This window comes from Epinephelus lanceolatus, chromosome 8 (assembly GCF_041903045.1).
Source record: "Epinephelus lanceolatus isolate andai-2023 chromosome 8, ASM4190304v1, whole genome shotgun sequence".
In the NCBI taxonomy this organism is placed as follows: Eukaryota; Metazoa; Chordata; class Actinopteri; order Perciformes; family Serranidae; genus Epinephelus; species Epinephelus lanceolatus.
The window spans coordinates 742,779-886,957 of record NC_135741.1 but is presented as its reverse complement, the minus strand read 5'-3'; the positions used below and the strand labels follow the sequence as shown (position 1 = coordinate 886,957).

Sequence of the window (144,179 nt, the reverse complement as noted above, 5' to 3'; positions counted from 1 at the left end):
CCTGAGATGAGTCGTATCAAAATCACATCGTGGCAGACTGTGTGACATCAGTAAATACTGTGTCGATATAATATTGTGTCCTGATGAAACTAGTGAGTTACACTCCTCGTTATAAACCAGCTCCACCGTAGACGAGCACAGAGATGAGACAGCGTTGGTGTTTCAGTGTGGATCAGCGTCTGACCTGATGACGTCTGCTCCTCTGACTGACTTCGGTTTATGATCTCAGGACTTTGGAGATTTGTGGCTGACGATCCATTTGTCAAAAGAAAACTAGTAAAATTCCTCTCAGAGAGTTTCTGATATTTCCTCTGACTGGACGAAACAAAAGAGAGGAGAGTTTAAGTGTTGGATCAGAGACATGAGGCCTCGCAGCTTCGTCTCATTTCAAAATGTCCTCGTTTAACATTGTGTAACGTAGCAACTAACGCAGCCTCCACAGTAAACACAGTGTGTTTAAGAGTCTCCTCCGCACACACAAGAAGAAGAAGAAGAAGAATGCTTTTAGTCGGTCGTCTGAGGTGGAAACACTCTGAGACTGTCAGCTGAAACACCGCCATGATTCATCATCATCATCAGAGCTCTGTGACCTCTGACCTCCTCCTTCATCAGACAGACAGAGCGTCAGAGATCGAGGAGCAGAGGTTTGATTCTTCAGGTGACCTCAATAAGAGAGTCTGCAGATTAAGGAAATATGAATATAAATCTGATATTATCACAGTAATTCTCCACAGGATGATCCTTCACATCCTCACAGAGCAGCCACCTCAGAAATAAATCATCTCACACACTGAACTGAACCTCAGGAGAGTCACATGATCCTGTTCTCATGTCACACTGATGTTTTTATAAAGAAACAACCAGCAGTGAAGCCGACAGACGCCGAAACATGTACGAAATACATGTCATCATCCTGTGAGGTCAGAGCTTCACCTGCTTATCAACCACGAGTTTGTGTCGACAATCAGCTGCGTCAAGAAGAAAACTGTTCACGTACTCGTCTGTGTATGACACGTTACTGGAGGATTTCACCAGAGAACTCAGACCGCACTAAACCTCTGGATGTGCATGATGTAAACATGAATAGATTACTGAGTGGAGCTACACAAACAGGCCCAAAGTGTCAGAAACCATGACGACACTCAAGGAGGTCGTTCATTCTGAGATCACAGCAGAAAAAACAACGACACCATCATACTCGGCCCGGTCTCATCCCAAGGTCGTCAAATACCAGCATTTCTTTTTCAAATCTCAGCATGTGAGCTCAAAGGCAGAGGAACCCTTTAGCGTCTCCAAGAGACACACTGACACACTTTAAACTGACACAAATACAAACCCACCTGTGGCTGCTGACAGCAACTGACTGAGTCTGAAACAGAGTAGTTTTGTTGCCTAACGCCTCATTTACACCGCAAGCGATGCGTTCGCGTAGCGCTCTCGAAGCAGTCCACAAGCGTAGCGGCAGCACACGTGTATTCACACCAAAACCAAACAGACGTGTCGCGCAGTGGCCGCTGCAGTCCCGTGAAAATACAAACCACATCTGAACAGTTGGTGGCGGTACTGCACCGTGTTTGCAAATCTCCAATAAACCCCAAAGAAGAAATGAGTTTGGACCCAAAGCCCAGGGTGGACACGTTCGCACCAGTGATTATTCCAACACTTGGAGAATTAATATTCAGCACTACAAATGGGTAAGTACATGAAACATGTGTCTGTCAGGTCTCACTTGGTCATGGGGGAGATGTCTACGGTGGCCGAGAGAGGTCACAACACACGAAAACCCGTGTTTTTTGTGGAATACCGTGACCATTCGCTCGTGACTCAAAAACATCGGCGTCTCTTCTATTTTCGAGCTTGCTCGTGAAAGCAGCGCAACACGAGCAGCACATAGAACGGATGTGGTGTGAATGCTCTGACCTGTTAACATGCTCGCCGAAATGAAAACAAGAGTAAACAGCGACCGTTCGCTTGCAGTGTAAATGAGACCTAAACTGAACGTCACCATCTGACAACATGAACCACGTGTTACATGTTTCAGCTCTGCGTTGCAAAAAGCCGTTAAAAGGCGTCCTGTGTGACGCCAGGAGACACTGAGGGGCCCGACAGAGGGTCGATATTTAACGACCTGGCAATGAAAACAGGTTGTTGTGGATGGTATTCAGCGAGCACATCGTGACAGCAGCGAGTATGTTTCTCTCATTCTGCCAAAAGTGCCTCTGCTGTTCATGTTCATGCTGCATCACGTTCATTTCTGATGTCATGCACAACCAACGCTCCAAACAGACGCAGCGAACGCTGTGTGGGAGCGGCTGGGAATCTCTGGACACCTCACAATTTGACTCAGTTCCATTCAGAGGGCAACGATTATCAATCAGTATTGGTGCATGGATAATGTTTGACTTCTCTGCATGTGTACCTCTGTGTGAGGTTTGTACCTCTGTGTGTTCATCATGTCCTCTGGAAACTTCTGATATGTGACCTAAAATAAAATCCCTCTCTCACTGATTCGTCCTCAGAGTCTGTTCGCTCTGTCCCTGCTCAGCTTATCTGCACTTGTTATGATTATCACAGCTAAATATTTGTGAGGAGCAGATCTGACAGCAGTTAGAGCTCAGACTGAGACACACTTCACTTCATCTTTAATGGTTTAAACAAAGCAAACAGAGACGCTGAGAGCCGAAAGAGTTTGTGTCCAAACTGACAATAAGAAGAGAAACTGATGAAACTCTGAGCTCAGCCTGAGCGTCTCCGCTGCTGCTACATGTTTTCACTCACTTACTACAAATCACATGTACTTTACATTCCTGTGGAGCGCTGAGCAGAAACACACAGCAGACGTTCACATCTGTCATCGGGGTGTTTATACGTTCATCCCAAATCTGACAGTTTGTTCTGGAAACCAGTCGCAGCCGTGCAAACTAAAACTGATCTATGGTTAATGAAGAGGAACATGTGGAGGAAAGAAACTGTGTAATGGTCCTTTAATGGCTAAAAAGAGAAGTCATGTTGGACTCCACCCTGCACACACACACACACACACACACACACACACTGAGTCCCTGTTGGTTCATAAAGCATTTCTATAGCTCAACAGCTGCAGCATGATGCCACACACACACACACACACACGCTGACATGCAATTATACACACACGGGATGTGAACACACTCGTACATACATGTATTTGACCCTGGACTCGGAGGATTAAAACACACACACACACTTCTCTCAGCAGTGTCTTCAGATTTTAACATTTAACTCCATATAAGTCGACGACAGCGTGGCGATGCCTTCAGGAACACTACGGACTTTCTGTATCATCACAGTCTGATTCATTCATGTAAAAGCCTCAAAGACTCAGAGAGTATCAGTTAACCAGTTCCTCTAACGTCCACCTGAGGCTCCGAGAGCGAGTCAGTCCCATCAACACCTGCAAACATCTGGATTTAGTCTTTAGTGGGAAAGGTTCCAATCAGCATTCAGTCCTGGGTCAAATGACTCTGCAGTAGATCGGGAATTTATCAGCTCCAGCCGAGCGGCAACATCTGGGGCTGCAGTTCCTCTACTGTCCACTAGAGGCTGGCTCCAACAGTGAGTCAGTCCCACAGAGTCAAGTTCATTTTAATTTAATTTTCTATAAAGCTCCAGATCACAACAGAAGTCATGTAAGGTCACCTTTCCTATAGAACAGCATGGCACTAATGGAGCGGAGCCTGTGTTGTGTTCAGGCGTTGTCACGTAAATAACAAATTCCAGCACTTCAGTAGGCCGTAGCACAACACAGCAGCATGTCAAGTGGGCCGAATGTTTTCTTATAAAACTGCAGTATGATAAATCGAACAAAGAAAACATAAAAGCTTAAAAGTTACTTGACATGCCTCCTCCTTTGTGCACCCCCCCCCCCCCCCATAAATTAAGAACAGTCCCTATGAAGCAACAGATGGAACTGATTCAGTACGACAGTGAAAGTTTTCCTCATTATCGTCAGTTAAAGGACAAATTAATGTTTCTTATTTACTGTGTTACTGCTGTACATGTGTGTGTAGTTATACACCAGTGTCTCAAGGACAGACACAAAAATGTCTGAACACCTAGTACACACAAGTACACACAAGCACATGTATGTGTTTGACCCCGACCTCTTTAAGAATTAAACACAGTCAGGTCCAGCTGCTGCAGGTCAGGAGGCATCGAGGGAGGAAGTGAAGGGTGTCAGCTGATTGTTTCCTGCCTGCTCCTCGTCTCATCCTGAGTGTGTGTGTGTGTGTGTGTGTGTGTGTGTGTGTGTGTGTGTGTGAGAATGAAATCGTCTCAACATGAAGGAGTCAATGTGAACACATTTTTTCTTCTGGTCTCATGGTCTCACTCATGTGACGACACAAACAGAAATAAATATCATTCATACGTTATTTAAATATTAACGAGAGCCGACCCAGCAATGACTTTTCATGTTGATATTTGGTTGGATATAGTTTGTGATGTCAGGTGACCCAAATTCAATGTGAGGACGCCATCTGATGACAACATGTTGATATTCGGTTGGTGTTAAGGCCCAGACACACCAACCTACTTCAGAAAACTAGCAGCGCCCAAAGCTCCCTGCTGTGTCGCCTCACATTGCAGTGTCTCGACCAAAAAAGTTGCACCTGAACACACCACGAAGACTCCAGCCGACGACCAATCAGCTCGTCCGTTCTGCTCCTGCTGAGAGGAAATGATTCTCCACAGCAGCAGACGGCGGTCGTCTGTATTCATCACCAGGAAGAGCGTCTTGATGCTAGTTAGCCAGTTAGCACATGAACAACACAATCAGAGCATATTTACCGTGTGCCAGTGAACAATAACACAAACCATCAGGAAACGTTTCTGCTGAAGAGAAAAATAATCTGACCTGATGGAACAAGTTGGTTTGGTCTCACTCCCTCTGGACTTTAGCTCCTCCTTTACTCAGCTCACTTCCTGTTTCTCTTCTCCTCACCTGAGCTCAGCTAACTGTCATAGGGAGGTCATTCATTGACGGACTCCACCGTCTCCTGGCTGAAAAGAAGCTGATGGAGGCCAATGGTGCGGGACACACAGCACAGACTAAGGCGACAGACACTCGCTGACAGCCAAACGTTGACACTGGTGCGTCACGACCTTAAAGTTGTGTTGTAAAGAAACTCCAAGAAGAGTTATTTATCAATGAGATCAGCGCAAAAGATGGACAGACTCCAAATGACGAAAAATATTGCTGTAAAAAGTGTCATTTGCGTCACAACGATATAAATGATAGACATTTTTCTCTTGTCACACGATATATACATATATCATCATGTCGCACAGCGAGAACAAAATCCAACATCTGCCAAACATCATAATGTTAACGACCACACAGAGTGTAACTTTACACGATTAGACATTCAGAATATCGTTGACCAATTTTCATTCCAACCACAATTTAAAGTCTGTCTCTCGTAAGAGTCCAACGTCTTTCAGCAGAGGCGACACATTCTCATTCTGACGTCATCAAATACTGGGAGCACTGGTGCGAGTGTAAATAATTCTTCTGGTGCGACTACTTTCCCCCTCAACTTAGTAAGCTACATTGATGAAGTTCCCAGGCTTCTCTCTACCTCGTCAGCTGACAGTGACCAATCAAACGTGAGCTTGACCTTTAATGCTGATTTTTGATTGGTTATTAGCCTCAAATCACTCCGCGACCGCGTCACTTCTGTCCCTCAGAACTAACTAGAAGCCGAAGCTAATTCATGCCGGAGAGAGAAGAGAAGATGAAGAGAAAAAACACCACTGTGGATGAAAGAGAAACCTTAGATGATGATGATGATGATGATGATGATGATGGCAGCCATGACAATGATGGCGAAGCAACAGCACCGGCAACATCAAAGAAGGTCAAGGTGTGTGCTTTTTGGAGAGAGTGGCTAAAAGAGTTGGAATAGCTGAGGTACGAGGATGGAGCTATGTGCTGTGAACACTGCAGGGCCTGTGGGCAAAGTCTGTTTACTACTGGGTCGGCACACGTCAAGCATGAGAGCTTCACTAAACACGGAGAAAGTGCAAAACACAAGAAATCAGGTGACAAATGTCTAACTAAGAAGAAGACAGGCTCCATTACTCAGACATTAATTCAACAACATGCTGCTTCTTACATTACGGTGGGTGCTCCCAAACTTGTGCTGCTGCTCCTCACTTCAAACAGTGACGAGCAGCAGTGCTGCCATGTAAACAAGTTCATTTCAAGCCCTGGGTTTGTGATACTGACGACCACAATGATGGCTCACAGAGACGTCTCAGGGACGGATGCCTCCAACTCTCACTGAGAAGATTAACATCGCTTCTTAAAGATCAGATTTCCTCAAAGACTCTAAAAAACCACCGACAGAGTTTTAAGATTTAGTGTGTGGACACACTGAGTCCTGCTCCCTCTTTTCCTAAAGTCATAACTCAGTCAGACCTGAACACACTGATGCTGTTCTACACACACACACACACACACACACACAGACAGAAGAACAGACAGACAGGAGGACACACAGACAGCTGGTCTGACTGTTAAATGTCTCCACAGAGAGTCGGAGGTTTGATGCTGCAGGCTGAAAATATCATATCAGAGTCTGTGTCTGTTTCTGCTGACTCAGTATTTCCTCAGCGCTGACTCCATCACTGACTCAGCGTGTGTGTGTGTGTGTGTGTGTGTGTGTTTATTTTTGAGTTTAATTGTAAACTAATAAACATTGACGTGTGTGTGCTACAGAAAGACAAAGTGCTTTAGATTAAATTACAGAAACACACACGTCTGCCTAATGTCTGAAACACACACACAGGTAACAAGTTGACCTCATTTCATCTGAATGTGGCACACACACACACACACACACACACACACAAGGTCAAACACACACACGTATGATCAATATCCCATAATAAGCAACAGTGATGGATTTCCAGCAGCAGGATAACTGGGACGCTCTGAGACGAGATGAGAGGAGGAGGAAATCCCATCACACACACACACACACACACACACGCACACACACACACACACACGCACACACACGCACACGCACACGCACACACAGAGACGTATGGAAAAAGTGATGTATGGTGAACGTGCAGGAAAAGTGTCGCTCAGAGTGGAAACATGTTGAAGCTCCAGTTTCATCAACTTCACCAATAAAATCAACTCAAATCCATTAAAGCTGAGTTTCACAGGTCAAACACACACTCAGCTGCAGAAATACACTTTTTATCTGTTTAATATTTCAGAGAATTTTACAGTAATATTCTGGAAACAGTCGGTCAGCATGTTGATTAAATGAAGTCCTGTAAAACTGACCTGCAACTCTGAGCTCTGACACACAGTCACCTGAGAACTGTTCACTACATGTACGTGCACGGCCTCATTTAAAAGGTAACAGTCACTGTCAGAGCTTCTGTCACTGAGTCAGACAAGTCTCAACACACTGAGATAAATACGTTTTCTTTGATCTGTGTCTGAATCTTTTCTCTAACAAAGCTGCTGCAGATGAAGAACTGGGAGAACTAGGAGAACTGGGAGGCGTCAGCTGGAAAACACAATGGGACCATATCATGAAGCCTCAAACTCAAAGCAGGAAACAGAGAATCAACACAGGTTTTTCTGAGGTTTTGTCTTCGTCAAAAAAAGAGGTTAAAACAATGAACTGAATGATTCTGAGTGAAAAACTGATCGACACAGGCAGAGATGTGTCTTCAGCTGCTGTGCAGCTTCACAGTGTCTCTGACTACAACTCCCATAATCCTCAGGTGAAATGGGCCAGTCGCTGGCTCTTTAACCAGCTTGAAACTACAGGAAGTGTCAGTGACGCATGTTCCTTCAGCTCAGGCTCTGGTTGGCTATCCAGGCTGTAACAACGGCACTGGAAGCTCCTATTGGCTCAAGTTAGGTGTCAATCAAAAGGCCAGGAGCTCGCCTCCATTTTGAAATCCAGGAAGAGAAATGATGGATAATATGTGAAGAAATCTGAAGGTCTGAGAGGATGCAGCAGCAGTTGGTGGATATCTGTGGATATAAAAATATGTTTGGACTAAATATGTGACTGAATTTAGCTCATCTGGGGTCTCAGTTTATACACACACAGGATCAATACTGAAAATGTACGCAGGGACAAAAGATGTTCAACAGTTTCTACAATCAGGCTCCATCTCACCATCTGCGTCGCCAACTTCCTGTCTCCAAAATGTTGGTGATCATGGGTCAAAGTTTCTCCCATCAAGCCTGTTTTTATAGATCACAGCTATACTAGTGTGCGTACGCAGTGTCTATAAATGAGACCGCTGGACCTCAGAGGGTGCATGACGAAACAGGAAGTGGAAACTGTGATTCAGTCTGGGTAATATGGGTCTGTGGATTAAAATGACACTTCACAGGTGAGTTATAACTGTTAATTTGTTGTTGTTTGTCTGACAGAAGTGTTTATTGAGCTGTAGTGGTTGATCTTGACATGTTCGGCTTTAATGGCACCGTGAGGAGCAAAGCTTTCTAACAATAATAATAAACCACTTAAACAACAAACACAGCTGCTTCTTAAATATCATAATCATCAAAGCTTTCCCTGCGGACAGGAAGTCAGATTTCTTTTTATTTTTTTTTTAAAGATTTTTTTTGGGCATTTTGCCATTAATGGACAGGACAGGTAAGTGTGAAGGGGGGAGAGAGAGAAGGGGGGAGAGACATGCAGCAAAGGGCCACAGGCTGGATTCGAACCCAGGCCACTGCGGCAACAGCCTTGTACATGGGGCGCCTGCTCTACCACTAAGCCACCGACGCCCCAGGAAGTCAGATTTCTAACAGTTTAAATTTAATGTCATGATGTGATAGTGAAACAGTGCGGCCCCCTCGGCCCCCCCACACATGCGGCCCTGAGTGCAGATACTGATCCGTTTCATGGATGTTTCCATTCATCGTGTCGGCTGCACAGTTTCTCTGAGACCTGCAGGAGTGTCTGATCCCTCTCTTCGTCCCGAGCCAGGTCCTTCACATCAGATCCAACCCGTCCTCCCTTTGAGGAGCCTGACGTCGTCTCTCAGGAGGCAGCGCTCTAACACTGAGCTGCAGCAGGTTCAAGTGTTCACTCGTCCCATCTGCAGTCTGAAACTTTATCAGCTGCCTCTGAGCACTTTATTATTCTAATCTTCACTGTGTGTGCTGCAGCTTTCATCACACGACCTGTTTGATTCTGAGTTATGTTCAAAGTGCAAAACTTTGTGTGTCTTCTGCTGCGTTCATGTGAAATCAGACGGACGTAACACAGCGTCTGAACACAAAACATGCATGTTGACATGTTGTGATGATGATGTCATATTGTTTCCAAAGACTGGAATAAAATATATTAAGTAAATTCAATTCAATTCCACACAGGCATTAAATGCCTTGGACAGGCGCTCCGAGTCATTGGGGGGTTTGGTGCCTTGCTCAAGGTGAACTGGCACCTCTCCAGCTATCAGTCCATGTTCCATATTTGGTCCAGATGGGGACGTGAACCAGCGACCCTCCGGTTTCCAAACCAAGTCCCTATGGACTGATCTACTGCTGCCCCGTGACATAAAAGCTGATGGTCATCGTCCTGTGTTCATTTGCTGATATTTAAAAAAACAGAATAAAAGCAACTGGATGAGATTCTCTCCTTTATTTCAGTTGTTTTCTTGGAGGAGACTTAACTGGTTTCAGTTCCAGCAGGGCTGGGCGATACGTCCTGAAAATTATATCACAATATTTGAGGCTGTATCTTGACACACACAATATGTATCGCAATATGTTTAAATCTCCTACAAAGCATTTCATTAATGATCTGACTGAGAGACAAAATGAACATAACAACATTTCTGACTAAATATTATCAGAAAGTATGAACACAATGAGATATCTGATCAATAATCAATCATGTGGACATAATGACTGAGTGGTTTAAGGTGAGCGTTAAAACAAACAGAACAGTCTGGTGAGTTGATTAACGGACATCACTTCATGTAATGCAGCCTTTAGAATGAGGGAAATAAAACACCATTTATGGCAGATATATAGTCTCATATCTCACTAACAATATCATGTCATCATGTTCAGCTCTGAGTTATGGAAATAAAATATTTGTTCAACCAACAAAAACCTGTCGTTTCATTCCTTTAAGACTCATTCTGACTGATGACAATAAGAATTCTGTAACACTATGACACTGCAATATTTTCTGAGACAGTTATCGTACAGTGAAAATCTCGTACTGCCGACACTCTAATGTGGTTGTAAATTCCGTCAGAGAACAGAAAGTTAAAATACTTTAACTCTGAACGTCAGTGCTGTCCATCCTTCTCTGCCGGCTGCTCCTAATTTTACCATCCTGCTTTCAAATTTGTGTTTCCCATGATAGCGCAGGAATGGTTCGTCCCCCTCGACCTTACTCTGCCTCAGATTGGCCAACCCTGACATTCTGACCCTAACTGAACCAACTGACCAACAAACGCAATGACCACGTTTACATGCACACCATATTCTGTATTATTCGGAATATCCTCAATATTCCAGTGGCACACGAGTCATGTAAACACATGCATAACCCGATTATGGTCATATTCCGGTTGGAGAATATTCAGAATTAGACCCCTGCCATATGCCTGTTTTAACCACAATATTGTGACATGTATACGCCTTAATCGGACCAGACGCCTATAGGTGTATCACTGCCCCCTGCAGGTTGAATTAAATAAGAGAGTTTCTGGTGGGCCAGTAGCCTGCGGTCTTTTCTGGAATACGCTGAAACATGGGAATATGTCAATTAACATGTAAACGGAATATTCCAGTTGCTGCAGCGCATATAAACACCTTATTTGGAATATTACCTTAACCAGAATATTGACCTTCATCGGATATGGTGTGCATGTAAACGTAGTCAATGACCACGAGCCAATCACAGGGAGAGCAGGGCGGATCTTTCCTTCACCATCCCAGGATTGTGGAATGTGTGTCCTGCTCTCGTCCACTAAAATGACAACTAGTTTGCCTCCATGTGAGACAGCATCAGTGTTTCTACGGTGTTTATTCATCATGTTTAAAGTCCCAACGTGTGTGTGTGTGTGTGTGTGTGTGTGTGTGTACGCCGCCTTACTGCACAAAGAATTCACTTGTTTGAGACGCCAAATATCTGAACTGAAGTCTGTCACAGAAACTGCCAAACAAAGCCGAAATGTGCCCGTTTCATCTCATCCTGATTCCAGGATCCCGCCGTACGCCGTCAGAAACATCCACAGTAACGTGTTTCTCTCTGGTCGACACATCACAGTAACAGAAAGTCTTTAATTAGCCCAAAACGCAGCCGCTGGAGTCCGACATCATATAACACCCGTCCTCATGTCTGTGTGTCGGCCACCAAAACAGAATCTGACTTTAAATATCTCCTTCATACATCTCCAGTCTCATTACTCCATCACATCCTGCACAGATAAATAAGTAGAGTCTTTATTTATCCTGGGGGGGAATTTGCATGTCAAAGCAGCAGAACACCAACGCAGCACACGGTACAAACAACACAGCAGAGACAAAAGTCAAACATCAAAATAAAAAAGTATAAATCCATGTGTTTGCACACGAGCCTGCAGTGAGCTGTAAAAATGAGATTAATTAGAAGTTAGACAGATTTATAATGAGGCAGAAGTTACAGGAAATATAGTGTCCAGTCCTCTGACGTCTGCAACGACTCATCTATTAATCAATACGTACTGACTGAATATGTGCTGGGTAGGGCTCGAAAATGATCTCAGGATATTTCAGGGTATTTTTGTGATAACATTTTGACGATACGACAAATTAGTTAAAAAGATTATTATTATTATTATTAATTTAAGAAGATAGAATTGTAACAAAGTCAGTGATGTATTTTTACAGTTTGCTTCAAATCTTCAGTAAAAACAAAAATGATGTTTCATTTCTTTAGTTTGTGAACAACAACAGTAACTCAGAGTCAGAGTTAGATGCTGTCACAATATTAGTAGTTCAACTAAATCAAATCTACCACTAATTACACATTTAAACAAATATATAAATCATCTCTGATCATCACGCTGCTATGGAGTGTTCTCATATGTTTACATCACCAGACGTTTATGACAAAAATCACTGTGCTGCTGCCAGAGGAGCCTCTGAATGAGTTCCCTCTGCACAGAGGGTCGATCGCAGCACCTTGCAAAGAGTCCAAAAAGGCTGTTCACGCTACTGAAGCTCCTCCTCTTTTTGGAGCAACCGCAGAGTGGGCAACAGTGTGATGTCAATATGTCAACAAGCCGCAATATCGCGGGTAATGTGATATTAAAAAATACACCGGTATTATCGTGAACAAGATGATATAGTACACACCTAGTGCCGGGCAGCAAGAACCTGACCCCAAAAATAGAGACAATTTCAAACACAAATCAGCTTCATTATAACAAAGACTTGCCCCACAAATACAACATGCTAACGTTATTAACACAAGCCTATGGCATTTTACATTGTAAACATTAGCCTCGCAGCTAGCAGAGTTTTTCTCTCCTCATATGAAGTCAGGGACAACAGCAACATTTGACAAAGGTAACGTTACAAAATTCGGCTCCATCACAACTCACAAGGTTCACTGACAAAACAACTGTCTGACACTAAACACGTTTTCCAAACAAATACAACATGCTAACCTTATTAGCACAAGCCTATGGCATTTTACATTGTAAAGATTAGCCTCGCAGCTAGCAGAGTTTTTCTCTCCTCATATAAACCAGGGACAACAGCAACATTTGACAAAGGTAACATTACACAATTCGGCTCCATCACAATTGTCTTATACTAAACAAGTCTTCCAAACAAATACAACATGCTAACGTTATTAGCACAAGCCTATGGCATTTGACATTGTATAAATTAGCCTAGCAGCCAGCAGAGATTTCCTCTGCTCATATTTCAGCCAGGATAAATCACACACAGTGTGTGGAGGCTTTATTGTCTTCACAGTTTATTGTTTCTTATCTGTGAAATTAAAGTAAATCAAAGCTTTGTTTCCACTGAGGGAAATGGTTTCAGCTCACAGAGACAGACAGGAGGTCTGTGCGTCTACACAGAGCCTACACCACTGGTACGGTGTTGATTAACACAGATATAAATCCCTCTGTAGTGGTGTGTCTGATGTGTTTGAACCTGTGACGTGTGCAGAGACTCTTCAGGAGGAGCTCCATGGAGGTCTACATTAAAGTAGTCCGCCACCAGACAGTCAGAGATCTCCACCTTCTGATAGTCTGGGGACACTCCTTTCTAAAGTGTGTTTAACACACCGGAGAAAACGGCCGGCAACAAAGCAACATCTCTTGCATTTTTGAAAAGGACACGCCTTCTCGGAAATGTGCGCTCCTCCTTTTCTCGTCCGCAAGGAAACAAACACACAGAGAGCTTGAAAATGGATGCTGAGAGATTTAACTCCTTTTATCAAACGTGTGCTCATCCGTGAAGAAAATATTTTTCCAGCAGATGTCTTAGTTACAACATGATTGAGCTAACTGGAGTAGTTTCATGTCGTATCCGACAACGGGAGGCTTTTAACAGATGACGTCCTGATGTTAGCTTTGCTGCTAGTGTTAGCTGTCCCTGTCACCTGCAGCCACTGATGCTTTCTAGACATCGTGATTTCCCAAAACTGAATAAATACCACACATAGCAACACAGGACTGCTTTGCTAGCTCAATCATGTTGTAACTAAGATATCCGCTGGAAAAGATATTTTTTTCACGGACCGTTTAATGAGTTATTACCTATTACAGACACCGCTAACGACTAACAGGGCTAACAGCTAACGGTTAGCCCAGCTAAACGTGCACACAGAAATAGTAATGTTTGTTCAATCATTGTGTTTATAGACTTTACAAACATCGGATTAGTCCAAACGGTGATACAGTGATGTGAAAAATGTGATATATAGGCTATATATATATATATATATATATATATATATATAGCTAAAAGCTCTGCTGGTTTTCTACCCGGAAGTATTTGTAAACAACAAGGCGATTCCCTCTAACGTTATAGTCTGGCCGGACGGATGAGTCATGGCCTTGTAAAAGATTATGTTTGTTTCTTTTAGTTGGCGAGAATGTGTCGCCGCAAATGCAACAAACATCCACTAACTTTGACGGCGTTTTCTACGAGCACGGCTGAGCCATTTTGTACCGCTACACGTGTTTCTAGTGGGACTATGTTTACGAGCACAAGAGTTCAGCAGCCACCGAAGGACCGCCCTGCAGATTTACTATTGGTTCTGCAACGTAGGGAGTTTTTAAACTCTGAAATTGTATCCGCCCATCTAAACACAAAATCAGGGAGAAAGTCATCAGTCTTTAGTTAAGCAAAGCGTCTAAAGACTGACTTGTGAGTCTAACATTAAAGCTGCAGAGCTGCACACTGACACATCACGTGTGTTAGTTTGTCCTCATTTCATCATCTTCATTCAGGAACATGAACAATGTGAGCGCCACACCAGACCAGAGTCCGGAGGTTTCTATGTGAGAGCAGTAATATGAGCCGGTCACAGAGCGCTGACCTCTGACCTCTTTACTTTATTATTGATTTCCTGTTGTGCGGGCTCTGAACCCTTCACACGCTCACAGTCACGCCGCTAACACGCTGCTGTTTAACAGGAGCAACGCTGATGGTGATGTCATCAGGTATGTATTGGACACATTAACATGTTGACCTGATGAAAAGTCATCGCAGTGATCAGAGTTGGTCCTGCATGAAGCACGTTTCATCTGTTGGATGAAAAGTTCAGATGTGAAACAGAGAGCGATGACAAGCAGAAACAAACAAACATAAACAGTTTGTTGCAGATGTTTCAAACACAATAAAACGTCCTCTGCTCGACGTGTTTACAGCCACTGTTTCTGCTCCAGCTCTGTTTATTAGACGACCAACAAACTTCATGTAAACTCAGCTACTGAGAGCCGGACTGACCCAAACAAACACACACACTGCTACAGCTGCGGTCCCAAGGGTTTTAACACAATATGATATAATCAGTGTGTTTCCTTTAATCAGCTGAAGATCAGAATGGTTGTGTTCTGGTTCCCTCAGAATGAGCTGTTCATATCTACTCAGGGAGCAGGTCCTCGTCTACACAGATCACCATGTTGCACCGCCATGTTTCTACAGTAGCCCAGAACGGACAAACCAAACACTGACTCTAGATCGAGACATTCATGTGTTCAAATTACACCCATTCTCATCTGGTCACCCTGGTTACAGTTCCTCCCTGACATCAGATGTTTCAATGTTGTGTAGCGAGGGTTTTGTTTACCTTTGAATCCAGCGTTCATTTTGGGAGTTCTGCAAAAAATCTCAGTGTATTTAAATACAGGTCTAAACTATGTCACAATCCCTGTGGAGAGTTTAAACTTTTAGAATCACACACTTGATTTAAATCTATTTGAAAAGGCTCTTTGGCCCTAACGCTCTGTTTTTCTTTATTCTTTTAGGTCTTGTTGACTTGTAGGACTGAAGCTTTGTGATTATTTTTTGGGCTTTTATGTCTTTATTGGAGAAGACAGATCAGGTGTGTGTGTGTGTGTGTGTGTGTGTGTGTGCAGCAGGGGGCTGTGGGCTGGAATCAAACCCGCGGGCGCTGCAGCAAGAATAATGCCTTTATACGTGGGATGGCAGCTCTACCCGCTGAGCTCTTTGCTGCCTTGGAGCTGATTTTTTAAAACAGAGAAATGAGTTTGGTTGTTTTGTTCAGTGCGTTGATAAACAGTCTTAAAACCAATATCGTGTATCGTGATTCAAGTGATGCTGGAAAAAATCATGATATGACATTTTTGCCAAACTGGTGTGAATCAGCTGGTGTGTGTGTTTCTGAGAGGAACAGACCTCTGAGGATGATTCAGCTCCTCAACAATCAACACTGAAGGAATTCTGACCAGGAGAAGTTTCAGATGGTTGTAATCTGTAATCTGTAATCTGTAATCCTCACTGACAGACGACACTAAATCCAACACGCTGCTCTTTCACTTATCAGATTTACCCTTCTATGAGCCGTCCCTGAATGCAGCATCTTTTTCCAACCCTACAGGTCACGTTGAAATCTGCAGCCCTCGCTGCTGGATGCCTCTAAATCCCCCAAAATCTGACACACTGTTCCTGAAAGTATGACTGCTGCTTTTGATACACACAGTTGTGTTTCTGCAAACAGACAACACAAACAGACAATAAACTGCTGCGTTCACGTCACATCAGAGTTCTCGTTGGGGGTGGGGAATAAAATCAATACAGCAGAGTATCATTGTGTGGCGGTGTCGTGTCGTCACACAGTGCAAAGTGTTGATTTCTTTTTAATATACAAATTATTAATACGACAAATACAAAAATTCAGTAATGTTATCAGTCGCTTTATCAGTCCACCTGATCTGTGGCTCTCAAACTGTGTGTCGTGATGCCAGTCCAGGAGTGCTGCTGAATTATTACTGCAATATCAACTGGGCCTGAACAAAACGTTTACATTATCTCCCAGGTTAACAGATGTGTTACTGCAGCTTTGATGTCATTTTAAAAAGTTAAAAAAGAATTCTTGAATCATTCTGTTAAATATTTTAAGAGTAATAGCAGGTAGTCGACTGATATTTGACATCAGTAAATAAAAACAAGTGTGAGTGATGACACACGTTACACAGGCTGCTGTGCACAGGTATAAATATGAATGCATATAAATACAGGTGTGCACTGTGGTGTGAAGTTACACTTTGCTGCTGAGCTCAGATGAAACAGACAAAGTTTTCTTTTTGGGGACAAAATTTTCAGCTGGAAAATAAATCACAGTATTTTTTATCTGAATACTCAACATATCACAACATGTTTAAAATCACGTTAACATCATATCGTGGACGCTCTGCTGATTCCCGCCCCTCGTTATGTGACGCCAGTGTGATTCTTCTGAACGCTCTGACGTGGCGTCAACACGGCGTCTCCGCTCTGACATCATCCAACACCTCCGGCCTGCTTCAGTCACACACGCCAGGCGTCAGACTGCAGCTCTTCATCACACCATCCTCATCCTCATCTCTGAGGGTTTAACACAGCGTGGTCATGTGACTGGAGACTCCGCCTCCTCTGCTCTCCTCTTTTAATGAAACTGATCAGGCTACTGATTGATGTGATTATTGATCAGCTGCTGAAGGTTCATGTGACAGAAACATGTTCAGTTATTCAAGATTTATTGTTCTGTCGTTTATTCGACTGTTTTTCCTTCATATGGTTTATTTATTTATTATTTTATCAATGTGATTATTGATCTTTTATAATTGATTCTCAGTCTGCTGAATACTCTGGAACAGTTACGTCTTATCTTGGAGCAGTTTGATCAGGACGCTGCTGTGAAAAAAACACAGTTTTAATCTCCTTGAAGTCGTTTCCTGTTTTAATTTATTTAAATTTCATCTGAATCTTATCGATTATTGATTATTCTGCTGATTGTTTTTCCTCATTAATGGAATTACGTGTCTTTAAACTCCTGCTGGTGTTTTTAACTGACATCTTGTTTTCTCCAAAACCTATAACTGATCAGTTTCCTGTCACATGATCGAAAGAAGAGCAGAAAATATTGATAACAGAGGAGCCGACATCAGAAATGATTAATCAATTATCAGAATAGTTTCAGATTTATTTTCTGATCATGGATTGATCACGTTAGCTGTGATGTGACACCTGCTGCACTCTGCTCCTTCATTAACTCCTAATCATCACTGATCAATCTGATTATTGATAAGCTGGACTCAGACTCTCTCAGCAGCTCTCTGCTCACATTAATGAATAAATCTCCATTTTCTCTCCTCCTGAATCTGATCGATCAGGTTATTGATCAGTTTAACATCTGTTGGTGAGGACACGTGTAGGTGAGCCCTGTTTCTCCTTCATGATCATACAACCCCTCAGTTATTGATCACATGACTGATCACCTGCAGACTGAGAGGCTTATTGATCTGTTATCACAGAACTGATCAGATGAAGATTTATTATTTATACTGTTTTGGTCATTAAAATCTGATTAATGTTTATTGATCATCTGGTGCAGTTCCACATGTATCTGCTGCCACCTGTGATCGATCATCAGCTGATCTGTGTGACTGAAATGATACTTCAGGATCCATCAGGTCATAAATCAGGATCTTTAACTGATCAGCTGTGTGATTGATCACCTGCAGCTGACTGCGAGTGTGTGATTTACATCGATCACATCAATGAACATGGTCGTGTCTTTGAAGTTAATCAATAACCTGTCGAACAGTTGGACTCGGAGCACAAACACGGATCGATCAGTATCGGCTGTGTGAGCGGAGGATGGAGGCTCCTCTCCGGCACATGGACGGACGGATGAAGGCGGATTCAGAAAAACATCCATGTGAATGTGTTGCGGGTTCCTGCGGGCAGCAGCGCAGCGCCGCGCGACGTTTTCACGCTTTTTTCCGCGTATCGGCTCCGATATTTGAGGTTTTCCTGCTGCCTCCCCCTTTGTTCTTCTTTAATGGATCGGCGTCTGGAGCCTAGCTACCTCCCAGACCCCCTCCTCTCCTCCTCCTCCCCCCCCACCTCCCCCACAGCTCTCCCCTCCACCACACACAGAAAAACATCCACAGCCTCCAAACGCCTCGTTTTTACGCACCGATTTTTACGGTGGAAAATGGACGAACACGGCGAGCCGCGCTGCTCGCTGCACGGACGGAGGCCGAGCCTGCCTCCAGAATAGTCCGGGGGGAAAGCAGCCCTACCTGGGGTATAAACCCCCACCCGGTCCCGCTGCCTCACCCCCACTCCCTGCGTGGGGAGAGCGGTGGAAAAAGAGGAAAATTCCACGCCTAAGAAAACACGGTGCAGAAGCAGCAGATGAGCGGTGATGCGGCGGGGAGGCGAGGCGTTTTCCCCCCAAACATCCACACACACATACACCCCCCCTCCACCGCCTCCACCACCGCTACCCCCAGATCTGCCACCCGGACCTGGAGCAGCCCCAGCCCCAGCCCCAGCCCCTCCACCCACAGAGCCCACTCAGCCCCACTCAGCTCCGGACTTACCTGGACGGAAACGCGCAGAAAGTCCAATCAGTTATTTAAATCCACAGTCCCACGCGCTGCTGTCGCCGCTGCTGCCTTACTTCTTCTTCTTCTTCTTCGTCTTCTCCTTCTTCTTCTTCTCCTCCTCACATGCAGCCTGAGTGGGCGGAGGTCAGGTGGAGGCAGCAGGAGGAGTCCCGACAGGTAAAAATGTCCCGCGTTACGGAGTGACACAATAATCCAGAGGACAGAGGGCTGAGAGCGGAGCGGCGCGGCGCGTCTCCCCCATTCACACACAGCCTGCCTCGGCTTGGCTCGGCTCGGTCTGCCCCTGCTCCGCCACTGCCAGCCCCCCATCTGGACCGTACCACTCCGCACCCGGCCGGGAGGGGGAGCAGCCAATCAGAAGAGGCCAATCAAACCAAATAAATCTAAACTGATCAGTTTATTAAAGAATCAAACAGCGAGTTAAAGATGTTCAACATCATGTAGGAGAATTATGGTTTGTGTTTATGTTGATATATTAACACTGGTGTGTCTTCAGAGGGGCAGACAGCTGTGTGACCCCTGCAGGAAACCTCCTTTGGTTCAGTCCAGCTCCTTAATCTGCTGTTTGTCTCCTCCCAGAGCCAGATGTGGAGAGACAGAAACATATAGACAGATGCAGGGATGTATATATAGAGAGAGAGAGAGATATGAAGATAGAGGGCGAGAGAGGAGCTGCATGGAGATAAAAAAAAAAGATGGAGATGGAGGAGGAAAGAGAAATGGAAATAAAGACACGCGGAGCAGAAATAAAATGATGCTTTTAGGAAATTAGAACAGAAATAAGTGGAAATTATATCATGAGAGAAACATAATAATCAGGAGGAAGAAGGGACGCAGAGATGGACAGAAGGAAATAAATAAAGAGGATAAATATATGCAGAGACAGGGAGATGAGTGGAGGATAAGACACAGACAGGGAGGTGGAAATATTAAAATGATGGAGAGGAAGAAATGAGAAAAATAGAAGCATAAACAAAACAGAAATAAAATGTTTGTCTCACAGGGAATGAGAGGAAATATAAAAATACTGTAGAAGATACAGACACATCAGGAGGCACCGAGACGGAGAGATCGGCAGAAGGAAATGAAGAGATAAATAAAGAAGAGAAACGTGTGCGGGAAACAGAAAGATGGAGGTGAGAAAAACAGAGAGGTGAAGAAATAAAACATAAAGACAGGGATCTATTAATATCTACAAATTAATACTGATGTGAAGGCAGCTTCACCACCAAGTCATAGGATAATTCACCAGGGGCCGGAAACCAGGGGCCGAGGGGCTGAGGGCCAGGGCCGGAGACCAGGGGCCGAGGGCCAGGGCCGGAGACCAGGGGCCGAGGGCCAGGAGCCGGGGGGCCAAGGGCCAAGGGCCAAGGGCCAAGGGCCGAGGGCCAGGGCCGGAGACCAAGGGCCGGGGCCGGGGATGTAAATTCAAACAGTGCAGTTACACTTCCAGCTAACAGTAGCATGTGGGGCCCATGCAGGGCCCAATATGAGATTGTCCACTGGTTCCACCGGCCCCATGCCTACTGCCCTCATGGGTGGGTTTATCCAGGTGGGCCCCTGATAAGATGTCCATTCGGGCCCCATACTCACTTGGTACCAGGTAGCCGTAACATAAGCTATGTGGATAATGAGCCATTATGGAACCAGTGGACAGTCTCATACTGGGCCCATTTTTCTGCCCATTCATTACCCACGTGGGCCCCACGTACCAATGTGGCTGAGACTGGGGCCCCTGGGGTGGAGGGGCCCATAGAGAGAGCGGGCCTTTGCAAGTGATTCAGATTGCCACCTTTGAAATAAACCAGTGATCAAAGAGAAATGACAGAAAAGGATGTTATTAATTTTAAAATGGTGCCATTTCTGCACACGTCCCCAAACACGTAAACTCGTCTGCGTCATGGTTTTATTTTTATTCTAATTTGTTGAAACACTCAGTAGCTATCAAAAAATTATCTGCTTTTTTTCCATAAGATATAAAATCTATAAACGAACTATAGACCCATTTTACGGTAAGTAAACAGTATGATGTTTTTGGTGGGTGGGGCTTATCTGGAGGCAAAACAGTTCTCCACAGACATAAGCTAGCACTAGCTAGCCCCCTTAACTTACATTATTGGCCCACTGGGTTTCCCCCTGACACTGCTGGGCGCTGTTAAAAGTAACTCAAAGAAGAGGAGTAGCAGCTGTTAGCAGTTAGCAGTTAACTCATAGAAGAACAGCAGCTGTTAGCAGTTAGCAGTTAACTCATAGAAGAACAGCAGCTGTTAGCAGTTAGCAGCTAACTCATAGAAGAACAGCAGCTGTTAGCAGTTAGCAGCTAACTGAAAGAAGAAGAACAGCAGCTGTTAGCAGTTAGCAGTTAACTCATAGAAGAACAGCAGCTGTTATCAGTTAGCAGCTAACTCATAGAAGAACAGCAGCTGTTAGCAGTTAGCAGCTAACTGAAAGAAGAAGAACAGCAGCTGTTAGCAGTTAGCAGCTAACTCATAGAAGAACAGCAGCTGTTAGCAGTTAGCAGCTAACTGAAAGAAGAAGAACAGCAGCTGTTATCAGTTAGCAGCTAACTCATAGAAGAACAGCAGCTGTTAGCAGTTAGCAGCTAACTGAAAGAAGAAGAACAGCAGCTGTTAGCAGTTAGCAGTTAACTCATAGAAGAACAGCAGCTGTTATCAGTTAGCAGCTAACTCATAGAAGAACAGCAGCTGTTATCAGTTAGCAGCTAACTCATAGAAGAAGAATAGCAGGTGTTAGCAGTTAGCAGCTAACTCATAGAAGAACAGCAGCTGTTAGCAGTTAGCAGCTAACTGAAAGAAGAAGAACAGCAGCTGTTAGCCGTTAGCAGCTAACTCATAGAAGAACAGCAGCTGTTAGCAGTTAGCAGCTAACTGAAAGAAGAAGAACAGCAGCTGTTAGCAGTTAGCAGCTAACTCATAGAAGAACAGCAGCTGTTAGCAGTTAGCAGCTAACTGAAAGAAGAAGAACAGCAGCTGTTAGCAGTTAGCAGTTAACTCATAGAAGAACAGCAGCTGTTATCAGTTAGCAGCTAACTCATAGAAGAACAGCAGCTGTTATCAGTTAGCAGCTAACTCATAGAAGAAGAATAGCAGGTGTTAGCAGTTAGCAGCTAACTCATAGAAGAACAGCAGCTGTTAGCAGTTAGCAGCTAACTGAAAGAAGAAGAACAGCAGCTGTTAGCCGTTAGCAGCTAACTCATAGAAGAACAGCAGCTGTTAGCAGTTAGCAGCTAACTGAAAGAAGAAGAACAGCAGCTGTTAGCAGTTAGCAGCTAACTCATAGAAGAACAGCAGCTGTTAGCAGTTAGCAGCTAACTGAAAGAAGAAGAACAGCAGCTGTTATCAGTTAGCAGCTAACTCATAGAAGAACAGCAGCTGTTAGCAGTTAGCAGCTAACTGAAAGAAGAAGAACAGCAGCTGTTATCAGTTAGCAGCTAACTCATAGAAGAACAGCAGCTGTTAGCAGTTAGCAGCTAACTGAAAGAAGAAGAACAGCAGCTGTTATCAGTTAGCAGCTAACTCATAGAAGAACAGCAGCTGTTAGCAGTTAGCAGCTAACTGAAAGAAGAAGAACAGCAGCTGTTAGCAGTTAGCAGTTAACTCATAGAAGAACAGCAGCTGTTATCAGTTAGCAGCTAACTCATAGAAGAACAGCAGCTGTTATCAGTTAGCAGCTAACTCATAGAAGAAGAATAGCAGGTGTTAGCAGTTAGCAGCTAACTCATAGAAGAACAGCAGCTGTTAGCAGTTAGCAGCTAACTGAAAGAAGAAGAACAGCAGCTGTTAGCCGTTAGCAGCTAACTCATAGAAGAACAGCAGCTGTTAGCAGTTAGCAGCTAACTGAAAGAAGAAGAACAGCAGCTGTTAGCAGTTAGCAGCTAACTCATAGAAGAACAGCAGCTGTTATCAGTTAGCAGCTAACTCATAGAAGAAGAATAGCAGCTGTTAGCAGTTAGCAGCTAACTCATAGAAGAACAGCAGCTGTTATCAGTTAGCAGTTAACTCATAGAAGAACAGCAGCTGTTAGCAGTTAGCAGCTAACTCATAGAAGAACAGCAGCTGTTAGCAGTTAGCAGCTAACTGAAAGAAGAACAACAGCAGCTGTTAGCAGTTAGCAGCTAACTCATAGAAGAACAGCAGCTGTTAGCAGTTAGCAGCTAACTCATAGAAGAACAGCAGCTGTTATCAGTTAGCAGCTAACTCATAGAAGAAGAATAGCAGGTGTTAGCAGTTAGCAGCTAACTCTCATAGAAGAACAGCAGCTGTTAGCAGTTAGCAGCTAGCTGAAAGAAGAAGAACAGCAGCTGCTAGCCGTTAGCAGCTAACTCATAGAAGAACAGCAGCTGTTAGCAGTTAGCAGCTAACTCATAGAAGAACAGCAACTGTTAGCAGTTAGCAGCTAACTGAAAGAAGAAGAACAGCAGCTGTTAGCAGTTAGCAGTTAACTCATAGAAGAACAGCAGCTGTTAGCAGTTAGCAGCTAACTCAAACAATGACGCTGTTGTGTTACATGTCACACCTCTTTTGAATCTGTGATGTCATCATGCTGTCTGACATCACACACTGGAGCAACATGATGCCGCCGTCGTTTGGTTCTGTGTAAAAATGTAAAGGAGGTGTAAAGACGGGACGTAGTAGCAGCTCTGTGACAGAAGGACTCCAGTTTTGCGTAGCCAGACTCAACGCCACAGCACTGTGTCACAATAGAGACAGGTCTTGAATCACACATTATCTCTCTGCTGTAGGAGAACAAAACACTCTGGGTTGTTTGTGTTTCTTTAAACCAATCACAGTTGTGTTGGGCGGAGCTAAGCCCAGGATGCAGCGATGGTGCTTTTGCAAAACAGAGTCAGCAGTGAACTTGTTTTAGTGGATCATTTGCACGTGCGGAGACAAGCACTGTCTTTGAAATGACCCCACAACATGAAACACCACAGAAACATGAACAGTGATCTGTGTCTGTGTGATTCAACTGTTACTGATAATAAGACAAGCCTGACTTTACTGTAGCTCTGGAGGCGGAGCCTGAATTTACTGTAGCTCTGGAGGCGGAGCCTGACTTTACTTTAGCTCTGGAGGAGCTCAGACGACCTGCTGGCTGTATGAGCAGAACTTTATTAGGACGATGTGACAGCAGCTGGTGTGAAGTGGAACAGATCTGTACATTAGTGAAGTCAGAGTCACCGGAGCTGCTGCTGCTGTCAGAGTTACAGACGAGACAAATCAACTGCGACTGTCAGGAAACAAAACTCACCATTTTCCGTGAGAATATTGTTTGCTCATAGGTTGTTGTTTCCTGTAGTGATCTGGAAACAGTAGCAGGTCATGGAAAGAAGGGAGAATCAAAACTGATGCCCAGAGGCAGGTTCATCACCACAGTCTCCATCTGCTGAGTCACAGCAGGAGGCTACTTACTTTAAAGTTTACAAGTATTTTTACTCTGAGCACAACAACCATGTTTTCCAAAATAGTGCACTTTATAGAAATATATTAATGTGCAATATGATTTGTGTTGCTAAGTTACTGAAACTACTGAAGAGTGGATTTACATCATGTTGATAACTCTGAATAAAAAGGTTCCTTCATGTGGTCACAAGAGGAGCTGCCTGTGTGCTCACACAGTGACACCAAACATTAACTTGTTATTTTGTAAGTGTAAAAGTTTTCTGTCTTTGTAACTTGTTGGTGCAGAGTGAGAGGATGTTCACAGTTACTCACTCAGAGTTTATTTAAACACATCAGTGAAACACAATAATACACGTGTGTGATTACACATTAGTCACATCCTGACAGTCTGATGAGTCAGAGTCAGACAAGCTGCTGCCGGCTACGACTCTGTCAGAGAGACAATGAGCCAGGCAGTGAGACAGGTAGGCAGGTAGAGGGTTAGTCAGACGGATGGACGGATAGACAGCAGGATGGACAGAGGTTTGTCACAGGTCAGAGGTCGAGTATATAAATAAGTGTGGAGGCCTGTAGATGTGTGTTTGCATTTTGAGGAGAAAACCTCAGTGACCTGGAGGTGATGTCATCAGCAGCAGATTGATGCGACCTGTCCACCTGCTGAAATGCATGCTGGTCTTTTTCCTGCTCCTCTGTCTGCATGAGTTAGTGCCACATCATCAGACTGAGTGTCCGTTTAGTTTGTCTTCCTCTGTGAGACCTGTTGTTCTTGTTCACTGTGTAACCCCTGTTGGGGACGGAGGCTATCTCACTCTGACCAATCAGCACGTGTCCGTCTGTCAGCGTCTTCTTCAGGTTGCTGCCTCCAGACTGTTGGACGGTCGCTGCAGGACGTTGGCGTGGTTGTTAGATTGTTCTCAGAAAGTTACAAAATCAGTTGGATACAGTGAGTTTACAGTGAGTAAATGGAGGTCAATGGACATTTGTTTGTAGTCTTCAGACCACTCACAGTGCTTTTACATGACAGAGTCACATTCACCCATTCACACACACATCAGCCCTTTTTAAACAGGAGTTGTGCAAATTTACAGGAAAGTCCAATCAGTGTTTTTTCAGCATTGGCAGTATAAAAACAAAATGCCGCCTACCTACTTTTGTTTATACAGAATGTGCCTTTTTCGGGGCAATGGGGGGCGTGAGCAAGTAACAAAACGTGTAGCTCAGCGTGTGACGTAAACAGTGACGTGGGAGGGAAGCCGCGGCTGGTCAGTCCTTCTGTGATTCTCTCATAAGTCGGCCCGTTCTTCACCGTCCTCGTCATCTGACGGTTAATGGCCTCTTCGTTTGCGAGGACAAGGAGGGCGCACAATTCCTTGTCTCCCCAGTTGCTCATCTTTACAGTGTCTGTCAGGTTTGTGTTTCCCTCTTGCTACTAGCTGCTCGCTAATTCCTGCTATCAGCTGTTTCCTGTTTATCCACCGCCAGTGGGTTGCACGTGCGGCGTCATCAACAGCTCCTCCCACAAGTCATCAACAGCTCCTCCCACAAGTCTTCAACAGCTCCTCCCACAAGTCATCAACAGCTCCTCCCACAAGTCTTCAACAGCTCCTCCCACAAGTCATCAACAGCCCCTCCCACAAGTCATCAACAGCCCCTCCCACAAGTCATCAACAGCCCCTCCCGTTGCAGAAGGCCGCCTCGGTCTGTTTAAACTAAAAGGGTTCCACCAATATGTCTACCCTACGAGGAGGAAAATTGGACACCTCGGATCAACTCACCAATCCGGCTCTGTGTGTCTAAACGCTCGCAGCTTGCCGGCAAAATGGCCCAACATTCACCAAAAATCTGGCAGTGTAAAAGGAGCTATTCATACACTGGTGGAGCAGCCATGGGTTCACAATCTTGTTCAAGGATACCATGAAATATGGACAGGAGGAGCCGGGCGATCGACCTGCTCTGCCTCCTGAGCCACAGCCGCCATAGACACTGAAATCCCTGCAAACTCACTAAAAAGATCATAATTCACTGTGAAACCAACATTGCTGTGAACTCACTGCAAATTTGACCTAAATTTGACCCTTGCTGTAAATTACTGCAAAAACACTGCAATCATCAGAACTCAACCCGCCATCACTGCAAAGTCACTATGAAATTACTGTGAAGTAGCTGAAAAATCACAGCGACATCATGACGTACTCACTACAAAAATCACTGCGAACTCAGTGCGAACACGTCTCTGTGTCTCAGCCGTCATTTATCATGACTCTTTGCTGTTGCTAACAGAGGCTAACTGGCTAGCTCTGGCAGCAGGTGTTGAGATGGGTAGTTTAAGAGGTAGAGGACATGTGGTGAATGAACCTGCACTTGTATCGCACCTTTCTAGTCTTCTGACCTCTCAAAGGTTTGTTTGTACAAATGTGTGCAAATTAGCACCCCACCAATGACGTTACAGACTAAACATAAAGTTGTGTAATTAACGTAGAGCCACAGAGGTTAAGTTTGGGAAAAGAAACATGATGAGGACGCACCTTAAAGTGACTCAGAGTTCATATTGGGTGCGGTTACATTCAGAATGAAACAAATCTGAATGAAATCATTCTGAATTAAAGTCTTTCCAGGTAGTTTACATGAGAAATATTCATTCTGAATGAGGGTTTACACAGAGATCAGTTTAATCGCCTTTATTCAGGTCCACAAGGTTTGGGGCAGGGAAGGTTTCTGATTGGATAGGGGGCGGGGCGGATGTTACGTGTTTACATTTACCAGAAGAAAACACTGTAGTCCTCGCTCCGGATAACAAGATGCTTGACGACGCCGTTCTTAGTGCCTTTTTCGGGCGTGTTTTGCTTATATTCTTGAAGCAGCAGTACGACAACAACCTTGTTCTGCTAATGCTTCGTCTGTTGAGGAGGAGAAGGGAGGTAGAAGGTCGAAGAAGGGAGATAGAAGACCGTGCTGTGGAGAATGGAAACCGGTGAGTGCAACGAGTCCGACTGCTCTATCTCAGCCTGTTGCTATGCGCGCTATATACGTCATGGCGCCAGGAGGGCAAGGAAACGAGCATGTGCAGAAAGACCGGAATGAACTTAAAGAGGAATGAGTGTATACAAGTGCGAGAGATTCTTTCATTGGGAATTAGAAAGGGAATATTCCAGCCCCTTACATCGGATTGAATTTTCAGTCACATTGGCCATTTTCATTCTGAATTAGGTGTTTACAAGATCACTTTTAATAGGAATGAACTTTGATTCTGAAGGAAAAGGGAATTAAACTGTCCATGTGTTTCGGTGACTCACTGTTACAAACACGTGTCTCATGGGGAAAGTCTCCATTTTTGTGACCCATCCACCCCCCAGCCTGCCTCCTTATAGACCCGTCAGCTCCACTTCCTTGTTTACCATCTTCAGCTCACTGGTCACGTGATCACAGGCTTTCAAAAAACATAGGATATGTGGGAATCTGGGTGCATTACTTTTCACAGGAAAACATACAAACAGTTTATGAGAACAGCCTGGACTGAATGGACAGAACGAGTCTTCTGACCTCTCAAAGCACTCTGTCACTACAGAGTCACATTCACTCATTCACAAACACACTCACACACTGGTGCCTGAGGCTACTGCACAAACATGGTGCCATCTTCAACTCAGTTTTAATCACACTCACACACCGATGGAACGGCCAGCAGGAGCAATCTGGTTTCTGGATCTCCTACATTATTTGGGACTTGTACAGGGACATGTGGACTCAGTGAGACTCTGGAGACCTGCTGTGGTCTGGAGCAGCAGACTCAGTGTTTCCAGCAGCTGGAGCCTAAAATAACCAGAGTCGGGGCTGGGTTCAGGTTCAGGTTTAGACTGGAGGTTAGATCCTGCTCGGCGCGGAGGCTTCACCCTGTAATCAGCTCCCAGTCTGACAGTTCTGGTTTCTGCCTCCTGCCTCCTTCCCTCCTTCTCTCCTTCCCTCTCTGTAATTTTCTTAATTGAAGCCACTTGAGGGGTCTCGCCCTCTCCTCTTTTCATCTCCGCCTCTCCTATTCTTTCCACTTCTCCTTTTGCACTTCTTTCCTCTCTTCTTTGTCTCCTTTCCTTTCTCTTTTTCGTTTCTTTTCTTCTTCGTAAACTTTGTCTCCTTTTCTTTTTCTTAGTTTTATTACTTTTCCTTCCCTTTGTTTCCATTGCTCTTCTTTTTCCTGAGTTTCCCTCCTTGTTTTCCTTTCCTCTTTCCTTTTCCTTTCCTCTTTCCTTTTCCTTTGTTTCCTTTGACATTGTTTTTCTTTCTCTTTCTTTCCATTTACTTTATTTTCTGTTGTTTCCTTTTACTTACCTTTGTTTGTTTGTTTTGTCCCTTGTCTTTCATGTTCCCTTGTTTCCTTTCCTTAGTGAAGGTATGTCTACAGACTGTTCTCTGACTCCGGTCAGGTAAAGACAAGAACATCAGACTTCCTGTACGTCCACCAAAGAAGAAGAAGAAGAAGAAGAAGAAGAAGAAGAAGAAGAAGAAGAAGAGGAGAGCAGAGCTGTGCGTTGAAATACAAACAGGTTCATGTCGACGTGTCATGTGGCTCAACTCTGATGTTAAAGGAACTCGTTTTATCCACTTGTTTATATTCTCAGTTTTAATCTGTGCATTAAAAACCCTGAGTGAATAAATGATGTCATACATGAAGAGCTGAGAACCTGAGGTGTGTGAGGAGCGACGATGAGGAGGTGAAACCTTCCTCACATCAGACGTCAAACAGAAAACGTCTTGTTTCCATCAGGTTTCTGAACTGGAGCTCAGTGAATCATCTCTTCTTCTTCTTCTTCTTCTTCTGCAGAGCTTTTATGGTAGCAAACTAACAATTAGCTCCTCCAGCTGTTTACCCCCATCAACCGATGACATCATCACCTCATCATCACACAACAGGAAGTAAACATTTCTTTTATTTCTAAATTTAAATGACGTTTGGATGGAAGCTTTAAAAGGAGAATTTACGACAATGACAGAATTTGTTTCTCTCGTTTTTCTTTTACTCTATAAAAAATCCCCCCCCCCCCCCCCCCCCCACACACACACACACACACACACAAACACACACTTCCTCCCCCCCCAGTGTAAATTGACGCCGATCGTCCATTAATCTCTTTAAGTCGGCGTGAAACAGCCAGCAGCATGCATGACAATGGACCTTTGTGTGTGTGTGTGTGTGTGTGTGAGAGAGTGTGTGTGTTTGTGAGAGTCTTTGTGTGTGTGGGTGTGTAGTGAGTGTGTATGTGTATGTGTTTGTGGTTGCAGGACCTACTGTATGCTTCCTTCTTTTACATCCCTGCTACTATTACAAAACACATCTGGACCTTTTGTGTGTGTGTGTGTGTGTGTGTGTGTGTGTGTGTGTGTGTGTGTGCAGCTGTTGGTTAAATCCTGAGTTTATGAGGTCGAAGCCACAGAACAGAATGAATTATGTGTGTGTCTCTGTTTTTATTTATTTTAACTTCTCTGAGGTTTGACTGATATCCAGCACATCTGTGTGTGTGTGTGTGTGTGTGTGTGTGTGTGTGTGTGTGTGTGTGTGTTGTGTTGCCACAGTTTATTAACCAGAACCCAAACAGCCTTTGAACACCACGACACGCTGATCACACTTGTTTCTCTTCAGAATCAGAATCAGACTCGTAGTTCGGAGATGTTTCAGGATGAGTTTACTGCACAAGTTACGGCAGAAGCTACGCTGTAACCTACACACGGGGCCTACGCATATATATGTGTGAGCATTGTGTGTGTGACGTGGTGTGTCTGTGTCACCCTGCAGTTACACCTCCAAAACACTAGTTGGCAGTTGAGTATCTGTGACGTGCTGACTGACTGATTTAAAACACACATTAAACACACACGTTAAACACACCTAAAACAGACACTTTCAAACACAAGAACACAAATCAGTTTCACTATAACTCGCAGCATTCACAGACAAAACACTTGTTTTTTTTCCCACAAATATAACATGCTAATGTTTTTAGCACAGGCCAATGACATTTTATCTCAGCGTGCACTGTGCCCTCAAACAGCAGCGCTCAAAAATGTGTGCATGCTGCGACAGCGTGCCCTGGTGTTTGAGTGCTCCTGCCTTGGGTCCACATTGAATAGAATGAATTTGCGGGTGCAAAAAATGCGGCATGCGTACGGCCCCTTACCGTGAGTCAGAAGAGGGGCGGAGCAAGCTGGCAGGCGGCCTTGATACACATAACACATCGTCAAAACATCACATGGTCGCGTCCTGCCAGCTGTCCTGTTTATACAGACATCATTTCAGCGCTGTTACCTCCATGGGTCATATCGTTTCTACTAAGGCTGCCTCCTGATAGTCGACCAGGTCATTAGTCGGCAAGATTTCATTGGTCACTTAGTTGCAAAAAACACAAAACAAAAAACAAAAGTGAAACTCTATGAGGAGCTGCACCTTGTCAAAATAAATCCAAACCTGTATGACTGGAGCATGTGTGACTTTACTTTGAAAGGACAGACACAGGAAGTGTCCACGCTCAGCAGTCAGACAGGAGTCAGGTTAATCTCCAGGGCTGGTACCTGCGGTTATTCCACAGGCTAGTTAATAACATGTCGGGCAGGAAATCCAAAGTGTGGGATCATTTTGAGAAGGTGAAGGACGAACCCAAGGTGATATGTAAACTCATCTTCATTGGTCGACTACAAACATGACGTATCATCTGAAACATGGAAGTAGCTACATGCCCATTAGCCCACAGCGTCATTAACAGGCGGCTCGCTCAGTGTGTGACGTGCACTTGGAGATAAAATATAGGCCTATATTAATGAAGGTTCATTAGTACGGTTTGTATTTCTCTGTAATGTAGCACAGTGTTAACAATGTTACTGATACTATTCTTTCTCACACCTTCAACTCAAACCACCAAAATATATCATTTAATCATTACATTCATATCAGAAACATGCAGGAGACTAGTCCACTGATGGACCCTGATGAGGACTGTCGGTCCACTGATGGACCCTGATGAGGACTGTTGGTCCACTGATGGACCCTGATGAGGACTGTCGGTCCACCGATGGACCCTGATGAGGACTGTCAGTCCACCGATGGACCCTGATGAGGACTGCCGGTCCACCGATGGACCCTGATGAGGACTGCCGGTCCACCGATGGACCCTGATGAGGACTGCCGGTCCACCGATGGACCCTGATGAGGACTGCCGGTCCACCGATGGACCCTGATGAGGACTGCTGATCCACCGATGGACCCTGATGAGGACTGCTGGTCCACTAGGAACAGTCTTAGTCGGGGGGGCGACCCCAGTTTCTACAGAGCAGTGAGGAGGAAGAACAGCGTGAAATTCCCGCCTTGAGGAGGTGGTGTAAAACAGGCTTCTGTTTATTGTTGTGTTTACAACTTGATGTCTTCTGCCCTCTAGTGGTGAAAAACAAACTGCTGAGTTGTTGATATTTTCCCTGAGTGTTGCCTGACAGGACAGTCAGCCTGAGAGCCAACACTCAGGGCAAATATGCATCAAAGCTGAAAGTGGTGCTCATGGGTACTTTGGCAGAGCTCACTGTCTCTTTCTGTCTCTCTCTGGTCGACGGGACGACGGGACAGCCGCCAGGCTTGGTTGCTGAGGTAGTTTCCATGGTTACTGCTGAGCCTCGCTCTGACCTGATTGTTCAAAAAAAAAAAAAGAAAAAAAAAAACAATGAGGGAAAACTTCAAAGAGGAGCTGCTCAGTTGCCTAGCAACAAGGCTCAGCGGCAGGACGACTCTCTCTGTTTCATCACTCCCTCTGTTAAATCACTATCTGTCTTTTTTCATCGCTCTATCGGTCCGTCCTCATCTCTCTCTTCTCATCACCTCCTTTCTCCATCTCACACTCCTCCTCTCCATCTCTCCTCCATCACTCTATCCTCCATGTTTCCCCCTCTGTCGATCTCTCACTCATCTGAAGTTGTTCCTCTCTTCCTCCGTGTTTCCATCGCTCTCCCAACATCAGTTTTCCAGTTTTCATGTATCGACACATAAAAACATTTGTGTTGCCAGTGAAGATGTGACGATAAACAAACTGATGATAAAAGAACAAAGACCATTGTTCCAAACACCAGTTATACACACTGAGTGTTGAATCAGCCGTTCTACTGATGTTTTTCCTTCATTGTAACAGAGATAACAACCGTAAGGCAACTTTATTTGTACAAGAGCGAGACAATTCAAAGTGCTCAACGTAAAACATCAAACGCATCAAGACAAAGTGCAAAGAAACACATTATAACACCATTACAGAGCTGGAGAATAGAACATTAAATTAAACACAAGAGTTGCACAGAAATGAAATACAAGAATAAAAGTTACAGTGCAGTGTAAGAAATGAATAAATATTTGATTTCATAAAAGGCAGAAAAGTCTTCAGTCTTAATTTAAAGCAGCTCTGCAGTTTCTGAGAGTTTGCTCAGACATGGGGAGCATAACAACCAAACGCTGCTCCTCCATGTTGAAGACCTGAGAGGGCTGGATGGTTCATGCTGTAGCACAAGGTCAGAAACCATCCAGAGCTTTATTCTGAAAGTGATTCTCTGACAGACAGGAAGTCAGTGTAACAGCGGTCTGTGTGACAAGTGTATTATTAAGACCCAAATGCAGCACTCTGGAGGTCAGCGACAGTTGGTAATGAACTTTATTTGAACACAGGTAAGTTCAGTCTGTGGGGAGGTGATGGTACCTGAGAGGGGCAGGCAGGGGACGTGGTCGACAAGGCAGAGGGTTCAGAATCAGATGAGCAGGCAGATGAAGCAGAGGGACTGACAAGGGACGAGCAGGAGGAAGACCAGGGCCAGGCCGAGGATTCAAAATCAGGTAGGTGAGCAGACAGAGCAGAGGTGCCAACAGGGGACGAGCAGGAGGCAAGTAGAGACCAGGTGAGCAACAGCCGACAACAGGTAACCTGATGGGAACACTCACACTGTGGCGTTGAAGAAAAGGAATGCAAAACAGCCACAGGAAAACAGGAACCAGAGACACTGAGGCAGAACGCGTGGTCTGGGACAGAAGGCTGGTGTGTTTACTGGGAGTCAGACGAGGAAGGCTGGTCTGAGGTAGGCAGAGTCGGCAACGGTAGATCAGGCAGGTAAAGAACGCTGGAAGGGCTCGTATCAAGGTGAAGAACAATCGACAGAGGGTGAGTGAGCTGGAGAGGCTTATATCCTGGGCTGATTGGGGATGAGCTGCAGGTGTGGAGGCAGGTGGGCTGATGAGGTGGGAGTGACCGGCAGGTAGATTGGAGCAGAGGTGGGGAGAGTGGAGCTGTGACGGTCTGATGATAAAGACACTGTTACAGTAGTTGGATCTACTGAGGATAAATGTATAAACAGGTTTGTCCAGGTCCTGCTGAGACATCAGTGCTTTTATCCTCCATATGTTCTTCAGGTGACTGCAGGTTGACTTTGTAACTATCTTAATGTGGCTGTTGAAGTGAGTCCACCAAGATTTCTGGTTTGATCCTGTGGTTTTTAACATTGGGCGCTGACTTTTGATCATTCCTGCTTGGCTGCAAGAACTATTACCTTTGCTAAATCAAAGAAAACGGTGTCACATCCAGTCATTTATTTGTTTGATGCTCTCAGTCAGAGCTTGCATTGGACCATCGTCCCCTGGTGACATGGTTATGTTAATTTGTGTGTGAGTAACATATTTTGTTATTTTCCATAATCTGATCCAGTGGAAACATGTAGATGGTAAACAGAGGAGGCCCCAGTATGGAGCCTTGGGGAATGCCGCATGTCATTTTGTACACTCAGATGTACCTACAGACACAAAGTAGTCTCTGTCCTTTAAGTAGGATTCAAACCAGTTTAGTACTGTGCCTCAAAGTCCCAACCTGTTTTCCAGACAGTCTGGTGATGTGTTGTGGTCGACTGTGTCAAAGGCGGAACTGAGAATCTGCCACTGTCTGTGTTTAAGTGGATGTTTAATTCAGACAGCAGATGTGTTATTGACATGTGAAAAGAAGAAGAATGAAATGAGTGGACGTCGCCACAGCATCTCATAACAGGAGAGAATACTGTGTGAACCTGGATGTTGAATTTGTTTCCAGTGACCCATCAGTCATTAATAAACCACAGTGGAGCATCTTGCTTATAAGTATTGAAACATTCATGTCGACATATGACGCACTAGGTGTCCTCCTGTGTTTGCTGTTGACGTTCCACGATGGCGCGTCAATTTACGCCTGTTACATGTGTTGTTTATTTTCTAAATACACTTCTGTTTTCAAAGGAAATGCTCAGTTTGTGCTCATTACATACACACAGTCTTTTTCAACACAAACTTATGTCAGCAAAAACCCTTGTACTTACATTTATTTCCTTGTGCAACAAAAGCACGTGGTTAGGTTTAGAAAAAAAAACTGCAGAGTTAGTGAGTTGGCATGCTAACTAGGGAGGCTATGCTAATGACTATGCTTACCAATAGGCTAGAATAATGTTCACGAACATTAAAAGTTGCGATGGTCACATTGTCCCTCCTTTATCGTAGCCCACTCAAAACATTTTTCTTACCAGACTGCAGTGCTAGCATTGATCCAGGACCGTCACTGTTGATGTCGACATGAACAGATTATACAGAATCAACACAGTGATGATGATCCTGGACCCATATAAACAAATGACCCAGGGTCGACAGTACAGTGCGGTCCGTGATCAACACAAGCACTCTGAGCGTGGGGAAAAAAGTATTTTTTAAATAAGCTATAACAAAGGAGGGAAAATGTGTTGATCGCAGGTGTATTCAACTGAAAAATTACATTATCCTTTATCTTTGTTTGAAAAACTATGATCTAGCCTTCTGTCAAGGTTACCTTTCGGCATAGCCTACCTGGTTAGCAAGCTAACTTGCAAGCTAACTTGCTAACCCATGTTGATCCAGGAACATGTCTTACTTGGCAGAATCACGTCGAGCATCATACTGCCGCAACAGGTGCCATCTGGCTGACAGGTGTAGCATCACACCACTGCATTTGAGGGATTGGAATGAGAACAGGCTGGTTACGTCACATTTGAATGCTCTGGTTGGTTGTCTGTCTCCAGTCAGGGGCGTAGCACCAAACTCTGGCTCCAGTGTATCAGCAGTCTCTGTGGGCCCCCCACCCTTCAGCTCTTGACCCATGTCGGCCTCACACACCGTTTGAGTCATTTTTCACCATGACACCCTGTCTACAGCCGAAGACAGCGCCCCCTGGTGACTGAAACTGAAAGACGAGGTTCCAAGAGGTTTCAAACACATCTGTGATCTGATGATGTCACATCTGATGATGTCACGAATGTATGAAGTGACACGACAAGAAAATACTGAAGTACAAGTACACACACACACAGATGTGAGGTTTAATTAGGACAGACTTCTACTTCTCTCCTTTCATCTCCTCCATCACTTCGTCTTCATCCCTCCATCTATTCCCGTCTCTGGATGCCTGTGGTCTCTGCTCCATCACACAGCCAACACCCAGGACCTGAGTGTGTGTGTGTGTGTGTGTGTGTGTGTGTGTGTGTGTGTAGCCACAAAGCACGTTCCACTTATTGCCAGTAGTTACACACACACACACACACACACACACGTTTAGAGAGTTGCACTTAGTGGTTTTTGAGAATCAGAATGAGTGACAGATAAGTGTGTGTGTGTGTGTGTGTGTGTGTGTGTGTGTGTCGTATGCTCAGAGCAAAGCATGATGGGAGTGCAGGAGGGTCCTGTGGTTCCAAAGGATTTAACACACACACAATGAAAATATGTGTGTGGGTGTGTGGGGGTGTGTGTGTGTGTGTGTGTGCTGAATCACCTCTTCTATCTTTTGTAACCTGATGATGTCACTCTCTCTCTCACACACACACACACACACACACACACACACACACACACACACACACACAGTCATGCCAAAGGTTTAATTGAAACCACCTTCTTCCTCTCTGAGTGTGTGTGTGTGATTTTTTTTTGTCCTTTACACTCATCTTGGCTTCAGATACTGCTTCACTGTGTGTGTGTGTGTGTGTGTGTGTGTAGTGAAACTGTAACTTCATCATCTTACAGTAATGTAAACACAGTGTCTGTCCTGCTGTGTCTCGTGTGTCTCTGCTGCCTCCTGCTGGCCTGTGGTGGAACTGTGAGACTCAGACGCCATAAACCAGTTCACCAGAGTGTCTGAACTGGATCCACAAACTCTGCAGCCTCATTCAGAGAAACAGGAACCATGAAGCTGGTTTATCACCAGTCTGTGTTCACTCTGTGTGTGTTCACATAAAACCAGTTAAACGACGAGTTCAGCGCCTCATCTGACTCTTAAAATCTGATCGATCATATGCCGCCTCCACCACCTCTGAAGAATATTAATCACTGTAAACAGCAACACTGTTGCTTCAGTAAGGAGAGAGAGAAATGTACACACACACACACACACACACACACACACACACACACAAACCTGATTATTTTATTTCTTTGATGTGTTTACTTGACATCAGCTGCTCATTTGATGTTTATTTATTGACCGTTTGTCTGTTTATTTTTCTTGATCACATGACTTGTGTATTTGTTTATAATGTTTACTGAGGTGAGATTGTGTGTGAGCCCCTCGGGGAGGGTTCTTCTGTTGTTGCTGTATTTCTGTTGTTTGTTTGTTTGTTTTGTGTAAATAAACCTGAAGCCAGGAGCGTTTGCATTAATGTCAGTGAGCTCACATGAATCTGTTAATCTGACCACTAACCTGACAGCTGCTCGCTCTGCAGCTCTGAACTTTAAACTTGATTCAGCAGATTTAAACTTTTCTCTTCTCTTCATCTTCTATTGGACTGTCCTAACTGCCTGTGAGCGTTGCATACTACTTGGCCACTGACTCTAGATAGAGACATTCATGTGTCCATGTCAGCCACCGTAGTTAGCAGCTCCTCTGAGAGGAAGAGATAATTCAGCTCCTCAACAATCAACACTGAAGGAATTCTGACCAGGAGAAGTTTCATCTGGTTGTAATCTGTAATCTGTAATCTGTAATCCTCACTGACGGACGACACTAAATCCTCCTGAATCTGACACACTGGACCTTTAAAGTTTCTGGAGTGTGTTCAGAGCGTAGACAGTGTAAATAAAGATGGAGGATATGATGGCTCGTTGACACAACTGGATCGCCCCCTGGTGGCTGGCTGCAAACAAGGTCATAAATCTTGGACATGAGCCAAACTAAAAACTAAAAACTCAACACGTCAAATCAATTTTTCCCAAAGATCGTTTCTGTCATTTAAAGTAGTTTTTTTAAATCAGGCTGCTGTTTGTTCACATGTATGTTTTTTTGTTAAGTTTGGTCTCTATTAGTTATTTATGTTATAATACCGGCTTTTTACAACATGATTGACAGCTATGTGAGCCAGTAGGTGGGCTCGCACTCAATGGTGCTGCTCACGATTGCCCGGCCGGGTGTAAGGGCAGGAAACATGATACTGCAGAATCTGCTGCTGCGCAGACTCTGACTCTGAATAACGTCACCAGAAGAAGACGGCAGCAGCTGTATGTTGGACATTGTAGCTTCACCTCTGCACAGTGGGAGGACAGAGAGACACGTCGTCCATCTTTATGTCCAGCCTGTGGTTCAGAGTTATGTGCAGACATGTATTTGAATAATTTGCAGCATCACACACTTGAAAGAAAAGTTTTAAAATCATTTATAACACAAAGATTGGAGCATAGATGTTGAACATGAAGACACGAGATATTTACAGGAAACTGATCCGATCAGTGACGATCAGATTAACAGCAAAGAGACAGAACAACAAATCACACACAACAAAACCTCACCATACCTGACCATACGTCTCTACGGAAACTGAGAATTATTTATGTTTTTCACAAACAATTTTCTCGAGTTAACAAAATAATTTATCACAAAATAACAACTTTTGTTTTCTCAACATCACAAGTTAATGTTTTTGTCATCTCAAGATTGCTGCGCTCCTTCTCTCCAGATAACATGATCATTTTAGAGAATAATGACTTTTGTTTTCCTGAAATCATGCCAGACTTGGTGTTACAGTATGGGTGCTCGGAGCGGCCAAAAGGGACAAAGAAATACACATATTCCAGCAGTAATTTCTCACATTTGATGTGCTGAATAAAATAAGATGATGCTGCACATTAAATTAACAAAATCTGTTTTCTCAGTCTCTTATTTTCATCACCAGCGACTGCTGGCGGCTCTAACTCGTTGTGCACATCACTCAAGAACTTGAACTTGTTTTCTTGAGAATCGACATAAATGAACCCGTTATGGTGAGAAAATGAGCGCAGTTATCTCGAGATGACAAAATAATTAACTCATGATCTCGAGGTAAAGTTTGGTGATTCTTAGCTTCCGTACATCATCTCTCTTTAGTTCAGATCAGTTCCTGATAAAATAAAAGCACAGATCCATCCCGTCTGAAAGCTCACTGTAAACCAGTAAAGTCCAGTTTAACCAGTTCATCTCTCCAGTCGGCTCCACTCAGCTGGAGGATCTCTGGGTCCTCTGGGCTTCTGAACGCGACAGTTGAACCCTGAAATACACAAATACATTCAAACAATTGGTTTCATTACACACAGAGTGATGAACAGGAGCAGTCCCACATTTAACAAACATTTAATATTGATATTAAACAATTCATTTAATACACTTGTGACTAATTAATGACTGATGGTTTCAGTTGGACTTATAGAGTCTAAACTGTTGGCAGAAACTCGTCATGTGTTTGTGTGTAATTATCCTGATGTGAAAGGAAACTGAAGCTGTCAGATAAATGTAGCAGAGCAGAAACATAGAGGAAAAAGGTCCCAGCAGACTGAAGCAGTTCAGACAGGGAGGATCCAGGTGCAGGACGACAGGTGGATTCAAAAAAGCACGTTAATGAAAGAAACAGGCGTCCAGGCAGACGAGATGATGATGAGGTGATGACAACCAGGTGTGAAGACAGACACACACAGGAAACATCAAGAACACAGAGAAAACACAGAGAACAAAGGAGCCGAGCAGGGAGGAGGAGGAGGAGACACAAACTGGGGCCAGTGAGGGACAGGTGAGACCAATCATGGCGGGGCACAGTGTACAGGTGTACTGACCGATCCCTCCAGGTGAGCAGAGGCCGCTCATGTCTGTGGCTGAAGAGGAGAAATCTTCATAATCATCATCAGCAGGTGAAACATGATCAGCTGGAAGAGACAACAATCACTCATTCATCTCATCATATTAACTCCTCCTCCTCCTCCTCTTCCTCTCCTCTCCTCCTTACCTGGCAGCAGGTGATAGTCTCCACTGTTGCTTAGTGACGGAGGCCCCTCCCCCAGCATGTGATTGGTTGGTGTTGCAGTGTCATAGATGGGCATGGCAGAGAGCATCAGGTTGGGAGGTTTGGCTCGAGGTCGGACGGTGCTGTAGACGGGCGCTGCTGATGCTCCTGCAACATCGTTGTCATAGTGATGTGTCGAAGGCAGCGACCTAAAGGGTTAAAGAGCAGGATGTCAGGTGTTAACCAGAAGAACCGCCCTGTGGTCGTGTCTCTGTGAACCAATCGATGTGCAGTTACAGTTTACGCCCATGTCTGTTCAGACTCGTGTAGACACAAGTCATTTTAGTGTAGAGCGTCAGACTGAATTTACCAACGCACCATGTCAGGTCACTCACTCTCCGGGACCGCCAGTGTTACTTGAATAAGTAAACACTGACCAACGGGACCAGACTGGCCGACCCGTATGCTCTCACTCAGTGGATGGATGATGTCACAGGAAGCCAATCTTACAAAGGAGGACCACACTTGTTTGTTTTGCTATGGAAGCTAACGTTAGCTAATGTGCTAAAAAGTTAGCGTTGCAGAGAAATCCAATATTCCTCTTAATCCCTCCCCAGTTTCTGATGAGGTGGACATGATAACCCTTAATACACATAACCTTATTCATCCCTACAACAGGAAATACTTTTTCCCTAACCTGATATGAAGTGTGCGCTGCACATGTGAGCATTTTTGATGATGGCCTCCGTCCAGTCCTTTGGTCTTATCACATTTAACCATAGTTGTCTTTGTTTTTGTTGACGGGCAGTGGCGGCTGGTTTTGAGCCATGACTCCTTCTATTCTGGCTCCCAATAACACAACAAGACAAACACATTTTAACACTCCTGTGGAGCCTACAGCCCTGTGGGGGAGAGGCAGCTGCACCTCCAGCTGATAACATGATGTCATCGTGATGTCGACACATAAAGGGTCTGTGTAGAGACAGATTTCCCGTCTTGTTTGGTCATTAAAGTGAAAGATATTTAATTTATTCAGATTTTTTCTCCTCGATGCCCCTTAATGTGCAGTTCTAAAGATGATCTCAGAATAATGTTTGATTAAAGTTCAGCTCGTCCACAGAACATGAGAACACAGGTCACCATGTTATAAAACTGATTAGACGGAAAAACTCCAGGTGTTAGTTTACCTGCTGGATCTGGGCGTGGCTACAACAGAGTAGGCGGGGTCTGATGGGGGAGGATGTTTGGACTTGTTGACCACGGCGTACGTGTCGCTCATGTCAGCCTGCTGTGACGCGCTGTGCACATCAGGAGACAGACAGACGGACGATAACAAAGGAACAGTTCCAACATTAATCACAGACACTTTGTTTGTCTGCAGATGAAATAAAGCACACAGAGAAACATAAAGATCATAACAAAGATTTAAAACCTGAAAACACAGAAGATATTTAATGTGTTCAGACAGCTGCTGCTCAGAGTCAAAGTGTTGAGCTCACACAGGAGGAAGGTTTGTTTTTAGCTCTTTGACCTTTGTTGAGTTCCTCTGTGACTGAATATGAAATAAAACCTGAGAGCAGACGAGCAGCAGCTGTCTGTCACTGTGCACGTTCAGTTTCTGCTCCTCACTGAAAATCTGTATTTTATTTCATCTTTCTTTCCTCACTTTCACTGAAACTGCTGCACGACTGTTTCTCCTGGACGAATAAAGCTGAACTCACCAAATCTGAAAGCTTCTGAACGTGACATTAATACAGCTGCAAACCACTGACAGGGAGGAGATGAGAGGAGGAAACAAGGAAACAAGATGAGAGGCAAGGAAAGAAGGGAGAAGAGAAGAAGGAGGGGATAAGGAGCAGGGAGGAGAGCAAACAAGGAGAAGAGAGGGGAGGCTGGAAATAAGAAAGGAAAGGAGATGAGAAGAGAGACAAGGAGAAAAGATGAGGGAGAGGAAAGAAGAGAAGACAAGGAGAGGAGGAAACAGGGAAAAGAGAGGAGAGGAAACAAGAGTAGAAAATGGAATAAGAAGAGGGAAGGAGACAAGGAGAGGTGATGAGGAGAGAAGAGGAGAGGCTGGAGACAAGAAAGGAAAGGAGATGAGGAGACGGAAACAAGGAAACAAGGAGAAAAGAGGAAGAAACAAGAGAGGCTGATTATCTACGAGCTCTCCTGCTGGTATTCAGCAGACCTGGAGCTGATATGACATCATCATTACATCACAGTGTTGTGAACTACAGGTCCCATGATGCTTTGCAGCACTGACATTAACAGCCTGTAGAAACAGAGAGAAGCAGCTGTTTTCACTCTGCGGCTTATTTACATCTCAACAGGAAGTCACCACGCTCTCAACTTCCTGCTCCGGCCATGTGACAGCTGTCGCTATGGTTACACTGACTCTAACCACAGCGGTCTAACCAGACGAGCTGAGAGGTCACCGCCACACAGGATGTTACATGTGGTGACCGACTGATATGTAATCTGAGTATAATCACCACCATCATCATCATCATCACCCTCTCCTTCATCTGGCCTCTTCTCCTTTCCTTGTCTCCTCCGCTGTTTCCTCTCTTTTTGTTTCCTTTTCTCCTTGTTTCCTCTCCTTGTTTCCTCTCATCTCCTTTTCTCCTCTTGCTTCCTCTCCTCCTCTTTGTTCTTCTCTTCTCTTTCCTTTCTGACCTCCTCCGTTCTCACCTTTCCTTTCTTCCTCTTTACACTTCTGCTTTCACTTCCTTTCCTTCTCTCATCTTTGCTTTTACCTACTTCTTCTTTTCACTCTATCTCTTTGTCATTTTGCTCTCCGTCACCTCCTCCTCCTCCTCCTCCTCCCTCACCTGTTTCCTCCAGCACTTCTGTCCTTTACTTTCCTTCTACATTTCAGATATTCTTTCCTCCTCTCCTCTAAACCTTCTCATCTCCTCTCCCGTCTTGTTTCCTCTCCTCTTTTTTTCTGCCTCCTCTAATTTCTCACCTCCTCCCCCCTCAGCTCTCCTCTGCCCTCTCTGCTCCGTTTCCATGGCAACGTGATAACATATGGGGAAGGAGGGATGGAGAAGGAGGGCAAGAAAATGTTAGAATGACACTCTGATACATCCTGTCTGTCAGCAGACGGACGGACAGACAGACATAGACAGACAGACAGGTACCTCTTGGAGGAGGACAGAGGTGTTCTTGTCGTTTTCTTCTCAGGCGTTTTCAGCTTGTGAGAAAAATAAAACAAAGATCAGGTTCAGTTCATCAGCAGGTTTTAAAAAGTCTTAAATTTCATCATCAAACATCTGAAACATGAAGCTGGCTGTGACGTCAGACTGTAACTCCTCTGGAATAAATCACTGAAAATATAAATGTCTGCTTTATTCTGAAAAACCTCTGAGTTCTTCAAAATAAAAGTCCTCTGCTACTGTCTTGTTTTTACTGGGGGGTAAATATGCACGTTGTGAATACAGTGTGGGACGTGTCCCCTGAGCCACCGTCCCAAGACCTAAACCAACGGGCTCACAGGCCTCAGGGTCTCCAGGCCTCAGGGTCTCCAGTCCCAGGACCAGCGCTGGGCTCTGAGGACCATTTGACATAGTGGCCACACGTGGAACTACATAATCTGGGTCCGTCACATGACGCCATGAGGCATCACACTTCCCCCCCACAGAGTGAAATGGTAAATCAGTGGATGCATTTTAAAACTATTTTATTTATAGATTTTCAGCTTTTGAAACAAAATTGGAGACAGAGGGGTAAAAAGAGGGGGATGTATATTTCTGAGTGTCACAACTCAAATGACTCGTTTCACTATCAGGATTTGATCCATTCAGTCTGATACATTTGAACGTGTAGAAGAGCCGCAGGATTAAACTATTTTACAACCATTCCAGTCAACAGAGTGCTGAACCAGAAATTAGCCACTCAGCTTGCAGAAATCTCTGGTGCACCTGCTCTGTGGGCTCAATGATGCAGAAGATCTGGGTATTTTCATATCGTAGAAATCGCCATCTTGTTTCTTTTTGGAGTCAGGAGTGACCATATTTGGACAAGAGGTTGGAGCTGTGGAAGAGCGAGGGGTAGATCTGACTCATGAGACCCTTTCACACAGAGGTGGCGCTACAGAGCCACAACAAAGTCCCGTCTTTACGCCTCCTTTACATTTTTACATAGAACCAAATGAAGGCGCCATCATGTGGCTCCAGTGTGTGATGTCAGACAGCATGATGACATCACGGAATCAAAAGAGGCGTGACATGTAACACAACAGCGTCGGCCTCTAGTGTGACATATAACATACATGTCAGCAGCTCTTTATAAACAATAACAATGACATCACATGTCAATAACAATCATTTAGTGTCCCTGTTATATGGCAGCTGATCTCCTCTGCTCGGAGGGTAAGGAGCTCCTGTTAGCTGCTAACTGCTAACAGCTACTGTTCTTCTTCTTCTTCTTTGAGTTAGCTGCTAACTGCTAACAGCTGCTGTCCTTCTTCTTTGAGTTAGCTGCTAACTGCTAACAGCTGCTGTTCTTCTTCTTCTTTGAGTTAGCTGCTAACTGCTAACAGCTGCTGTTCTTCTTTGAGTTAGCTGCTAACTGCTAACAGCTGCTGTCCTTCTTCTTCTTTGAGTTAGCTGCTAACTGCTAACAGCTGCTGTCCTTCTTCTTTGAGTTAGCTGCTAACTGCTAACAGCTGCTGTTCTTCGTCTCTGAGATAGCTGCTTTTTAAATCTCCTACGGTGGGCCGTACACATAACACACTTTCAAACATCACATTCGTCCTGCTGGCACAGAGCATGTTTTTATTGTCTGTGCCGAGGGTTCGTACAGAGTCTGGCAGGTGAGTGTTTCTGTCTGCAGCTCCTTCTCTGCAAAGCCTCGTGCAGAGGGACTTAAAGTTTCACTCATTGGATCCTCTCGGCTGCAGGATTTTTGTACAGGATCATCTCTGTGCCAGTGTCAGGGTGTATTTATCTGCAGCACAGCAGTGATCATTATGTCGTGTTTAGTTAACACTCATATATTAGATATGATCAATATATCTTTATTAACAGGCTATGTACCACAGTCTTTTAAGGTAGCTGTAATTAAACCTCTACTAAAAAAGCCCACACTGGATCCAGAGGTGTTAGCCAACTATAGACCAATATCTAATCTTCCCTTTATGTCAAAGATCCTTGAGAAAGTAGTCGCAGACCAGCTGTGTGATTTTCTCCAGGATAATAATTTATTTGAGGAATTTCAGTCAGGATTTAGAGTGCATCATAGCACTGAGACAGCACTAGTTAAAATTACAAATGACCTTCTGATTGCTTCAGACAAAGGACTTGTCTCTGTACTTCTTTTATTAGATCTTAGTGCGGCGTTTGACACAATTGACCATCAAATTCTACTGCAGAGACTGGATCACTTAATTGGCCTAAAAGGTTCAGCACTAAGCTGGTTTAAATCTTATTTATCTGATCGTTTTCAATTTGTTGACGTTCGTAATGAATCATCCTTACGTACTAAAGTTTGTTTTGGAGTTCCGCAAGGTTCTGTGCTCGGACCAATCCTATTTACTCTATATATGCTTCCTTTAGGTAACATCATTAGAAATCACTCTGAATTTCCATTGTTATGCGGATGATACTCAGTTGTATTTATCGATGAAGCCAGAAGAAAGTAATCAATTAACTAAACTCCATAACTGCCTTAAAGACATAAAAACCTGGATGAGCACCAATTTCCTGATGTTAAATTCAGACAAAACTGAAGTTATTGTTCTTGGCCCCAAACAACTCAGAGACTCTTTATCTGATGACATAGTTTCTCTAGATGGCATTGCTCTGGCCTCTAGCACTACCGTAAGAAACCTCGGAGTAACATTTGATCAAGATTTGTCTTTTAATTCTCATTTAAAACAAACCTCACGGACTGCATTTTTTCATCTGCGTAATATTGTGAAAATTAGGCCTATCCTGACCCGAAAAGATGCAGAAAAATTGGTCCACGCTTTTGTTACCTCAAGGCTGGATTACTGTAACTCTCTATTATCAGGTAGCTCTAGTAAGTCCTTAAAAACTCTCCAGCTAATTCAGAATGCAGCAGCACGTGTACTAACAGGAACTAAGAAACGAGATCATATTTCTCCTGTTTTAGCTTCTCTGCACTGGCTCCCTGTAAAATCCAGAATTGAATTTAAAATCCTACTGTTAACTTATAAAGCTCTAAATGGTCAAGCTCCGTCATATCTTAGAGAGCTCATAGTGCCATATTATCCCACCAGAACACTGCGCTCTGAGAACGCAGGGTTACTCGTGGTCCCTAAAGTCTCCAAAAGTAGATCAGGAGCCAGAGCCTTCAGCTATCAGGCTCCTCTCCTGTGGAATCATCTTCCTGTTACGGTCCGGGAGGCAGACACCGTCTCCACATTTAAGACTAGACTTAAGACTTTCCTCTTTGATAAAGCTTATAGTTAGGGCTGGCTCAGGCTTGCCCTGTACCAGCCCCTAGTTAGGCTGACTTAGGCCTAGTCTGCCGGAGGACCCCCCTATAATACACCGGGCACCTTCTCTCTCTCTCTCTCTCTCTCTCTCTCTCTCTCTCTCTCTCTCTCTCGTATCCTATTACTGCATCTTGCTAACTCGGCCATTCTGGATGTCACTAACTCGGCTTCTTCTCCGGAGCCTTTGTGCTCCACTGTCTCTCAGAATAACTCATATCACAGCGGTGCCTGGACAGCGTGACGTGTGTGGTTGTGCTGCTGCCGTGGTCCTGCCAGATGCCTCCTGCTGCTGCTGCCATCATTAGTCATTAGTCATACTTCTACTGTTATTATACACATATGACTATTGTCACACATGTATACTGCCAGATACTAATACATACTTTCAACATATTGTACCATAGTAGCCAGAACTATAACTATAATATTATTACTTTCAATAATGTTGTTGTAAGCTACTGTTATTACCTGCATATCTCTCTCTCTCTCTCTCTCTGTCTCTCTCTCTCTGTCTCTCTCTCTCTCTCTCTCTCTGTCTCTCTCTGTCTCATTGTGTCATACGGATTACTGTTAATTTATTATGCTGATCTGTTCTGTACGACATCTATTGCACGTCTGTCCGTCCTGGAAGAGGGATCCCTCCTCAGTTGCTCTTCCTGAGGTTTCTACCGTTTTTTTTCCCCGTTAAAGGGTTTTTTTGGGGAGTTTTTCCTGATCAGCTGTGAGGGTCATAAGGACAGAGGGATGTCGTATGCTGTAAAGCCCTGTGAGGCAAATCGTGATTTGTGATATTGGGCTTTATAAATAAAATGGATTGATTGATTGATTCAATGTAACATAAGAAGTTCATCTATCTGTCCTGGGTTCTCCTGATGGATCGACCTGCTCCTGCTGATTCAACTGAGCCAAACAGGTTTTTAAAACACAAGTTAAGGAGGAGTTGTGAGGAGGGTTGACGGTTCACCTCTGAGGGAGGTAGTATGAACCGTGGGCATGAGGTTACGGGGGGACAAGTAGGTTCATGATGTCATTTGTTTGTTTGCAGTTCTGTGTCTGATCTTATGTTTGGGTCTGACCACGTCTCCACCGAGCAGCTCTGTGGGAATAAAGGCTGTCAGTGCTGTTTTTAAGTGCTGTCCTCTGGGATGATTCATGTCATGATCCTCTGTGAGTCGGCGTGCTTTTAAAACTCCAAATAAAAAAAAAACAAACATACTTTCATGCTACTTTTTATGAGTATTTGTACTTTAACTGCAGTAAAGGATGTGAACACTTCCTCGTACACAGGATCAGAGTAAAGATGTGTTTCTAAATATCAGCATTTCCCCTTTTGATCGAGTTACATGTAGAATTATGTGGTCTCACTGAGCTCGAGATCTCCGATCAAACACACAGAGCCTCACAGTTCACACAGGATCACAGTCAGAGACATTCATTATAAAATCACACTGAGCTTTTTAAAACTGAAGGAATCTAGAATGAAACAGTGTTAATGTGTTTGCTGAGATGTGAGTGTGCAGGTTAAGGTGCCGTGTAGTGAGAGTTAAAGTGGACCTACCTGTCAGCACGTGTCCTCCATCAGGTCTACACCAGTTTTAGTGGATTTGTTTGTGTAAATGTGGAGCAGCTTCTCTCTGTGAGCCTCAAACTGTCTGCAGCACCGAATTTACATACAGGAAGCCTGAATTATGGGACGCTTCCTCTTTCTGCAGCTGCTCTCTGTCGACTTCCTCCAACACACTCATCTAATCAGCTCCTAACAGTGAATTTGAATATGTTTTACCTGCGACAGGTTGCTGTAGAGCTGACGGCCGCCGGCTGACTGCAGGACTCGCTCCAACATGCAGGTGGCTGCCGTGTAGATGAACTGATACTGCTCCTGAAAGAGGAGGAGGTTTCATCAGTGACCGTTTGTGATGAACATCAGAAGGAAGTGTGTCATCTTCTGTTTCACCATTTTTAAAATTACATGATGATGTCACTTTGGTTTTACTTGACTCCACCTACAGGAGTCACACAGGTGTTGTCACAGAGATCAGTTGTCGGCTTCCTAATGTTCACCCAGAGAAATGAAATGAGTAGAAAGGACACCGAAGTGTTCGCTGTGGTCATTTGACTGTTCAAGGGATTGTTCTTTATCTATGAGGAGGGAGGAGGAGGTGCACAAAGTGGGAGGAGCTTACAATACAAAACATGCCTTCCAAACCCGCCTAATACATTTTTAAGAGATCGATATATCGAGCACTCTGACTCACACGTGTGTACAACAGTGTTGATTTTAAAATGTTGAAAACTATGACAAGATTTTTTTTTCCGACGAGCTAACAATAGATCTTGGTAATAAAAACTAAGAAGAAATCAATGTTTCATTTTCATTGACGAGGCGTGATGTAAATGTTGGTGGTGGACTGTCGGACACTGACAGCTTGTAATGATCTTCAGATGCCTGATGAGCGACAGGCTGGTAAACTCCAGTAAATTGTCTGCACCAGGATGTTTGGGTTGGTGCGAGTTGTGAGCTGTAACTCAGCAGTAAATACTCAGCCGTGTGTGTCTGACTGTGGATGGTGGAGCTGCTGAATGGATTTGTGGAGTTTGTTAGTTGCAGTGGTGGAAAACATACGAAACATTTGTGAGAACAGCCTGGTTTATTTGAAGCCCAGTAACATCGTCACAGAGCACAGAGCGCCCCCTGTGGGCTTCATGCTGTAAAACCACTCACTTTGGTTTGGACCGCAGACGGTCTCTGTCTCCGAAGCTCCAGGACGATCTGCATGATGCTGAAGTCTGTCGTGTTGATCCGCTGCAGGAAACAGGAAGGAAACAGTCAGCGACTGTTGCACCTCACAGATACCTGTTTTCCACCAGCATGGAACCAGTTCAGTTCCTGAGCCTCACTTTGAACCATGGAGAGCATTTTAAGCAAAAATAAAGTGGTTCAGAACCTGAAAAGTTAGTTCTCAGCTGGAACCAAAAATGAGCAGGTTTTCTTTGACCTGTTGGGTGAAACATGACGACATCAGTGGGCCTAACCTAAGTGGGATTTATACTTCTGTGTTGAATCGATGCTGTGCCATCAGCGTAAGCTCTGTGTTGACATCGAGCCTATGCCGTACCCTGACGTTAATTGACCTATGGCTAAGCCCCGCCCTCAGACGCGATGAGCCAATCACAGTGCGTATAGCCATTCCCATACACTGGGACATTCTCTGCCTGGACGTCCATTGAAATGCATTACAGAAAGTCAGTTTGTTCGGTTTTATGAGCTTTTTCTGAGATTTGAAGTTTAAAAATGGTCAAACGGTGTGCATGGGGTACATGCAACTCTGACACAAGGTATCCTGAGAGGCTGGGCGACCACGTGTATTTTTTACACTTTAAACCACATCTCAAGCGAGAAAAGTGTCTCCTTTGGATAAAGTTGTGTGGTAACGTTAGACCACAACATCAACTCAACGTGAATAAGATTAACAATGATGTCTACATCTGCTCTAAGGTAAGTCAACATTGTGTTTGAGGCAACATATTGTCACTTTGCTGGAAAGAAATATAAAGTTATCTTTAACATCTCTAGCTAACGTTAGCTAATGTTGACCTAACGTAAATGCCGTGTACTGTGACACCTGCCATAGCGCCGCTCACTGAATGTTGATAGTTTGTCCACGTGAGTGGAGGGGGCGTGGCTTAGCCATAGGTCAATTGTAACTCCACAGTGTCACAGTGACGCAGACCTCCTGTTTGTGGGACAAGCAGTAGGTTTGTGAGGGACAATGTGGGACACCCGTCTCCATGGTCGGCATCTTAACTTCCTCGCCTTGTTTTTATTTAATTATATAATCTACAGTTTCTTATTAACCTCGGCCTACTGACATATTTTATGTTATGGCTGTATTTTTATTCTCAGTTTTATGGAGGATAAATTTGACCCTTGGGTCAATAAACAAGAGTGAAGACAAACATTAAGACATGAAGACTTCACAGCATCAGATCCTTCAGCAGCACTGAGGACACACACACACACACACACACACACACACACTGAGCTCAATGTGTTGTGTTATCATGTGTTACCTCGGTAACCAGCAGGTCATGGATGTAGTCGAGAGCACAGATGACTCCTGTCCTCCCACAGCCTGCGCTGTAACACACACATACACACACACACACACACCCATACACACACACACACACACACATACAGGAACAGATGCAGCGTGCATGTTAACTGTGCCATCGATAGCAGGTGTTACCTGCTGCATATTCACAGCCAACTGCCTTCTGTGTGTGGGAGTGTGTGTGTGTGTGTGTGTGTGTGTGTGTGTGTGTGTGTGTGTGATAAGCTGCCATATGTGTGATATGGCCTGTTGAATGTTAATGACCATCTGACCTGCGATCTGTGCTGCTGGCAAAAACAAGCTTTTCTAATGACGTGAAATTAACAGCCGTTTAGAGGCGTGTGTGTGTGTGTGTGTGTGTGTGTGTGTGTGTGTGTGTGTACCTGCAGTGTATCAGCAGAGGCGAGGTGTGTGTTCCCTGACTGTTCCTGACTCTCTCCAGCAGGTCCAGGACTCCTGCAGCCTCGTACGGTACGTCGTGATCCGGCCACGACAGGAACTGATACTGAGTCACTGAACGGCTGACCTGGAGGAGGAGGAGGACGACGAAGAGGAGGTGGACAGAAAGAGGAAGAGGAGGAGAGGGAGGCAAGGGAGGAAGAGAAGGAGGAAGAGGAGAAGGACAACAAGGAGGAAGAGCAGGAGGAGGAGGGTGAGAAAGAGAAGAGGAATAGGAGGACGAGGAAGAGAAGGAAGAAGGGGAGGACAAGGAGGAGGAGGAAGAGAAGGACAAAGGAATAGGAGGAGGAGGGTGAGGAAGAAGGGGAGTAGGAGGAGGAAGAGGAGGAAGAAAATGATGACGAGGAGGATTAGGGTGAGGAAGAAAGGAGTAATATGAGGACAAAGAGGAGGACAAGGAGGAGGAGGAAGAGCAGGAAGAGGAGGACAAAAGGAGAAGGAGGGAGAGGTGGAGGAAGAAGAGGAGAAAGCGGAGGACAAGCAGAACAAAGAGGAGGAAAAGGAGGAGTAACAAGAGTATGAGGTGGGGAAGAAGAGGAGGAGAAAGAGAAGGTGAGGAGGAGGAAGAGGAGGAGGAGGAGGAGGAGCAGCAGGAGGAGGAAGGTTAACCTTCACCACTTCACCTGTTCACCTGTAGAACTTGTTGCTCCTGTCTGAACTGTATTCAAACATGTTTCAGTCAAACTGAGTGTAGATTAACAACGAACAATAAAGTTGATCAGTTTGAACATTAATATCTGTGTAATGGATCTGATCACTGATCAATAAGAGATTTACAGTGACTGTTTCTGATCGGGGTCATGGAGAGGTCGAGGATACACTTAGCTTAGCTTAGCACAAAGACTGGGAGCAGAGGGAAACTGTTAGCCTCACTCTGTCTCACAGGAGGAAATCCATCAAACATCATCAGGTCTGATTTACATGATGTTTGATAAAGAATAAAGACTAACAGCTGACACACACACACACACACACACACACACACACACACACACACTATGATCCGATACCTGCTGGTATGAGACGGACAGCTCTCTGACCACCACGTCTTCGTTAGGATGTGTCTCCCCCTGCTGGAGACACACAGGAACAACACGGCTTAAAATACAGCAAACACAAATGTGAAAGTGTGTGTGTGTGTGTGTGTGTGTGTGTGTGTGTGTTCTCACGTTGTGCACAGTGAACGGTCCAAACGCATCAGACTGATGAGGTGCAGACCAGTAACACTCACACTTCTTCTGCAGAGGACAAAATATAAAATATGACCTCAATAAAAACACGTGAAGCTTCAACACAGATTGTTCTGTTCGTCTGCAGCAACAACAGACTGGTGTACACACAACAGTTACACATGGGTACATCTATACAAATGTGCAAATAATAAAACAGGGAAAAGTTCAATAAAAGAACAAAGACCTTTATGTTACATCAGAAGCATTACATATTTCATATCAGTTAACATATTATGATATATCCCAGTAAATCCCAATTTGTCCAACAATGAAATGACTTTCATGCTAAAATTATGAGATAATGAAACAGACATTCTGTAAAAATCATGTTGAATAACATCAAATATGAGTCAGATTATAAAATGATGTTTGACAGAATCAGTTACAATGAGAAACCTGGTGCGTTCATGGACAGACTGTAAGTCAGGGTTTACCTTTCCCATCTCTACTTTCCTGCAGGCCATGACTATCACCTGAAACACACAGACGCAGTGTCAGACATTAGTCAGAGCCTCATTATCGATTTGATTTCAGTCTCATTGAATTAAACTACTTTAAAATAAAATACAAGTGTTTGAGCTTTAGTAAAAACAGTGTGCTTTAAATGTGTGTGTGTGTGTGTGTGTGTGTGTGTGTGGACCTTGACATCATACTGCCAGATCATCCTCCAGAAGTCAGTCAGGGTGGAGCTGAGGGGACCCTGAGAGGCAATGTACCGTTTGTCTGATGACACCCCCTGCAGGACAAACACCAACATCACAGCAACATTACAGCAACATTACAGCAACATCACATCAACATTACAGCAACATTACAGCAAAATCACAGCAATATTACAGCAACATCACAGCAACATTACAGCAACATCACAGCAACATCACAGCAACATTACAGCAACATCACAGCAACATTACAGCAACATCACAGAAAGATCACAGCAACATCACATCAACATTACATCAACATCACAGCAACATCACATCAACATTACAGCAACATTACAGCAACATCACATCAACATCACAGCAACATTACAGCAAGATCACATCAACATCACAGCAACATTACAGCAACGTCACAGAAAGATCACAGCAACATCACAGCAACATTACAGCAAGATCACATCAACATTACAGCAACATCACATCAACATCACAGCAACATTACAGCAAGATCACAGAAAGATCACAGCAACATCACAGCAACATTACAGCAACATCACATCAACATCACAGCAACATCACATCAACATCACATCAACATTACAGCAAGATCACAGAAAGATCACAGCAAGATCACAGCAACATCACATCAACATCACAGCAACATCACATCAACATTACAGCAACATCACAGCAACATCACAGCAACACCACAGCAACATTACAGCAACATCACAGCAACATTACAGCAAGATCAGATCAACATTACAGCAACATCACATCAACATCACAGCAACATCACATCAACATTACAGCAACATCACATCAACATCACAGCAACATTACAGCAATATTACAGCAACATCACATCAACATTACAGCAACATCACATCAACATCACATCAACATCACAGCAACATTACAGCAACATCACATCAACATTACAGCAACATCACAGCAACATTACAGCAACATCACAGCAACATCACAGCAACATTACAGCAACATTACAGCAACATTACAGCAACATTACAGTAACATTACAGCAACATTACAGCAACATCACAGCAACATTACAGCAACATCACATCAACATCACAGCAACATTACAGTAACATTACAGCAACATTACAGTAACATTACAGCAACATTACAGCAACGTCACAGCAACATTACAGCAACATCACAGCAACATTACAGCAACATCACAGCAACATCACAGCAACATTACAGGAACATTACAGGAACATTACAGCAACGTCACAGCAACATTACAGTAACATTACAGCAACATTACAGTAACATTACAGCAACATTACAGCAACATCACAGCAACATCACAGCAACATTACAGCAACATCACAGCAACATTACAGTAACATTACAACAACATTACAGCAACGTCACAGCAACATTACAGCAACATTACAGCAACATCACAGCAACATCACAGCAACATTACAGCAACATTACAGCAACATTACAGCAACATTACAGCAACATCACATCAACATTACAGCAACATTACAGTAACATTACAGCAACATTACAGTAACATTACAGCAACATTACAGCAACGTCACAGCAACATTACAGCAACATCACAGCAACATTACAGCAACATCACAGCAACATCACAGCAACATTACAGGAACATTACAGGAACATTACAGCAACGTCACAGCAACATTACAGTAACATTACAGCAACATTACAGTAACATTACAGCAACATTACAGCAACATCACAGCAACATCACAGCAACATTACAGCAACATCACAGCAACATTACAGTAACATTACAACAACATTACAGCAACGTCACAGCAACATTACAGCAACATTACAGCAACATCACAGCAACATTACAGCAACATTACAGCAACGTCACAGCAACATTACAGCAACATCACAGCAACATTACAGTAACATTACAGCAACATCACATCAACATCACAGCAACATTACAGCAATATTACAGCAACATCACATCAACATTACAGCAACATCACATCAACATCACATCAACATCACAGCAACATTACAGCAACATCACATCAACATTACAGCAACATTACAGCAACGTCACAGCAACATCACAGCAACACTGCAGCAACATTACAGCAACATCACAGCAACATTACAGCAACATTACAGCAACATCACAGCAACATTACAGCAACATCACAGCAACACCGCAGCAACATTACAGCAACATCACAGCAACATTACAGTAACATTACAACAACATTACAGTAACGTCACAGCAACATTACAGCAACATTACAGCAACATTACAGCAACGTCACAGCAACATTACAGAAACATCACAGCAACATTACAGCAACATTACAGAAACATCACAGCAACATTACAGCAACATTGCAGTAACATTACAGCAACATTACAGCAACATCACAGCAACATTACAGCAACATTACAGCAACATCACAGCAACATTACAGGAATATTACAGCAACATCACAGCAACATTACATCAATGAGGATAAAGGATGAAGGAGAGAAGCTGTGGTCACCTTGATGAAGCTGGCATTGATGTAATCAGAGTCAGAGTCTGCGGTCAGCAGAGACACCACCACACGGGACTGGTCATCTACACACACACAGTTTGCATCAGTACACCTTTAAGAGTTTCAGTTTTATCTATGAAACAACAGTCAGCTGTCACATTAAGGAAGGAAGGACTGAGGACAGAGAGAAGGAATGAAGGGAGAAAGGACTGAGGACAGAGAGAAGGAATGAAGGGAGAAAGGACTGAGGACAGAGAGAAGGAATGAAGGGAGAAAGGACTGAGGACAGAGAGAAGGAATGAAGGAAGGAAGGACTGAGGACAGAGAGAAGGAATGAAGGAAGGAAGGACTGAGGACAGAGAGAAGGAATGAAGGAAGGAGGACAGAGGACAGAGAGAAGGAATGAAGGAAGGAGGACAGAGGACAGAGAGAAGGATGTGTGTCCCTACATGGCAAAATGTCTTTGTATCTGTTCTTCTTGATGTTTTCCTTCAGAGCTCCAGACTCTGTGCTGAAACTGGGATCTTTCTTTAGTGCAGAGGTCTGTGAACGCACCACCTGTCACACACACACACACACACACACACAGATATAAATGATCTAACATGAATTAAGAGAGAGATCATAAACAATCGATCTGTAAAAACAAACATGTTGTCACCATTTAAAGAGACAGAAACAATGTGGAGACACTACACACTACAGGTACACACTACACGTATGCTACAGGTATGTGACGGACACTCAGACCTGACCCCGTCTGACCAGTAACCAGGTCGCTACATGAAGTACCAGCTGACCCCAGAGCATCATGGGTAAGAATCTCTGTGCAGAAAAATACTCTGAAGCTCAGCAGTGTCAAAACTCACATCCTCATTTTCTCTCTCTCTCTCTCTCACACACACACACACACACACACACACCAACCACAGTGACTGTGTGTGTGTTCTGTTTCCTGTCAGTCAGGCGTGTTGCTGGTTTAAATTCCAGAGTTCACATGAGCAACAACACGACATCTTTGTGTCTTTATTTACTTATTTATTTGTTTATTTTTGGACAAAGTTACAATAGTGTCTCCCTGATGGTGCATTCAAGGACAGTCAGACATCTCACAGTTCAGTGTTAGCTATGTCAAACTGTTCACCATCCAGAGCCGTGACTTTTTGGATGGACCAAATGTACAGAGCTGTAAAGTTGTCCACCATGGTAGCAGTTAGCTGCTAGCTAGTCTCGCTAACCAGACCTTTCTCAAGAAAAGAAAGGTCTGGCTGCGCCGACTCTCACTTTAAGATTGGGAAAAAAAACACCCTGGCTTTTTTTATTTCTTTCAACCAATCACAATCGTTCTGATTGGTTGGTGCCACAGCAACAGTGCGCCTGAAAACTGCTACACAACCGGAGGTAGTAGGGCGGGACTTCAGCAAGTGGCTCATTCCGCCCAATGAGAGGCTGATCTATGCAGCGAACTTCCGCCAGCTCAGACTAGCTGCTAGCTAACCGTAGCTAACTTGTTTGTCCATTGTTTGGTCTGTGACGTAATAGGTCAACAGGAAAAAGGTCCAATACTAACAAGCTGAAAGGGGGCATATCTCCACCTATCGTAGAGGAGTCGCACATACTTGGCTCAATAAATGGATTCCCCTCCCGTGCTTGTATACTGGGACAAGGACAGCTGCTCACGGTAGATTTTAATCAAACACACAAACAGTGACTCTGTCGCTGGCGTACGCGCAGCTTCCAGAGGACATTGACGGCTGGCACAGGACGGAGAGAGTCTGCGCCGCAGCTGAATTCACCTAGTCTGGGGCCATTAGTGGCCGTTTTGGTAAGGAACCGGAACCAGGGAGAGTGAGACAGGATCCGGAATTTGATGGATGCGCCTTTCCGTCACCAAGCTAATAAAAATGCGGTGAAACTTTAATTTAAAGAATATAATTTATAAGAAAAGCCCCAAGCCATTAAGTTAATTGATTTTCTTACACCCCTCATCACCCCAAATCTATGGCGTGCCAGAATTTAAAGTTTTACTTTGGTGAATTTGGTGAATTCCGCATCCGCTCTCTAGACTGGAACCAGAATCCAGACAAAATTCAGTGTGAATAGAAACCAGGCTCATTCCCGTACGTGAAGAGCCTGGTTTCTATTTCTAGAAGACGTTGTGTGCGCGAGGCTAGAATTGACCTATGGCTAAGCCCCACCCTCAGACACGATGAGCCAATCACAGTGCGTATAGACATTCCCATACACTGGGACATTCTCTGCCTGGACGTCCATTGAAATGCATTACAGAAAGTCAGTTTGTTCAGTTTTATGAGCTTTTTCTGAGATTTGAAGTTTAAAAATGGTCAAACGGTGTGCATGGGGTACATGCAACTCTGACACAAGGTATCCTGAGAGGCTGGGCGACCACGTGTATTTTTTACACTTTAAACCACATCTCAAGCGAGAAAAGTGTCTCCTTTGGATAAAGTTGTGTGGTAACGTTAGACCACAACATCAACTCAACGTGAATAAGATTAACAATGATGTCTACATCTGTTCTAAGGTAAGTCAACATTGTGTTTGAGGCAACATATTGTCACTTTGCTGGAAAGAAATATAAAGTTATCTTTAACATCTCTAGCTAACGTTAGCTAAAGTTAGCCTAACGTTAGCTCCTAGCTGCGTTGTTCATCATGTCACCTTGTTTGCTGGGAGTTCATTAGCCTATTTTGTTCTAGTTTTGTACTTTGGTGATCGTACATCATTGTTAGCTGTTGTCCAAAGGGCTCTAGTTAAGCTAACGTTAACTTCTGGAGCTTAGCTTCATTAACTTATCTGTAATGGCAGAGATAACAAAGGTTGGCAAACGTTATGCTGAATGATTCAGTGTAAATACTGTAGCACCAAACTAACGGAGAGACACTCTTGGTAAAGATGGTAAAAAGGCCGTTATCCTTTTCTCATATTCTGAGCCAAAAACCTTAACTTCAGTGGCACTTTAACTTGTTGTCTTTGATGGTGACGGCAACCAGATGCGGTTCACAAGCGTACACTGTGACCTGTAAATTTTGGCTTGTAATTTAAGTTTTTCATCGACCTTCTCAACAATAAAATGATGAATATATCCCTCCAATGTGTAGTTTAGGCCCTTTTGGTTACTTCTCAATGACATCTGATCGTTATGTCTCCAAAAATCATCAGTAGCCTCCTGTGAAATGCCGTGTACTGTGACACCTGCCATAGCGCCGCTCACTGAATGTTGATAGTTTGTCCGAGTGAGTGGAGGGGGCGTGGCTTAGCCATAGGTTAATTGTGCACAGGACGGATCCAGTGGGCACCTGGCGTTAGTGTCATGGTGTATAAAATAAACTACAGTGTGAAGACAATAGAGATGCACCGTATCTGATATGTCGATGATTTCCGACTCATTTTGGCCGATTACTGATGCCGTTACATGCACATATCAGCTCAGTGGCCTAGTCGTAGAGTCCTGAGACTAGGAGGCCGTGGGTTCGATCCCCAGCCTGGTCATACCAAAGGCTATAAAAATGGGACCCATTGCCTCCCTGCTTTGCACTCAGCATCAGGGGTTGGAATTGGGGGGTTAGATCACCTCATGATTCCCGAGCGCGGCACTGTGATGCTCACTGCTCCCTCAGGGGATGGGTCAAATGCGGAGAACAAATTTCACAATCAGTGGAACTTTAATCTTTAATCTTTTTACATATGTTTGATGCAGAGAACATCAGGTCTCTGAAGTGGAACTGACGTGTCATTAAGACAATCCTTATTGTGACGGCCCTGGTGTCAGATGCAGACATAAAACACAGCTTTTAAAAATGAATACTGGGAAAAACAATGAGGCAAATCTGACCTGTTCCAACCAGAGTCACATCATTAAAGTGTCACGTCAACAGAAATGTTCGAATCAGGCCGAGGCAGATATTTTATTTCAAAGCTGTTATTGTGTCCCGAACAGAAACACAGAGTGTGAGCAGAGTTTCAGGTTGAATGTTCACCTGTGGTCAGACTGAGGCAGAGCTACGTCTCAGGTGTGTCTCTCACTGGATGAGTCATTTCAGGAACAACGACAACAAGGAAGTTTCTCTGCTGGTTAAATAAAACCAAGCTGAGAGAATGAGGAAACAGGATTATTGACTAACTGACCTCTGCTGCCGCACAGGAACAAACAACCAACCTGCAGACACACCCTTAAACACACACACATGCACACTCACACACACACCCTAACACACACTCACACACACACACACACACACACACACACACACCTTAACACACTCACACACACGTCTCATTCAGACCAGCTCTGAGGTTTATAACCATCATGATGAAGCCACAAAACTTCTTCATAGATCTGTGCAAACAAAGTCTTTAAATTTAAAGCTCAGGTCGCCACATCCTCTGAAACATGACGGTTTGTAGGAAACAGGAAATGAAAACCATGTGATGTAGGACACACTGTAGAGAGGACTGCGTCAGTGTTGCGGCAGAGAGGAGCTGATAGATGATCAGAAATAATACTGATGGTCTGTCAGGTCGACACCACGTTTTGTTTTGGAAATAAATGTGTCATCAGCTCGTTTTGGGTGTTGCTATATGTAGAATATACAGTATGTGTGTGTGTGTGTGTGTGTGTGTGTGTGTGTGAAGGGTAGGTGTTGAGGTTAAACCGAGCTGCTGAGAGACCTGAATAAAAGTTCATTCAGCTCATTAAAGGCTCAGTTCACTCAAAAGATACAGAAACCTGTCAGTGTTCCCCAAAATGTTTCAGAGCCTCAACACCTCCAATAAAACATGCGCACACGTACACTGATACTCATCACTTATAATTTAACACTCACGCAGAATAATAAGCCTCGTCTCCACCAAACCCTTTCAGTGTAGAACCAGCAGTAAGCCTTCAGACATGGTACCTAGACCCTCGGTGTGTTCAGACAGTCCTCTTAAATGTGGGCGGGGTTGTTGTCACTCACTGCTCCGTCCAGCACTCGCTGTATTTCCTCATCAGCGGTGACACAGATGGAAGTCTGCACCTGGTTTATCGTCCACAGAACGAGGCTGCACGCCCACATTTTCACAACAAAATAGAACAGGCTGCAGTGAGAGTCTCTCTCCATGGGATATTTAAAAATAGCAGCTTTGTGCATTTAGTCCTTCTCAGGCAAGCTCAGGGGTTTAGTGTTGCTGTAGCCCACAGGAAGTGAGGATTAGAATATATGACCTTCACATAATCCGCTCCAAATTAATCTATATTTTTAAAGTCATTACTAAAAGTGTGTGTCATATAAAAACTAAAGTGATGGTCAAAGTTGTCACAGTGAAATTTAAGGTGTGCTGATGGATTCACGTCATCAACTCATGCATTGAGTAACATTACAAGTTAACGTTCCACCTTAAAAGTTGCCGGCAGTCGGCCCAGTGAATGAAGTTATTTTTTTCTCTTTCATTTTATAGTTGTAGTTTACTGATGTATGAACAGAGGTTACATAAAACCAGAGTGAGCGTCCTCTACTGACCAATCAGACTGCAGGGTTTCTAGCTCCACCTTTTAGTACCAGATCTGTGTGCTAGGTACCCCAACAGAGGGGGGACCAAACATGGGGACGCTAAGGAACGCTTCTGTTGGGACCATCCACAACTTTACACTGTGGAGACAGAAACAATGAACTGAACTGAACCATACTGGACTGCTCTATGCAAACAGGGCTTAAGTCACCAGGTGCTCTGCAGATTAACAGATATTTAACTTAAAATAAACAGTGAATCCAATTAAACATTAAGAACAAAAACAACAACCAACAGAAAGGTCTGCAGACAGTTAAAAGGAAAAGTTCACTTATAAAATGAGCCTTTGTCAATCAGTGAGTTCAGCTGTGTTACTCTGAATTCATGAAGAAAACTGTTTTTCTCTCATGACTCCACTGAAAACAGGGAAAATATTGATTTACTGGGTTAGGGTTAGGGTTCATTTATCCAGTCAGTTCCTCCCAAACACGACTCTCACTAAAAATGTACTATTTAAAAGAGTCCAGTCTTCAAATGACCTGACCTAGTGGATGAGAACAAAAATTATTTTTTTGTTTTTCAGAATAAAACACAGTAAAAGATGTGCAGTATATGTGTCATATTTTGACAGCTCCTTTTATTTTGAAAGTCAATGACACAGGTGTAACCTTTGACCCTGTGGTCACATTGGTCACCGATGTGAAGGACTCCAGCCATGACTGTGCAGCCCGAGGAGGAGGTGGCAGCCTACAGCCTTCAAGACATCAAAACTGTATGCTTTGACTAAAATGAACAATGACAGCAATATAGTCCACGATGAGCAGCGCTAAAATCAACCTGCGTAGTTGTCCCTCCATTGTGACATTAGAAAGTGTCACATTTATCTTGCAAGTGTACTCTTCTTCAACGTTTGCTTTACTTCCTGGATTTTTCCCACATGGAAATTCTGACCAATCAAGAGCAGCTTTCTCACACAAGGCATTTGATCTGGTCCTCTTGTAAATGCTGCCGTGAGAACACGAACCAACTCTAGGCAATTATACAACTTTGGAACAACATGAGTCCCTGATTCAGACCAGAGGAGACCACTCTAGGGCTGACAGCAGCCTTAGTCCCTCACTCTACAGCAGGAAATCACACTTCCAAAAAAAACACCCTCTGTGCTGAAAAGTCGCTGTACCAAAAATAAAGTGTGTTTTATACAAACCTGACAGGTTTCAGGGTCACTTCTTTTTAGAATGGACCCACGACCCACCAGTTGCGAACCACTGCTCTTGTTTAAGCTGAAGGTCATGGGGTTTAACAAGCTGGCCATTAAATGGGTCAGTTCTTATCTCTCAGGAAGGACTCAGGTAGTCAATGTCAATGGGACATTTTCCATAGTTAAAACTATAAGTTGTGGGGTTCCTCAGGGGAGTTTCTTAGGGCTACTTCTTTTCCTGATATACATTAGTGATATGGAGACAGCCTGTTCATCTGACCTGATTCGCTGTGCAGACGATTCAGCTGTTCTGGCATCTCATAAAGATCCAGCAGTTGTTGAAAAGTTTCTGAGTGAAGAGCTTCACAACATTGGGACTTGGCTGTCTGATAAAAAGCTGTCACCTCATTTAGGGAAAACAGAGGCCATATTTTTTGGATCCAGAATAAAACTAGGAAAGACCGCGGAGGTAAAGGTAAAGGTATGAGCAAGGGTTATTTTGGCTGAGCACACAGTGAACTGTCTTCAGTGTACATCAGAAAAACATCCATCGGGGAGGCCGTGGTGATGAAAGCCTTCATTAAAATCTGCCAAAACACCAAAGTGTTGGATAGATCAGTGCTAAAGATGTTAGCAGGAGCTTTACGTCAATGTCATTTTGCCACCTCCTGGTTTAAAAAGACACCACAGGACATAAAGAAACTCCTTCCTTCTAGTCAACTTAAGAATCCTACAAATCCAGCTGGGACTGACACGTTAAATTGTTTATAATAGGGTACCAGATATTTTTGTCACACCAACAGTGGGGTCAGACAGGACTGTCTGTTGGTCAGTAGGCTACAGCAAATCCTGAAGCCGTTCCCATTCCCCAATTTGTGTCAAGCACAAACTAGAGATGGACTCACAGAGTCACAGACTCAGATAAAATTACAAGGTCAATAATCAGGATCAGGTCGGTACACAGGTGATCAGTTACACAAGCAAAGGTGTCCAATTTAACAGACACAAAGAGTGGTCAACAACACACTCACAAGGAACAGTAGGGAAACGCTTGAACTCTCACTCTGAGGTGAAGACAACATGGCAACAACAGAGGAGAAGACAGGGACTTAAATAAACTGAGACAAGGGAGACAGTGAGACACAGGTGACACACATTAAGACACAGATGAAACACACTGGGTAGGTCATCACAGAGGAGGGAAACTTGGGATCTGAAACAAGATGAGACAATAGTTAAGAAAATGAAACAGGAAACACAGAGATGACAAATAAACATAAATTTAGGTAGCTTGATAGGTCATCACAATTTGTGCCTCCTCATTTCACCTCCTCACTTCCTGTCCTTGTGTCTTAGTTCGCCCACAGGAGATGGAAGTGGAGGAATCATGGAGAAGATGTGAGGAGAGAAGAGTCGAGGTAACAGGAATTTATCATCCTCACCTCAGAGCCGTCATTTTAAAGCGATGTCAGTTAAATATAACACGAACACGCTCGTGTATCTATCTTTATATTCACTCTCTCTTTATCTCTCTGTCTCTGAACTGTGTCATCTGTCTGTTCAGTATACGCAAACACACTCATGTATATCTGTCTATACAAACTATTTATTCTCTCTTACTTCTCTCTTATATGCGAGGATACACCAGTGTATCATCTGCCAAACCTCTTCACTCCTCCATCCTCGATCCTGAAGATGCAATTTAGGAATAGGGACACCCTTAAAGATGGAGCACTGAGATCGATTTCCAGGTCACGAGCTGAGCTAGTTTTGTTTTCTTACGGTGGCCTATGAAGGGTTGTCAGGTCGGATAGAATTTGTTTTCATATCATCTCAATGAGAGCTCATGTTTGCTTCCAGTTTAATAAAATCAGTCTACGTGTCAGTAGGGTTACAAATAATATCTGTGATGTTGGCAGCTGGTTAACACAAGATCAGAACCTTTAATACCAAAGAGTGCGTCTGAGGATCAGGATCCACAGGACGTCTGAGAGTAGCTATGTTTCCATCCAAAAGTGATTCAAATCATTGGGAAATTTGCATTAAAAGAAATATGAATCCTGTGTGTTTTAATTAAATGTATGGACTTTGGTGAAAACTACGAACTTGCGCGAGTTTTCCGCAGAACTGGAAACAAAACAAGTCTCGCATTCTTCTTCTTCTACATTTTCTGGCGGTTGGCAACCAGCCTGTAAATGCATTACAACCCGGAGAGTGGATATCACCATGGAGAATATTTGAAATCATTTTACAGAGCTTATTTACTTAAGTGAAGTCTATGAAATATTTTGAATTGCAAAGTCCATGTCTCTTTTATCCAGGATTCTTCCAAAATGTCAGGTGGTTCTTTACATCAGATGTTTTCACCTCAAACATTTAAATACTTCAGCAGTTTATCATCTGTTTCATCACCACAGACACTCTTTAAAACCTGGAGGAGGATTAATTCATTTCCTTCAGTCAGGGGACATGGCTGAGGAGACAGACCGGACTCTGAGGTGTCCACATGGGGACGATGATGAACTCAGAGATGTTTCTGGACAGAGGCTGTTGTACAGACTCAAACCTGCAGCTTCCTCTGCAGTTCAGAGACGACGACGAAGCTGCAGGTTCTCTCTGCTGACCACAGAGTTACACTCACAGCTCCATGTTATGCAAAAACAGACAGAGGACGGCCAAGCGGTCGCTGCTTCGCTTCACTGTTTCCACTTCTCACTCAGGAGATATTTTCAGAAGCAGGAGGTGTGATTCTCATCAGACACTCTTTTACTCTCACTTTATTTCTTCACATTCACTGCTGTGTAGTAATACTCTGTTACAGGTAAAGTCCTGCATTTAACATCTGACTTAAGTAAAAGTACAAAAGTATGAGCATGAAAATGTTTGTTTATGCTGAAGTGCCTCTTTTAGAATAATAGATTATTTATTATTTTATTATATTATATTATATTAATCAGTTTAATGATGCAGCTGGTGCAGGTGTAGCACTTTATGTACTGTGTGCCATCCACTGCAGGAGATTTAAAAAGCAGCTGTTAGCAGTTAGCAGCTAACTCAAAGAAGAAGAGCAGCAGCAGCTGTTAGCAGTTAGCAGCTAATTCAAAGAAGAAGAACAGCAGCTGTTAGCAGTTAGCAGCTAACCCAAAGAAGAAGAACAGCAGCTGTTAGCAGTTAGCAACTAACCCAAAGAAGAAGAACAGCAGCTGTTAGCAGTTAGCAGTTAACTGAAAGAAGAACAGCAGCTGTTAGCAGTTAGCAGCTAACTCAAAGAAGAACAGCAGCAGCTGTTAGCAGTTAGCAGCTAACTCAAAGAAGAAGAAGAGCAGCAGCTGTTAGCAGTTAGCAGCTAATTCAAAGAAGAAGAACAGCAGCTGTTAGCAGTTAGCAGCTAACTCAAAGAAGAACAGCAGCAGCTGTTAGCAGTTAGCAGCTAATTCAAAGAAGAAGAGCAGCAGCTGTTAGCAGTTAGCAGCTAATTCAAAGAAGAAGAACAGCAGCTGTTAGCAGTTAGCAGCTAACTCAAAGAAGAAGAACAGCAGCTGTTAGCAGTTAGCAGCTAACTCAAACAGTGAGGTCCAGGAGCTCCTTACTCTCCGAGCAGAGGATGAGATCAGCCGCCATATAACAGGGACGCTAAATGATTGTTATTGACTTGTGATGTCATTGTTATTGTTTATAAAGAGCTGCTGACACGTATGTTATATGTCACACTAGAGGCTGATGCTGATACATGTCACGACTCTTTTGATTCTGTGATGTCATCATGCTGTCTGACATCACACCTTTATTAAAAGAGGTATGTTTTAGAAAGGTATACTTTGATACTTTGGATTGATCACTGCAGCAGTGTTGTAATAGTGTCTTGTAAAGCCATGAGTGTTGGGCACATGTTTGTGTGCATGACACAAAATAAAGAATCAATCAATCAGTCACCAGGCTGTGACATGATGGCGCCATCATTTGGTTCTGTGTAAAAATGTAAAGGGGGCGTAAACAGGGGATGTCGTAGCAGCTCTATAGCGCCATCTCTGTGTAAAAAAAAAGTCTTGTGCAATCATGTGAGCAGGGTAACGTTAAATCTAAACATTAAATGTGTGGCACCTGTTCATAGCGCCAAGGTGAACTGACACATTTATTCAACCTTATGCATGCTGGTATGAATAAATGTGATGGTTGTTCTGCAGCTGGAGCTGCAGGTCATTTTCTGAACACAACGCAACAAAGGGGAGCTGTGGAATCAACTGCAGCGAGTGTGTCAGGCCGGGTTAACTATGTCAATACACTCAGCTCCTACAGCATCAGTCAAAAACCATTTTCCCTTCCAGGTCAAACACCTGACGACAGCAGTGTCCTTCCTCCCTTTAATCACGAAGCCCAAAATACCAGCACAGCGCCGCCCAGCGTAAAAACACAGTGAATACAGATAATGTGTGGTACATGAAAGGACTTATTTGGCTAGCACAGATTACATTGGAAGCCTCAGTGACACACTGCCAAGACTCTCGCTGCCTTTAGGACCGGTGGGAACCTGATCAGCCATCTCAGTGGCCTGGATCCAGAATCTTCTTCTGTTCTTAGTACAGGGAGGTGATCCCCTCTGAATATTGAACATTTTCCATCCAGCCTTTCTGCAGTTGGTGCAGTTCACTGCAAAACGACTCCTGGTCTTGGAACTTGACTCACTAATAAAGTGAAGAGTGCGGCTTTCTGACCCCTGGTTGTGCTCACACATCTGTGATGATGTTCCACAGAAATCCATCATAATTTCCACGGTGGATGATTTGTTATTTCCAGCACCTCTTGAAATCACCTTGTTGGTCCCATACGATGATAAAGACAGACCTTATAGCTATTTAAAACTGCTGTTTGACTTCCTCCTGAGAGATGATTATAAACCAGTCAGTAAAGTTAATGTCAGTAAAAATGCAGCATAAAGCTGAATATTGTCCAGGACGATGATGGGATCATTTATTACAGGTCAAGTGTTGCTGACTCGAGTTACCTGAACATATCCTGTTAGATGTCTTTGCTGCTTCTGATACAAGCTGTCATCATCCTCTCCTTAACCAGTCACAAACTCTGCTCATTGTTACTGGTGCTCAATTATCCTGGTTCAAACCCGACCTCTCAGTGAAACAGCAGTTTGTCTCCATTAGCAGCGTCTCCCACATCCCCACTTTCCTGTGGTGTTCCTCAGGGCTCAGTTCTTGGACCTTTATCATTCATCATTCATATTCTCAGACATATTACTCGTCGACATGGTTTCAGTTTCCACTGCTATGCTGACGACCTGTGACACTCTGCCTCCATCAAACCTGACAGACTGTTTAAATGACGTTAATGCTTGGACCACCAGCAGTTACCTTAAACTTAATCAGGATACGTCTGAGGCTATCTTCATCACACTGCGCAAAGTTTCCAGCCTAAACCTGTCCATGCCTGGTTTTATGACATCATCTGTTGCTGAGGTAAAAATCTTGGTGTTCCTTTAGACTCCACCCGTTTTGACACTTTGTATGTTTTTAACCTCTGTTGTTTGTTGTTTGTTTCAGCTGCACACGTTCCTTCAGTCACTTTCACTTCCTGTTGTTGTACCTGGCACAGAGGTGGTTTCACATTATTTTACCTGTTCATTCACTAGCGCAGCTGCTCTTAGATAAAGAGGGTGAGTGTTTGGCTCCGATATTTTCTGTTGACAGTTACCACATCATGAAATATTTCATTTCATCTCGTTTTGCTTTCGTTATCCCAGTTGTTTGTTTCATAAATCATCGTAAAACTCATCTTTGGACTTCAGCGTGGATTTTATTGAACAAGTCACAGTTTACTCAACCTCTTAGCAGCTTTTTTCATTGTTAGTATAGTCACTACATTTATATCAAGAACATCATCAACATGGCCTTTTTACACCTGAAGATCATCTCCAGACTCCGCCCCTCTCTCTCCCCTTCCTCTGTAGTGACTTTGACACACGTCTGTATCACATCTAGACCAGAGTACTGTAATGCTCTTGGTGTTCCCACCTGGGGGTTTAATGGACTGTAATTTGTCCAGAACTCAGCAACAAGAGTCTCTGCCACACACGGCCCTTCAGCAGCTTCACTGACCTCCTGTTAAACAACACATCTGTTTAAAAATCCTCCTCCTTGTCTTTAGTCTTCCCGTGGCACGGCGCCACCCCACCTTTCCAGTCTTCTCCAGTCACACACTCCTCCTCATTCACTCCATTCCTCCAATAGCCACTGACTCTCGACTGCCCCTCCAGGCTCCAGACTGACCGGGCCTTTACTGATTCTTCTTTTAAGTCACAACTAAAAACGAACTTTTTAGAGCAGCCTTTCCTGGTGGTTCATGATATGTTTTATGAACATGTTCTTTTATCTGTATACGTGTTTCATCACTGTTGTTGTTGCTCTCTGTTATTGCTCTGTAATAACTTTCAGTATGTACTGGTTGACTTATCTGGTTTTGTAAAGTGTGCTTAGGTGTCTTGAAAGGTGCTTATGAATAAAATGTGTTATTAATATTATTAAAGTGGTGAACGACGCTGAGCAAAAACATCATCAACATGCAGATTGTTATTTATTTGAAGGTATTAAAAGTCTGAGTAATGTGACGTACATCAGCTGCAGATTTATTGGTGCTGTGAAACTTTCTAAATCATGATGTTACAGACGTTACACCATGTTTGCATGTTTTACACAAAGCAGCGTGACGACACACAGCTCGCTCTGTTCATCAGCTGCAGCTCATTTGAATAGAGATCATAAAAACATCAGACCACAGCAGGTCGTTCCAGGAAAGCATCACGTCCACAGTATCAGCAACAGTGTGTGTGGCATCAGGAACACTGGAGGAGTTCAGGATCCTCAGCAGAGACACACAGAGACGTACAGTAATGGCATGTACAGTAGGAAGTGTGTGAGACGTATAGAAACTTGCTTCACCATCAGCTCTAACCTCAACCCTCAGCCTCAACACCAAACAGTGCCACTCTGCTTTTTCACTTCTTTTTTAGCTCTTGAAATTCTCATGTGACTTTTTAGAAAAGGTTTTTTTCAGTTGAATTTCTCACACCTGAGGGGAGGCGTGTCAAATGATGTTTTGTCTTAGGGGAGGGGCATACACATTTAAATGGTTGTATTTGTTATTTATTTTACCGCCAATTTTCAAAGAAAACCCACCGTCCAAACCTGCATGTTTTCTTTTATACTGTTGTTGTTATTGTTAACTATTGTTGGATTTTCATATTGCGACGGTCCTTAGACACGTCATGTGTCATGTGCAATGAATGCTGCTGTCAGACAAGAAAACAAAACCAAACCTGAGCTAAACCCTTTGAAAACAGACGGCCGCGGGACACTGTTGTTTGAATGGTTCTGTTTAAATACATAAAATAAGAATTATAAGAGCAACAACAATTATTCTTTTTGTAGCAGAAAGTTCAGGCTTCAGCCATTATCTACTCACCCATATGCCATATGACACTTAAAGTGTCCTGAAGCCCAGACGTAAGACTAAAAACAGAGTTCAAATGAGGTTTTTCCAAACAACTTTTTATGTCGGGGCTTCAGGACACTTGGATCACTATGGACGAGCAGTATGGAGATATTTTGTGGTTTCAATGATGTGTTTTTGGACGTTTGAATCTGGGGCGCCGTCAGCCTCCATTAGGTGGAGTTGTGTTGCTACCTCCTCTCCCCTTGGATCTCTGCAAGTGATGTGAGGACTCTAAAACTTCACCTGAGCCTCCCTCGGCATATGGGTGAGTAGATAATGGCTGAATTTTCATTTTTGGGTGCACTATCCCTTTAAGTTACACCTTATGCACTGTGCAGACGTGGGATTTTTCCATAATGGTGGCAGGAGATTGTTGTTTCTATGATCCTGTGAATATATAAAAATAAAAACCACAATAACTAGAGAACATTAATTGTTTTTGCAGCAGGCTTCTATATTTCCTGGGATCACATCTATGTTACCTCATCTGCAGTGAGGTGCTAATGCAGTATTTAACTATAATTAACCTGTGAATGTCTCTGTGTATGGTGGCTGCAGGAGACCGCTGTTTGCATCATCCTGTATATATGTACAGTACAGGCCAAAAGTTTGGACACACCTTCTCATTCAATGCGTTTTCTTTATTTTCATGACTATTTACATTGTAGATTCTCACTGAAGGCATCAAAACTATGAATGAACACATGTGGAGTTATGTACTTAACAAAAAAAGGTGAAATAACTGAAAACATGTTTTATATTCTAGTTTCTTCAAAATAGCCACCCTTTGCTCTGATTACTGCTTTGCACACTCTTGGCATTCTCTCCATGAGCTTCAAGAGGTAGTCACCTGAAATGGTTTCCACTTCACAGGTGTGCCTTATCAGGGTTAATTAGTGGAATTTCTTGCTTTATCAATGGGGTTGGGACCATCAATTGTGTTGTGCAGAAGTCAGGTTAATACACAGCCGACAGCCCTATTGGACAACTGTTAAAATTCATATTATGGCAAGAACCAATCAGCTAACTAAAGAAAAACCAGTGGCCATCATTACTTTAAGAAATGAAGGTCAGTCAGTCCGGAAAATTGCAAAAACTTTAAATGTGTCCCCAAGTGGAGTCGCAAAAACCATCAAGCGCTACAACGAAACTGGCACACATGAGGACCGACCCAGGAAAGGAAGACCAAGAGTCACCTCTGCTTCTGAGGATAAGTTCATCCGAGTCACCAGCCTCAGAAATGGCAAGTTAACAGCAGCTCAGATCAGAGACCAGATGAATGCCACACAGAGTTCTAGCAGCAGACCCATCTCTAGAACAACTGTTAAGAGGAGACTGCGCCAATCAGGCCTTCATGGTCAAATAGCTGCTAGGAAACCACTGCTAAGGAGAGGCAACAAGCAGAAGAGATTTGTTTGGGCCAAGAAACACAAGGAATGGACATTAGACCAGTGGAAATCTGTGCTTTGGTCTGATGAGTCCAAATTTGACATCTTTGGTTCCAACCGCCGTGTCTTTGTGAGACGCAGAAAAGGTGAACGGATGGATTCCAAATGCCTGGTTCCCACTGTGAAGCATGGAGGAGGAGGTGTGATGGTGTGGGGGTGTTTTGCTGGTGACACTGTTGGGGATTTATTCAAAATTGAAGGCACACTGAACCAGCATGACTACCACAGCATCCTGCAGCGACATGCCATCCCATCCAGTTTGCGTTTAGTTGGACGATCATTTATTTTTCAACAGGACAATGACCCCAAACACACCTCCAGGCTGTGTAAGGGCTATTTGACCAAGAAGGAGAGTGATGGAGTGCTGCGGCAGATGACCTGGCCTCCACAGTCACCGGACCTGAACCCAATCCAGATGGTTTGGGGTGAGCTGGACCGCAGAGTGAAGGCAAAGGGGCCAACAAGTGCTAAACACCTCTGGGAACTCCTTCAAGACTGTTGGAAAACCATTTCAGGTGACTACCTCTTGAAGCTCATGGAGAGAATGCCAAGAGTGTGCAAAGCAGTAATCACAGCAAAGGGTGGCTATTTTGAAGAAACTAGAATATAAAACATGTTTTCAGTTATTTCACCTTTTTTTGTTAAGTACATAACTCCACATGTGTTCATTCATAGTTTTGATGCCTTCAGTGAGAATCTACAATGTAAATAGTCATGAAAATAAAGAAAACGCATTGAATGAGAAGGTGTGTCCAAACTTTTGGCCTGTACTGTGTATCGATCTAAAATAAAAACCATAATAACTAGAACATCCATTCCTTTTGCAGGAGAGAGCGAAGGCTTCTTCCATGTCATCATGTTGTTAGCTTGTAATGATGTCATTTAAACATTTTTTTTTAATCAAAATGTTTGATGTTTTTATTTTGTAAAATCTGATGAAAAAACATGTCTGATTTTTGTATTATTATTTTCTTAATGACCCAGTTTCAATACTTTTATCAATTCTTATGGTTTGTTGACTCGCAGAACATTTTAGCTCAGGCTGGACAGATTTTAGGGACATGAAGCATGAAGATACTTCAAGACACAATGTCACTACCAGCAAAAATACTAATGTAGACACTGGTGGACCATTTCTACTGCAGAGTTCAGCGGGTTGAATATATTTCTTTACTTTTACATCTGCATGAACGGCAAGAGTTTTTCCAACTCTAGGATTTCATCTTCACCTTTTAACTTTCAAACACCAAAGGGTAAGTTTTAAAATCTAATAGCTCATTTATGGAGGGGGGAGGGTCAAGGAGAAATATCTGGAGCGTCCTCTGATGAATAAAGAACAGTCCCTGAGTGTGGAGCTCATCAGACACATATCAAGATGTTGGTCTGTGACGCTGTCAACGTTCTCACCCTCAAACTAAACTCAACTCTTGAACCTAAATTTAAAGATTTGCAGCTGAGGGTGTGAAAATGTCCTCACTGTGCTGTAGCGTCCTCACAGTGACAATGTACAGCTGTTAAACTGGTTTTCACACACTCACACTGACACACACACACACACACACACACACACAGATAGGTATGAGAACAGACACTCACACTGTACTCCTGATCCAGAGTCCCAGGATCCACAGTCTTCAGAGTGGACAGCAGGGACGGCAGCGGCTCCATGTCACGTCAGATAACATCCAACACCTGAGCCGCCGTCCTCTGACTGACTGACTGACTGACCAACTGTCTGTCTGTCTGTCTGTGTGCAGGTTTCTCTCTTGCTCTTAGTTCTGTCTTTGCGTCTGTCTCTCTCGGTTGTGTCTCTATATTTAACTCCTGTGAGTTAATAATTTACCAGCAGATAATTGAGCACCTCCCTCTGTGTGTGTGTGTGTGTGTGTGTGTGTGTGTGTGTGTGTGTGTGTGTGTGTGTGTGTGTGTACTCGAGAGACGAAGGAGGAAGTGTGAAGAAACTTTAAATGAAATAACAGAAACACCAGTTCAGGACGGTAACTGGGTTACTTCACTGAGTTTTACTGTGTCACTGAGGTGTTTCCTTCCTCAGGACGAACCACATGTGAATGAACCAAACTCACAGCCTTCACACACACTGAGGCTGACCTACATCGACCAGTTGCACCTGTGTGTGTCTGCAGCGGGGCGTAGAGATAGATGTGCCAGACAGACAACACACAAGGTCTACACTTTAAGTTTTTGACCTCTCATTCCTCCTTTAAAAGTGAAAGATGTGAACACGTGAGAGGAGTCTCTCAGTTTTCTCTTCAAGGTAAAAACAAATAAAGGAAAAAGAGAAACATTAAAATGAACCTAAAGTAAACTGAGTGTGTTTTTCATTCAAACGTCAAAATGCTGACTTTTTTATCCTGACTTACTTTTCATTTACTTTCTTCCTTGTCATGTTAAAACCAGAGGCCTCAGCTCAACGATCGACCGACAGTGTGTGGATTATTTTACTCATAAAATATTATCACTTTTCCCTCGTTCTCATCACACAGGTGTCTCATGTTATTCTGAGCTGCAGTGATGAATCAGTGTCAAATATCAACACTCACTGTGACTGAAACAAACTTTACATCAGTTAAATCATGTGTGTGAACGATCTGTTTGACACACACAGGTCCTTAATTTAGGCCCTGACAGAAAGTTTTTAAACCATTTCTGTTTTAATAGTAGAGTTAACACTGCGTCACATCATTTTACACTTTACTGATTACACTCACATACTGCTTTCTTTTGTTTGGTTGTTCTGCTTTGTAAAGTGCCTTTGAGTATAAAGAAAAGAGCTATCTTAATCCAATGCATTATCATTAATAATGATAATAAGCAACATTTTCAATGCACCACTTCTAATCAAACAAAAATATTTTCATTTTTATTTATTTATTTATTTTTTACAAAGTATTATGAGTACTTTTACTTCAGTAAAGGATCGAACACTTCCTCCTGCACTGCAACAGATGGACTGAAGCTCCAGCTCAAAACACTGTAGTTCAATCTTGGTCCATTGGAAACACAGTCAGAGTGAGAGCTCTTTGGCAGCTAAATGTGTATCTGCCTGCTGCAGGAACAATTAATGTATGTTCACCTGTAAGAACAAACAAACAAACAAACAAACAAACAAAAGCAGTATAATATAGGACCTGTAGGCGACACCAGTATATTAAATATGTAAAGTATGAATGTAACATGTAAAATATGGTTACTTTTTATTTTTGCTTGTATTTATTTATTGCTTTACTTATTTTTATTTATTTATTTTATTTGTTTTCTGAGATGCTTTGACAGTAACATGTCTTTGTTCATGCCAATAAAGCCATTTAAATTTGAATTGAAAATTGAATTGAGAGCTCTGTTTGGTCTCTTGGAAACACAGTCGGAGTGAGAGCTCTGTCTGGTCTCTTGGAAACACAGTCGGAGTGAGAGCTCTGTCTGGTCTCTTGGAAACACAGTCGGAGTGAGAGCTCTGTCGTGTGTCCTCCTCTGTGCTGCTCTCCTCCTCCTCCGTCTCCTCCGCTAGCTTAGCCTGCTAGCTGGCAGCTCAGGTAAACATGGCCATGTCGCAGGCTCTGTCAGAGGAGGAGTTCCACCGGATGCAGGTGAGATAAAAACACCGCAGGTGATGTGTCAGGTCGGGGGGCTCGCGCGCAGGTAGCTGTCAGCTGTGTAACAAACACCTGAGAGAGCTGCAGCCAGGTGCGGCATCTCTGTCAGGGACGTTAGCTCGCTCATGCTAACCGTTAGCCGCTAGTAACGTCAGTCTGGCTGCTCGTGTCGGGCTGACGTTATTATATTGATAATGTGAGGTGAGCCGGAGCTGAGCTATCGATCACACTGATCATTAACTGATTGGTTTTAATTGACAGTTAGCGACAGTATGCTAGCTGGTGTTAGTCAGCTGACTTAGCTCTTAGCCTCCTCCTTTGGTACACGGTGTCATGTTAGCTTCCTGAAGCTAGCTCTTGTTTTTATCTGTTAGCTAGCATGTTAGCATCCACGGGACAGAGTCACGGGGTCTGAGCACACACAGGGCTGCTGTTGTTCATCTGCTCGGCTCACTGCTGCCTGTCATCATTAATATGAGGAAACACACTGACAGTCACTCAATGTGGAACATGAAGCAGAGGAGGAGGAGGAGGAGGAGGAGGAAGATCATACTGCAGTAGCAGTAGGGGAGACTGGGGTCAGGTGCAACACAGGATGGCTGCTACAGGTAGTTGCAGATGGTGTTCAAGGTTGTGGTCCTGATGACACAGGATGCGTCACAGCAGCTGCAGGACGCGTTTGTAAAGTTACAGTAAGAATCAGACTCTTCAACAGTTTTTATTGACAATTAATTTCTTTGCTCGTGTTGTTGCTACGTGCCTCCGGTTTCTGCGCTCTAGGTGCCTGGCGTTTTATTGGGAGCGCTCTGAACTCCTCGAGTTGAGAAAGCTTCATGTCAGAGCAGTAAAAAGGCCCCTCGTCATCTCTGCTTTTCCTCATTGTCCAATGGGATGATGTGAGAGGCGGGGCTTCTGTGGTGGTCACGACACCCAGTTTACAGTTGGTAACCAATGGAGGAGAAACTGGTGGTAGTGGTTGCTGGATACCCAGAGCTATACGACTTTACAAAGCACAGTTAGCAGCATCTGAATAGAAAACAGCAGATAAGTGCAGTACTGTAAACGTCCATGATGGAGGAGAAGCTCCTGGACCAACTGGTGGTACTCCCCATGATCCAGCCTCTTTTTTAGGGTCTCATGTACCCACACAGATCTCTGTTTATCTGCTGACAGCCTCTCACCCTCAACCAGAGCTACACACAGCACCCTCTGCCTCAACATGGCAGCAGCTACACACTGATTACTGCAGGATACACAAACTGTAGACTGATCACACAGGAAGGTTAGTGTGAGGAGGTGATGGGGTGGTTGCCTGGCAACAATAAAAAGGTGCAGCAAACGTTTTTTTACTCGCGGTATTTGATTAAAAAATAAGAAGGCAGTGTGCCTCACGGTCTGCAACCTTCATAACACTTTCTGGGAGATGGAGGCCTCACTGGTGGTAGAGACAGGTGTGTGGTGGGCGTGGCCTTTGAGACGCTGTCATCAACTAACCAGGAAATAAACATTTTGTTTAAGATCGGACAGTCCAAGTGTGAGAGGGGGAGAAAGAGAGAGAGAGAGAGAGAGGATGATGTGCAGCAAAGGGCCGCAGACTGCAGTCAGACCTGCGGTCGCTGCAGCAGGGTCGTGGCCTTTGTACATGGGACGCCTGCTCTCTCCACTGAGCCACCAGACGCCCCAGAAATAAACATTTTGATCGCTTCGCGTCTCTATCACACTCATGTGACGCTGTCTTTTGAAACATTATGACAGGAACAGTTTGCTGGACATTAATTTCATTAATGAAGGATCGTTTCCTCTGACGCCTCCCAGAGTAACGTTCGATCTATCAGACGAGAGCCAGGAGAGCTCGATTCACTGTGACGTTCACAATGTCTCAATTTATCAGACTGAAGATTTACAGAAGAAGGGAAAGATCTCTTTCGGCTGTGATTGGTTTGCAACCTGACTCCTGTCTGACTGCTGACCGTGGACACTTCCTGTGTCTGTCCTTTCAAACTAAAGTCACACATATAGGTTTGGATTTATTCTGATTTATTCTTTCATGTTTGTTTGTTTTTTGTTTTGTTTTCTGCGACTGAGTGACCAATGAAATCTTGCACGCTAAAAACTTCTCTGGTTGAATGATGTTTGGGCGACTGTCAGGGGGCAGCCCTCTGTGACCTATGACCTAACTGAGACAGATGTTGAGTCATCAGTTAATCTGAGCAGAGTTTGAGCTCAGACTGTGTTTCACGTACAGGCTGTAATAAGGAAGGTTGTACCTGAGCTGCAGCCTGGTTACAGAACATGTGTGACCCTGCTGTGAGGAAACAGAATCATTCTGCAAAGACAGATCAATTACTCTGTGACTTCAGCCGATCAGAGACCATCACTGCAGCAATTCTAGTCATTTCTTGCAGGGTTTGTTTCGTAGCTGGTGCAGCACAGACACGTGGTTCAGTGGATCAGATGTGATGTACTGATTCAGTCTCTGTGCAGCCATCAGGCCTGTTTACAGAGGATAAACCATCGTGGTCAGAATCTAACAGACAGTCTAATGCTCAGTCCTAATAATGGATCTGTGTCTGTGACATGTAGTGAAACACACTGAGCTGCGTGTCCGACTCTGTTCACCAGACATTTTGAGCTTTCTTTGAATTTTATTTTGTAGGAACGAGGAGCTGCTGCAGCTGTGACGCTGTCTCATCTCTCCTCACCTTAAATTATGGTTCACCTGAAAGACAAGAACAAAAGCAGGAGGATTAAACATGAGGTGATGATGAGATAACATGATAATGTGTGTGTGTGTGTGTGTGTGTGTGTGTGTGTGCAGGCTCAGCTGTTGGAGCTTCGGACTCAGAACTACCAGCTGTCTGATGATCTCAGGAAGAACTCTGCTGGTAAGACACCTCTCTGCTCTTCCTCTCTTTACTGATGATGATGATGATATTTGAGATAAAGGTGCTGCTGTGTTTTGTTCATCATGTCTTCTCACAGACTCTCTGAACTGATGTCGAGTACAAATTATTTTATGAACTAAAAACATTACTTTGAATTACTGTGAATATAAATAATATGGTTTACAGTCTGTGTTTGACAGGAAGCAGAGTGATGAATGTGATCATCACTGCATCAGTTTTATTATTTTAAATGGGCCATAAAGTTTATGACCAAACAACATGATATGTGTAAAACTCCTGTTGGTCTGATTATCAGTAATAAAGTAAATTAATGTCATTATGTCATCTTGGAAAGCATAAAACCATAAAGTGCTGTTTACACTGCAGAAACAGACTCTGAGCACATTTCAACATGTCAGTAAAACAGGAAAGACATGTGTTGCAGTGGTTTGTATTTACAGTGTTGTAATGATCCTTGATGAGCCGACGTCACACGGAAATGTTTGTGACCACGTGTTGCACTGACTCAGGATCTGCACCTTTATATGATCCATTGAAACTCTGCAGTGAGTCACTTTGACTGTGTTTTTCATGTTGAAACTTTTTTGTGAAAACTAAACCGAGCGATTGTAAAATACAGTTAAAGACAGATGTGGACGAGGCTGCTGTTATAGCATCACACTTTAACATCAGTGTGATGACTGATAATAGTTTTTATTAACATGTATAGATATTAATATTGTCCCATAACAGTGACATTAATATAAATACATACAACATTCAGCTGTGGTCAGATTTAACAGGCAAACTCCAGACTGTTAGAACCTTTCATCAGGTATTTGATTCAATTTATTTATCCCAAAGGAAATTCTTGTGCCAGAGAACGCTTCAGTTATAGTAACACAAATCACATTAACAAGAATTAACTGGTGCTGCACGATTAATCTAATTGCAATCGCGATGTCAGGCTGTGCGATTACATAACCGCATGAAAGGCTGCGATTTGTGATTTAATGTAGGCTAAATAAATGTTAAGGTGTGTGCCTGTGAACGTGACTTTCTCTCCTGTAGTATGTGGAGTTTGCTGACATCACGCCCACAAGCTATCCTGGTGCGTGCAGCCGGCGTGCAGCAGTGACCAACACAGACGCTGAAGAAGAGCATGAGCTCGAACATGAACAGGCTGAGTCGGTGGCGAAAAAAACGTTTGTTACACGGCGATACTTTGGATTCAGGTACGGCGACGTTGAACAGAAAGACGTGCTGTGTAAAAGTCTAAAAGTTAAAGTCGCCACGTCCTGTGGCAACACGACCAATCTATATCAGCACTTGAGACAGCACAGAGAAAAGTAGGAAGAGTGCATGTGAGAGAAAGACGAGCCGTGTAACGTTAAAGACAAAGAGACAACTGAAAGACACCAGAGCCTCATAAAACAACATCCAAGCACAGTTACGCAAACATGTGTAAGTGTCACGGACTCCATAACAAACTATATAACAAATGAAAAATTGAGCAACTTTGCTCGGGTTCGGCCCACTTGACATGCTGCTGTGTTGTGCTATGGCGTGCTGGAATTTGTCATTTACGTGACAACGCCTGAACGCAACACAGGCTCGCTCCACTGTGTGTACAGTGTCGTGCTGCGCTGCTGTGTGAGCAGCGTGTTTGACTGTGCTCAGTCTGTTGATGGTCATTGACACACTGTCTGTCCATAACAATAACTCTGTCAGGTCAGTGCCCCCTGATATAATGTAGGGAAACACTGAGTCAAGCAACAAGACTCATGATACCATTTATTTATTATATTTTATTGTAATTATATTGTAATCGCAATCGCAAATCACGATATTGTCCACCATAATCGCAATCGCACATTTTTACCAAATCGTGCAGCACTACAATTAACGTTCACAAACCAGTAACACCCAGAACATCCAGTAACATCCAGTGGGTTCCTCGGGTCAGGGTCACAGTCTGGACCCAGTTTGTAAAACTATTTTTTTAGAGTGTTAAATATCAGTTGACATTAGACTTTCAGCGATTTATCGTCAGTGCTCGGAATCGGGCCGGTTTTCACGTGATCGGCCATGACCTGCGACCGGCCGCTCAGTCTAAAATATGCTGATTTAAAACGGCGGCCAAATTCCCAGCTCGCTGCATGATTGACATGGTGTAACATCAGCGGAGCACACACACACACATGTGCAACTCAAGGCTTGGGCGATGTGAGGAAGTGAAACATGGGCGGCTTCTCACCTTCATCATTCACGCACACACATCAAAAGAGAGAAGGTGGAAGTTGTTAATTGTCCATGTTAAACTGAACTGCGGAGCTCTCACTGCTGCACTGTGCCGCTTGAAACTGACGAGTTGCGTGTCCGCGTGCCAAAGATGCGCATGTCCATGCGCTTACTGGCGGGTGCGTCCTGAAGACCTGTGTGAATTTCCACAGGACATATTTTTACTTTTTTGTCTATTCAAGAAATTATCCACAAATGCTGTACACCAAGCAGCGCTCGACAGTGCAAGCATTTCACTCCACTAAAAATAGGTGTGTGCGAACTGAAAAAAATATTTAGGGGCACACGTGCGCATAAAAAATCAGCTGAAGCAGCCTATATTTTTGTCAATAAAAAAATATGATAATCTAACCGCAAATATTGGAGGAACTCCAGCTGCCTTCCCTCTTCCCTCTTCCCCATGTGACACGGTTATGGGCAGTTTTCCAAGCCACTGTCAGCACAATGAATATAAGTCCTGCTGTCGGCAGCGTGGAAATAAGTCAAAGTGTGAAGGAGACGGACCGGGTTAAGCGGCGGACCTCCGGGAAAGCCGGAGTCCTGCAGAGTTTCAGAGGACCTGGAGAATGTTTTAGGATAGTAATAACATTATATAAGATAATCATATTGCAAAGATAATATATATAAGATAATAACATTAAAGACAAAATTAAATTGCAATACATTTTCAGAACTTGATGTTTTTACCTTTCTGTACATTTTGTATACAAATTCATTAAATAATTTTGCTTGTAAATGTCTATTTGCATCACGTTTATTACAGAAAACACATTATTTGATCAATTTACATTGTGCCCCCAAAGTTCTTTGTGCGCTCCTTACTTTTCAACTTAGGAGCACATGTGCTCCTTGGGAAAAAAGTTAGCGTCAAGCCCTGCCAAGAATTATTGTTTTATTGATCCATGTTTTTATTTATGTATGCCTTTTTACTTATTTATTTTCATACTGTAGCTGAAGTTATATTTGAGCAAAAAGGAAAATGTTTCTGAACCTGTGTCACTGTTTGTGTTTGTTTGAGATGGTTATTGAAGAGCTGGTTGTGTCCTGATTAAAATGTTCTGATAAAGCAAAGATAGAAAATATTGCAATATCTTGTGAGCTGTAAAGCGGTGTGAAAAAAATGAAATCAGAATCGGCCGTCCAAACACTCTGCAAATCGGAAAAAGGTATCGGCCCCAAAAATTGTGATTGGTGCAAGTCTAATAAAATAATGTCAGAGAACATCTATTATTAATATAATAAGTTAGAATCTACAGTGTCTGCAGTTATAACCTGCGGCTCTACTGAGCTTGGTGAATGGTGTTTTATCTCCATGGTAACTGATACATGAGAAAGAGGGTCAAAGTTCAGGGTGGAGCCTTATGAGGAAGTCGTACGTCCTGACTGTGTGCAGCCTGCAGACAGTCCATCAGAGCAGCTGCAGTACCTGCTAAGAGTCACAAGAAACAGTATGTGAGACAGAGCGCACCTGTTGTCTTCAACTGTGGGACACAGAGGTCTCAAACTGAGATAACTCTGATGACATCACTGTGACATCATCAGTAGGGACGTGTTTATATAACTGATCAGATCAGCTACATGGCGCTCCATAAAGCCTGATCGGATCCTCTGTTTCACGTCAGTGGGTTTTATTTGTGAAGCTTTCATGCACAGCATCATGTAGTGCCGCTGTCCTCAACCCTCCAACGCTGTCTGTCCTCTGCTGTGATGAGCGGGTGTGTGTATATGTGTGTGTATATGTGTGTGTGTGTGTGTGTGTGTGTGTGTGTGTGTGTGTGTGGGGCCTGAGCGCAGCCGGCGGCGAAGCACCACACACCATAAATGACTGTTTATTCATGTTATTTACAAACTTCATGTGCGGTCGTTTCATTTCAGTTCAGTGTGACACAGTATCCTGTGTTTTGCTCATGTGTCACATGTTGTTGCACGGCGGACACTCCTGACGCCACTGCAGGTGCAACGACAGCCCTGTGAGCACACGACCAATAAGAGTCATTTATTAATGTAATCAACACAAAGGATGTACATATGATGAAAATGGAGTAAATTTCATTCAGGTAGATTAACTCAGGTGAGGCTGCACTGACCCAACACACAGTGGAGAAATGTCTCTCACAGGGACAGAGACGTTACTGTGAGACAGAGACACGACCGTAATGATTAAAGAGAGAATTTATTTTATACTTAGACGGATTCTTCATCAGGGGTATTTTCCCAGACATTAGACGGCTCCCTCTGAGTCACAGAAGACATTATTATTATTATTATTATTAATACCTCTTTTCATTGGCTGAGCTGACTGACTTTGACGAGTAAACTGATCCTCATGTGTTCAGTCTTGTTGGTGAACTTACTGTTTGATGTTTTAAGCTCTCACTCGTCCACAAACATGAACCTTCACTGACACAGGACGGAGCTCTGCTGTGATTCTCTGCTTCAAGAAAAACCTGTGATTTGTGAACAGTTATTATCAGTCATGTGAAGATTGTTTGACTGAGTGCTGAATAACGCCAGGCGGAGCAGGAGCGCTCAGAGAAGGTGTCAGTTTGTTTTATTCATGAAATAAATAATTGACTTGTGTTTTATTTAATTTATGAGTCAAACAGCTGATTTACTCAGATTACACTGTGTAAAGACAAACAGACTGTTTAAATACAGTTTGATCAGTTTGAGTATTTAATGAACTGCTATTGATGAATTATTGATGATTAATGTTGCTGCATCCCGCCCGTTAATGATGATGTTTGTTGTTGTGTTTCAGAACTGAACGCCGTCCGTCAGAAGAATGTGGTTCTGGAGAGAGATTTTGTCAAAGCACAGAAGGTAACAAATATTTCACTATTAGAGATTGTTCATATTTTTTATTTGAATTAAAAATAGATTTTCATATTTTAATAAAAACGTTAAGGTCTAGTCAGATTCCAAGTCTTTGTCAACATAAAGCAGGTGCAAATGCACTGATATAAATACTGTGAAAGTATAAAAACTCTCAAAGTTTGTTTTCAGAAACTGCCTTTAAATAACTGTCAGGATTTCTGTGAATTTGTGGGCGCTCCGTCCCGGGAGGCGGAGCAGCACGGCATACTGTAGGCGCTCCGTCCCGGGAGGCGGAGCAGCAGAGTGTTACGCAGAGTGCATGTGTGATTCATCAAACTGTTTGTTAATTTGTCGAAATGGAATGCCCTGTTTTTAACCACAAGGCACTAATTTTAGCAATTTGAGCATCAGATTGGATTTACAAAGTCGGCCTCTGTTTTCCAGTGTGTGAATGACATCAGCAGGAAGTAAACATGGACCCAAACTGTTGCTTAGCAACGTAACTCCAGTCAAACGGTCTATCCACCTTATTTTTCACGTAAACACGGAGGCAAAACAGAACGCAGCCAGCTTCCGTTTTTTTTGTGTGACACTTCCGGTCCAGCACTCTTACCACTGTGTAAATGGGAATCGCCTTGTTGTTTACCTTGCTGAGTTTAGCTATATATATATGTATATATCACATTTTTCACGTCACTATATCACCGTTTAGACTAATCTGATGTTTGTAAAGTCTATAAACACAATGACTGAAAAAACATTAGTATTTTCTCTCTGTGTAATTAATAACATTGTTATCGTAGATTAGCTAGGCTAACCGTTAGCTGTTAGCCGTTAGCCGTGTCTGTAATAACTCACTAAACTCACAAAGTGGCCCGTGAAAAAATTATTTTCTCCAGCGGATGTCTTAGTTACAACATGATTGAGCTAACTGGAGTAGTTTCATGTCGTATCCGACAACAGGAGGCTTTTAACGGATGACGATCCTGATGCTAGCTTTGCTGCTAGTGTTAACGTTAGCTGTCCCTGTCAGCTGCAGCCACTGATGCTTTCTAGACATCGTGATTTCCCAAAACTGAATAAATACCACACATAGCAACACAAAACTGCTTTGCTAGCTCAATCATGTTGTAACGGCTGGATGGTTGATGCGTACATGCTGATTCAGGTGCTATCAGAGCCGATCCGCGCATCACTATGGCTTAATGATCAACTCAGTCAATTAAAACAACCCGTCCTGTGTTAGGAGTGTATGTCGCTGACAGAAAGAAAGAAAAGGGAAAAAAGATAGAAAAGCAGCGTACACCTCACATATTTATTTCTCACAGTTGTGCACACGTGTGGCTGGCATGCAGAAGCACCGTCTGTGTGTCTGTGTGTCTGTGTGTCGAGGGTGTGAGCCGCAGCTTCAGCTGCTCAGGTAGAGAGGCTGTGTAGCCCGGGGTGTTTTTTCACTGATTCGGTTCTGCAGGTTCTCTGCTGGTACACTGGAGACGGGGATCAAGCAGTTTGTCTCACTCGGGATAGATTGTGCTTTTTTGGTTCATAGTTTATGATTGACGTGCGATTTATTCGCGTTTAGGGGGAATAAATTTCCGTTATAACGGAAACGTGGGCACAGTTATCTAACGTTATACAAAATACACAGACTAACTAACTAACTAACTAACTAACTGATTGACTAACATAAACAACTGAAAATTGAAAAAAAATTAGCTTGCACCGTTAGCTCCGGTAAGGGAAAGCATGAGGGAAAGCAGCTGACCGGAAGTCAAGCACAAAAAAACAGAAGTTGGTCACTATTTACTTCCGTGTTTGAAAATAAGGTGGATAGAGACAGGAAAACAGAGTGTATTCAGGCAGACAGGGTGAGAAAGAATAATGTGTTTTTGGAACATTAACCCAAAATATAAGTATGAACCTGAGCAGAATGTCGGACATTTAATAATCACAGTTTCTCCATGAAGATGATTTAACTTCTCAGATTACCAGTCAGTTATTTCAGACTGCAGATTAAATTCAGCTCCTGTTGATCAGTTGTTTGTTGCTGTTGTTTGTGTTGATGATATTTTCTCCTCTCGTCTCCTCAGGCTTTGAATAAGAGCAAAAAAGCTCAGGTGAGTTTCCTGTTTGTTTGTTCTGGTTGATCGTCAGCACCCTCTACTGGTCTCCACTGACTGATTATAGTTCATATTCTTCTTTTCTTATTGTTTATGTTCTTATTTACATTTTATATCCAGATGTTATTTTCTTTTAGTTTAAACATGCGACTCTGGTTTCAGTGTTTTTCACATTGTTATATTCAGAAGATGAAACGGTGTCTAACCTGTCAGATTTTTTACGCTCCCAATTTTACAGAGTTTCTGTAGTTTATTTTCAGATCTTTTATTTTGTCTACATCCCAACCTGAACCCACACCCTCACACTCTGCCCAGCATCCATTGTGTTTCTGTGCAAAGACAGTAGAGGAGTTAATTTGTTGAATATGAGCTGTGAACATAAATTATGAATGATTAATAATGTTGGTTGTTGTGTTTGGTGCAGGAGGTGGAGGCGCTGCTGAGTGAGAATGAGATGCTTCAGGGGAAACTCCACAGTCAGGAGGAAGACTTCAGACTACAGAACAGCACGCTGATGACTGAACTCTCAAAGGTTCCTCTCACTCTCCGTCTGCACTCTCACACTTATATTACTTTCATTTAACTGAAGCTGTGTGGTGTGTGAGCAGCACGAGATATAAGATCTGACTATGTGTTCCTTCTGTGTCTCTGACCTTCATCCTGCCTCACTTTATAATGTGATCCCATCATTTGTCTCCAGCTGTGTACGCAGATCGAGCAGCTGGAACAGGAGAACCAGGGCCTGAAGGATGGAGGAGCAGCCTCTGCGTCCACCCCACCACCCAACCCCGCCTCCAGTCCTGTCGATGGAGAGCTGCTCCGCCTACAGGCTGAAAACTCCACCCTGCAGAAGAAACTCAAAGGTGTGTTGTTACAGGCTGCACTCCGTCTGATGAGGGCAGGTGAAGAAACCTCAGATGGAGAGCAGCTGATCATCAGACAGCAGCAGGCGGAGATTCATCTCTCACAGCTCTGAGGTGTTGGCAGGGACCGTGCACCACCTTCTTGGATTTAGACTGAGACACTAGGAGCTGTATTTGTTAGTATTGTTGATGAGGCTGTTGGTACCTGTGGTGTTATGTGAAGTTTGGAGAAGAGACGTGATGGTTCGTGTGCCAAACTGAAACATGGTTTTGTTACTACTGTTTAACATGTTTAGATAAATGGATTCATGGAGAAAATAATCGTCAGATTAACTGACAGTGAAAAAGAAATTTCAACTTGTAGAAGATTTGTGTGATTCATTTCTGATAGATTTAGTAATGGTCCAGATTTTATTTTAAAAGTTGACAGAGTAAGGTAGAAGAAGCTGTTTCAAACACCTCAGCTGTGAAATGAATGAATCAATATAAAGTGATGTGTGTTTCTCCTGCAGCTCTCCAGGAGCGCTTCGACAAGGAGCTCCAGAGACAGGCGGTCGCCCAGGGCAACCAAAGCGCTACCATGGAGACAGAAGAGTCCAGCAGTGCCAACGGAGTCTCTGATGTCACAGGGAGAGGGGAGGAGCCAGCAGCAGAGGGAACCAATGAGAGACTGGACCAGGTGATGGACAGAGAGCCTGTTTAGAGCTGACACTAACATGAGTCTCAGGTGATGTGATCACAAGAGGACAGTGCTGTGTACAGGTGTAAACAAGACACATGTGATCACTCAAACCAGCTGTTGAGGTGGTCTGGGATGCATTTGATCTCAGGCTGGGACTCACGACAGGATATTATCAGGACACACAGGTCACAGTGCGATGTTAAGATGTTAGTGCAGTTACTGACGTTTCAAACTGCCCCAAAGGAAACTTTGTCAGCATCAGTTTTACCTTTCAGTCTGTTCATACTTAGTCATCAGTGCAGGACGTGCTGGTTGTTTTGGTGACAGTGTGTTAACGCTCTGTAACTTAACCATCTCATGTCGAGAACACAAAGTGTTCCGTGACTATCCCTCATTTTGCCCTGTGGAAGGAGACATGTTGAATTCTGCTGACAGTGATGTCTGCAGCTGTAATGACACAACAGCTAACAACATGCGACAGAGCAGCCAGCAGCAGTGTGGACGTGATGACTGTTTGTGGGGCAGTAACAAATTCAGCTGGAGACACATGACAGGCACAGGTGTGATCAGGTGTGTCTCAGCTGTCCTCTTGTGTTCAAGACACTGAAATGCACGTTAATCCCAGATCTTAACAGACACACCTCTGCTCATTATGTTACGTGACAGAAACACAACATGAACCTTTAAATGTTAAAAGATTATATTCTCTTTAAAAACAAAAAGAAAGTTGACTGATGAAGTGCTGAATGATATAAATCAGCAGAGTTGTGGTTTGTGAAATATTGTCATGACATAATGTAAACAATGTGAGAGATTAAGACCCAGAATTATCTGATCAGTGGTGTAAACGTGTGTCTGTTTTAATCGTGACTGTCTGTGTTTCCTCTGGCTGTTTGCAGACGGAGGCTCAGCTGGAACTCACAGAAAAACAGCTCCACGGTGAGTTCACAGTTTATCACTCAGCATTTCTCTGTAAATCAGAGCTCCTGTCCTCATGTGAGCTTTAATAATTCTCTGGTCTGATGAAAATAAACAGTCAGAGAATAAAAATGAAATGTATTTGAATTAAAAAGTGTTTGTGATGTATTGGTTTAAAGAGTAATAATGAAATAATGTTTGACTCACAGTCCAGAGAAGCATTTGAGTTTCACACTGATAGAAACAGGAGTTTTAATGAGCTGATTTCTGCTGACTCGCTGTTTTTCTCTGAACACACTGTGACGTTCACGGCACACACTGACGGCAGATTCACACAGAAAGGGTTGAGCTGCTTTTGTGGAGACTAAACCTGCACAAGTGAGACAGAAAGGAATCAGATCATTTCCTGTTCAGCAGTATGTAATCAGTGGACACTTCGCTGATACGATCCCGCTGGCTCTCTCTGGTTTTAAAGCTCAGGTGTGGAAACATTTTGGCTCCAGGGTTGGAGGGAGCTGGAGGTCAGAGTAAATTCATCTGTTGATTTAATTATGGATCTGTACAAATACAGTACAGGCCAAAAGTTTGGACACACCTTCTCATTCAATGCGTTTTCTTTATTTTCATGACTATTTACATTGTAGATTCTCACTGAAGGCATCAAAACTATGAATGAACACATGTGGAGTTATGTACTTAACAAAAAAAGGTGAAATAACTGAAAACATGTTTTATATTCTAGTTTCTTCAAAATAGCCACCCTTTGCTCTGATTACTGCTTTGCACACTCTTGGCATTCTCTCCATGAGCTTCAAGAGGTAGTCACCTGAAATGGTTTTCCAACAGTCTTGAAGGAGTTCCCAGAGGTGTTTAGCACTTGTTGGCCCCTTTGCCTTCACTCTGCGGTCCAGCTCACCCCAAACCATCTGGATTGGGTTCAGGTCCGGTGACTGTGGAGGCCAGGTCATCTGCCGCAGCACTCCATCACTCTCCTTCTTGGTCAAATAGCCCTTACACAGCCTGGAGGTGTGTTTGGGGTCATTGTCCTGTTGAAAAATAAATGATGGTCCAACTAAACGCAAACCGGATGGGATGGCATGTCGCTGCAGGATGCTGTGGTAGCCATGCTGGTTCAGTGTGCCTTCAATTTTGAATAAATCCCCAACAGTGTCACCAGCAAAACACCCCCACACCATCACACCTCCTCCTCCATGCTTCACAGTGGGAACCAGGCATGTGGAATCCATCCGTTCACCTTTTCTGCGTCTCACAAAGACACGGCGGTTGGAACCAAAGATCTCAAATTTGGACTCATCAGACCAAAGCACAGATTTCCACTGGTCTAATGTCCATTCCTTGTGTTTCTTGGCCCAAACAAATCTCTTCTGCTTGTTGCCTCTCCTTAGCAGTGGTTTCCTAGCAGCTATTTGACCATGAAGGCCTGATTGGCGCAGTCTCCTCTTAACAGTTGTTCTAGAGATGGGTCTGCTGCTAGAACTCTGTGTGGCATTCATCTGGTCTCTGATCTGAGCTGCTGTTAACTTGCCATTTCTGAGGCTGGTGACTCGGATGAACTTATCCTCAGAAGCAGAGGTGACTCTTGGTCTTCCTTTCCTGGGTCGGTCCTCATGTGTGCCAGTTTGGTTGTAGCGCTTGATGGTTTTTGCGACTCCACTTGGGGACACATTTAAAGTTTTTGCAATTTTCCGGACTGACTGATCTTCATTTCTTAAAGTAATGATGGCCACTCGTTTTTCTTTAGTTAGCTGATTGGTTCTTGCCATAATATGAATTTTAACAGTTGTCCAATAGGGCTGTCGGCTGTGTATTAACCTGACTTCTGCACAACACAACTGATGGTCCCAACCCCATTGATAAAGCAAGAAATTCCACTAATTAACCCTGATAAGGCACACCTGTGAAGTGGAAACCATTTCAGGTGACTACCTCTTGAAGCTCATGGAGAGAATGCCAAGAGTGTGCAAAGCAGTAATCAGAGCAAAGGGTGGCTATTTTGAAGAAACTAGAATATAAAACATGTTTTCAGTTATTTCACCTTTTTTTGTTAAGTACATAACTCCACATGTGTTCATTCATAGTTTTGATGCCTTCAGTGAGAATCTACAATGTAAATAGTCATGAAAATAAAGAAAACGCATTGAATGAGAAGGTGTGTCCAAACTTTTGGCCTGTACTGTACATATATACAGGATGATGCAAACAGCGGTCTCCTGCAGCCACCATACACAGAGACATTCACAGGTTAATTATAGTTAAATACTGCATTAGCACCTCACTGCAGATGAGGTAACATAGATGTGATCCCAGGAAATATAGAAGCCTGCTGCAAAAACAATTAATGTTCTCTAGTTATTGTGGTTTTTATTTTTATATATTCACAGGATCATAGAAACAACAATCTCCTGCCACCAGTGTCCAAACTTTTGGCCTGTACTGTACATGATGATATGTTTTAAAGTAACAAATAGTGACAGGGTGAGACAGATTGATAACATAGAAATCAACATTTTGATGCATCAATAATTGTTTTATCAGTCGTTGCCCTCTGAATCACATTATTACTTTGTCTGGAGATCACTGCCCCTGGTGACTCTGAGAGCACCTGCAGAGGATGAGATGTAGCCCCAGCCTGTAGCGCCCCCGTGCTCCTGTGCTCCTGTGCTGTTAGCACACGTTTAAATAAGATAACAAGCAGACATTTGGTGTCGGTCCTTTTCTGTGCAAACACAGTCCAGCTCACAAAGAACAGCACCAACAGGCACACTCAGTTACAGGGAAATTATTATTGTGATACGTCACCTTCACAGTCTGTGTGTATGATATGATGTTAATTCACTACAGAAGAGACTTGATGATGATCACTGACATCAGGTGGGATAAAGTGGATATATTGATATCAGTTACCAGTCCAATGAGTTGTTTTATATCAGCATATTGGATATCTGCAACAAAATCCAGTATGGTGCATCCCAAATAATTACAGTCAGACACAAAAAACCTCAGCTGCTAAACTTTGCAGGCGTATTTGTGCTGTTGTATCCTGAGTAAATCAGACCTTGAGACGGGGCAGGTAGCAGCTACAGGTCGTGGTGTTGATAGTGTAATCAGCAGCTGAAATCCATTCTGTGTGAATTTAGTTTTGCTTGTGTCAGTTACCAGATTATTTTCAGCATTCATACAAATCAGTGACTGAATCTCACCACAGATGTTTCAGAGAAATCCAGCTGATGTAATTTAAAGCTTCAGTCTGGTGTCAATTTGGATTTGCTCCTAATGATAGATATAAACATGTGACCCAAACAAAACATGTGACCCCACCAGTGTGGCCTCTTTATGGTGCTTGTTACGTTCTCAGATCTTGGCTTCATTTACCTGCAGAAACCTGTCACAGTCACAGCTTCACGTCTCCTTGATGTCTTTAACAGCATGTTTTGTCTCTGCTGGACATTACCTGAGATTTAACGGTGACCCTCAGCTTTGCTTTATTATAGCGTAGAGCAGCCAGCTGGCTCAGGGCAGACACACACTACAAGCTGACCAAGTGAACAACCATTTCAGCTGTAAACTCAAGGCCAAATAAACAAGTTCATGTTTTCTGGCTGCACAGCTGCAAAGACAAAACTAATGTTCACCTCAAATATACACCAGATATTACTGAAGTCTTAAAGGGATAGTGCGCCCAGAAATGTAAATTCAGCCATTATCTACTCACCCATATGGCGAGGGAGGCTCAGGTGAAGTTTTAGAGTCCTCACATCACTTGCAGAGATCCAAGGGGAGAGGAGGTAGCAACACAACTCCACCTAATGGAGGCTGACGGCGCCCCAGATTCAAACGTCCAAAAACACATCATTGAAACCACAAAATATCTCCATACTGCTCGTCCGTAGTGATCCAAGTGTCCTGAAGCCCCGACATAAAAAGCTGTTTGGAAAAACCTCATTTGAACTCTGTTTTTAGTCTTACGTCTGGGCTTCAGGACACTTTAAGTGTCATATGGCATATGGGTGAGTAGATAATGGCTGAATTTTCATTTTTTGGTGCACTATCCCTTTAATACGTGATGGACAGTGGAGGTTAAAGGTAGGGTCTGGAGGATTTTCCAGTTGCTGTTTGTAAACACACATTCAAATTTGGCCCCTCCTATCAGGCTCAACTCTCATACGTGTTTCCAGCTTATCCAGTGTTGAGCTGCAGCTGTATGACAGGCGGCAGAGTCGCAGCTTTGAGGGTAAACGCTGATCAAAATGTCGATAAATTAGGGCCGTAGAAATTCTAAATTCACAGCACCTCAGATCTCTCCAGCTAAATGTTATATTTCTGCATCATGCTGAGTATCAGACTGACTGAATGTGTCTGTGGCGTCAAATAATAAAAGTGCTGCAGGTTTAATGACCTCGTGTTCGATCAGATTTAAATATTAAATAAAGCCAGATCTAGATTTATTTATTTTTTGTTAAAATTCTCAAACAGCTGCTTTTGTTTTTTGAAAAATGCTGATATGTCTTAAAATTTAAAACCTCAGATATCATTTTGGTATTGATAGTAAAACGTAGGTATTGTATTGATATTTGTGTCAGTTAGTGCTGAATATTGGTGGTCTGCTCTAGTGCGCACCGATATATTGGTTTTATGGTATACCATCATATAAAAGTTAACGGTTACATTTATATTGTTATCATTATTATTATTAAAAACACAACTGGACGGAGAATCTCTTCTTTATTTGAGTTATTTTTAAGGTGAGACTTTTTTTTAACAACAAAACGATTTCCAGTTTCAGTTCTAGTTTCTGTTCAGCTACATTAACCCTTCTGTTTTCATTCTGACTGATAATTATATAAGTTTTGAAATACTGTCCAGCGTCATGTTTTTGACAGAGTTACTGTAGGACTTCAGTGCGCTGAGATGCCACCAAAACGTTTGGAACTTTAATTAAAAGCTGATCCCGTATGAAACTCTGAGTACCTGATCGGTGCAGACTCTGTCACATCGATGTTTGTTTAGTTGTGTTTTATCACAAGTTTTTTCATCAAAATAAAAAAGCAGAGTGATGATTTTCACTCAGATGTGTTCACGTGTCAGAAAGTGTTTATCGTGGTAACTTACACATGACGTGAGTGTGTGAACATTTCCAGACGTCTTGCTTCAGGTGTTTGTTGTAGCAAAGTCACGTGACAGAGCTCAGATGAACACGCTGTCAGTGAACGTGTCACATTAGACCTTTGACTTTGCCGCTCAGCCAGAAAAGAGAGCAGACTGATGAGTGTTCAGACTCGTGCAGAGGAAACCTCTGGGAGCTGGTGTAGTGTGTGTCTGGCCTAACAGACTGCCCCCTGCTGTGTGCGGCGCCCCCTTTAGGCCTGTCAGAGAAGAGCGTAGAGAAGATTGTAGCTAAGCAGGCAGCGCTAGGCTGGTCGGCTGCTCTCTGTCCAATAACTCACTGCTTTGGACCAGAGCTGGAGATGGCACTGAACACCGAGCAGGAGGAGAAGAGGCTGCTGAGGGAGCAGGTCCAACACCTGGAGGTACTCACACACACACCTGACTCACACACACCTGACACACACACACACACACCTGACTCACACACACACATAATTGCAGTGTTTGTACATAAGACAGGAGTGTGTGAATATTACAGAAACATTTTTACATTTTACTTTAAAGGAAAACTCATTTTGTTGTCAGATGTTTGTGGACGGTCCCGTCAGCGTTACACACACTCAGATATCTCACATTAACTTAAAGCTCCACTGTGTAGGATTCAGTCGATATGTTGGCAGAACTGGAATATAATATAATATAATATAATATAATATAATATGTTTTTTCTTAAGTGTATAATCAGCTGAATATTAGAGCACACAGACACTTCTGTGTCAGAAGAACTGTTTTTCTTGGTCTCCCTCTGGGTTGTTGCCATTAATCACTGAACCGATTCATTGATCAGCAGGCTCATCAATATTAACAAGGTGCTTTGCATTGACCATTTCTGGTTGGATGTGGGCCTGTAGAGGGCGGGATGTGAGGCTGATCCACGCACTGACAAGTTGACTTGAGTCTTATGGAAGGAAATAGCACAGGCACAGTTTGATAAATCAGAATATTTAGGGTTTCCTTATTTGTATGTACGAACACATTTAGTGTGGAGTCTCTTTAGTGAACATCAGGGCTGAAAATTAACACCCGCCAAATGCAGGTAGATTTTCTATTTGGTGACCAAATCTTGGAAGGCTATCTGCCACATTGGCGGGTAAATATTTGTACCAAGATAGTCATGTAATAAATGATATAAAGCTATTTGACGGTGGCTAATAGCAGACCGGCGCTCTGTTTCTCGTGTGTCGCACTTAAATTGCTCCCCGCTGCATCAAGGAACCTGTAGGTCTACTCGGAGGACGTGCGTGCACGTAGGCATATCGCGCACCTAGACCCATGATCTGCTGTTAGTAGCAAGCAGGCTATCACCACGGGCGTCATGTGGCGACATTTACCAGGTGTATGTAAACCACCAACAAAACGAAAAAACAGACGAGGACGAAGCTGAAGCTGAAACGTTACAGGAAAAAAGAACGGTTTGTGAGACATGGAGGTTTGGGCGATAACGGTGTTTCAGGAGGCCGACTACACTACGATGCTGAGGGCGCAGTAATGAGCTGTAATGTGTGTCGGCAGTATGCTAAAGAAAAAAATGTAACAACTTGTTTGTCATCGGTAACAAAACGATGAAGCTGGAGAACATCTGTGACCATGAACGCAGCAGGTGTCACATAGCCTGCTGTGTTACTGTAAATTACTGTAATGTTTGACGTACAAAGTGCAAATGGAACTGAAGGAGCTATGTCATTAGTTTGATTAGTTTATTATTTTTGTTTTGTTTGTGTTTTATTTTTATTTATTTATTTTTGTGGGTAAACACTAGGGGCACCAGACAGTAGGGGATATAGGTAGCCAGGTGTTAGAGGCAGGTGATGCACCGGGAAGGGGAAATGGTTTTTTACCAGCAGGACAAAGCAGAGAGGCAGCATGGTTTTTGAACATGTTTGTTTGCTGTTGAAAGCTGAAAATAAACCTTCTGAACGGAGCTACTGGCCTGGAAAATGAATTCTTTGACTGCCTGAGTAAGCCTAACTAACCTGGTGCATTTGTGGCCCTTTGTGAGTGGATTTTGAATTTTCTTAAATTTTGATATTTTTTGAAGGAGCTCTTATTTTTGTCTCTTTTTTTGCCCTTTGAACAAATGGCCACAACAGGAACTTTGAGCTCAAAGCTTGATATTAAACATGATCTCAATGAAAAGTACTGAAACAAATGTGACAGAAAAAGGCAACTCATTATTTTGGCTGGTAAAAAAAATCTGCTTGGCCGGTGAACCAAAAAGTTAATTTTCAGCCCTGGTGAACATGAGACACTAAAGAAAACTAATTATATTATATTTCATTTCAATCCTACACACTGGAGCTTTAAGTGCTTAAAGACACAATCAACACAAAGGCATCTAAAAACAAACAGAATGGTCAAAGTTATTTGAACATTTCAGGTGATGATTGATTCTCGACATCATCTTGTGCACTGAGTAACATGCGTCAGTCGCCTCTGAACAGCACAGTGAATTAAAACACGTTTCACAGTCTGTAGCTGCTGACTGTTCACTAGTAAAACGAAACGGCAACAAAACATGGTTTAAAGTGTCGATTCTCCACTGACCAATCAACAGACTGCAATGTTTCTAGCTCCGCCTTTTAGTATTGGTTCAGTGTGCAGGTACCCCAACAGAGGGTCGACAATAAACGGAACAGAATGGAACGGTTCTGTTGGCACCGTCCACAACTGTTGACAATGGAAACGCAAAAATATCATTCTAATGTGTAACAAACTGAACTGGACCAAACTGGAAAAAAGTGGACCAAACTGGACCAAACTGGACCAAAGTGGACTGCTTGGTGGAAACGGGGCTTTTTTGATGCCTCACAATGGAGAAAGTGGCGCACAGTGACACAAGAGCTCTGAAAAAATAAACTCTGTTACCCCGTCTACACGTCAGCACTGAAAACAGAGTGTCTGAACATCTTCACTCAGGAGCAGCTGTACCAAAGATCTGTTTAAAAAATACCTGTGAGCGTTTGAACGAGACCTGAGACGTCACGTTTCTGCACGCTTGTTCTAGTTATTTAGCAGTTTGATGAAAAGGTTGGGACGCTCCCTTTGCTGCTGGGTTCTGTTGTTCTTGCAGCACCTTAGTCTGACATCATCACTGAGAGTCAGAGAGCAGATTATGATGAGATTAAATATTTAATACAGTCAGACAGTCCATCTCACAGCATTCAGTCGTACTGAGTCAGTGTGAAACCGTTCAAGTACAAAATGTCGATATCCTCACAGAAATCTTCCTCTTTTACTTCCTGCAGTTTAAATGCTGAGTCAGGGTTTCTGGAACTGACGGCTCTGAACCAGAGAGGCCGCACAGTGAAACAGAAAAATAAAACTGAAGGCAGATGAAACAGCCACATGTTTGTGTGTGTGTGTGTGTGTGTGTGTGAGAGAGAGGAAACTAATTAATTCATGACAGGAAGTTAAACAGCAGCTGGAGAGCGGCGCTGAAATGTCACAAGACTGCACATCTTTAATCACGTCGACTGTGGAGACACACAGTCATGTTTTATTACACAGAGTTTTAAATGTTCCCGAACCTTCAGATTATTTCTCTATCTGCAGAGATTTGAGCCACGACAGGTTCGACACACAGCTGTGAACATGAGCAGGGAACGAGACCGATAATAAACACGTTCCTTTGCAACACATACATTTCTATTTCTTCATTTTGTGACCGCAACACCAAGCCCCCCGCTCCGGAAAAGATTTCAGATTTCAGGCACACAAATCTTCCGTGCTCCACATTTCAGGCACAATTTTTTCTTGCTTTAATTCCTGAAGACGTGATTATGAACTCATTTTACTGCTGCAGTTTGTTTGAAAGTCACGTGTGGTTCGACTGTCACTGTTCCACATGATCACAGAATCACAGAATCCAAATGTCTCCTGTTAAACATCAGTTTCAGGAGAGAACAAATCAAACGATTAAAGACAGAGGGCCTCTCCCAACCCTTTGTACACACTCACAGTTTTAGTTGTATGTATCCGGCCCCAACACTTGGTGACTGAGATAAACCTTGTGTAGTTGAGCTCGTCATGAGACGCGTGTGTCTGTTATTCTCTCGACTCTGAAACTGATCTGAAGCTTTTGTCTCTGTTCAACCTTCAGGCGTCCAAACAGGCTGAAATCACCAAACTGCAGGAAGAGATAACAAAGGTAATGTTACACTCAGGACACTGCTCACATCATCAATGACATCATTTGGTTTAGAAAATAAGCCTCGTTCAAACTTTGAAGAAGGAAAGACAACATTTAAGAACCTCGTTTGCTCTGAGCCAATAATGACTGTTTATCAGCATGTAGGAGATTTTTAAGGAAGATTATGTAATTAATTCTCTCTTTCTCTCTGTCTTCCTGTTTGTCTCTCTGTCTTCCTGTCTGTGTCTCTGTCTTCCTGTCTGTCTCTCTCCAGCTGTCTGACAAGTTAAAGAAGAAACAGGAGAGGTGAGACACCTGTAAAGCTCCACTATAATAATCACAGCAGCCTGTGAGATGAAGACAGAACATTAATACATCACATCATCAGTAGGATAAGAAAAGGTTGAATTTTGTGACTCGGTTATTTGAGATGTTTTTCTGCCAGCTGAAGTTCCAGTTGACGTCCTCCAGGGGGCGTACTTACACATTAAAGGAACATGGAGAAGAGTTGAAACAGTCAGTCTGGCTGTGCTGCAGTCTGACAGTGAAGATTTATGTGATGAAGACACTGATGAATGATAATGTTTGTGTTTGTAGTTTTCAGCGTCTGCAGGGAGAGAAGGAGGCTCTGTACAACGACAGCAGGTCAGGACTGGACTTGTACTTCTGTTATTGCTAATACTGTTACTGTTACTGTAACCTACCTGTAGGTACAGCTGCTGTTTTTGCTCATGGTACTGCAGGTTGTACAAGTATGACTCTCTTGTTGTTGCACCTGGTACTCCTACTGTGACTGAGTACAGCACTGCTGCTCCTTCACAGCTGCTGGATCACCACAGTGTGGACGGGCCTGGTGCTCGTGGTTCATCAGGTGCTGACATGTTGTTTGTGTCTCTGCAGGACAAAGATCGATGAGATCAACCAAAGGAAAGAAGAAGAGCTGAAGGCCACAAACATCCGCATCCAGAAACTACAGTCAGACGTCATGGCAGCCAATCAGGTCAGAGCAGTACGAACACCACAGTGTCAAACTGAAAAGACTTCTGAAAGTGAAAGTCCTGCATTCAGTGTTTGAAGTAAAACATATGAGCATCAGATTACTAAAAGAATACAGAGCAGCTATGTTATATTATTGGATTATAAGGATTGATGCCGTACACATGCTGCGTTTGAAGCACCTGGAAAACAGGAGGTTGGGCACTGAATGCTACTCTTGTCTTGTGCCAGCTTTCAAGGTTGCTAAGCAACAATAAGCAGCACCGTATCACAGCCTGTTTACCTGAAACCCTGAGGTCAGTGCTGATCTACTTCCTGTGTGTCTGTGGGACAGATGTGACGCTCTGACAGCTCTGCACTGACATGATCAACTTCTCCTCCATATTTATCACACACTGATATTTACTGAAGAAGGAAAGATATCTGTGGGCTGTGATTGGTTGGTCCTTGTCACATGACATGTGGTGTATGCTGCTGCACTCCAAGAGCTGAACTCTGTTTATCTCAGGATGCATCCGTCGTGCTCTAAAGGTGCGGACACACCAAACAGACATCAAAGAACTAGCGGCGACGAAAGCCAACTGTTGCGTCGTCTACGTCGCCTCACGTCGCCCTGTGTCAGTTGCATTTGAACACACTACACGGACTACATCCGACGGCCAAGTAGCACGTACGTTCTGCGCCTGCGTGAGAGAGAGCGGAGTGAGAGAGTGGTACATCCTGTCAGCCGAGGGGTTTCCTATCTGTGCAGCCGAGCACCGCAGCACCTCCACGGACTATTACATCCAGACGGTCCCGGTGTTTGTTTGAGCGCCTGTCGCGTTTCAACATTGAAAACAATAAATTTGAGGAAGCAAAAAACGCGGCATGTGTACGGTCCTCAACCCTCCTGGTCTGGTCATGTGTGAAGAAGAGCACACATGTTGAGTCAGGGTTACATGGAGCATGTTTAAACATTGTTTGTACCTCAGTATTAACACCATTACTAAAGATTCAATCAGCAGCAGTAACGAAATCATTTTAAAATGCAGGGCTCAACAATAAGGATTGCCCGATTGCCCGGGGTAAGTAAAACTCACAGTCGGGCATGTAAACTAACAACTCACTGCTAAAAATAGTCAAAGTTAATAACTAATTGATAAAATAAATGTATTTTAAAACGTGCTCTTCGGCTCTGATGCAGCCGTCTCTCTGCCTGAAGTCACAGGCACAGCTGTGTAATAATGTCCTGCCCACAGCGCCCATTGATATTATTTTGCGTGACAGACGCTTCATATAATAACATAACAATATACTATTTATGGTGTTATGTCATCGTGTCATTTCTGTCTCTACATGGTCAGGTGTTAACAATTCTCTGCTCTCTGTATCGCGCACGGCGGAGTTCCGCCACACACACAGGTGAGCACGCTAGAGCGGCTCGGGCTGCATTTTCCTGACCAAACCTGACCCCGAGCCCGGTGCAGTTAGTCAGCTGACAAAGTTATTGAAATGGACAGTGTGTAAATAACCAACAGACTGCTGTTACACACAGACAAACATGCTGCTCGCACAGCAGCTCAGTACGGCACTCATGCTGAGCTTGTGTTGCGTTCAGGCGTTGTCACGTAAATAACTTCCAGCACTTAAACAGGTCATAGCACAAAACAGCAGCATGTCAAGTGACTTTTTACTTTATTATACTCAATAAAATTGTATGTTCCTAAATCTTGAGACACCTCATATGTCAGCTAGACAGACATTTCACCTGCTCATTACTGTGCACACATGTACTGTATGTACTTAGTCCTAAAGAGCCCTTCTGGTGCCAGTAGATACATAGAAACATCCCAGCAGGCTGTGCTTTGCAAGCATGCAAAAAAGTTTCACACATGTGAAAATTATTTTTCATGCGTGTGCTTCACCTCCGCTGCTACAACTCCATCCTAGGGGAAACACTGCTGTGTGCGTTTAGTGCCACAGGTGGATGTGGTAGTCTACTGGTAGAGTAGAGAGAGGGCTAAGTAGCGTTGAAGTAGAGTAGAGCAGGGCAGAGAGATGGAAGCAAAATATATTAAACCCAGTGTTAATACAGCAGAACTGGAGAGAGGGGTGAAAAATAAATAGAGGTGGGCATGGCTCAAGTAGGGCCCAAAATTATAGACGGAGAATGATTGACACATTTTTCACTTTAAGCCCTGACACTGTCATTTTTGTGTAGGAATTAAGCTACAATACATGACATATGTTGTTTTAATTAATAAATACAGTGTGAATAAAGATTACATAACATAAAAATAACTGCAGTCTTTGTTAACTGATAGCTTAAACAAATTAAACAATTTTTATAGGGCAAGTAAAAACTGACTTCGGGCAAGTAGATCTCTGACCAACTTGCCCGACCGGGCAAGTGAAAAAAAACCTTAGCGTTGAACCCTGAAATGTTGATTATACTAATTAGGGCCAGCAGAAATTTCATACTGAGAGAAAATGAGGAGTAAAATGTTGATTTGTTTTGGTTGGATGATCAAAAAAAACCCTGCGTTTTGTTTCAGAAGTATTTTGTTCAGCAGTAAAATAACACGATCACTGCAACGTTACTGTCATGGTGTCTTGTAAAGCTATAGAGAGTTGGGTCCATGTTTGTGTGAATGACACAAAATGAAGACAAATCAATCAAATCAATCGGTCATTTCGTCCAATCTGTGACTGAGCTGTTTGTGTTTGTTGTTTAGCTGACAGCTGAGCTGAGAGAGCAGCTGCAGAGCAAAGAGAAGGAACATGAACTGGCTCTGCACAACCTGAAAGACCAGGTAACACACACACACACACACACACACACACTTGCACATGCACACTCAACCAGGAAACACAGTAAGTCCAAAGAGGGAATGATAGTTTACAGGAAACTCAACGTCCTGACGTTCACACTGTCAGGCATTATGCAGCAGGAGCCTGTGAGCCTGAACTCAGGGCAAATAAAACCTTTGGGAGCAGTGCAATAAAATTCAGACGTAAAAAGAAGCTGTTTTAGATTTTTATCTTCATGTAGAAATAGTTGAACACATTTAGAGTTTCACAGCTCTGCTCACACATCACCAGATAACACAGCTGCTGTACGGCTCCACACTGATCATGACATCAGAGTACAAGTGTCAAACCCAGTTTAATGTCTCTCTGAAAGGAGACTGGTCAGAGGGAGGGAGGGAGGGAGGGAGGAGGAGACAAGGCTTTATGGGATGGATTTGACTCAGACTGACCCCTGAAATCTGTTTCATCACTTTGCCAGTGGAACCTTTGGTGTTTTTCTGCCTGCTGCTCTCTGTGTTTCTGACTTTATCCTTCTCTTCTTCTCCTCCTCTCTTCTTTCTTCTTTCTTCTTCTCACTGTTTTCTGTTTTTGTTCTTTGGTTGTTCCTGTGTGTTTCTATCCTCCTCCTCTTGTTCTGATTTGTGTTTCACTGCTCTTCATTGTGTTCCTTTGTTGGTGTTCCTTTTGGTTCTCTCTGCTGGGTTCTTCCTGTCCTCTATGTCCTGCTGTGTTTGCTGCCTCCTGCCTGTGGTGCGTCGGTACTGCAGGTAGCCAGTCAGAGCGCAGTCAGTCAGGAGCAGGTGGACAACATCCTGCAGGAGAACGATGCTCTGAGGACAAACCTAGCTGCTCTAGAACAGGTAACAAACCTAGAGAACATCACCCAGAAGGTGTTTCATGGACTGACTGAGCTGCCATTAAACACCTCATATACCTGGAGAACCTTACATAGAACCTTAACACTGCATCATGTCTGAGGGCTGAACTAGCTGCTCTACAACATACTGAGACGCTTGACCCCAAAACACAAGACAGGGTTCTATTAAATGTTCTCCTCTGACATGCTATCATCTAACACCTCACCCCTACAACCATTCTCTGAGGGAAATGAGTCACTACAGAACAGTTTCTTATGCCAAAACATTTTTCCAATAATAACGTAACTGCCAGAAACCGATGTGATCGAGTGGATGTGTTAATTGTTTTAAACCTCTTGGCCAGAGAACGTTGTTCCAAGGGTTAACCCAGTTGTTGTAGAACCCACAGTAAACCTGAAGAACATCATGGTTCTAAAGGAAATCATATCTGCCCTCGATCAGGCACGACAAACGCTGAAAATGTAGTTTGGAACCTAAACAAGACTGCGAGGAAAAAAACATGTAGCTCATCTATGAACCTGGAGAACATCACAGAGAACCTCAGGATTCTGTCGACTATAGAACTAGTAATGACACTGAAAAAGCGTCACGTAAAAGTCGACCTACAGACCCAGTGATTCCAGGTGGATTTGTTAACACAGCGTTCTCAGTGTGGACCTGTGCCCGTGCTTACAGGAGAACAGTGCTCTGAGGACTAATCTGTGCGCTCTGGAACAGGTAACTATGTCTCAGACCCGACCTAGACCCCCTCTAGAACCTTGACCTTAGATAGATGGTCTCAAACTAATGTAGACCCCCGTGACTTTGTGTAGAAGGAACATTTCTGAATTAATACAAAGCACCTTCAAAGATCAGCAGCTGTAGAACTGATGTAGAACCTGAACTGTGGCTGCTGTTGGTGCAGCGACACAACATTTAATACTTTATCATAAACACATCTGTCGTCTGGAGTCATTACTGAGTGGTTGGTGTCATTCTGCTGTAGATCAAACCCTCAGTGAGAACCCCACGTAGTGATCGGGACACGGTTGTTCCCTTCACTATGTTCTCCGTAACGAAGGAGTTTCAGCCTCATGATTTACTGAATGAGGTTCCACCAGTGGAACTCAAAGTGTCTCAGCTGGTGAAGACTTGAGTCATCAGTTGTGAGGAAACGTGCAGCAGTAGATACTTCAGACAGTAGGTGGATGGTTCTTTATTGTCACAGCAGGAACACATTAGCCTGGTGAAACCATCCTGATCTCACGAGCTCATATTCGATTTCGCTCCGCAGATCAGTCTGGCCATGCAACCATTAAGGTGAATTCTGGCATCGGTTAAAGCTTACCGGGCCAATCACAACCATTTATTACTTTGGGGCGGGTTATTTGAGATCACGTCATCAGAATTGGAGGGACAAGGAGCGGAGTGAGTGCATTTCGTAAACAACCAACATGGCTTCTGATTTTGAAACTGCGATGGTAAATGTGTTGAACGAACTGGAATGTACGTTTTCTTTAAAAGCAGAACAAACGGCTGCGCTGAAAGCTTTCATTGAACAAAAGGATGTGTTTGCCGTCCTTCCTGTGGGGGTTGGTAAAGGTTTAATTTATCAACTGGCTCCGTTGATCGGGAAAAAGATGGGACCAAGCTGGGAATCACAGCCATGCAACTCGGAGTCCACAGTGAGGAGGAAATCCGCAAAGATGACAACATCATCACAGCTCATCTCCGCTGCAGCTTGCTGGTCTGTTAAAGCGGCGTTGTGCCAGCCTACGACACACGTTTCCTTTACTCTGATTGGTTTTCTGTCTTTCCAATTGCGTGAAGGGGCACTTTGAGTGACAGCCGTTGATACCGCCCCTCGGGAATAGAGGAAATGTACAGCCCGTGTCCAGACCTATTCACGTTTCGCCAGGCTAGGAACACATATCCACACATACATGAAATAAACACGTGGTCATGTCTCCATGTTGGCCGCTGTGTTAAATAAACTCAGATCTGTACAGCAGTGTCAGCGAGGCGGTGTGATCGTAGCAGAAGGGACAAACTGCTGCTATCAACACCAGCTCCATTTTAAAGTCGTGTGTCTCCGACCAGATGGCGGTGATGTGAAGAGCGGGCCGGGGGGGCGATCAGTGTCATTTTATATTATGGGTGCTAGAAGAGAGAGGCGGCTCCATCCTTCATGTCTGAGAGATTAGAGGAGATATATATTTGTGTTTATTACGACTTTGTTTTATTTCTGTCAGAGCACATGGAGACATGTTTGTGTCACAGTTGATAGTGTTCATGCAGTTTATAATGACAGGGAAATATCTGATACTAAGCTAATGGACGTTATGCAGCATAGTGTCGTTATATCGTATCAATACACACTGCCAAGTATTATTTATTTTATAAATTATTAATGTGACATTTTTTCAGTCGACTACACACATGTTGCTACAGATAAAATGATTCATGTGAGATGAACAGACCGAAAACTTTATACAGATGTTGACATGTTTGAGGACATCATTAGATTTTGTCAGGTCAGATGTAGATGACTGAATGAAATAAAGACAGAGCCGTCGTAAGTCACGTCTGCTCCGTACTACAGAAACCTAGAAGCCGACCACAAACAAGCACATTTAGATAAAAACGTCATCGTCATCATGAAATGTGTGTGTTTAATCTGGTGGAAGGATTTTTCAGTCAAAGGTGAACTAACAAAGATACGATGGGTTATATTTTGATTTGACTCAGAAGTGACACCAAAGTCTGGCTCCTCTAACGCCGTCACCGACATCATCACCTTTCCTTTTTTCACAGTTTCATTAACTCCAGGTCGCCTCTTTGACCTCAGATATTAGCGTGCTAACGTTAGCTCTGTCTGTTAGCTGCACAGCGTTTCCACCTGGCTGTAATAAGAACTGGTTTGTGAGCTGCAGCCTGTTTTTATTTGGTGATAAAAACTAAACTCAAACTTACTTTAGCTGCTGCAGCTGACTCCAGTACTTTAACAAGAACCCGAACATCTGAAGAACCTGAACTAGAACTGTGTGTGTTCTCTGTGTCATTCATCTTCATCTCATCTGCTTCACTGAAAACACCGACTGTGATACAGAATTCTGCTGTCAAGGTTAAAGTAGATGACAGTGTGCTGTCCTCTGTGTTCATCTCCTGTCCTCTACTGTCTCCTAATGCTGACACGTGTCACACTTCTGTCATCATGCTGCTTTCTGCTAAATTCTGTCTGTTGTTTTTGGCACGTGTTGCTGTCACCTGTCGTCCTCTGTGTTCCACTGTCTGTAATGTTCACGGCTTCATCCTCATTAATCCTCTCCATCATCACACTCTGTACTGAGGGACTGTTGTTTACAAAAGAATGATGAAGTAAACAAAGTTTGTGTGATGACCGTGTGCAGATCCAGACGGTGAAGACGCAGGAGATGAATCTGTTGCGTGAGCAGCAGGATGCGCTGACGGCCGAGCTGCAGCAGAGACGAGCTGAACAGGAGAGTCTGTTGGCTCAGAGGGACGACCTGGACTCCCAGCTGCAGGTAACACACACACACACACACACACACACACAGGTGAGACCAATGCTGGTTCACTTTAATGGACGACAGATTTAGTACGTTTTATATTTCTCGTCTGTTTCCTTCAGGAGTCGAGTTTCGCCAACAGGAAGTTGTTGGAGCAGTTAACAGAGGAAGGACAAGAGAAGGAGAAACTGCTGAGAGATCTAGACGAGGCTAAGAAGGTACACACACACACACACACACACACACACACACTTGTTTGTGTGATGAACATAAAGACACATTAAGCCATTAAGCTTCTAAACACACTAATGAACATCATCACTAATGTGTGTGTGTGTGTGTGTGTGTGTGTGTGTGTAACAGACAGCAGAGAAGAGGAAGGCCATGTTGGACGACATGGCCATCCAGCTGAACCAGGAGAAGTCCGACCACAAGGAGGCGCTGTCAGACCTCAAGCTGCAGCATGAGAAGGAGGTTGTGTGTTTTAGATTTCATCTCTCTCACTTCTCTTCTTCAGTATTCTCTTTATTCCTCCTCCTTCTCAGTTTTTCTTTTCCCGACGATTTATTTTTTATTTATTTCTTTTATCTGTTTTATGTTGTTTCTTTCCTTCAGTCCGCTGTTACTGATCCGTTCTTTTTCCCTCTTCTTCATTTTTATTTGCGTCTCATTCAGCTGCAGAAATATTAAACTGTTGTATCAGACTTTATAAATGATTTCAGGTCAAATGTTTTTCTGTCTCCTCTCATTTCTTCGTTTACTCTCCTCATTTCCTTTCCTTTCCTTCCTCCCCTCTCCTCTCAGGTCCTTGGGGTGAGGGCTCGTTATGAGAAGGAGCTCAGAGGACTCCATGAAGACAAGAATCGCTCAGAGGAGGAGATCCGACAGCAGCTCAGAGATGAAAAGGTAAACCGGAGGGGAGACAGAAAGGAGGTGCAGCAGGGACAGGAAGTGAAAGTTGAGGAGGAGAGGAAGGAGTTGGAAAATAAATCTGACAGTTATCTAGTAAAGAATGATGGTGGTGAAACAGCAGCTTCTCATGTTTGATCCTGTGCCGTCCACATGTGATCATCGCACGTTGTATTAATGTGTATTTGTGTGTTTGTGTGTTTTGAGGCTCGGACGAAGGAGCTGGAGGGTCTCCAGCAGCGGGTGGAGGAGCTGCAGGCTCAGGTTCTGTCCATGGAGGGAACCAAAGGATGGTTTGAGAGACGACTGAAGGAGGCCGAGGTCAGTCTGACAGGAGGTCGTGTCCTCACGCACCTGACATGGAGACGATGGAGGGTTAGGCTAACCCACCATCATCTCCACCGTGTGTGTCTCCTCAGCAGCTTCATGACTTTCTGTCCAATCAGAGACTCTGAACGCTGACAGTAGAACATCGTAACATGAGCTCCAGATCACGTGTGAAACATTATTTATATATATCCAAAGTATTGGATGGAATTTTTTTAGCTAGCCAATAATACACACACACACCATATTAGATCAGTGTATCTGATGCACCTCCATCTTTATAAACAGTTTGTGAGTTTAACACACTGATAGTTTAAATAATGGACACAGTCACCCGTTCATTTTTGGTTTCCGGCTTTGAAGCTTCGAGTTTGTCATTTCAGCCGTAGCTACCTCAGATTTTAGGAGAGAAGTGACCAAATTTGGACAGGAAGGCGGCACTAAGCCTAATGCTAGCTGCTATTTGGTTAGCATGTCGTATTTACAGCTATGGCTAACTGACAATGCTAATGCTAATTTTTGCTGCTGAAAAACTGGCTTAAAAACATTTAAACAAAATGTTCTCAGTAGAAAAACAGAACATGCGACTCTTTAGAGGATCTTTGACTTCAACTGAACTCTGACAAGATTTTTCAGGGTGTCCGCGGGGTCTTAAAAAGTATTAAAAGTTGATAAATCAAATGTCAGAAAATTAAGGCTCTTAAAAAGTATTAAAAAGTCTTAATCAATTTTATGAAGTATTACATTTTCTTGGCATTCAAGCTTTGACAAAAAGTATCCATGAATGTATAATTTATTTTCCTCCTCGCGACTATTACAAACAACGATGTGTAGGTAGGCACACTCGGACTGCCACTCGGGGCCGTGCGCATACCTGTGCGACATCACGCGACGGCGGACGTCTAGGCACCAAACAGAGGAGCAAAAGACCATTAAAAAATCCCTCTCATCTTACCTGAGTTGTGTTGTATGTTTGTGCTCCATAGATTTAATTGTGAACTACAACTGTTTAGTAAGTTAAAGATGCGTTGCTGCTAATGAAAGCTTGAAGTGGTGATGAGGTCTTAAGGTTTTTTTGGAAGGTCTTAAAAAAGTCTTAAAAAGGTATTGAAATTAACCTCAGGATTCCTGCGTGTACCCTGTTTTTATAGACCAAAACTTTACAGTAAACTTTCATGAACTGAAAACCTGCCCGTGCTCTGAATCTGGGGTCACACCATGCTGACATTATCTAACACACATTATTGCAATTGGTAGCAACTTGTCAGTAGATGACACCCACCTGTCAATCAAAGAGGCCCTGCCCTCAAATATGTGTAACTTTGAAACATAATAAATGTAAACAGGTGAGTTATGTAAAGATTTAGCTAGCAGCTAACTGCTACCGTGGTGGACAACTTTACAGCTCTGTACATTTGGTCCGTCCAAAAAGTCACGGCTCTGGATGTAGATTTCTCCATGTTGTTACCGGCTTCTTCTTCTCTTACACATTTAATGCTATTGGACTTCCGGGTCAAAGCCCGGGGCGGAAACTGTGGAGCATGCTCAGAGCGCCTCGGCCAGTTTGGGTCTGATTGACTGTATACATGCAGGAGTCACATGATCTGGGTGTGTTAGTCCCACTGTGACACATTGTTTACAGGGATTTTAAATAAATCTGTTTTCTCTGTCGTCATGGAAACGCACCGACAGTTTTAGTAGTGTGGCGGTAAATCGGGGGAGAACTACTTTAACTTTTTATAATCGTATGAATAATATAATGTGAATTAATCTGACGTCTTATTTGATCTCTGCAGGAGAACATTGAGAAGAACTCTCTTGAGCATCAGGAGGAGATCCAACGGCTGCAGAAAGAACACACACTCCAGCTGGAGGTACACACACACACTCACACAGAGAATACACACCTCCACACACACAGATCACACACGTTTCCGAACATGTTTCAGAAAGCATCTTTGTAAACATAAATATGAGTGTGTGGGTGTTTGTTTATACATGCAGCCAGTGTAGGTGTGTGTATTGTGTATTGTGTTGTGTGTGAGCGTGTTGAATGCGGCCCAGCTCTAATTGAATGTGTGTTTCTAATTAAAGCGTGGACGTCTCCATGGTAACGGCGGCGGGTTAAAGCGCGTTAGCAGCAGATCAGAGTGGAGGAGGCTCATGTGAACACTGACAGTCTGTTCCGGAGACTCTGAACATTCACACCATCTGTCAGCATGTTGCTTCGAAACACACTCCGCTCACTGCGCACTGTCTCAGTACAGATCCTTCAGGGTCTGTTTTCTTCTTCTGTGGTTCCTGCTCTTCTCTGACCACATGACTCCCCCTCTTATTTTACACTGACAGCTGCAGCACAGGGACAAGACTGTGTTTACCTGCAGTCAGTGTGTTGGAGGCGAGGATGGAAGAGTTTGTACCAATGTGAGGTACTTGTTCTTGAGTTTTCTGATCTTACCTCACCTTCTACTTGTACTCCATTACTTACTGACAGCTTCAGCTACTTTACAGATTAAGGTGACATGTGTGTGCCTCTGTGCTGGTGACAGCCATGGCTGAAGGCATTCTGTTTTAGGGTTGTCCGTCCCTCTCATTCTCATGAAGGTAACACTTGAAGAACAACTGAAGAGAATTTCTTCAGATTTGGCACAGATGTTCACACCTGCTCTGTCCAGTGTGTTTGTCCCCTCAGTGTGGTTCATTTGTGCAGGTGTGAACACACCAAAACAACCGGACTGAGACCTTCTTGAAGAGGTGGTCTCAGTCCGGTTCCAAAGGAACTCTGGTGCGGTTGGTTTGTGAAGGTGTTGCGACCTGGATGTGAAGCAACTGCAGTCACATGACACATTGTTTGGGTTAAACATGAGCATGTTACAGTCCTGGAGGATTATTAATGTGCACCTCCTCCTGTACTGCCTTAATATGCACATTCAGCACATCCAATGCATCAAAACATTGTTTTCTAGTTGGAGCCGCGCCTCGTTTTCAAACTGTATGGTTTGACTAAAATGAACAATGACAGCAATATAGTCCACGATGAGCAGCGCTAAAATCAACCTGCGTAGTTGTCCCTCCATTGTGACATTAGAAAGTGTCACATTTATCTTGCAAGTGTACTCTTCTTCAACGTTTGCTTTACTTCCTGGATTTTTCCCACATGGAAATTCTGACCAATCAAGAGCAGCTTTCTCACACAAGGCATTTGATCTGGTCCTCTTGTAAATGCTGCCGTGAGAACACGAACCAACTCTAGGCAATTATACAACTTTGGAACAACATGAGTCCCTGATTCAGACCAGAGGAGACCACTCTAGGGCTGACAGCAGCCTGAGACTCGACACCTGTACGGCTCGTGCAACTGACAATTCAGACCGGTGTTCATCCATCTGCACCAACCATGTCATGATATCTTGTCAGAAAGGAGCCAAACAGCGATCCAAATTAACGCTACATTTTGATGAGGGGAAAAAAGAAACTGCTTTCTTTCAAAACAGTTTATTTAAATATTTCAGCGTACTTGTTACATAAACTAAGAGCTGACAGTCATATACTCTTTACACTGTTTCAGGTCGACACACAATCTGACTAATATTTAATTAAAGGAGCCTCAAGACTGAATTAATAAATGAAGAAAAAATATATTTTTACTCCTGATTTGATCTGATGATTTATCACCTTGCAGTCATTTTTCAGGACATTTTTCAGCCCAAGACAAACACGTGACTTCCTCTGCTTTTCAGAATAAGAAAATAAGGTCTTAACACAGCATAGATATTAAAGACATGTAGAAATATGATGAATTCGATATATTTGCAGGAGGTATAACATTTTGTGAAGTCATACACAGTGTGATTCTGGGCTTACAAGAATACAAGACATGTTTTATTTATAGTATGGAGATGGACTGCAGCACATACAGAAAAATGAGCAAATAAGTCTGTAAGAAAGAGACAAAAGCAAACTAACAAACACAAACATGTCACACACATGTTCCCATACGTCACTCTACAGGGTCACATGATCACAGAGCAGGTTCATGATTATGTAGCTTATCTTCTATTTTGATATGAGTCCATCACCTGTCTCAAGGAGATACTCCTTTCTCCTGATCATCATTTATTCTGCTTAGCATTATTTAGCTATTTTCATCAACTTGACTGTTGACCTTTGACCTGTTGACCTTTGACCTGTTGACCTTTGAATTTGATGAAGATCAGAGTAGTTTTATTCTGCTGTGGTAGAGACATATGTGAACACGTGTGTTGCAGAGCTGCAGTTATGAAACAGTGTCAGTTATCTCTGTTCATACGTGTGTAAAGCTTCAGGTGTGGAGTCCAGTGAAGTCAAACTGATCCACAGAGACAGAAAATGTCTCTAATTTGTTTTCGACCAACTTGTAAAGAAACAGCAGAGTTAGTCTTCACAGTGAAACGAGTCAGACTGCACACAGACAGAATAATGAGATCACATAATAAAAATGAAAAGCCATTATCACCAAACAATTAACTCTGCACATAAAAACACAGAATGTTCTGAAGGAGGCTCTTACCTTCGTTATCTTTACCCTTTGATAACGAACCAATAAAGTACAACCCGCCGTGCATCATGGGATATGTCAGTGTGGATGTAACAAGTACTTAGAGCCAATCAGATAACCCGACTGACTCTGTGGTCCTCCGAGGAAACAGTTTCCCCCTGACTGATTACTGTGTGTGTGTGTGTGTGTGTGTGTGTGTTATCTGCAGGATAACAGCTGCCACTAAGAGCAGAATGAGGAAACTTAATAGGAAAAGTTAATTAATGATGGAGGAAGTCTAATTAGCGTGCAGGTCGGGTGTTGTGCAGGTACGCGGAGCATCGTAGGTTTGAGTTTCAGTTTTTTCCTGTCTGACTGACTGAACACGAACTCATCATGGTGTGTTTAAAATAATCACCTGTGTCTTCAGACAACATGAGTGTGTTCCTTCAGTTCAGATGAGACCTGATCGCTGCAGCATCTCATTTATCATTATTGAACTGGATCAAACACACTCATGTCACTGTGTAGAAACAAAATGAAATGTATTCACACTGATTGAAAAGAAGGAAAGACTTTTGTTTGGTAGAGATGCTCCACAGTCGGGTTGGATATGACACAGACAGAATCACATGTGGAGCCCAAACAGCTCCTACACACTCTACTGGAGGGAAATCGACCCCGTCTGCAGCTACGTAACAAGCAATATCAGTCTTTAAACACCGGGACATTGTTGGACGTGCGCAGCAAGGAAGAGGAAGCTTTGGAGGGAGCAGAGCGTCCCGGCACAGTGCGACCTCATCTCAACGAGGAGGTCTTGTGGTCGGGGAGGTGCGCCGACAAGAGCAGGCAAAGAGGTGCACGAAGGCCGTCTCTCAAGCACAACAAGGGCAGTGGATGAGACGGGAGGGAGTTGGTTTTGGGTTTCAAAGTCTCTTTGGTTAAACCGTTTCAAGGAGTCAACAAAACCACCATTGCATATGCTGCAGGCCAACAACAAACAACAACACAAAGAGAGTTTCAGAAGTTCATACTCAGCGTCCTCCGTCCTCCCCCACAGAGCATAAAACCCCCCAACAGCCCATGTATGAGTGAAGTCCTGCACATTGTCCATCATTTGATGATGAACATGTTCCACCCTCAGTCGGGCCTTCAGCAGTCCTCTCAGAACCAGCACCAGCTCCACGCTGCCCACACTTTGAGCCTGGTGTCAACGTGTCAGCCACAAGAGAAAGTTCTCTTGGGAGGAGTTGTGGGACAAACAAACTAGCTTCATGATATGAGCCACATATGATGTCCTGCCAATGAGACGGAGAAGACCCTACGTGCTCGCTTTGCCCTTCTCCAGCAAAGCTGAAACACATTCTGATTGGCTGCAAGATGGGCCTGACAAAGGTTCTACCCTGTTAGAGTGTCGAGCACAGGGATCAGCAACCTGCGGCTCTTTAGCCCCTCAGTAATGACTCCCTGTGGCTTTGACCAAAAATTAGGCTACATGGAATTTAATCATCAGAACATTTTAATTTTCATTTAGTGTCGTCGTCGTCGTCGTCCAAAATGATTCTTACATTATGTAAACATGTGTAACATATAGTCCTAAAACAATTATAAAAAACGTTTTAACTATCATCAACCTAAGTGTGAGTCACAGTGACGTCCACAGCCTGGAGCCTTTTGTCTGAATGTTGCTGAACATCAGGAGCGGTGGCTCATCTTGAGTTTCTTCAGTGAAGCCAGCTGTGGATTACAAATCCAGAAAGGAAAAGTCTTTGAGGAAAATATTGAATTCATTTTAAATATTATAATAATGCACAAACAGATTTGTTTACTTTAGCTGCAAGGTACCAAATATTCATAAATATTTTACTTCACAGTCACCACCTAATGGTAAATATTATATATTATATTTGGACCAAAAATGGCTCCTCTGGTAGTTAAGGCCCTGACACACCAAGCCGAAGGTCGGCCGTCAACCAAAGCCGGGCCGTCGGTGAGCGTCTGTTGGTGTGTCCCGCACTGTCGGCACTTTGGCATCGGCGGCTTTTCGGCTGATTGAGCATGTTGAATCAGCGGCGGAGCTTGTCGGTGAGAGAGATCACTCTGATTGGCTGTTCAGGTTTTATTTCCTCGCCCCTGTAGCGAGTGAATCTGCCTGTAGTGAAACCGGGGCTAACCGGTGCTTCCTCCTCAGGCTCCACTTCACTCAGCTGCCCCACAGACCCGCTGCTTCTTCACACTTTAACCTGAATAACAAACCGGAGCTAGCTGGGAGCAGCTAGCGGAGCGTTAGCCGCAGCATGACCGGAGGGAAGCACAGCCAGTTAGCCTCCGCTAGTCTCTGAGCTAGCCCCGGCTCTCCGTTTGGATCCAACCGGAGCACCGAGCCCTGGTTTGTTATTCAGGTTAAAGTGGGAAGAAGCAGCGGGTTTATCGGGCAGCTGAGTGAAGTGGAGCCTGCGGAGGAAACACCGGGACCGTCTGGATGTAATAGTCCGTGGAGGTGCTGCGGTGCTCGGCTGCACAGATAGGAAACCCCTCGGCTGACAGGATGTACCACTCTCTCACTCCGCTCTCTCTCACGCAGGCGCAGAACGTACGTGCTACTTGGCCGTCGGATGTAGTCCGTGTAGTGTGTTCAAATGCAACTGACACAGGGCGACGTGAGGCGACGTAGACGACGCAACGGTTGGCTTTCGTCGCCGCTAGTTCTTTGATGTCTGTTTGGTGTGTCCGCACCTTTACCCTCCACACCTGTCTGTCCGTCATGATTGATCTGACACGCTGCTTATATTTTGATTTTCTTGCATCTTTCTTTCTGTTGGCTGTATTTCAGTGTAATATGAACGCAAAGGCTCATTCTGCCTGATGAGCTGTGTGTGTGTGTGTGTGTGTGTGTGTGTGTGTGTGACTGTGACATTAGAGGGAATTAACAGACTGGGTTGTTTTCCTGGAGAACTCAGTGTTTTCTGTGTGTCAGGTGGGCGGCTGCAGCCTGTGGGTGTTTTTAATGTAGATTTTAGTCAAATTAATTAGCCGCAGAAGATTAGAGGGGAATTAAATGTAGTGTTTTTTTCTTCTTCTCTAAATTAATCCCTCAGTCAGCTGGATTAGGAGCGAGGGGGCATCAGTGGAGGTGGAGATGTGACTTGTTTTAAATATTCTTTTCTTTGAGCGGGAGAGCACAGAGGAATAAGAGTTTCTAAGAAGGGTCACTGTCTCTTTTTAAAGAACAGACACACATTACGAGTGTGGTCACAGTGAGCTGGAGCTGATGATGCTGCTGTACAGTGTGTGATGGTTTCCACTCTGCACTGGTTCTACATGTGTCAGGAAACTTATGGATTCAAATAAGTGTCAGTGAGCGTTAGTTTGTGCATTGAAGTTCAGGAATGATTTCAGACTGTGGTTGTTTATCAGTCTGTAAATCTGTGACAGAGGTCTGAGAGATTCAAGTCAGTGAACGTGGGGAGAAGATTCAGAGTTGGATCTTCACAGTATCAAGTTGTACTATTAGTACTTGTGAGTTAAATGTGTTCCTGTGTGACCTCAGTGCAGCTCTCTGCTTTGAGTGTCAGATGTTCACAGAAGAAGAGACTTTATGTTTCACACTTTGATCGATGTTACTTTTCCTCCTCCTGTTACAGATCTTTTATTCTCAGTCACAGATATACAGAGAGTTTTAAAGGGATGAATTCACACAAAATAGATCGCGGCCACTGATGCATCATGAGCAGCACATTATGTGCAGCTGCTGTGTGCCTCATCTCAAGGTCTGACTGACAGAAGATACAGTGCTGATGATTTTACAGCACAAATGATGAATAAATAAAAAACGAGCTCCCAAACACGGCGTCAGGTTTTACAGCTGAGTGCAGTTTGCTGTTTTTTGTGTCTGATTTCAGTCGTCCATGTTGGAACGTGTGAATGTTGCCTTTGTGTGAAGAACGCAGCCGGCAGATCGTTGAAGAAGAGAAGTAAGGTGCAGAGGAACGCCATGTTATAACGCTCGTTACCAGTGTTAACCACAGGATGACAGTCTGTGTGTGATGTTAGCTGACAGGGATCAGCTCTTTGTGGGTCTGTGAACGCAGCGCAGTCAAAACTCTTCATGGGCTCATTTGTCCCTCAGCAGCAGTTTGTGGAGTTTTGTGTCGTGGGGTGAATTCAGGGTGGAGTCCATCTGATCAGAGCTGATTGATGGATGAGAGGAGCAGCTGCTGCAGAGGGAAACTTTTAAAGCCAGCGCAACGAACGGTTAAGTTCCACTGTCACAGCGCCACACTGTGGCAGCACAGAGCAAGTGTGTGGTGCAGTTAATGACTGAACAGTATCCGTGTTCCAACAGGGCCCCTCGCGACAGTCCACAAATAGAGAATCAGAACGTGGCAGCAGATGTTTGAATCATGGCGGGCCGTTAAATAAAAAAAAAAAGAATGTTTGGGAAACCTACGAGCTCTCTGAAGACACACCAGTGTGTGTGTGTGTGTGTGTGTGTGTGTGTGTGTGTGTGTGGCTGTCAGCTCTGATCTGTGTGAACTGGACTGGTTCTGCAGTGAAGCTCATCTGCATCCAAAGGGGCCAGTTTTGCAGCTCGTGTCCTCGTGTGTCCTCATGTGTCTCTGTGTCCTGCAGGAGAGGCAGTCAGAGATGGAGGGGGTGAAGCAGCAGCTGGTGGAGGTGGAGAAACAGAAGGAGGAACACAACGACACCATCGGAAAACTCAAACAGGTGACAGCAGCACGTTTAGATTCTTTAAATGTTTATTTCATCATCATCGTTTTTATTATTTAACTGGTTCTGAAACTTTTCCCTCAGCTCAGTGGAAACCAGTGAAATGTTCAGTAAGCTCTTTACAGCATTCAGGAAGTGACCAAATGAGTGTCACAGTTCAGTCTTGACCTTTTGGGAATATTAACTGTGACAAAGAAATATTAAGTCAGAGATCCACTTCCTGTGTTTCAGAGCTTTCACCCTGATGTCTCTTTATTCATCAGCTCACAAACATTTAGGATCTCTTACCTGAACACTGCCGTCCTCTCAGAGGGCTCATGTCACACCCACGTTCTCACCGGCTCCGCGAAGAATTCAGGATTCAGTTCAGGATTCTTGTGATTACTTTTAGAGCCCAGCCTTGGTTGAGCAGCAGCTCTCTGAGATAAGATACAGCTTTATTTATCCCTGGGGAAATTATTGTGCAGCAGCTGCAGAGCAAACCAGGGAAGAGATATAAAATAAAATATAAAATATCAATAAGGTGTAAAAGAAAAGTCTGATCAGGGTTTGGAGGCTCTCCAACCTTCAGAGCTCGTTAGCAGCGTTCTGGACCTCAGATCAGTCGACTCGTTTATAAGCAGCTCAGATGTTTGGTTTTATCTTCATGATGTCACATGACGTGTCGAGCTGTTAGCGAAGGTGTTGCATGAATAAAGTTTTACTTGTTTACAAACAATCTGAACTCTACATTTGTAAGATACGTTTTAAAAAGCTGGATAAACATCGAAATAAGTTTGAGTTTCATTCTTTGTATCTTTAACCTCCATCATTCTGTCTCTGTGTCTGTAGGAGATCAAAGACACCGTGGACGGTCAGAGGATTCTAGAAAAGAAGGGAAGTGCGGCGGTGAGTAAATGTTACTGGACTGATGATGTCACCACAGACGGACACACAGAGTGTAGAATAGACATGACAGAGAGACAGAATGTGTGTTTTGCAGAGTAATTTAAGAGCAGCCGTGCATGGAAAATAATAATTAGAAAGTAAGTCTCTGACTGTGCATGTGTGTGTGTGCGCTGTGTGTGTGCATGGGTGTGCATGTGTGTGTGCATGTGTGTGTATACGTGTGTGCGCAGCTGAAGGACTTGAAGCGGCAGCTGCAGCTGGAGAGGAAGAGAGCCGACAAACTTCAGGAGAGACTCCAGGAAATACTGACCAACAGCAAGACTAGGACAGGTACACACACACACACACACACACACACCTTTTTACATCCTAAATGAGTGATGTCACCATGATGTCACATTACTGTCTGGTCTCCAGTGGATTTATTTCAGAGTCTGTAAATAGTTTTAAAGCTCCAGTGTGTTGAATTTAAATCAGGATGAGTTGTTTATTATAATAATAATAATAATAATAATACATTTTATTTGAAGGTGCCTCTCTTGGTACTGAAGGACACCGTACAGATACACAAAATGACATTAAAAAGACATTAAAAGGAAAAAAAAAAAGTTATGTTATTAATATGGGATTGAAAGGATGGTGTGCTGTCAAGGATGACAGCCAAACTCTTAACATGGGGGGAGGGTGAAATGGAGGAGTTATCAATAGTGAGAGAAAAGCTTGTCGGTTTTGGATAAAGTGGATTTGGTGCCAGTGAGGAGAACCTCAGTTTTGTTACTGTTTAATTTAAGGAAGTTTAGGGTGAATCAGGTTTTTATTTCAGTGATGCAATCAGTGAGGGAGGTGGGCGGGAGAGTGGACGAGGGTTTAGTGGTGAGGTAGAGCTGGGTGTCATCAGCGTAACAGTGGAAGTGAATGTTAAATTTGCGGAAGATATTGCAGAGGGGAAGGAGGTAGGTGATGAAGAGGAGGGGCCCCAGGACAGAGCCCTGGGGCACACCTAAAGTGACTGAGGAAGGGATGGATTTAAAGGACTTGAGTTGAATGAACTGAGTGTGGCCAGAGAGGTAAGACGTGAACCGGTCTAACGGAGTGTGGGTGATGCCAATGGAGGATAGCCTGTTGAGGAGGGTGGTGTGACAGATGGTATCAAAGCTACACTCAGGTCGAGGAGGATGAGGATGTTGAGGAGTCCAGAATCAGCTGCCATAAAGAGGTCATTGGTGATTTTGATGAGTGCTGTTTCAGTGCTATGGAGTGGGCGGAAACCGGACTGGAACTGTACAGGTTATTGTGGGATAGGTGAGAATGGAGTTGGGAAGCAACTGTTTGTTCGAAGATTTTGGAGATGAAGGGTAGGTTGGAAATTGTTGAAGTTGGAGGGGTTGGCGCCAGGTTTTTTCAAAATTGGGGTAATGGCAGCAGTTTTGAAGGATGTAGGGACAGTTCCAGTGGTGAGAGAGGAGTGGATGATGGCAGAAATGAGGGGGACCAGAGAGGGGAGGCAGGCTTTAACAAGTTGTGTGGGGAGGGGGTCGAGGTGACAAGTGGATGGCTTGGATTTCTGGATGAGTTCTGTGATTTCTGAGAGAGTGGGGAGTTGGAAGGAGGAGAGTGAGTGTGTGGATGGGTGAAAGTCGGCTGAGATGCTGAGGTGAGGGTTTGAGCCAACGTGCTGGTGGATATTCTTGATTTTTGCAGTGAAAAAGGACATAATGGAGTTGCAGAAGGAGGTTGTGTACAAGTGAGGGGGGAGAGAGTCCTGGGGTTGGGTGATATTGTTAAGTAGGGAGAACAGTGACTTGGAGTTTTCTTTATTTGCAGTGATTATACTGGAGTAGTGGTGGGTTTTGGTGCTGGCAATGGAGTCCTTATAATGTAAGATGTGGTTATTGTACATTTCTTTGTGAATAGTGAGACCAGTTTTTCTATAAAGTCGTTCAAGTTGCCGACCTTTGGCTTTCATGAGAAGAAGATCAGGGGTGAACCAAGGGGTGGAGACGGAGAAAGAAACAGATCTGGTTTTTAACGGAGCAAGAGAATTAAGAATATTATGGGGTCCAGTGTTGTAATGAGAAACCAGATTATCAGGGGTGGATAGAGTGTGGATGTCAGGGAGGCAGAAGGAGTGGATACTTGAAGTGAGAGTGGCGGGGTTAATGTTCTTTATATTCCAGAATGAAATGAGGCGTGGTGTCTTAGAGATGGAGAGAGGGAGTTTCACTGTAAATGAGAGGAGAAAGTGGTCAGGTATGGGGAGTTCATCAGCTGTAAGGTCAAGAGGGGTGACACCAGAGCAGCAGATTAAGTCCAGAATGTGTCCTTTGGAGTGTGTGGGAATAGTGGTCTGCTGCTGACATCCAAAACTCTCTAAACAGGATGTGAAGTCTTTGGTGAGAGGCAGATTGATATTGTCCATGTGGATATTGAAATCATCCAGCAGTATTATGTTTGGTGAGAGAGAGAATAGATGGGTGAGGAAAGCAGCAAAGTCATTTAAAAAGTCACTATTGGGTTTGAGGGGCAGTAGACAGTAGCAATGATGGTTGGAGTGGGACCAGACAACTCGCAGACAGTGGATTCAAACGAGCTGGAGATGGGCACAGACACCGGTGAGACTTTCCACTTCTCGCAGTAAATTATCGCGAGACCTCCTCCCCGGCCGGAGCCACGGGGTTGACAGATGTAAACAAACCCACTAGGAGTGGATTCATTCAGCTGGGAGAAGTCGTTGGGCTGTTGCCATGTCCCAGTTAAACAAAGAAAGTCTAGCTTACGGTCAGTGATGAGGTCCTGGATGAGATGTCCCTTGCTTGTCAGTGAGCGGATGTTGAGCAGAGCGAAGTAGAGTGAGGTGTTGTCGCAGCTGGTGGTGGTGCTAGCCGACCGAGCTAGGCGGGCTAAGACGCTGTGGTCAACAGCCCGGCTGGTGGAGCGTGGAGGGTGTGGAGAGCTGGACTTTATTGCTGTTGAGCTGTTATGGAAATTCCGTCGGGACCCTCGGTGGATGTATCTCCGGCGGGGCTGGAAGGTGATGTCCGGGTGAAGGTGCAGTGCCTCTGGCGCAGGTCCAGGCAGGTGACAGGCCCATCTCTAAGCTGCCTTTTATCTCCAAAATCTTAGAAAAAGTTGTTCATGCTCAGCTAAAATCGTTTTTAGATGAGCATAATGTCCTGGAGATCTTTCAATCAGGCTTTAAAACCCTGCATAGCACCGAGTCGGCTTTAGTAAGAGTTTTTAATGACATCCTACTGGCAAATGACTCTGGTGACCATGTAATTCTTGTTTTGTTGGACCTAACAGCGGCTTTTGACACCGTGGACCACAATACCCTAGTGGCTCGGTTACGCCACCTAGTGGGCATCTGTGGTACCGCACTGGAGTGGTTCAGATCTTATCTGGCTGACCGAAGCATGAGTGTAAGCCTTGGAAACTCAGAATCCAGCTCTGCTCCACTGCCGTATGGGGTTCCACAGGGGTCGATTTTAGGGCCCCTGCTTTTTTCTTTGTATTTACTGCCCCTGGGATCCATCCTGAGAAAGCATGGCATCTCTTTCCACTTCTATGCTGACGATAGTCAGATATATGTGCCGCTAAAAAAGAAAAATGCCTTCTCACTCACACCACTTCTGGCATGTCTTGAAGACATCAAAGAATGGATGGCCTTGAACTTTTTAAATTTTAATGAGAAAAAAACAGAAGTGATGGTGTTTGGTCCCAGTGGCCTTTGTAAACCTCCCCCTGTTGACTTGGGCCCTTTGGCAGATTTTTTTAAGCCAACAGTCTCAAACTTGGGTTTTAAGATGGACAGTGATTTTAAATTGGATCGGCAAATTAGCTCTGTAGTGAAGTCCAGCTTTTTCCAAATTAGACAGCTGGCTAAGGTGAAACCTTTCCTTGCACAACAGCACTTTGAAACAGTAATCCATGCCTTTATTACATCTCGGCTGAATTACTGTAATGCACTTTATTTTGGAGTCAACCAGTCCTCCCTCGCACGTCTCCAGTTGGTGCAAAACGCAGCTGCACGACTGTTAACTGGAGTACGTAAGAGGGAGCACATAACTCCCATCCTGGCCTCCCTCCACTGGCTACCTGTGCACTTTAGAGTCCATTTTAAGATTCTTTTATTAGTTTTTAAATCTTTACATGGTCTGGCCCCACCTTACCTCTCTGAGCTTCTTCACCCCTACGCTCCTGCTCGGTGCCTCAGGTCAGCTGATCTGCTGCTTCTGGAGGTGCAGAGGTCCAAACGGAAGCTCAGAGGGGACAGAGCTTTTTCCATTGCCGCTCCTAAATTGTGGAACGAGCTACCCCTCCACATTAGACGAGCCTCCTCACTGTCCATTTTTAAAACTCGTCTAAAAACCCATTTTTATTCCTTGGCTTTCAACTCCGCATGAGACTCTGTTTCTGTTTTAGTGTTTTATGGTTTGTTTTATTTATTGTTTTATTGTTTTTAAATTATTTTAAAAACAATAAACAATTATTTTAGTATTTATTTCCTGTTAATTGTTTTATGTCCCTGTGTTGCTTTGTCTATTTATGTACAGCACTTTGTTTCAGCCGTGGCTGTTTTAAAGGGCTATATAAATAAAGTTGAGTTGAGTTGAGTTGAGCCGCAGCAGGTCAGTGGCCGAGTACTGAAGCAAACCCGTCACTGGCAGGTGAACAGGCAGTAGAAAGAGCCAGGCACAGACAAACAAGATGTATGTCCTACCGGCCCACCTTGTGGACGAGGACTTAGGCAGCGTCGACGGCCAGAAAAAACGCCAGGTGAGGCTCAAGCCGGGACAGGACAGGTGAGCTAACAGTTAAGACTCACACAGACGGTAGTGCCGGCAAATCGTGGAGGTATTCCAAATGAAGGCAATTACACTGTCCGGTTAGGTCATAAAACCATAAAATAAGTCGGAAAGTTAAAAAGTTACCGGCGAGCAGCGGCAGCAAGTTGTGCCAGCGTTCACTCGTTGGCCATGATGTCATATATGTGTATATCTACTCAGGGAGCAGGTCCTCGTCTACAGAGATCATCATGTTGCACCACCATGTTTCTACAGTAGCCCAGAGTGGACAAACCAAACACTGACTCTAGATAGAGACATTCATGTGTTCATAGTCAGCAGCTCTTCTGTGACGAGCAGCGTCAGACAAACACGTCTTTCTTCAGAGTGTTTCCTGGTGTGAATCAGCTGGTGTGTGTGTGTTTCTGAGAGGAAGAGATAATTCAGCTCCTCAACAATCAACACTGAAGGAATTCTGACCAGGAGGAGTTTCAGATGGTTGTAATCTGTAATTTGTAATCCTCACTGATAGACGCCACCACAGCCCCATCTGTACGTATCCAGATATTTTTGTAATTTAATATTTTCCTCTACGTCTGGGCCTCTCGTCCACACAAATGGAGTTTCAGGGTGCTAAAACTGAGATGTTTTAAAAAGCCCTCCGTTACCTGTTTACCTGTGTGGACGTGTGAAATGCAGCATTTGGAAACAATGATGTCATCTTCTCAAATCCTGCATGCCTACTGTTGCTTTGTGTGATGAGCAAACACTTTCCACAGTGGGATTGTTGTTGATGATGAGTGGAAGGAAAACTTTCACATGTTCACATCATCACTCGTGTGTTTTATGTGAGCTTCTTTGTCCTTAAATTGAACAGGAATCCGCGGTGATGAGACGTTCAGGAAGTTTGTTCTGCGTGAAACGTGTTTTCAGCACAAAAAAAAAAAGCACTGAAAAATGTGATGATCTTATTGACATGGTACCGTCGTCAGCTGTTCAGTACTAGTGTAGTTTATACCTGTCACAGTCATGAAAACACTAGTATTTATTATTGCAAGTGTAGTGCAGTGTACACTTTAAGAATTTACTTTGGACTCAACACTTCCTGTTTCTGTTTCAAAATAAAAGTCCCCTGACGATGTTTCTGTGGATAGAATCTCCTCATTTGTTACCACAAGGCTTTTATTGTGAAATATTTACAGGACATGTTGTTGATGCAGCAGCTGCACGGCTCAGTGAATATGTGGAGTACCAACTTTCAGTTGTGGAAATAAAGAAGTTACAGCAGCAGCAGCAGCAGCACCGCTGTCTGTGTGAACACTGCACACAAGTGCTTAGGGTCGGGTCAGCGTTCGAGTGTAGAAGGAGATATTTTGGAAAACAAGATCGTGTGGATGGAATTTTTTTGTGTGTTTGTTTTCAAAATGGAGGGAAAAATATCTGTTAAAAATACCTGTGTTTGTACAGACAGGACGTGAAGCCTCTGAATGTGACACAGTGTTCCTTTAAAGGTTGGTGCTCCAAACAGAGAGGCAGCACATTCATTTGTACGTTCAGTCACCTGGGTTTAATAAATTGGTGTCGGATCAGTTTTTGTGACTGTGTGGAGCGATGAGGAGAGTTTAACCTTCCTCACATTGATATAAGAAACAAACAGGAATGTCACATTTCCATCAAACTCTTCTTCTTCTGCAGAGCTTTAACGGCACCAAGCAGCTGTTTATATAAGTGATGTTCACACAACAGGAGTGGACGGAAACAGTTCATTCAGGGTTTATTTTAAGTTTGTAGATATGTTGTTGAAATTGGAGGGATGGAAACTTGACAGATATCAATGCTGGTGAACGATACAAAACATAAACTGTTCAGCTGCGACGTGCAGAACTTCTACCAGCACTGAGAACTCGATCAGACGCCCTGTTTGCCCCCAGTTTAGATTCCTGACAGCGAGAGGTGAACCCTAACTGCAGGCTTTAAAAGTCCCTGAGACACCAAGTTTATCTGCAGCGTATTGATCTCCATAAAGTCAGAACTCTGTTCACTGTCAGTGGAGCAGAACCTGACGTGACACTGAGCCTACAGGAAGTGTTTCAAGCCTCTAAATGGACGACATTCCCCTTTAAATGCTTCAGTAAGGAGAGACGACAGTACTTGGCCAAAGTGTGTGTGTGTGTGTGTGTGTTTGTCTGTGTCCTAAGTGGCTGAGATGTGATTGTAACGTGACCGATGGGTCTGATAATCGGCGGCATGCTCACCCTGTGTCAGGAGGTTCTGGCTCAGTCCGGAACCTGCTGCTCAATATTTAATGCAGCGCTCTGATTCCCAGAGCTGACGTGGACACGCTGGCGTCTGCTGGCAAAACACACACACACATACACAAATACAATAAACACAACACACACACACACACACACACACACACACACCTGCACAGTCCGTCACTTTCTGTTTGTCTCCATTATCTGAACTGTTTTCTCTTCTTTATTGTTATTGTCTTTTGTTGCACTTTTTTTCTGGGACTGATCGTTTTTCATCCTGTCACACACACACACACACACACACACACACACACACACACACACACACACACAGAGTGGGAGCGGTGCAGGGCAGTCCTCAGCATCATGTATAATCTATAAGAAGTGATGAATGTTTAAAAGGCTCTTCTGCACAAACCTGAGAATCAGACATTTTAAAGTAGCCTACTTATCTCTCTGCCCACTCACAGCACCTGCATTAAAGGGACGGTCAGCCGCGTTAAAGGGACGGTCCACTACATTAAAGGGACGGTCCACACTTTCGAGGTGTGTTAAAGGGATGGTCAGCTGCGTTAAAAGAAGGGCTCAGTGTTCACTGTCAGAAGGACCAGAAAATATTATCCTGTGATCACATTTCCAACAAACTTCAGATGACTCATTAAAGGCGCTGTATGTAAGAATGTGGCCAAAACGGTTACTGCACTCAAATTCAAAATACTGCCGCGAGTCGTGTCCGCCCCCCCTCCCCTACAGATTCGAGGTTGCTGGACAGCGGCATGCTGGAGACTGATTTGTTTGCCCACGGGCGGCTGCTGTGGCAGGGCCGCGTCGCCGTGTCCTTGAGCTTCGGTTTTCCAGCGGACCGTTCGAGCAAGTCCAGCTTCTCTGCTGCTAACGCTGCTGCCGGGATACAGCTGAGGAGGAGCCGGCTGCTAATGCTATGTACCGGGACACTGCTAATGCTGCTTGCTGTGCTGCTGTAGCTCAGTCGTAACTGTAACTGATGCTGAGACTCTACTGACTGTGTGACTGGTAGACAGTGGTGGGTGGCGCAACAGGCCAAAACACAAATTCAAAACATAAACATGATTTGCGGACCGTAAAATTTTTTTTTAAATGAGAATATTCTGGCTGTACTATTGTTGTCGGTGAGATCAGTATGTTATATGAACATTATTCCTTAGTCTCTGTGACATATTAGGAGGATTAAAGGGACGGTTCACTGCATTAAAGGGACGGTTCACTGTTTTAAAGGGATGGTTCACTGCATTAAAGGGACGGTTCACTGAAGGGCGGTTCACTGTTTTAAAGGGACGGTTCACTGCATTAAAGGGACGGTTCACTGCAGAGGCTACAAGCACCATCTGTTCAAAGACTAATTTAAAAGGCTGAAACATTAAACTGAACTCTGAGCTCAGAAATGTCGACTTTTCCATCTGTAACCACAGCCAGTAGTGATGTCATAAAGTACCGACCACACTCTGGGGCACACCTGTTGATTACTGGTCAGAAGTTTAGTTGCTCATTAAAGGGACGGTCCGCTGCATTAAAGGGATGGTCCGCTGCATTAAAGGGACGGTCCGCTACATTAAAGGGACGGTCCACAGAGTATTAGTTTGACGTGTATTCATCTGTGTGTGACACTGATGGTGTTCATCTGTCTCTGCAGGTCTGGAGGAACTGGTCCTGTCAGAGATCAACAGTCCCAGTCGGACTCAGCAGACCGGAGACTCGTCCTCTGTCTCCTCCTTCTCCTACAGAGACATGATGAAGGAGGCTCAGCCGACCAATCAGAACAAGGTGGGTGGAGCCTGAAGCACCATCTCTAAATCACCAAAGTTAATATTTCTTAAAGTCTGTTCGGTCTTGTCAGTGCCTCCTCTTCATCGAGGAAAACTGTTCGATGGTCAGATACATTTTGGCAACATGGTGATGATAGACATCCCATCATCCTCCTCTGTCTGTCACTTTTTAAGTCTTCACTGACGTCTGTTTTTGTGTCGTTACACTTTACATTTATTCTCTCAGCAGTGTTTGAGGTTCCTCTGCTGTTATTCTTAGACCCTTCACTGTTTCATCGTGTGTGTGTGTGTGTGTTTCTATTGATAGAAACACTGTCAATAGAGCCGGCCGGTTCAGTTTATGTATCTGAGTGTTTCTGCAGAGTCCACTGTCAGGTCAGTTTACCGTGATGGTTCGGTCGTCATTAGCAACAGCATCACATGACAAATGACAGATTCCACAACATCAGAGACGTGAAGGGATGAAGTTTCAGGCTAAAAATGATGTCACTGGTGAATAAGGTTCATCTTTTTATCACCCAGTCCGACTGTCTGTTCGTGCAGTCATCACTCCGGTTGAAGTGAATGGAGCCTTCTCCACCTGAGAGGTTGTAGGTTTGGACAGCTGAGACGTGTCCTCTGTGTCTCTGTCTCTGGTGTGTTGTTGAATAAAGTTGTTTCTGTCTCTGTCAGTCTGGAGGAGGCAGCCCTCAGTCTCAGCGTCCTGCTGAATTATCTGATGACGAGGTCGGGGAGTTGTTCCAGCGACTCGCTGAGGTTCAGCAGGAGAAATGGATGCTGGAGGAGAAGGTGAGGATCACCTCTGGTTACCATGACAACTGTACCTTACATGGTCTTTATCTGTGTCCTGTGTCACTCCGCTCAAAACAAACTATTAAATAAATGTCCACAAAGTCAAACAAACCTTCACCGCGTCCTCCTCTCACGTCTCAGTTGTGCTTCGTGGCGGTTTTTAACGCCCCACTTGATGCCTCGAGTCGACAGTCGGGTCAACAATAAAAAGTTCAGCCTGTTTTTAGAGGGAGGTTTATGTTTTGAGATGCATTATTAATATCCTCTGCAGCATTCAATATTTCTGCTGTTCCCACTGTGGGGTCAGGGCCGCTGTCTCTGCCGACGCTGCAATAATTCAGCTGTTAGCTGATCGGCAGAATATTTATGAACACTTAGAGGGAACGTTTCAACCAGCTCTGTGTCACCACACCGTGTGCACTAACCCTTTATAATTTAGTCTCAAATATGAAAAATAATGTTGGATCATCTGATAAAGGTGGACAACATGTCGTCCTGTCAGGTGAGCAGGGAGCTCTGTGTGCTGGCAGCTCAGAGGGAAGTGACACAGAGCTGAAGGAAGCTTTAACATTTAAACTCTATCAGTTGTTTCTGTTTTCAGCAGTTTTTCATAACAGCTTCAAACATGCAAAGTTAATTTTGCTTTTATTTGTTTCACATTTGTGAAAAATCTTTTGTGTTTTCTGTGACTTTATCATTTCACATATTAGAGACTAAAGCCGAGTATGTCAGGAAACAAACAAAAAAATCAGATGTTTGACACCAGGTCAGTGGTGGAAGTAACTCTTTGCTCTGTTTAACCCTTTCCTGTGGACACCAGCAGGAGATTGTTGTTCACATGATCCTGTTAAAATCGTTGTAAAATAAAAACCATAATAGCAACAACATTAATTCTTTTCACAGCAGAAAGCTCAGACTTCTGTCTTTCCTTTAAACAAGTCAGGACCCACACAGGAACCCACCACCTTACACAGGAATTTCCCAGGAAGGTCAGCATGAGAGCGTTGTCTGCATAATCCTGCATATATATCTATGAAACACAAACTGTAAGAGCTCCAACACTGTGACGTCATCACGCTATGTGCTCATGATGACGTCACAGTGCTTTGTTGTGTGTGGTGAAAACATGTTCATGAATTCATGAATCACTCCGCTCATAAAAATGATGATGTGCGGTTATGTTATGAATTTTTTTACATTAAAATTCTTTTGGATCAATATGTACGATTTCTATATTTTGTTTTATTCACCCACAGAACCTTTTAGCTCCAGTTGACGTGAAGCTTTTGAAGATACTCCAGGAAATTACATCACAATAAACAAAACACCAGTGTAGACTAGGGCTGCCACGATTAGTCGACTAATCGATGACTAATCGAATATTAAAATAATTGGTGACTATTTTAGTCGTTGACTAATCGTTTTGAGTCATTTTTCATAGAAAAGTACTATAAAAGTGCCCAAAACACTCTTATTGCAGCTTCTTACGTTCAGATATTGGCAGCTTTACGCACTCTCCCGTGACGGTGAACTAAAACCCTTTGGCGTGAGTACGAAACAAGACATTAGATGACATAATTTTGGGGTTTGGGAGAGACAGACCGACATTTTTCAACATTTTAACACATTTTTCGATAAAATGATGAGTCGAAGAAATAATCGACAGATTAGTCAGTGAAAATAATGGTTAGTTGCAGCCCTACAGTGTAGACACTGTTGTTTGTATTGTGGACCTCAAAGAGTTAAGTAAAGTACAAGTACCTCAAAATTGTACTGGAGTATTTCTGTTTTCTCCTACTTTATATTTCTACTGCACTACATTTATTCAACAACTTCAGTTACTTTAAAGATTCATATTATTCATACAAAGTATAATATGTAATAAATGCTGATGTATTATTATTATTGTTATTATTATTATATTATTATTATTAAAGATGATTCTACCCAGCAGTTTATAAATCAGTGATTCTCAACAAGGTGTCATGTGACTTTGTTTTACAGTGATAGATGTTATTTTGCAGAATGAGGACTTTGGGTACTTTAATTATATTTTGGTGTCAATACTTTTGTGTTTTTACGTAATATTTTAAATAAAGGACATGTAAAGTATTTGTTCACTGTGGAGTCAGTACTTAGTGAGGTCAGATATTTGATGCAGCCGACTGTGTGTGTGTGTGTGTCCTTCAGGTGAAACATCTGGAGGTGAGCTGTTCGTCCATGGCTGAAGATATCTGCAGGAAGAGCGCCATCATAGAGACCTACGTGATGGACAGCCGCATAGGTAACACACACACACACACACACACACACACACACACACACACAGGTAACAGCGTTTGCACAGTCATGGACAACCTTGAAAATTCACTGAATGTCACAGTCACATTTTCCAGGCCTGGAACAGTCCTGGAATTTTGTTGTGTGTGATGAAATGATTCCAGTAATGTTCCCTGGATACGTTTCCACATTATGTAACATAACAGCGAATTTATTTGAGAAGATTTTGTCGATATAATCACCAGATTCAAGAAATAATCGTGTTTCTAAAGTGTTGTGTTGAGAATCAGAGGAAATATAAATGTTGATCAGTCAGCAGGAAGTCGTTCAGCTCAGGAGGTCGTCTGTCTGATGACGACTTTACAGAACAGCTGCTGTCATCTGTATCTTCAGTTACTGACACTGACTCTATGAGTTCAGATAAATCAGTCTCTAAGTCTGCTGATCACAGATCAATGAATACGATCAGTGTGTATCAGTGAGTTCACTGAAACACGTGTGAGAGCTGTGATTTCTTCATCATCAGGTCTGAATTATTATATTTAACATTAAACCATCTGAACTCTGAGTCATGATGCTCTCTGCTGCTATGTTTAGCTGCCACTGATGTGCAGTGTGTCAAGTGTTTTTTAATAACTCTAAACTATCAGCTGATTTATTTTTCAATTAAACACCCTCCTCTTCCTCCTCTTCTTTGTAACAATGACCATCCCTGTAGACTTCATGTGTGTATAAAAACTCTTCATCAGTAGGAACACTGCTGCTGTTTGCTCTGGTTAGCTTCATCTCAACAGCTGTTAAAGCTGCAGTCCAATCAAACTCAGAACTCAAACAAACACGTGCTCCTTCATAAAATAAAAATCTGAGCAGCATTCACACATTTTAGAGACCAGGAAGTGATGTCGTTAACCCCTTTTATACCTGATGGAATTATGTTTTTTGTAGAAATCTGACAGAGTTAAAAAAATATCTGGAACATCTTTAAATATGGCTTCCTACTCACTGATCCCTGCTGCACACCCCTGATGCTGGTGTGGTCAAAGCTTCACCTCCACCAGCCTCAGCCTGCAATACATGTGGAGTTCCCCAGGGCTCAAACCTTGGACCCTTTGTAGTCAACCCTTACATGCTTCTGTTAAAAAATCTGATCCTAAAATTACACATATCAACCAATTCCTGAAGTCTGAGCTCCCGTCAGTTAACGTCTCTGCGTCTGTCGAATAAAAGAGAAGAAGTTCTCTCATCCAGAAAACTCTTTAACAAGAGTCAGTTCAAACAGATCGTAGATGGTAAACACTATACACTCACACTATAATAATTAATAGTCATTTTTATTTGAGACAAAAGTAGCTTCTGTTTTTTTAATCCGGCCTCTGTCGACTCGGCTGAAACACAACATGTCAGATTTTATCAGCTGCAGAAAACCACAACTCTGAATTACTGTGTGTGAAATGTGCTGTACAAATAGTTACCTTTCCTCCATCCCTCCTCTCCTCATCCTGTTTTCCTCCTCCTCTTCTCCTCCTCGTTTCTCTCCTGCTGTTTTCAATTTCATGTATGACTGGTTTAATTCTCCTCTCCTTCTCTCCATCCTGCTCCCATTAACACTGTAATAATGGTAAATCTAATGGGCAGTAAAACTGAGAGCTGCTGCTGCTGCTGGACTCTGAGAGGCTGTGTGTGTGTGTGTGTGTTGAAATAAATATTTGATACTGCAGCTGTTTGAACACACACACACACACACACACACACACACACACAGTCATATACGTCCAGTGTTCATTTACATTTAGTTAAAACTTGTGGGTAAAACCCGACTGAGTGTCACAGTTACTATAACCTGCTGCAGCGTTGCTAGGCAACAGTGTTGATCTGTGGGGAGCAGTTAGAGGTTTAGTGCCTTGCTCCAGGGCACGTCAGCAGCTCCTGTTCAGACCATCCTTCACTGCAGTGACATCACTAACGGCACACAGTGAGACGAGTAGAAATCCACTCAGACCTCACTGAAGTAAAAACGTGAATTTATTCACAGTTAAAGTCAGTTTGTTACAGTAAAATATTTTATCTGCTGTTTTTGGATTCATTAATATTCCTGCTGCGTTAATGTGTCGTTGTTCTGCTGCTGATGTTGAAGGTTGTGCTGATCTGAACTGAACTGATCTGTTCTTTATTTATCAGAGGAGGGGGGTGGCTGCAGTGTGACCCTCCCTGACGCTCCAGATATTTTTCTTTTAGCCTACCTGAGTGATTTTTGAAGTTTGAAAGTTTAAAGTTACACAGTCTCAGTTTTTCACTCGTCATGCAAAGACTTTATTTTTGGACACATTTTGAAAGAGATGTAGAATAAAGTGGTTTGGATAAATTATCACTATTATAAACCTCAGATTTGATTATGGTTTTATTTCTGACTGAAGCGTTCGTTGCTCATGACGACCGTCAGAAATGTGAAAATCCAACAATAATTTCTGTTTTTACAGTTTCTGATTGAGAGAAAAAGATGTAAGTTAGGTGAAATTTAAAAGGAAACATGTTGGGAAGGCGTGGATGTCACCAGAATGACATCAGACATTTGGATTGGAAATCTGCAAAATTTGGAAGGCAAGAAAAAATGTCTTTTCAACGGTGCTCGTTGGTTTGGATGACATGTTGTCTTTACAAAGCTGCAGTAAAATAAATAATGATCAGTCCCTAAAGATATATAAAATATTTGTGGCTTGGCCGTCCCATGAAAACAGGTATCTAAAAAGTAGAGGAGGGAATCAGCAGAGGATCCATGATACTTCAGTCACGATACGATATTATTCTCATTTTAAAAGTGCTGTTATAAAATGTTACTGACATTTATTACCTTTTTAGCTACTGTAAATTTTGTCCCCAAAGGAAAACTCTGTCAACATCTGTTCATCTGAGCTCAGACATTTTATTTGCAGTAAAAAGTATCTGGTGACTGAAAAGCAGCTGATTATATTATTCTAGCGGCACCTGAAGTTTGGTTTGTATTTGTCATATTAATAATAAAGAATCGATACCTAGCATTGCACGATGAAACCATATTGATACACAAAAATTTCGGGATAATATGGTGAATCTGTTTTTTCCAAGTTTTGTGACGACGACTTCAACAGCTGATTAATATAAACGTCTCATTCTCACGAAAACACAACGAATTTATTATATTCACTTTAAATCTGACACTCTGGAGCTGTAAGAATCTGTAAAGTGTAGGATGTGAGTCGGTCACATTTTAACGGCGTGTCACAGCGGCGTTCAGGACGTGGCGCTGTTCTAAATCAGGGGTAAAGTCACGTGTTAACTCGTGTTCCTTCAGTGGAACCGTCCAGATGTTCTCCAGCTGTGTGAGGCAGGTAAACACAGTTACAGGTGTTCAGCTGTTAAATATTTACTACACACTCTGCGCACTCAGCATCCAGCAGCATACGTGTGTGTGTGTGTGTGTGTGTGTGTACACTGCACCATAAACCTGGTTTCTGCCTCCACATGATCAGTGTCTCCTTCATCTGTTTTTTGTTTCACTTCCTTCCTGTTTTGTGTGTGTGTGTGTGTGTGTGTGTGTGTGTGCGCGCGCACGCGCTGCAGTCTTTTTTTATGTCCCTGTTTTATGCAGCTCACACACACACACACACACACACACACACACACACACACACACAGAAGCTTGTTCATCACATCTGCTGTCATAAAATTAGACACAAACACATTCAGTGTGTGTGTGTGTGTGTGTGTGTGTGTGTGTGTATAACATGTGTTTGGTAGTAAAAGTGTCTAATTTACAACTGAGCTCCATAAAAACACAACAAACCAACACTCTCCTCTCCTCTCCTCTCCTCTCCTCTCCTCTCCCCTCCTCTCCTCTCCTCTCCTCTCCCCTCCTCTCCTCTCCTCTCCTCTCCCCTCCTCTCCCCTCCTCTCCTCTCCTCTCCTCTCCCCTCCTCTCCTCTCCTCTCCTCTCCCCTCCTCTCCCCTCCTCTCCTCTCCTCTCCTCTCCTCTCCTCTCCCCTCCTCTCCCCTCCTCTCCTCTCCCCTCCTCTCCCCTCCTCTCCTCTCCTCTTCCCTCCTCTCCCCTCCTCTCCTCTCCTCTCCTCTCCCCTCCTCTCCTCTCCTCTCCCCTCCTCTCCCCTCCTCTCCTCTCCTCTCCCCTCCTCTCCCCTCCTCTCCTCTCCCCTCCTCTCCCCTCCTCTCCTCTCCTCTTCCCTCCTCTCCCCTCCTCTCCTCTCCTCTCCTCTCCCCTCCTCTCCTCTCCTCTTCCCTCCTCTCCCCTCCTCTCCTCTCCTCTCCTCTCCCCCTCTCCTCTCCCCTCCCCTCCTCTCCTCTCCTCTCCTCTCCTCTCCTCTTCCCTCCTCTCCATCAACATGTGTGTTTCCTGTCAGCGCTCAGCAAACCGCACGTTCAACGTCAGCCTCATGTAAATATGGATTATTGTTACAGCTGCAGCATCAACAGCTCCGACACCATGTGGCCGAAAGTATGTGGACAGATCAACACATTTTAATCCTCTGGCTCTGGATCAGACGAGTCAGTCAGTCGTTATCTTCTGTTAGAAATATCAAAAACATTATTTTTGATATCTACAGTTTTAATGTTGACAGCTGAGGCTTTATATCTCAGGTTGTCCATCTGTCTCATTCTCGTGAGCGTGATGTCTTAACAACACCTGGAGGACATTTATTCAAATTCAAATCAGGCTTATTTTTACCAGAGCAAAAAGTTTTATTACTATAGAAAACTAAAAAATATTTTTTTTACTGAAAGTTTTCGTAAAAAGTAAAATTAAGTTGAGATCAACAGCTGCAAACTGAAGTCAAACCTTTTTTAAAATGGAAGTTTGTATAAAAAGTTACTAAAATATCGCTGAGATTCTTCGTCCAGCTGTTTTTTGTTTTTCCAATATGGAGGATGAGCACATGCAGACTCAGGTAACATTTGTTCCTCTGTAACACTGTATGAAAATTTCACATCACAATGACAGTGACAGAAATGATCAGGGTTATCACAGTGATGTTAAAATGTCCAAAACTACAGAGACACTTACTGAAATCTTTTCGTCAAGTTTTAAATTCAAACCAAAACTGAAGTCATCAGCTCTTTTTGTTTGTGTATCGGCACCTTCTGTAATCATATAAAAACCATATCACGTGTGCGTTAACATTAAAGACAGCCCGTCTTTGAAATGCTTGCTGGAGTGTCTGTGTCCCTGTGGATGCAGACAGGTATCAGTGACATCACTGGGTTCACCTGCTGCACGTTCACTCTGTCAACAAAGCTGCAGTAAAACGATCGAACGCTGTCGCGTGCTGCGTCTGGGAGACCGTGAACCAGCTCTGGTTGGTGTCGGACAGAATTACAGAGAATTTTTCAAAAACACTTCAAACTTTGTTTTAATGATGATTAAATTATAAAACACTGATACTAACTGTCGGGAATTATCATTAAACCAGTGACTGTCTCGTCCCTGTTAGCGTGCTAACACGCCAAGCTAAGACAGTGAACACGTTAAACATTACACCTGCTGACAACAACACAGCCTCACACTGCTGCAACTGTAACTGATCTGAGATGGACGGACGCCACGTGGCTGCAAACTAAAGTAACCCCCTGAGGACAATAAAGATTGATCGATTGATTGATTGATCAGGGAAACCTGAGGAGAGAGGAGCTTGAAATTAACCAGGGGCATTTTTAACCATGAGGCGTTCAGGACATCCACAGATTGTTGTTTTTGTTGAGTTGACGTGCATCAGAAGTTTTTACCTCGGTCTGTGTTCGGTCACTCAACTGTTGGTGTTCGTTTTGTTGTGTCGCACTGTCCAGGCAGCGCTCCGTAAAGAAGCGTTAACGGAGCAGCTGCTGTCTTTAAAACTCTTTTTAAAAAGTGTTTAAGTGATGGAGCTGAACCTGCAGAATCACACTGCAGCTTTATGAAGCTGTTTAATCCACTGTGAATATTTTACGTCTGACAGCAGAGAAACTTTTATTCGTCTCAGTGGAAATCAAACCAGTGTAAACAAAAATATTGGCTCTGGTAGAGACACTCACTCCTTGTCTCCTCGTCTCCTCGTCTCCTTGTCTCCTCAGATGTGTCGGGCAGTGCAGTCGGAGGTCACGGAGGCTCTCAGGGGGACAGAGGAGGTCTGGGTTCGGTCCTCAGAGATCTGGTTAAACCAGGAGACGAGAATTTGAGAGAGATGAACAAGAAGCTGCAGAACATGTTGGAGGAGCAGCTGACCAAGAACATGCACCTGCAGAAGGTAACACACACACACACACACACACACACACACACAGTAATCAGTCAATAGCTTATTTACTGTGATGCACAAAATTCAGATGGGGGCAGGAAGTGACATCATGTACTGTGTAAACAGGAAGTAGAGGAACATGATGACATCAGAGTGTTGGATGAAGGTACAGGCAGCAGGGATCATCAGAAAATTTAATCTCATGTTGGATGTGATCGAAACAAAATAAAGAAAAGTGATTTTTTCTCACAACTTGGCCGATTTGCTCGGTGTGGACACAATGGTCGTTACAGATGACCTCATCCTTCAGACCTCCTGACGTTACCAACGTTACAGTGTCTGTGAATTTCCCCCGTGTGGGAATAATAAAGTCTTAATTTATCTGAACCATTCTGTGTGGTCGGGTCCATGACTGAAACGACTGCCATCTTGTTTTTGGTCAGATGAGAAAATGTGCTTGATATATATTTCAACTCTGTACCTGGATGCACGACCATTGACTGTGATACCAGCTAACGTTAGCTAACGTTTTTTACCCACCAGGTCAACTGTCCCCAGAGGTCTGGTGAAACGCTGTCAGGCTAATGTTACCAGCTAACGTTAGCTAACTTAACTACTGTTAGGTCTGTCTGGTGAAACGTTGTCAGGCTAATGTTACCAGCTAACGTTAGCTAACTTAGCTACTGTTAGGTCCGTCTGGTGAAACGCTGTCAGGTTAATGTTATCAGCTAACGTTAGCTAACTTAACTACTGTTAGGTCTGTCTGGTGAAACGTTGTCAGGCTAATGTTACCAGCTAACGTTAGCTAACTTAGCTACTGTTAGGTCTGTCTGGTGAAACGTTGTCAGGCTAATGTTATCAGCTAACGTTAGCTAACTTAACTACTGTTACGTCTGTCTGGTGAAACGCTGTCAGGCTAATGTTACCAGCTAAAGTTAGCTAACGTAGCTACTGTTAGGTCCGTCTGGTGAAACGCTGTCAGGTTAATGTTATCAGCTAACGTTAGCTAACTTAACTACTGTTAGGTCCGTCTGGTGAAACGTTGTCAGGCTAATGTTACCAGCTAACGTTAGCTAACTTAGCTACTGTTAGGTCCGTCTGGTGAAACGCTGTTACAAATCTTCATTGTGGCTAACAACATGGAGAAGTTGTCAAAGCACGCTGTAACATCTAACTCTAGGGATGTTTAGCACGATGGTTTAACATTAACATCTGACGTTAGCTTCGCTCTCCCAGACTGGAGACGGACATTTTTTGATGGACGTCTGCAACTGTGTCACAGAGACTTTTTTACTGTTTACATCCTGCTGTTGTCAGGACTTAAAGTGGCTTTTGTTTTTTCCGGATCGATTGATTGGAACAGTCGTAAACAACACGTCATGTGTTCAGTGTCGGTGTCTCTGGCTTCAGGCGCCCTCCACCTGGACAGCGCTCCGATGTATGATGTCATATGTAAAGAAGCTATCGTTTAGTAACAGACAGAAACCTAACGAACACGCAGGAGCTGATGAGTCTGACATCAGTGTGACATCACTGCGTCACAGGGGTTCTGGGTAGTGTAGTTCACTGCTGTGAGACAAACGTTACATAACTTTAAATCAACATGACGGACGTGTGAACATGAGTTTAATCTGCAGTGTGTGGGTGGGCCTAACTGTTCCCATGACGATGAGCTGGAGCAGCTTTAAGCATGCTGAGTGTGTGTGTGTGTGTGTGTGTGTGTGTGTGTGTGTGTGTGTGTGTGTGAGGCGGGGGGTGTAGTTGAGTTTTGAGGAGTGTGTAGGAGGATGGCTTGCCCAGAGGGAGGTCCAGGTTACACACACACACACACACACACACAGTCTGCAGTAACCTTGACAGAGGAGACCACTTCCTGTTTTCTGTTGGACTGAAATAATAAACTGATGATCAGAACTAATAACCAGTGAGGAGCTGCTGAGGCGCGGCGCTCTGTACGCATCACACCGTGTTAACTAGCGTGAAAATAACTCGTGTATCTGACCCGTGATTTAGATCCAAAATATATCAGCCCTCCTCCGGCCCTGCTGCAGCCTTCACACAACTCTCATCAAAACCAGGAACAGAAACATTTCTGGAGGAAACGACGTGAATAAAATCAGACTGTTAAAATACTACAACAATAACATGAAATAAAATATGACAATAATTTAATCTGAAATAAAATGAGTTTAAAATCTTCCACACGTTGTCTCTGTTTGGTTAAAAAAAACACCAGATGTGAGTCGAGCTGCTGAAATGAGACCATCAGTTCTTTAAAAGAAAATTAATCAGCAGTTACTTTGTCGATGAATCGTTTGTCATTTTGAAGCAGAAAACATTTTCTGTGTTTGTTTCTTTAATTTGAGGGTTTTATCATATTTGACAGTAAATGAAATGTGCTGGTTGTTGATTGTCGGTCGGATTAAACAAGACGTTAAAGAGCCAGTTTGTTTTTCACACACTGAACTGTTCATCTGCTAATTGGGAAAATGAATCAGTGGTGGAAATAATCATCAGTCAGACTCTCACAGCGTGACGCTGCTTTCACAATTACACAGTTAATTTATTTGTCAGTTTACAGAAAATGAATCTCTTTAATTTGTTATTTTGGTATTTGTTTTATTACCAAAGCAGAAAAAACGGGGAAAAAAATCTGCTGCAGTTTCTCTGATTTTTAGTTTTCTCTGAATGTTTGTGTTTAAAGACGTAAAGACTGTTTGTGAGGAATCGTAAGGACTAACCAGTGTCCAGTGTGACATCTTCAAATGCCTGATCATATTCGACCAACAGTCCGAAACACAAAGAGATTCAATTTATTGAGATGGAAAGCAAAAGGAAATAAAAAGCAGAAAATCTGAAAAACAATTTTTCTGGATCGATAATTTAAATAATTACTCAACACTATTTTTGTTGCTCTGACAGAACGAAACATTTGAATGAAACAGATCAGTCAGTAGATAAAATAACGGTCAGTAGCAGATTGATTGATATGAAAATGATAACAACTGAGAGCTGGTGTCTTTGTTTCTGTAGGACCTGGAGGTTTTGTCCCAGGAATTAGTCCGTCTCAGTAAAGAGAGCAGTCCTGGTGGCAGTGCAGCCGGATCGGGATGAGACTATCACCTGGATCCATCCGTCCATTTCCTTCCTTCTCACTACTATTATCCGCCTCAGCTGGAAGGTGTGGGCTGGGCTCAGACTAACACCTGGAACCAACATTTCTTCCTTCTCCCACTTCCTGCTTTCATGACGCCAGACCTGCTGTGGGCTTCAGCTACTGTCTGGAACCGCAGTGATTTCACCATCTCAGTCTGCCTGTTGGGCTACGACTAAATGCTGGACTCTGTTGTTTCTGAATGAAGAGAAGAAACAGTAAGTTCTTGCGTCGAAACTACACACCAGAGGGAATAGAAAGTCGGGCTCAGTTTATTTATGTTGCTACTGAATGTACTGTAATTAGACTGCACCACTCAGTTCCTCTGAGACCTGGCTACAACCTGGAACACATACATTGTAACAGACTTATGATTTGTATTGTAACGACTGTAAATCTTTACTGTCACCGCTTTCTGTGTCCGTCTGTCGGGTCCTGGCTATGTCCTGGAATACACTTTAACTGAATGAATGACTAACCTTATTGGTTTCTATGTGCAGTAACTCTGTTGTGATCTGGCTATTTCCTGAGCTTCCTGTCTGCAACAGAATACGTCAGTACTGAACACAGTGGGGTCTGTCTATAACCTGGATCATCGGAGAAGTTTTTATTGAGCTTTAAGATTAATTCCTGGAAACAGACGTTTGACGAAAACACAAGGATTCATTTATTCCCGGAGCTTTCAGCCACGTCTCATGAGCTTCATGATTTCCTTTGTTGTGGTCAGGTGATGATGAATCATCTCTGTGACGACTGAGCCAAGATCTGAGGTCAGACACATCATCCATGTGCGAGCGCAGAAACCCTGCGAACGCCTTTTCCTGCACATTATAAACGAAGAGTGTTCACACATCACGCAGACGTCAGCGTTCACACGGTTTCAGCAGCGAGATGATGAGGACGAGATTAAACTTCAGTTCAGAGACAGAAAACTGTTTTTAGGTTCTTTCCCAGTTTAACTGATGGTGTTAATTGTTGTCAGGCTGCGCAGCAATCTATTAAATGTCAAAGTGTATTTATAAAAGTTAATTTTAAATGTTATGTGAGTGATTAATGTTCATCATCAGGGCGGTACCCGACTCAGAATCAGACTTGACTGAATCGTCGTACACAAGGTGTCATACATCTGACAGAAAGAATGCGTCTGCATGTCTCTGTATCTGAGCGTCAACACAGTTTCAGTCATGAATCTACAGTTTTATTGTCTGTCCCCAGCTGTTGATGAAGTCCATGAGATGTAACTGAAAGCTCCAAGAAAAATAAGTTGACCTTTTTTTCAGGAGGTTTTTATGTCGTCCAAAGTAACAGAAGTTTAATTTAAGTGACCGTTCAGCCGGTAAATGTGGTCGAGGGTCAGGAGAGAGAGAAACTGCGTTCGAATCCAAAGTGTGGAAGATGAAGTGAACAGCGGGCGTCACACATGGGGGGGGGGGGGGGGACAGGACGACATGATGGTGTTTAAAGATGGAGGACATTTCTGTCAAAATCACATCCTCTCTCCTGAAAGAACATTTGTGTTTCCCAGGATGGCGAAGGCTTGACTGGCCCTACTCTGCCTCTGATTGGCTCAGGGCTCATTTAGGGGCCGTACACATGCTGCGTCTTTTCTGCCCTTCAGCGTCACCACCCTCAAACTTCCATGCGTCCTTTATGATGTCATAGATACAGCCAATAGATGGCACCAGAGGGCGGAGTCAAAGGTTTCACATGGTAACAATCCAGGTGACGGTGGAGGAGGTCGTGATAATGTACCTTCAAACGGAGGCAGAGTTGTAGACGGCGATGGTCTGTGAAGTCTTTGAATACATCACAACATTTGGACAGAGAATTTTTTTTTACTCATTATTAAATTTGGTCTTCATGTCTCGCTTGAGCTACGCTTCACTGCCTCCACGATCTCTGATGGTTCTGCTCTGTTTCGTATGTACCCACAAGTTTTTTAAGAAAATGAGCACGAACACAGACGAGATGAACGCAGAGAACAGACAGAAAGCTCCGTCTGTCTCCGTCTCTGTCTCAGTATCTAATGTTGAGCGGAAATGAGCCCTCAAATGGGGGCGGGTTGTTTCCGTCCAGCACTGGCTCTATTTCCTCATCAGATGGAAGTCTGCACCTGGTTTATCGTCCACAGAACGAGGCATTTTGAAAACAAAATATAACGGGCTGCAGTGAGAGTCTCTCTATGGGATATTTAAAAACCACAGGTGTGTGCGTTGAGTTCCTGTCAGGCAGGAGGCGGGGTTTAATCGTGGCGGCGTGCACAGGAACAATGCTCCACTATGATTTTTCTCCAGTTGAGGATTACAATCTGTGCTGGTTTTAATTCAGCATTGAGTATTAATCAGCCGTCACCCTGGCCAGTCCCTCTCCTCTCACCGAACCCGACCAATCCAACCAACCATGGCAGTGAGTACCAGCCAATCAGAGCAAGAGTAGATGGGTCATTGTCATTGCTATCCTTGGAAACGCAAATTCACCTTTTGCAATAAATTCATAGCTTCGACCCCCGCTGGTCACATCATGATGCTGTGTGAAGAATAAATAAAGAGACATGTCTGTTTCAACGACCTGTTCACGACGAACGTCAGGGCGATGTGACGGAGCAATCAGAAGAACGTTAAATTATCAGAAAGTTCTGTCGACATTAAAAACTCTCGCACTCTGCTACGTCTCATCTTCTCTCAAACTCATTTCATCAGAGTGTGTTTGTCGGCCGTGGCTATGTCATGGAGCACAAACAGGCTGTACTCATGTTAACAGACTAAATGTTAACGTTTTTTTTTTTTCTGTTTGTGTTGGGCCATGGTTATTTCCTGGAAAAAACACCTGTCGTTCCCTGCAGAGTTGAGTTTTTGCGGCCCGGCTACGATGTGGGACGATTGTGCATCCCGTCTTTTATTTATAACTTTTCACTTTACTGGGATGTTTAATTCCTTGTGGAAATGCATCTGCATCTCTCGTTACAGAGTGTGTCTCATTAAACTGTGGCACGGACGTCAAATGGGTCAGACTATTTGCTGGTTGTTACAGAACGCTTTAATCCTCCTCATTTGAGAGTTTTATTCAAAAGATAATTTAGTGATTTCATTGGTTTATTTTGAAATTTAAAAAAGAAATGCATGAAAACAGGAAACAACTTTTAAGATCTGCACTTTGAGTCTGTTTCAGATTAAAACATAAAATGAGTCAAAGCAGTTAAAACAATCTTTTCTTACTTTAGTAAATGTCTTGATGTTGCCTTCACTTCCTCCCGGACATTCAGTTCAGCCTGAGATGCAGAATGGCTCGATGAAAACTAAAATGTTTGTCTCTTTGCTTTTTGATAATTCAGCTTTTTATCTCCAGGGCTGTGTCTAATTCTTGGATCACATGGACTGTAATTTGTCTTGCACTATTATTTTATTTTGTGTGACTTATCTCCATCCGTACTGGGGACACCAAATGGTGCAGAAAAACAAGTGTAACTGTCAGCTTTGGCTGCGGGCTGGGTCTACTTCCTGCTTCAAACAGCATATCTTATTTTTATTCTGACTGTCTCTTTAAATCTGTTTCTGTGACACTGTCAGAAAAATAATGTTGAACTTTTGACAGGAAGTGAAACTCAAGCACTTCCTGTCTGCTCTGCCTTTGTTTATTCTCTTTTTTTTTGTTTTTGCTACGTGGCCCCTGACTACGTCCTGGACTGAACCTCTGGCACAGGCTGCTTCTGGTGACCGGGCTCTGACTGTCTCCTGGACATAATGCTTGTGGCAGTCTGTGTTTTATGCTGTAACTGCCTGTAACATCTCTGCTTTATTTTTGGTTTGTAAAAAAAAGAATATCCAAATTTCAGTCTGATGTAAAGACGTTAAAATGTGAGAGACGTCGTCGACTGTTTGCGGTGCAGCTTCACGTGTTTAAGGAAACAGACCTCAGATCCTTCACACCAAACTTAGTGGCATTATTACACATGATTGAAAAGATGTGAGAACAGCAGGACGTCACAGTATCGAAGATAAATCTCATTATAAAGATAAAAATATTAACAGTAGTCATAGAGTTGCCGAGCTGCACTGAAAACACACTGATGTTTTCTCTCGGTCCGTCACTGGCTCAGACTGACTGAGCGGGATCGGTCTATGTGCTGGGCAGTGACGTGGCCTGTTGCTTTGTTTTGTTTGTAATGTTTAAATCTGTATATATCTACACGCTGTGACATGACTTCTAACTGTATGAAGAATCAACTGATGTATTTATGACACTGATGATGATCATGACGCTAATTATTGTAACATGGAGAACATATGATAAAATATTGTCTGAAGACGACCTCGTGTCCGCTGTTTTCTTTGCTGACCAGCATTCATCGGCCCGACCTCAGTCTGCGTCTTCACACAGTTCAGGACAAGCTGTCCACAGACAACACACAGTTAATGGAGTCAAATATCAACGTTCAGTTTGGAGACAGTTTGTAGAGCTCAAGTTTGTTTTTGGCAGGTGTCACAGTACACGGCATTTCACAGGAGGCAACTGATGATTTTTGGGGACATAACGATCAGATGTCAGTGAGAAGTAACCAAAAGGGCCTAAACTACGCATTGGAGGGATATATTCATCATATATTCAATGGACATCCAGTAAGAGAATGTCCCAGTGTATGGGAATGGCTATACGCACTGTGATTGGCTCATCGCGTTTGAGGGCGGGGCTTAGCCATAGGTCAATTCATTCACTAATTCTGACCAAACTTGACACAAATGTCTAACAGGATGAAATAATGAAGGTCAAAAGGTCAAAGGTCAGCTTGACTGTGACATCATCATGTTTTAACGTCATATCTCAGGAACAGAAGGGGAGACATTTGGTCAGATACTGAATTGGTGACTCTAATCTTGAAACTGTGCTGATTGTATAGATCTTCTGTGTGTGAAGCATCCATGTTTTCACTGACATGGATGGAGACTGTCAGAGACACTGGACTGGTGGGCGGAGTCATACAACCACAGGGTGGACTGGTGGGCGGAGTCATACAACCACAGGGTGGACTGGTGGGCGGAGTCATACAACCACAGGGTGGACTGGTGGGCGGAGTCATACAACCACAGGGTGGACTGGTGGGCGGAGTCATACAACCACGTGATTCAAATTTATCTTTGTCTTTATAAATGATTATTTTCACAGAAACAGAATTTAGATCAAAAAAGACACAAAAAGTAAGTTTAGTGGGGAAGTCTCTTTACATTTATTTCTAACATCTTGCTGATGTATTTAAATAGTGAAACTATTTTTAAATATATTAGTACTAATAACAATATTTTTGAGTGATTATCTCTGAAGATTTGAACAGTTTATGAACAATGTGTCTGTTCTTTTAAATTATATTTTGGGCTCCTGTCAGTTTGTTCTTTTTTAAATGAAAGAAATGATGGATCAGACTTGTAGCTGAGTTCAGGCTGGAAATAAAAGGACACCATGTGTGTGAGGAGTGTGAGCTCAGTTTAAAAGGCAAAAAGTCCACAGAAAGAATCAACCATGATTTTGCAGGGCTCGGTCTACTTCCTGGACGACACGGACCACTGGAGGAAACTTTCCATTGAACTGAAGTTTGGTTCTTGAGTTCTCTGCAGGTGACGATACAACAGCTCTGTGAATCCTGCACACAAACTGTCAGGAGGGCTGACTCCGCCCCCCCCCCCCATCCTTCCCACAATCCTCTCTGTTTGTTGATTAAAACTCTTCCTGCTCTCAGTAAAGTTTGGTGATGGAGGTCGAGTTTGGGGCTCTCAGCGGGGGACGCTCCACCGCACTGCCGCTAATTAGCTGTCCGGTACTTCCTGTCCCGCAGAGAGGGAGACTGATTAGAGAGGTGACCGCTCTCTGCTGACGGGGTCCGCCTTAACGAGATAGCGTCTGATTGGCCGGACCGAGGGTTAATTGAAGAGGAGGAAGCTGATGTTGAGTTAAATGTGGTTTTAATTAAAAGGAGAGCTCAGAGGGAGGCTGGCTGTTCCACCTGTCTGTCTGTCTGTCTGTCCATCAGTCCATCTATCTGTCCATCTTAAACCCATCCCTGATTGTTTATGGCAGTCATTTATTAGAAAACAAAAAAGCAAAAAACCCAAATATTTTATTCCAGGCTTTAGACAGCCCCCCTCTCATTGGGGCCCTGGATAATCAGTCCCACTTTACCTCTGCTACGATGCCTCTGAAAACACTATCAGGAAATACAGTATCTGATCATCACAATCTATAACACACACACACACACACACACACACACACACACACACACAGCAGCAGATATCATCTCCACATGTTGTTCTATAATTAAACTGTGGTCCTCAGGATCAGACCGCAGCTGCACGAGACACACAACACTGTACTTCCTGTTCCACCAGCTTCTGTTACACACATTATGCAGTGTGTGTACACTCAGTGTCCACTTTATTAGGTACACCTTGCTGGTACAGGGTTGGACCCCTTTTTAATTCTTGGTGTCACAGACTCAACAAGGTGCTGGAAACATTCCTGAGATCTGGGTCCATATTGACATGATGACATCACACAGTTGATCCATGATGTTCCAGCACATCCCAAAGGTGCTCTATTGGACTGAGATCAGGTGACTGTGGAGGCCATTGGAGTACAGTGAACTCATCGTCATGTTTGAGATGATGTGAGCTTTGAGCATCAAAACAGAGTCACACACACTAAATAACTAAAATAACTTATTTTGCAGAATCTCAGAATGATATTAAATTATGTTATTATAGTTATTGATGCATTAATGTGTTGATCAGTTGGTACAGGTCGAGATAATGTTAACGACTTTATAAACTGCAGGTAGCTTCA

At 43.5% G+C, this 144,179-nt stretch overlaps 3 protein-coding genes across 5 annotated transcripts in view; 1 reads left to right on the top strand and 2 right to left on the bottom strand.

The window, feature by feature from the left end:
• Positions 1-19,409, bottom strand: part of plxna3 (plexin A3) — a 167,343-nt gene extending 147,934 nt beyond the window's left edge. The window contains exon 1 of the mRNA XM_033629559.2: positions 19,108-19,409. The gene's annotated coding sequence lies outside the window, so the exon portion shown is untranslated. The remainder of the gene's footprint in view (positions 1-19,107) is intronic.
• An 18,823-nt stretch (positions 19,410-38,232) lies between these two features.
• On the bottom strand, positions 38,233-72,799 carry ptpn18 (protein tyrosine phosphatase non-receptor type 18). Its single transcript, XM_078169689.1, has 16 exons — positions 72,561-72,799; positions 55,754-55,862; positions 55,311-55,387; positions 52,752-52,847; positions 52,546-52,584; positions 52,049-52,117; positions 51,890-51,952; positions 50,804-50,946; positions 50,377-50,443; positions 49,028-49,108; positions 48,089-48,184; positions 42,986-43,038; positions 41,030-41,140; positions 39,846-40,051; positions 39,676-39,765; positions 38,233-39,116 (listed from the first exon to the last, which is right to left on the bottom strand). Exons 1-16 carry the CDS (start codon positions 72,630-72,632, stop codon positions 39,043-39,045), a joined length of 1,446 nt encoding a protein of 481 aa, XP_078025815.1. The 5' UTR covers positions 72,633-72,799; the 3' UTR covers positions 38,233-39,042.
• Positions 72,800-74,427: 1,628 nt separating this feature from the next.
• gripap1 (GRIP1 associated protein 1) lies at positions 74,428-137,719 on the top strand. 3 transcript variants are annotated; one of them, XM_033628631.2, is made up of 29 exons: positions 74,428-74,569; positions 77,394-77,460; positions 82,523-82,584; positions 84,669-84,695; positions 85,123-85,230; positions 85,399-85,561; positions 86,074-86,240; positions 87,143-87,182; positions 92,640-92,710; positions 96,448-96,495; positions 96,752-96,783; positions 97,075-97,122; positions 97,378-97,477; positions 100,188-100,265; positions 101,031-101,123; positions 104,531-104,665; positions 104,773-104,868; positions 105,014-105,124; positions 105,455-105,556; positions 105,767-105,880; positions 107,683-107,760; positions 115,035-115,130; positions 115,965-116,021; positions 116,252-116,351; positions 124,733-124,863; positions 125,538-125,654; positions 127,848-127,941; positions 134,031-134,203; positions 137,228-137,719. In XM_033628631.2, exons 1-29 carry the CDS (start codon positions 74,522-74,524, stop codon positions 137,306-137,308), a joined length of 2,637 nt encoding a protein of 878 aa, XP_033484522.1. In that variant the 5' UTR covers positions 74,428-74,521; the 3' UTR covers positions 137,309-137,719. The 3 variants fall into 3 exon arrangements, with proteins under 3 accessions (XP_033484522.1, XP_033484520.1, XP_033484521.1); XM_033628629.2 differs by having other exon boundaries at positions 92,544-92,710; XM_033628630.2 differs by lacking the exon at positions 101,031-101,123 and having other exon boundaries at positions 92,544-92,710.
• The last annotated feature ends 6,460 nt before the right edge of the window (positions 137,720-144,179 follow it).

What these genes read in the sequence shown, in the direction of transcription:
- gripap1 (XM_033628629.2), top strand. Translation starts at nt 74,522, where the DNA reads ATGGCCATGTCGCAGGCTCTGTCAGAGGAGGAGTTCCACCGGATGCAG. An exon ending in TGCACAACCTGAAAGACCAG is followed by an intron (nt 100,266 to 101,030) that starts GTAACACACACA and finishes TCGGTACTGCAG; the next exon opens with GTAGCCAGTCAGAGCGCAGT. An exon ending in AGCAGCTCAGAGATGAAAAG is followed by an intron (nt 105,557 to 105,766) that starts GTAAACCGGAGG and finishes GTGTGTTTTGAG; the next exon opens with GCTCGGACGAAGGAGCTGGA.
- ptpn18 (XM_078169689.1), bottom strand. Translation starts at nt 72,632, where the DNA reads ATGGAGCCGCTGCCGTCCCTGCTGTCCACTCTGAAGACTGTGGATCCT. An exon ending in TGTCCGTCTCATACCAGCAG is followed by an intron (nt 50,947 to 51,889) that starts GTATCGGATCAT and finishes CTCCTCCTCCAG; the next exon opens with GTCAGCCGTTCAGTGACTCA. An exon ending in GCCACGCCCAGATCCAGCAG is followed by an intron (nt 40,052 to 41,029) that starts GTAAACTAACAC and finishes TTAACCCTTTAG; the next exon opens with GTCGCTGCCTTCGACACATC.